Source organism: Glandiceps talaboti, chromosome 7 (assembly GCF_964340395.1).
Source record: "Glandiceps talaboti chromosome 7, keGlaTala1.1, whole genome shotgun sequence".
Lineage (NCBI taxonomy): Eukaryota > Metazoa > Hemichordata > Enteropneusta > Spengelidae > Glandiceps > Glandiceps talaboti.
Genome location: NC_135555.1, coordinates 19,204,266 through 19,317,270, shown reverse-complemented (window position 1 = coordinate 19,317,270; position 113,005 = coordinate 19,204,266). Strand labels below are relative to the sequence as shown.

The 113,005-nt window shown below is 35.1% G+C and overlaps 7 protein-coding genes across 7 annotated transcripts in view; 5 read left to right on the top strand and 2 right to left on the bottom strand.

Annotated features, from left to right (window-relative positions):
* The first annotated feature begins 7,451 nt into the window (after positions 1-7,451).
* Positions 7,452-9,834, top strand: LOC144438055 (carbohydrate sulfotransferase 14-like). Its single transcript, XM_078127088.1, has 3 exons — positions 7,452-7,494; positions 8,101-8,186; positions 8,983-9,834. The coding sequence occupies exons 1-3, from the start codon at positions 7,452-7,454 to the stop codon at positions 9,832-9,834; spliced, it is 981 nt and encodes a 326-aa protein (XP_077983214.1).
* Positions 9,835-12,905: 3,071 nt separating this feature from the next.
* On the top strand, positions 12,906-19,189 carry LOC144438162 ((Lyso)-N-acylphosphatidylethanolamine lipase-like). Its single transcript, XM_078127193.1, has 6 exons — positions 12,906-12,958; positions 15,129-15,217; positions 15,487-15,993; positions 16,893-17,004; positions 17,543-17,735; positions 18,809-19,189. Exons 1-6 carry the CDS (start codon positions 12,942-12,944, stop codon positions 18,896-18,898), a joined length of 1,008 nt encoding a protein of 335 aa, XP_077983319.1. The 5' UTR covers positions 12,906-12,941; the 3' UTR covers positions 18,899-19,189.
* Positions 19,190-30,624: 11,435 nt separating this feature from the next.
* Positions 30,625-38,189, bottom strand: LOC144437643 ((Lyso)-N-acylphosphatidylethanolamine lipase-like). The gene is made up of 6 exons (XM_078126629.1): positions 38,143-38,189; positions 36,405-36,481; positions 34,872-35,402; positions 33,673-33,784; positions 32,676-32,868; positions 30,625-31,933 (listed from the first exon to the last, which is right to left on the bottom strand). The coding sequence occupies exons 1-6, from the start codon at positions 38,181-38,183 to the stop codon at positions 31,844-31,846; spliced, it is 1,044 nt and encodes a 347-aa protein (XP_077982755.1). The 5' UTR covers positions 38,184-38,189; the 3' UTR covers positions 30,625-31,843.
* Positions 38,190-40,041: 1,852 nt separating this feature from the next.
* Positions 40,042-50,147, top strand: LOC144437250 (1-acylglycerol-3-phosphate O-acyltransferase ABHD5-like). The gene is made up of 6 exons (XM_078126148.1): positions 40,042-40,127; positions 42,242-42,327; positions 43,383-43,910; positions 45,004-45,112; positions 46,494-46,680; positions 47,626-50,147. The coding sequence occupies exons 1-6, from the start codon at positions 40,066-40,068 to the stop codon at positions 47,713-47,715; spliced, it is 1,062 nt and encodes a 353-aa protein (XP_077982274.1). The 5' UTR covers positions 40,042-40,065; the 3' UTR covers positions 47,716-50,147.
* Positions 50,148-50,602: 455 nt separating this feature from the next.
* LOC144437115 (GEL complex subunit OPTI-like) lies at positions 50,603-55,696 on the bottom strand. The gene is made up of 4 exons (XM_078125969.1): positions 55,368-55,696; positions 54,681-54,784; positions 52,530-52,659; positions 50,603-51,252 (listed from the first exon to the last, which is right to left on the bottom strand). The coding sequence occupies exons 1-4, from the start codon at positions 55,473-55,475 to the stop codon at positions 51,211-51,213; spliced, it is 384 nt and encodes a 127-aa protein (XP_077982095.1). The 5' UTR covers positions 55,476-55,696; the 3' UTR covers positions 50,603-51,210.
* Positions 55,697-55,824: 128 nt separating this feature from the next.
* LOC144437114 (rhophilin-2-like) lies at positions 55,825-92,273 on the top strand. Its single transcript, XM_078125968.1, has 14 exons — positions 55,825-56,047; positions 56,403-56,518; positions 77,888-78,092; positions 79,420-79,497; positions 80,079-80,203; positions 80,858-80,966; positions 81,571-81,720; positions 82,276-82,371; positions 82,743-82,899; positions 83,414-83,530; positions 84,266-84,460; positions 85,456-85,532; positions 89,572-89,718; positions 90,059-92,273. The coding sequence occupies exons 1-14, from the start codon at positions 55,988-55,990 to the stop codon at positions 90,440-90,442; spliced, it is 2,016 nt and encodes a 671-aa protein (XP_077982094.1). The 5' UTR covers positions 55,825-55,987; the 3' UTR covers positions 90,443-92,273.
* Positions 92,274-111,359: 19,086 nt separating this feature from the next.
* Positions 111,360-113,005, top strand: part of LOC144437724 (arylsulfatase B-like) — a 15,212-nt gene continuing 13,566 nt past the window's right edge. The window contains exons 1-3 of the mRNA XM_078126732.1: positions 111,360-111,391; positions 112,485-112,566; positions 112,947-113,005. The exon at positions 112,947-113,005 is cut by the window's right edge and continues 10 nt beyond it. Coding sequence (XP_077982858.1) covers positions 112,518-112,566; positions 112,947-113,005 — 108 coding nt within the window. The 5' untranslated portion in view covers positions 111,360-111,391; positions 112,485-112,517. The remainder of the gene's footprint in view (positions 111,392-112,484; positions 112,567-112,946) is intronic.

The following is a 113,005-nucleotide window of genomic DNA, read 5'->3' as shown; positions in this document are numbered from 1 at the left end:
GTTACTCCCCTAAAAGTGTTAATAGTTTCCTCTTGTCATATGAAGTGGTTACCAAATAAGATATCAAAATGGTTACCCTCTGCAATAAGGCATGGTTGAACCTTAGAATATCAATTATTTAATACCAAATGAGTAAGAGACAAATAGTCTATGAGCGGCAAGTATACATTTCATAGGGTAACGCTTGTTGATTTAGCACTGGTAAATACCACAGCAACACCACAGCAGTACCTTACGGCACAGTAAGCATCAGATTCCATCACATTTCATATTCATTTTAACTTCAATGCTATGATAAGCATCAGATTCCATCACATTTTATATTCATTTCAACTTCAATGCTACGATAAGCACCAGATTCCCTCCCATTTCATATTCATTTCAACACGAATGATACGGTAAGCACCAGATGCTATCACATTTCATATTTCAACTTCAATGCGACCATAAGCACCAGATTCCCTCCATTTGATATTAATTTCAACATGAATGATACGGAAAGCACCACATTCCATCACATTTCATATTCATTTTAACTTCAATGCGATGATAAGCACCAGATTCCCTGCCATTTCATATTAATTTCAACACGAATGATACGGTAAGCACCAGATTCGATCAAATTTCATATTTATTTCAACATGAATGCTATGGTAAGCACCATTTCATCACATTTCATCCATTCCATCACAATTCATATTCATTTCAACACGAGTGATACGGTAAGCACCAGATTCCATCACATTTCATATTTATTTCAACATGAATGATATGGTAAGCACAAGATTCCATCACATTTCATATTCATTTCAACATGAATGATACGGTAAGCACCAGATTCCATCACATTTCATATTCAGTTCAACATGAATGATACCGTAACACAGCTTCCATCACATTTCATATTTCAAAGTCGTATTTCAATATGAATGATACGGTAAGCACCAGATTCCATCACATTTCATGTTTCATAGTCATATTTCAATATATATGACTGATACGGTAAGCACCAGCTTCCATCACATTTCGTATATCATATTCGTGTTTCAATATGAATGATACGGTAAGCAACAGATCCATCACATTTCATATTCGTGTTTCAATATATGAATGATATGGTAAGCACCAGCTTCCATCACATTTTGTATTTCATAGTCATATTTCAATATGAATAATACCATAAGCACCAGATTCCATCACATTTCATATTCGTGTTTCAATATGAATGATACGGTAAGCACCAGCTTCCATCACATTTCGTATTTCATAGTCCTATTTCAACATGAATGATACGGTTAGCAACAGATCCATCACATTTTAGCATCGAATTATTTAACTTGATAAAGCTTCGTAATCATAGTTAACATCGAAAGGAAACAATCGAATATAATATGTGTAGTTTGCACCATTGTTCTTATGGTAATTAAAGCCAGCAACATATACGATTAGACCTTAACTATCTTCATATCCATTTGTACTAGAAGAATACTCCAAAATTTGCATGGGTACAGGTAGATACAGTGTTTAGTGGTAAAATTGTGTGCTTAAGTTTCTTAAGGAGAAACATTATCTTACAGAGTTGAAGGTTAAGATGCTCACTTGACAGGCTAATTATCAAAACATTCCATTAAGACATCCAAAGTTATTAGGGATTCTTGTACTGCTCTGCGACGCAAAATGTAGATATTTTGTTTCTTTTTCACAATTTTCATGTTACAACAACCCAAAGATACGTACATTAAAACATTCTATCCATATTAAGTAAGACATTCGCCATGATTATCCATTGTTATGTAAGAATTAAATCTGAATTTCATTGCACATACATTTTATTAATTTTGTTATTTACGATTCGGACAAATAATGTAAAATGAAAATTACCCACCGCAGTTTGAAATAGATGCAGTGATGAAAAATATCATACATTACATCCACACAAAGAATAACAGAACCGAATAATACTCACCATAAATGGTGTTGTACATGTGTCATTGTATAAACAGTACCGTTGCTTTAAAATATTAGAGATGTTGAGATTAATCACAGCTGCTTGCAACTGTTTTTGTGTATACTATCAACAATCCAATCTAACCTTTCTGCCAGCTGGATAAATAGAGTTTCTTACTTTGATGCAATTGGATGAGGAGGTCTGAGAATTAAATACTAATCCTCAAACTGCTGAAAATCTGATAAAAATGAAATTAAAACAAAAAACGTATCCTGGAATTCCAGGTGTTAATTCCCCTGTAATATATAATGCATTCTCTGACATAAGCGGGGGAACAGCTGGGCCTTTCAAACTACGCATGGGGTTGTTATTCATTGCTGAATCCCAGCCTTTATGCATATCTCTGAACTGTAAAAACAATTCTCATCTTTCATGTATGATATAACTTGTAACACTAAAGTAAATGGTTTACATGATTCCGTCAGTCCAGTGTATCTGTCAATGCAATCAAACTATGAACAATGTGAACACCGCAAAGTAAGTAAATATTCAATAAGTACAGTTTATACATAGTTGTCATCAAAGATTACCTAGATCTCACGGAGCGCTAAATATAATCATTTACTGTATTCACAGACACAATACAAGACAACCAAACATTTATTGAACTCCTTCTTAATATAATTATTACCATCATTTATTGTGGGAAATGAGTCTTAAAAAGACAAACCGCTAAGACATATTTTTTTAATGAATTTAGATAACATTTTTCTAGGTTAATGTTGTGCCATATGAACAATTCCTTGTGTTGTATTGAACCTAGCGAAAGTGTTATTAGGGTAGGAATCCCTACTCACCATGGTATCATTCGCCATAATCAGACAATTCTCTGTCAATATAATGTTGAGTTTTTGACGAAAAGAAAATGATTGAGTTATAGCTTTTCAAGATTTCAATAGTGTGAATTCATTGAATTGTTATTAGTATGTTAAGTGGATGTTGTTGTTTTTTTATTTGATGGGTTTTTGATGAAAACAAATTGCTCCAGTTATAGCTATCGTAGATTTGAATAGTTTGAATTCACTGAATTAATAATATTTTAAGTCACCTTCTCTCAAACAGCTGAAAGTGTGATAATCTACCATTCAATGTTATTCCTATATTATAACATTTTGGCGTTTATTTCATGTTCTATTTCATGTACATGTCCATCAAAGACTGTAAGAAGCGTCATATAACTTTCCTTTATGTATCTAAAGTAGTGGTTACAACAATACCCTTTCAGTCTAATTCCATTAATGATGTACAAACCTTTTGGTATATCCGGACTGGAAAATGGACACAGTTAGTGGATATTTCATGCGAAGATATAGATTGGCCATGACAGCTGCTTTGCATTTGCAAGGATTTGGGAGTGGGGGGGGGGGTCCCCACCCTACTGACAGTATTACAATTTTTGAGACCTGTATTTAGACTTCTCAACCTGACACTATTTAAAATACAATTTGAAATTGATATATTCTATGTTGATATCATGGGGTTAAAATGATCAATTCGTATCATACTTGAAAGTGAAGGAATGAAGAATTGTTATGCATGTCTGTATAATAATCATCTTTATTATTAAATTCAGTATAGAACATCTCATCACTTTTCAAACTTTATGTCTGCTGAGATGTGTACATCACTATATGAACGTGGAATTATATTGAAATGGTGAAAAGTGTGGCGGTTCTTCTATCGTGGTTTGTAATGATTGGCTATTATAGTGACATACACACTCAACGGTCATTAAGTTTGAAATATGATAAAATATTCTTCTGATCACTTGCCTACCCTAGCTCCCGGAAGTTTATATTTCGTAAAGTACGGGGTGTCGAGCAACCATTTTTTCATTAAATAAATTTGTATACTTTGTTCTTTCATCTTCGTTCTACCCAAGATATCAAACATCTTACTCTGATACAGCCTGTGGTTGAACGAAAAAGAATACTTAGGAATCATATCCAATTCAATTACGGTGAAATAAGTACCATTTTCATTATATTTGACAAATAAAACATACTGCTGACGGAACGTACGTTTCATTGGTTGTAATATTGATCGTAATCGATTAATATGAATGACATAATATGGATGATTTAAAATCACAAAAACCCTCATTTAGTATCAATACTAATATGTTTAAGATGATACAAACCATCTGATTGGCTAACAAGCTATGATATATTTTGCAACATATCTTCTCACGCTGACCCTGTAATGTGGCTTTCTCTACAACATTCTGTTTTTTCTTCACATAGACCAGTTTTAAGATTAGTCTAATTACTTTTGATTTGTAGGAACCACATGCAAACGTACGCTGGCAAAACCATGGCGGATCGATCATATATGAATAGGTGACCTTCAACGGCAAAGAGATATTTACCCTAACTTGTAATGGAATCTCCCAAATGATGCAGTATAACCTGTCTGTGCTGTTTCAGGCATACCAACAGTCTGGTTTTCCCATTACTTCAGAATATTAATTGTATGATAAAACCTGTTCAGGTTTTTACAGGTAGTGCGACCCATCAGAAGGTGAGTATCTGTTACTCCCCTTAAAAAATTTAATTTAGTTCCTTCTTATCGTATGGAGTGGTTACCAAATAAGATATCAAGTGGTTACCCTCTACAATAAGACATGCTTGTGCCTTAAATTTTTAAGGGACATTGTACAGTACATACAGTTACATACTTTCTTGTACAATAAAAAACTTGGCTCGTATTAATCCAGGGACGGGGATTAACTCACACCATTACTGAGATCGATAATTCAGTGTTTTTTATTTTGTTCATATAAAAACAAAAACTAATGGAAATAACACACAAACAAAAACAAAAAAGTGAAGTAAAGAGAGCAGAGTTTTGTTATTGTGTTATTTACGATTAGGCCACATAATGTCAAATGAAAATTACCAACCACAGTTTGAAATAGATGTAATGATGAAAATATCATATATTTTATGCAGACAAAGGACGACGTGATACTCACCATATGTTCCTGTACATGTGTTATTGTGTAACATTGTTTTTCATATCAAACCTGTTGACATTAGACACGGGTGCTGGAACCGCTTTTGTATATACTACCAGCACCAATCTAACTGTTCTGCCAGATACGTGGAGTTTGTTACTTTGATAAAATTGGATGAGGTGTTCTAAAAATTTAAAACGAAAACACAAACTGCAGAAAATCCGATCAAAATGAAAAACAAAAAAGTAGCCATACCATAAAAGGTATATCCAGGCGTTACTTCAATATATAATGCGCATGCGTTCTCTGACATAACCGGACCAACGACTATACCTTTCAGACTATGTATGGGTTTGTTACTCATTGTTGTATGCAAGTCTTCATGCATGTATTTGAATTTTCTAAATAATTCTCGTATTTCCTAATGGGTACAACTTGTAAAGCTGGAGTAAAACGTTTGCATGCTTTGCCATAATTACTTATATCGCATCCATATCAAGTGTAAAGATATACTCGTTCAATTGATTTAAGAAACCAGCCTCGTATGTGGTATCTTCCAATGTCATCAATCTGTAAACAATGTTAGCTGTGCAAAGAAAGTTAATATTCAATAACTAGAGTGTAAACATAGATGTCATCAAATATTGTCTGGATCTCACAGAGAGCTTAATATAATCATCGTTGACTATTATTTACTATAATCCCTCTAATGTTCACAAAGTGACGATGTTTAATAGAAAGGCCACAGACCAGGCTTATAATGAAGGCCCTTGAATGTATGGAATCGTCTATACTTGATACGAATGCTATAAAGAGTGTGCCAAACACAGAGAGTACTTTACTTCAGTGTTGAGGGTTGCATTAAAAGCTGTTTATATTTATATTTCATCCCCAGGAAACCCCCAGTAAAAATGGACCACCTAAAAACACTGTTGATTGGTATCTGCCTATTGTGGATAATTTGGGTTCCTGGCAAAATTAGCAAACTCCTGACAAGGCGTAAGTTACCTAGCTATAAAATGTAAATGTCACCGTTTAAAAAAAAAATTAAAAATTAAACTATAGATCCATTTTGCTTTTGAGCACAACTGAATTGATAAAGTTCAGTAGTGCTGTGTGTATGGTGTGGTGTCTGTCCGTCTGTTTGTCTGTCTGTATGTATGTGTGTATGTGTATATATATATATGTGTGTGTGTGTGTGTGTGTGTGTGTGTGTGTGTGTGTGTGTGTGTGTGTTTTTGTGGACAACTTAAACCACCAAAAACCACCAAACCGAATGCCTTGGTATTTGGTGGGGACATTACTTTTGGTGTATAGTTGGGAAATTGTTCAAAGCGACATGATCGCATCACAGGTGTGTGATTTGGGTAAAAAGTGTCATTTTTGGTCAAAAAACTTAAACTCAAAAACTACTGGGCAGACTGGTCTGATATTTGGTGGGAATGCTTTTTAGGGATATGTGGGTAACGGTGTGTTCATGATGTGATGAGTCCATCAGTAATATGCAAATTAGGGCTAAAAAGGTATCTTGGTCGAAAATCTTCAATTCCAAAACTACTGATCAGATTGGGCTGACATTTAATGGGATGCATCTGGTGGTGTATAGATGAAGAAATATTAAGAATATAATGAGCTCATGAGCGATATGCAAATTACGTGTAAACATGTGAATTTTGGTCAAAAATATAATTTTATATCTCACTAAGTACTTCATCAATGAGACTGAAACTTTGTGAGATGTTTCTGGAAGTGTTATTTAAAATAACATCATCATCTGGTAGAAAAGTAAGAAAACATTCAAAAAATGTATGCAAATACTTAATTTGAAGAGTCCATGATACTGCTTAATTAATGAATATCGTTCATTATTCAAAATACTCATTAAAGGTAAATGTTGTAGCAACAAACTTCATAGGACAGGTGAGTATTGTTATGGTTGATATATGTACCATATTATACACAATTTGAAGCTTGCATTTTAAGATACAGCCTAGTTACCTAAAATCATTAATTATGCAAATATTTCATGAAAACTGTAAGCTATATCAACAAATTTTATAGGACATATCCGCTTTGTTATGGTTAACGTATGTACTAAATGATATTTACATTCAAGTATGCTTTCTTATGATATATTTTAATTGCCGAAAATCATTAATCATGCAAATTAGTTATTAACACTGTTACGTACATCAACAACTTTATAGGGCATATAAAGTTTGTTATGTTTAATGTTTGAAGTAAATTATATTGAAATTGAAGCATGCAGTCTGAAGACATAGCCTAATTATCGAAAATAATTAATTATGCAAATTATTCATTAACACTGTAAGGTACAAGAAACCAGCCATATTATATCAAGTGGGATGTTATCACCCAAGTGGCTGCTTATACAAGTGAGACGAAACGTTGTAACCTCTGTTTAACTGAGAAACTTTGTATAATCAATGCTGAAAAAGAGTATGTTACTGATCTCGAAATGTCGCCATGACGGCAAATACTCGCTCGACAACTATAGAAGTAAACCCCCGTAAGGAATAGTTTAGTCCGACCATCTTGTTACGCAATATATACATACCAACATTAAATGTACTTTGTATGTACCGACCTTGACAATCCACAATCCCAATTTAGTTGTCTGAAGATCGCGCGAAGCGTGAAACTCTGAGTAACGACTTATTACGTCCTCAAGTTTATATATATATATATATATATATATATATATATATATATATATATATATATATATATATATATATATATATATATATATATATATATATATATATATATATATATATATATATATATATATATATATATATGGGCCACAAACTTGACTAGTTTGTTTCAAACTATTTTTGTGGTCCAGCCATAAACTCTGTATTCATCCATCAGTTTATGTGTAATATTTATTCCACTGTCTTTTTTACTTTCTCTCTTGTTATGTTGATATGATTTTGAGTTTGTGGCAAATAAAATACTATATCATATATATATATATATATATATATATATATATATATATATATATATATATATATATATATATATATATATATATATATATATATAAAATTGTTTTTTCTATGATCATTCATTTACTTGTTTATTTATCTGTCTATTTTCAAAACAGATGCAAGTACGACTACCATCGCTGGCTCTAACATCTCGCTGATGAAAGAAATCACAAACAATTTTCTTCAAACAAATGTTACCAAGGTAATAGAAAATCTGAATCACTTCATTTTCATCTTTCTGCTGTACTACTTTACACGCATCCGTCATTCATTCATTCATTCAATCAATCAATCAATCAATCAATCAATCAATCAATCAATCAATCAATCAATCAATCAATCAATTTATCGGAAATCAATTTGCAGAGCGCCAGTGTAATCTGACGTTCAGAAGTCACTGTAAAAGTTCGGAAGTAGTGTAGTATATCATGTAGAAGGCTCGTAAGAATACAAAGACTTCTTTGTGAGGAAATCGTTGTAAAAAGTAAGATTAGAAAATGCCAATAAATTGCATTGTCGGTACATTAGTTACTATTTGAACAGATTCGTGAGAAATGATTTGCCCGCCACAAAATATCAGCGTAACTGAACTAAAATCACAATACACATTCACAACGGACGTCAATAACGGAGAAAAACGAGTAAAAATATAAGTAGGAAATTAAAAGTAGACGGAAGAAACATATTAGAAAGAAAATTACTTTTTGTGTTTGTTTAGTCATGACAAACCACATGATGACATTTGTGTACGAAGTGCTAAGTGCAACCTCAGACCACTAATAGAATCTTTTTATAGTGTTCTGGGGTGCAACAAAGCTTTCACCGGCTATCCGCCAAGGCTTCGTCAGTGTTTTCTGCACGTATCCTATCATCGAAAGGACGTTAAATTTACGAATATATACTAAACGTGTGTGCACAGATGAGTTTTCATCATTCTATTGTATTATTTTTTATATTCGTTTTATTCATTACATTCTGCATCTTCTATTCGGTTGCAGGATACTTATCAAAGTCGTTTAGACCATTATAGAAAAGAGTGTCAGAGATTGAGAGATAAATCTGGAAAACATCAGGCAATCACAAGTGAAGTCATGTATGAAGACAAATACAGACTTATCTACTGTGCTGTCCCTAAAGTAGCCAGTACAAGTTGGCGTAAAATTCTACTGGTTCTACTTGGTGTTCTGAATAACACCGAAGATGTCACGGACCCTTATGTACTTTACCGAGATTACGGACGATATTTTTTAAAGTTAGCCATCGCCAATCTGGATCCAATGACACGACAAAAAAAGTTAGAAAGTTACTTTAAATTTATTTTTGTTCGTCATCCATTTGAGCGGATTTTATCCGCTTTCAGAGATAAATTTGGATCGACAGGTGGTTGGAATAAGGTCTTTCTTATGAACTACGGGTCGAAGATAATTCAGCGATACCGTACCGGGTCTAATCGGACACTCAGTATCAGCCAGATGAATGTACAATTTAAGGAGTTTATTCAATTTATCATAGACAGTGGTCCCAGGACGTCCGCGTTTGACCATCATTGGAGACCAATCTATCAACTTTGTTCTGTTTGCGACATTGAATATGATGTCATAGGGAAATTTGAGAATCTTGACAAAGAAGCCCTCTATGTTCTGAAACGGGCTGGTGTTAACGACAATATTTCTTTGCCTCACTTTGATGTACACTCTACCAACACCTCCAACGTGGACATACTTCATCGTTATTATTCCACCATACTTGAAAACAATATGAGAAGACTGTATGAGTTGTACCGGCCTGACTTTGAGTTATTTGGATATCCATTCCCAGAGAAGTTCATCCAATGGTCGAAGTCCCCCTAGGTTCATTTCGTGGAGAAAGAATACAAGACAACACAACATTTATTTAACTCTACTTATTATAATTATAACTGTTACATACATAATAATTTGATAGCTAACTGACTTCCAGAAATATAGAAATGTCCGTCTGACCTCAAACAGCTCTAACACTAGTATAATAGAATATGTCCTGAGACAGCTTGTTACAATACAATAGGAAAGGTCAAGGTCAACCACATGTCTTGATGAGACAGCTTGATATAGTACAATGGAAAAGGGAGTGACCTCAGGTAGCATAATTAATTCTTTGTAATTAACTATAAACAAGTTCAAGAGCTGACACAGGACTAAAGACAAAAGAAGGGTAAAGAAGCAACTCGATAAAAGAAGTCATTAATATCAATAAGTCCATGTCAGGGATATGAGATTTTAATCCAATCAGCAGTCTTAAATGTCAGAGATGTGAGGTTTTAATCCAATCAGCAGTCTTGAAATGATCTAAGGCGTATAATATGAATTGTAATATGTTTTGTATATGTGGAAACGCCCATTTTCTGTGCTATATATATGTGTTACATTTTAATACTACTGAAATGGAGAGCCGGGAGGGCAATCTGGGAGGGTGGAATCTAAGGGATGAATCTATGGTGAGAGCTAGTTCTCTCCATGGAGGTAGGAAGTCATTCAGAATCCTACCTCCATAAAATCTTGTTATCTTATCTGCCTTGTACTTGCCGCTAAGCTGTGAAATAAATCTATCATATCGACCAGCATCCTGTTGGTCGTCAATGTGCATCATGTTGGTCAATGTCCTGAGTGAGTACCTCTACGGTAGCTAAGTGAATGTGATTCCTTGTAAGAAATATGACAGAACGTCATATTTGACATAACCATCATCTATAAAAATGAAATAACTGAGAAAAGATTGAAATGAAAAAGTTAACCATATCTCTCTATATATATATAAGAAGGGTGATGCGCAGTTTGAAGCTACCGAACAAATTCATGTTTTCCCTGGTACCTCAATTTCCTGCTAAGGCATTGTACAAATGGAGACCATATTTCAGTTTCCGACTTTCATTTGATATAATAAACTATATATCATTATTATAATTATTATTATATCATAATTATTATCTTTAAGACGATGTAAACTATAAATACAGGTCAAACATAGAATAGTCTATTATAGAGTGAACAAGACTAACAGTTTGCAGTCGAAAGCTCAACTTCTGAAAGGTATGTTTGGTGTGTTGGTTAAGATTTTAGCATAAGGCCAAATAAAAAATAGTGTGTTTCCGCTAACCCGACCGATCCTAGTTTAAGCCCCCCCCCCCTCCCCGGCGACACTAAACATTTTTTTGCATGCAAAAAGGTAAAACGGTAACAATTTACTTCTAATTCCGTGTACAGCTTCATGCCTTTGCCTTATTTATGGTCATTCTTTAAAATCATATTCCAGAGAGAAATCGTGTCTTCTTTTAGACTATAACAGTACAGTGTGCATAATGTGTTCGTCCATCTTATAATTGTCTTCATTTGTTTCTATTACACCTCATCAAACAAGTATTGTGACCGACGAGTATATATCTTATGATGAGGTCGAATTAATTTTTAATTGACTCCATCACCCCAGAGGCCACTCATTCGTTAAACCAACAATAAGATTCACCAAAATTGGTAAAAAAAAAAAAAAAAACTTGAAAAGCTTCTAGGGGAGACCCCCTAGGACCCCCCCCCCCCAAGAGGTAGACATGTCCAAGCCTCAAATCAAAGTTCTTCCCTCCAACTCTTACTGTCAAGATGCTATGAAACTTTATCTAAAAAATGTTTCAACCATGTGTAGTTGCTTTTTACAATTGTTAGAGCTGTCTTGTAAAGTTTGCAAATTTATGTCTGAAAGTGTATGTTAATAGCCTGAAAATTGGCTTTAAGAGTAAATATCCTCCAGGGCTTCAAGGGGGACACTCCCTAGAAACCCCCCCCCCCCGTAAGAGGTAGACATGTTCCAGTCTCAAATCAAAGTTCTTTCCTCCACCTCTTAGTGTCAAGATGCTATGGTACTTTATTTCAAACATGTTTCAACCTTATGTAGTTGCTTTTAACATGTTAGAGCTGTCTTGTAAAGCTTGCAAATTATTGTCTGAAAGTGTCTGTGAATAGCCTAAACATTGCCTTTAGAAGTAAAAAAAAAAACCTCCAGGGCTTCTAGGGGGAGACCCCCTGGAACCCCCTCCCCATTCACACACACTCACACAAGAGGTGGACATATCCCAGTCTCAAAGCTCTTCCCTCTACAGCTTGATGTCTGATGCTGTGAAACTTTATTCACGGGGTTCAGTGACTTTTTGTCGGCCCAATTTAAAAAAACACTGACACCCCCCATCCCCCAAGCTGGAGAAACTGACCGGTCTATCTGAATGTTTGAGCTCACTAATCAAGTTTCCGATTTGTATTTTCAGTGTGTCACCATACCATGGCATAAAAACAGTCAACGATGTTTATTTAATTGAAAATCAAACGTATGAAATATGTAGTTTTCTAGATATAATCTGTGTGTGATAGAACAGCATCTTTTTACCTCTGCATTACCGTGTGCGAAAACTAAACAGAAAATTGTGGCAACAGATGTAAGTGTTCAACATTGACTTTAAAAAAAATCCGAATATCTCAAAGAAGCAAAGAAAAAAAAGTTGCCAGCATAGGCGAAGGAGAAAAAATAAATAATTCTCAGGCAAGCAGGTGGGAAAAAAAATAATGACTCTCACCCAATCTTCCAAGCCCCCCCCCCCCCAGGATATCAAATGGTCTACCCCTAATTGCCTAATGTTCATTCTGACTTTGCTATACAGAGATTATGTAACAAAACTTTCCTCTGTGTACAACCCGTCTCACGAAACCGCAGTGTTTGGTGTTGGCGTATTTGTTAGTTATAAACAAAGCTATCAATAAAACATGTGCAAGTTCTCTCTCGTACTGACTGACTTACTATGTACATACCATGACGATCTCTCTTTGTGTACCTATCATAATATACCTGAGAGATAATCCTCGTCACAGATGACCTCTGTGACGTCACGGCGTAGTCAACGTCAAACGAAGATAGCGAAGCCGTCCACCACAGTAGTATGCAGCGAAGTAACAGGTAGGTGTAAAGTAGCTGAAATCGTCGTTACGTTGTTGAGTCGACCAGTCCACGGACAGAGCTTATATAGTAGCCGAATATATGTATCCCTATTTTCACGATTACTGACTGGGATCGAAAGAGATGTACTTCGAGTCCTTGCATCACGGGTCGTGTCACGTACGCGATACCGTGTACATAACAACTGAAACGTGTACTGTACAGTGACTCAGCGTTATACCTATTAATAGATAGGATCTATCGAGTCGGTAGGACGCTCTGTACATAGACTTCTATAGATATCGATATCATTTAGAAATTCTACAGAAACATGGATGTATTAGCGTTCTCCGCTAATACATCCATGACAGAACCGTCATCAACAATTATGGCAAGTCATGAATGTATTATGGCACAGCGGCATAATTGTGTATACAATGATAATAGAATGACTATGTGCAGCATAATTACAGACAGAATATTGGCCATATATTATAAGACAGTAACACCTTTGAAATTCTCATATTTTAAAATATCACTCGAATTCTTTTCATAAAGGATCTATATTGCTCTGTTTCCCTACCACTATAGTGGTTGCCTCAGTGTTTCTCAGGCACATTTTCCACATTGTATTCAGTATAAAAGCAAACACAGTAAACGTAAACGGTATATAAATAAAACAGAACAGAAAATAGTGTCAGATTTTGCCTACTACTACTACTACTACTTATTAAACTCCGTTTCATTGTTCTATGTGTGTCACTGATCTGCGTTCTGACAGGCTGGTGAGAAAAGACCCGAATATATCAAACTAGGTCTATTTAGAACATATTATGTTGGCTTTCTTTAGTTTTAACCTCGTTTATTGACAGTTGGGTTAAGAATCGATATTCAGAACCTACAAATGAACCAATTACTGTACACTGTCTGTGCTCGTTGACCCTTCACCTCCTTTTTTTTTCTATGTCGTTGCAAAATGCATGAAATGACGTAGGGGTGTGTATCGCGATTTGGCAGTGAGTCATCAACCGTCGCACCTAGCGAACCACGTGTACCACGTACCAATATGATAACCCAATGTCGAGCTCAGGTTGATCAACATCGCCAATTAAAGTCATCAGATCTTATCGTATTCGTTCAATTTTTACTATTCTACCTTTGTTTTCTTTTGTTTCACTTTCTTTTTTTGTTTTCTTTTGTTTCGTTTCACTTTCTTGTTTTGTTTTCTTTTGTTCCACTTTCTTGTTTTGTTTTCTTTTGGTTTGTTTGACTTTCTTGTTTTTGTTTTCTTTTGTTTCTTTTTCTTGTTTTGTTTTCTCTTCTTTCACTTTCTTCTTTTCTTTTCTTTTCTTTTGTTTCACTTTGTTTTGTTTTCTCGTTTCATTTTCTTTTTTTCCTTTTGTTTCATTTCACTGTCTTGCTTTGTTTTCTCTTCTTTCACTTTCTTGTTGTTTTGTTTTGTTTTGTTTTGTTTTGTTTTATTTTGTTTTGTTTTGTTTTATTTTGTTTTGTTCCGTTCCGTTCCGTTCCGTTCCGTAATAGTGCTCTTCTTCGGTAGCAATTCTGTCGCACTTCTGTTCTGTTCTGTTCTTCAGGAAACAGTTCTGTAACAGACTGAGTTCTTCAGGTGTGTTTGATTTTAATCGTATTTGAAACGCCCTTACCCGGCACCTAAAATGTTCGGAACTCTACTCTTGGTTTATACATTACACATAAGAAAGATAGACTCCATTTCAAGAAAACATTCATTGAATGTGCTGAACCTTAAAAGAGGGGTAAACGTTATGCCTCTCAGGTGCCTGAGTTTTGGACATAAAAAGCAAACTTCACTGCGTAAAGCGTTTGTTACAAAGACTTAAAAATTGTTACATGAAATCGTCGACAACACACTTCAGTATTTGTAAACAGATTGACCCGCTAGTCAGAACACGATCAAAATTCCAGGAAGTAATTTTCACGTTTGTGTTTGGAAAATCTGTTTACCTTCTCACTTTCATCCAGTGTTTGCCAACACAGACTTGTTTTATATCTCCTCTGTACATAATTTTAACGTTGGCGATAGTTATAATAGTCCTTAGTAATTAATAATATCATACATTCGTTTGAAAATTTATCATCGCCATACAAAGTAATTCGGCCTCTTCTCATTTACTCAGCAACTTTGTAAACTTGACATAATTTATTATTTCAGCCACAGAACCAAAAGTTCATGTCAGAAATTCAAGTGGGTTCCAACGTCTGAAACAGCATTGAAAACAGCAGAGGAGCGAATACTTCGGCGTAAGTATCCTGACCTTTGACAGGTGACGTAAGTAGACAAGACAAGACTACGTAGAGTTATGATACGTAGGATTTCGACTCGAACATACCGAATGTCAGCCGAGGATAGTCGAATTTATTTCAGATAATGATTTCGGCGATTTCTAACACTTCATATATTGAACTTGTTCTCATATTCCTGAAGTATAGCAACTAGTGTGTGTTTTCAAAAGTTTGGTTACTGGTACCAGACGGCAATATACGGGGTCTGACTTTTTTTCTCTTCACAGATGTGAAAGCCGACTACGACACCCGGTTCGTGTCACTCGGTAAAAATCAGGGCAGATTATATACAGCAGTTTTCAATCCAACCAAATCAACAAAAACCCCGTTTGTCTTCGTTCATGGTTTCGCCTCTGGATTAGGACTCTGGGCATTGAACATTGACAGGCTGTGCGAGCAAAGACCATTCTATGCTTTCGATTTACTTGGCTTTGGTCGCAGTTCGCGACCAAAATTCCCTGAAAACGAAGAAGCATGCGAGGAGTTGTTCGTGGAGAGCATAGAGACTTGGAGAACGGAGTTAAAACTGGATAAAATGATACTAGTGGGTCACAGTTTTGGTGGATATCTAGTCAGTAACTATGCTATGAAATACCCCGAAAGGATTCAACATCTTATCCTGGTCGATCCTTGGGGTTTTCCTGAAACACCGTCACTGGTTAGAAAACTAGGTTCGTTCTTTGTGGGTAAAAATGGGTCTCTACTTGGACTGCTGCGGGCAGCAGGTCCTTACGGTGAGTAAATTGGACCGCAAAGTTCTATCATATATATCCGTCAGGACGCTGAGTTTCAAAGTTTGCCAAATGCTATAGAGTTTCGGAGTTCAACTTATACAGGCGCATCGATTGAACTGCACACCATAAAGTGTACAGAAAGGAAGGTTATAAAAATATAAAAATGTAAAACAAGTCCAGGAATATTATATCATATCTACTAAAAAGAATGGTGTGGGTGTAGTTGATGAATTGCATATGAGACTACTAGTATGTATGTTGTATGACTGGAACATAGACTTTATTTAAAGCCCTGAGCTTGGCCTCACGACCTCACTCCCCGCCAGCGAGCCAGTGCTAGATGCTCACAGCTTCACGATCAAAACCCAAGTAGCTCAAATATGAGACTCTATGGCCATTACAATAATTAAATCACAATAAGTCACGCATAGGAGGTGAGCTTCCTAAGATAACAATGGGCCATGTATACTTACGAGCGTCATGGAAAGGAAACAAAGGGCACAAAACTTTAACTTGAATCATGGTGGAGGGTCTATGCTTGAATGACATCTCCAGACTTTAGTTTAGTGTACCTATTGTTTTGACACCCATATGAGCTATTGCAATAAAAAAATATTCATTTCTCTTACTAGGTGTTTGGCGACATGTATAAACAGTGTCATGTCTGAACCCAAAACAGTAATCACAAATTCATGACAGTATACAATATATGTGACTAACTGGATTTCTGGCATATAACTTTGAATTCTTTCCAACAGATATTCCTGTTTGCCAAGTCCCAGTGCCACGTTTAGCCACAAAAGATGCTACGCCAAATCGACTAAGATTTAGCAAGGGAAAACAGTCATTTGCATCTTTAGAAACATAATTACATTTACAAACTATTTCATCTTGCACAGGTCCAGACCTTATGAAGAAAGGACGACGCGATATTCGTGAGAAGTATTCAGCTTTATTCGACGATAACACAGTCCCAAATTATATCTTCCATTGCAATGCACGGAATCCTACGTAAGTCATGAAACACTTATCGTGAATACTATTTAGTGTGATTAATCCTTTATATGGTATGTAGCAAGACTCGAAAATGCCCTCGAAAATGTATTTTTGACTCTGTACATGCGCGTAATACCTATATGTAATCTCTCTCTCTCTCTCTCTCTCTCTCTCTCTCTCTCTCTCTCTCTCTCTCTCTCTCTCTCTCTCTCTCTCTCTCTCTCTCTCTCTCTCTCTCTCTCTCTCTCTCTCTCTCTCTCACACTCACACACACACACTCTCTCTCTCTCTCTCTCTCTCTCTCTCTCTCTCTCTCTCTCTCTCTCTCTCTCTCTCTCTCTCTCTCTCTCTCTCTCTCTCTCTCTCTCTATCATGCCCAACGTTCAGAAATTTGAAATAATCATTTATTTTTTTATTTGTTACGTGATAACACAATTTTCATCCAGTATCAATGCCGTAATCACACTTTTTATCGTTAATTAAGACTTTTATAGCGCTAACGATTTCTTGCGAAGCTTCATTCCATTTTTTGATGTATGTGTTTGAATTTCAGTGGTGAACGAGCATTTACAAGGCTTTTGTTGTCTCTCGGCAAGTCCATACAACCCATGATACGTCGTATACACAAAATCCACAAGGATGTGCCCATGACATTCATATATGGCAAAGACACCTACCCAATGATTAACACAGGCATGGGAGAGACAACCCAGCAGATACGAAAGGGCAGCCACGTCGATGTACATGTCAGTATCAATACCAATTATTTAAACACATAGTGCTTGTTGGTACAACCCGCGGAAAAAAAAACCCGGTGCGTTTGCTAGCTCGTGTAAAGCAGGAACGAGACAAGTTTCGTGCAAAGACGCATGTAAATGTAATTAGCGTCGATCGATAAGTTATCAAAGCATGAAGACCACATGTGTCAGGACCCATATCTATGTTAGTTGGTAGAATCTTACATGATATATACTAAAGTATATAATCGAGTACAACTTCGACAGATATACATGTAAACAAACTGAGAAAAGCATCAGCTGTATTGTCGACAGTTTTAGTTAATTTTGTCATTGACCTGAAAGCTTTCCTTTCTAGCTCTCTCCATTCACTGACAAGCAAACGCACCGACGGATGTTTTTTTTTTCGTTGATTGTATGTGTCATGTTGGCTTTATCATCTTACAATACCCTACCAAAAGAAATTCCATCCCTTGTTTGGAACTACTTGCTGACTGCAAATTCATCTACAAAACATACATGAATCTACATACATTTAAACAACGTCTCTATTCCACATGCTCGATACAGGAGTAGTGCGTCGAAGCATTCCAAGAGCAGGATTCGAGAACAGATCAGCAGATCATGAATATTTGGGTGTTTTGAAGTATTGCTCTGGCAACTGACGCGGTTTTCGATTATTTGAGAGAAGCCTTGTTTGTAGTACATTCTTTGTGCTATTATTCTTATTTATTTATTTATTTATTTATTTATTTATTTATTTATTTATTTATTTATTTATTTGAGTGTATACCACTGCAATACCAGCATGTTTGAATGTGATCCTCGGTCACCTAAGACCAAAGGAAAGCCCAAAGGTCTAGCAGCTAGACTTAGTGTTACAGTGCTACTAATAAAAGGTGGTTCCAGTGAATTTCAACCATAATACGTTGTGTTGTTTTGCCCTCATCGGCCTCCTCTCTCATCGGGATTGACCGATCTGTGATGAGGGCGCCCCGTCACGACTTAAGTTATTACAGACAACTTCGAATTCAAGTTAGATGCCTATGCCAATAACTATGAATCTGTTTTAACTCTTTCAGCTGGTAACAGACGCCAGCCACCAGGTTTATGCCGATCAACCTCACAAATTCAACTGGTTGATGCTGAGAATCTGCGAAGACATCCCGTGATAGAGACACATTTACACATACAATTTATACTATAAACTTGATCTTCTTTGTCTGAAAGACTACAATGTGTACTATCTTTACCATTTTGTGACATATCAGTGTATATACAATGACAGGGTTAATTTATATCGGCAAACATATATTCAAATTGTATTCGAAATCACGTTGTCTTTTTTGTTAACTGACATTTTCGTAACCAGGGAAACGATAGCATTTGAAACATATAATAAATCAACACGATTTGCATAGATTTACATATATTTACATACACACTATTATCGGCAAAGAAACCTTGCGTAAATCTGTATTTTTTGGTTGTTTTAAGAAATTGAAGAGTTTGTTATCGTTAATTCTTTTTCAATAAACACTTCGTATATCGTAATTGTGTTGTATTACGTCGAACTTGTAGTGTCAGATCTCTTTTACCACTCTCAACACATGATGTGTGTACATGTGTTAACAGGCGTTCACGCATATGCACCTCAACACACATACAGTATTACATACATACATACATACATACATACATACACATACATACATACATACATACATACATACTTACATACATACATACATACATACATACAGACATACATACATACATACATACATACATACATACATACATAGTGCTCCCGCTAAGGCTTATTTACGCACTAGTTGCGCAAGGTCCCGTCTGCTCTCAATCTCATATTTCATGTCTTGCGCACCCTTATCCAACCATCAAGAATGAAGCAAAAAATATATACAAATAAAGTACAATCAATATTTTGGCACGCAACGCTTGTCACTAGATAAATTAGTTAATATTATTTAATTATCTTTGACCAGTTGCTTTCGTTACAGTGGGAGAGAACTTTGGTGGGTTGGGTGCTTTCAGTTCGATCGCCAGTACTTTTTCTTTTCCCACCTATTCTGTACCCCATTTCATCTGGCCTATTGTTTTGTCTGTGCGTTCTTCTTGTAGTGCAGTATTGTTTCTGTAAGCTTATTTTATATGCTTGTTCTTTTGTATGTTATTGCTTTCTTTAACTTTAAGTACGTATATCTATTTTTTATCACCTTCCTTGGTTGCTTAAACCTTACACTCCAAAATGAACTTTAAAAAGATAGGTTTTCAGGGTGCGTTTAAAAGATTCTATAGAACAATTAGGAGTGATGCTAAAAGGTAGATCTTTCCATAGGATCGGTGATGCGATGAAAAAGGCGTGGACAGCATAGTTTTTGGTTGTTGTGTCGGTGTCGCGTCTTGATAAAAGCAATCTATCCGATGAACGAAGTGTGCGCCTAGGAACTCGAATGTCTATTAATGAGCGGACATACTCTGGACATTTGCCGGAGATAATTTTATATGTCAGGTGAATGATCTTGAATTGAATTCTTTTTTCAACAGGCAGCCAATGTAAATTATGTAGAACAGGTGTTATGTGATCGAACTTCTTCGTATCGCTAATGAGTCGTACAGTGGTCACGTGTTCTCTACAGATTGTATGTTTTGAAGTTGGTAGTTGTTGATTTTGTATAGCATAGTATTGCAATAATCTAGTCGTGATGTGACAAATGCGTGTAGTAACTTCGAATTCTCCATAGTTGGAACGTCGATCAAACAACGGACTTTCCCAATCCTGACCAATGCAATGTATGCTGTTAAATTTGCAGATGTTATTTACTTGACTTGTCTTGAAACCATCTGAATCTAACATGATACCAAGATTGTTGCATTGGCTGATATAGTTGGACAAATTTATGAGGATCCGATTTTGAGACTGTCCAGTTTAAGTTTGTCTTTTGTAAACCGCGAAGAAAAAATGTACAATCGCTGTCTTATCATCATTAAGGATCAACATGCTAGATACCATCCATTGCCGTAAATCTTCAACACATAGTTCAAGATTTATCATAATGAAGTAAATGGCGCCTATCACAATGAAGTAAGTGGCCATCATAATGAAGTAAATGGCCATTGTAATGTAGTAAATGGCTATCATAATGAAGTGAATGGCTATCATAATGAAGTAAGTGGCTATTGTAATGTAGTAAATGGCTATCATAATGGAGTAAATGGCTATCATATTGAAGTAAATGGCTAATCTAATGTAGTAAATGGCTATCATAATGAAGTAAATGGCTATTATAATGTAGTAAATGGTTATCATAATGGAGTAAATGGCTATCATATTGAAGTAAATGGCTAATCTAATGTAGTAAATGGCTATCATAATGAAGTAAATGGCTATTATAATGTAGTAAATGGCTATTGTAATGTAGTAAATGGCTATTGTAATGTAGTAAATGGCTATCATAATGAAGTAAATGGCCATCATAATGAAGTAAATGGCTATTGTAATGTAGTAAATGGCTATTGTAATGTAGTAAATGGCTATCATAATGAAGTAAATGGCTATTGTAATGTAGTAAATGGCTATCATAATGAAGTAAATGGCCAGCATAATGAAGTAAGGGGCTATCATAATGAAGTAAATGGCTATCATACTGAAGTAAGTGGCTATATGATAATGAAGTAAATGGCTATTGTAATGTAGTAAATGGCTATTGTAATGTAGTAAATGGCTATCATAATGAAGTAAATGGCCACCATAATGAAGTAAATGGCTATTGTAATGTAGTAAATGGCTATCATAATGAAGTAAATGGCCATCATAATGAAGTAAATGGCTATTGTAATGTAGTAAATGGCTATCATAATGAAGTAAATGGCTATTGTAATGTAGTAAATGGCTATCATAATGAAGTAAGTGGCTATCATAATGAAGTAAATGGCCTTCATAATGAAGTAAATGACTATCATAGTGAAGTAAATGGCTACCATATTGAAGTAAATGGCTATCAAAATGGAGTAAATGGCTAGCTATCATAATGAAGCAATAAGTGGTTATCATAATGGAGTAAATGGCCAGCTATCATAATGAAGTAAATTGCTGTAATAATAAACGAAATGATTATAAAGATACATCAAATTGTCATAATGTACAATGTAGTGGATGACTATAACAGTGTAGTAATGACCTTTAATAGAATGAATATGCACATAATGAGAAGACAAAAAATTCAAAATTGGATTTGACCCTTGACCTGATGTTGTTTGATGTGCGTAGTCTTGATTGCGCGTCACGCTTCTTATTACGTGCAAGAAGGCACAACTTGTAACAACAAAAATCCAGCCGTCACAGCCAGCTACTATGCGTTGTTTGAGATTCAATCTCAGAACAAGGCGGTTAGCGTTCTGGTGTTTGCTCCTTCTGGTATTTTTTGTATGGATATTGTCGTACAAATGGACAGAAGATTCAAGACTTATAACCTCTAGAAGTTATCTTCGTCACCTAAGATTGCACAATTTACATCCCTACTTGAAGTTGAAGCAATATGGCGACCACAGTGCCAATGGCACTGCCATTGTCATTGACCAGCATAGAAAAGAAACACCGAACTCGTCTGTACACTGTAAGGAGTTACTGTCTATGGGATATCCAAGAAAAGACCTGAACTGCCAAGACAATGATAACATTCTACAAGAATGTCCTCCGGAGGGCAAACATGGCAGGGTACCATTGACTAGTTTTTACCTGTCACTCGAAAATCGAAACATTGTTTACGTCTCAGAGCTCGATGAACTTGCACGTGAGTATAGGAAAGCAAATATAGCCTTCGTGCATCTGCCCAAGGCTGGAGGTACGTCTGTTGAAAAGATCATCAAAAGAGCATCTGATTTAAAGTACAAAGGCAGACGTGTTGGAACCCAAATTAGTCACTGTCGAAGTCTTTATGCAGCTGCTCGTAGTCATTACGAGCGAAGTGGTAGGTCGTTTTACTATTCTAAGAGAACGTATGGACTCCATAATTATGCATACGCCGATAGACCATTCTTGTACATAACCTGGTTTCGACATCCAGTTGAAAGATTCGTTTCTACATTTTATTACTTGCAAAAGCACAAATGTTTTCGTATTCACCAGATATGTCGCCAATATTTGTTAAACGATCAAACTCTGACAAACTATCTAAGTAATACGAAAGACATTCGCGTACACGACATGGATAACTTCATAATTCGACTACTTTTGTTCGACGATTTTCATGATATTGCGAACAGATTCGAAGACTGCTGCGGTGCATACTCGGGAAATCTGTCAGACGTTCCAATCATTGAGGAAAAACACTACCTAAAAGCCAAAGAGAATCTGGAAACGAAAGTAGGGTTTGTTGGAATTCTTGAAGATTGGCAAACTTCACAGGACATGTTGACATTGATGTTGGATATTAAGAACGTTGACAAGGAAGTCCACGTCAACGCAAACTCACATAGAACGACTCTGTCTACATTTGAACTGACAGAAATTGAGAAACGAAATACGTGGGATTTGAAACTTTATGAAGACGCTTTAAAAATATATGAAAGACAGAAAGCTGTGTTTTTAAATCTGAGACAATAACAGTCGACATGATAATGTTCTGGTCGTTTAACGTTGCCAATTTAGTCTAATACAGTGACCTATCTTTTTTGAGTGACTCAGTGAGATACAAGTACTAGTCATATCAAACAGTGTACCCGGTATTTTACAATTTGCCCTTTCAGTTTGTTTGAAAGTCCAAAACAAGGATATTTAATTTCGCGACTAACGACGACCAAGTAAAAGCCTTATCTGTCTAAATTAAAGATGAAATGGTTTGTTTTTACCTCCTGTAAGGGAGTGTTATGTTATGCTTTTTGTCTGTCTGTCTGTCTGTCTGTCTGTCTGTCTGTCTGTCTTTCTCTGTCTGTCTGTCTCTCTCTCTCTGTGGACACGATATCTCAAAAACTAACCCATCGATTCTGATGAAACTTGCTACACATATGCTAATGAAAAGAAGTGATTAGATTTTGGAAATCATCCAATGCACATCAATTAGTCATTTGCATAATTAATGTTTTCTTTTTAGTAATTAGGCTATCTTTGGAATGATACTTCAAATTCAATATAATTTGAATAATTTGCATGATTAATGATTTTTCTGTAATTAGGCTTTATCTTAAGAATGCAAGCTTCATATTCCATACAATTTTCCACATACATCAACAATGAAGGCATCTACCAATGTAAAACCCAGAGTTAACAAAATTCTGGTCCATTTGCTGAATAGAATTGTCCAAGTTTTTAGATTACCTCCCGATCTATCAAGATTTAAATCATGTGCTAAATTAAAATCTCCGAGAATCACAAAAGTAGAAGGGTCACAGCAGTTTCCAACTAACAAGTTTGAAATATAGTCTTCATGAAAGAATTGTGTTCTTGTTCAATGTTTTGGTGCATAAACATTGAGAAAAATGTAGGGAGAATCATCCAACTCAGCAGCAATGGAAATATAATGTACATGATCATCATGATCATCATCATCATCATCATCATCATCATCAATGATTGTGTTTTTGATCACTACATTATTAACATTATTTAGAATGGTCATAACCCCTCTGCTACTGTTGGCACCATGAGTAAACCAACACTTGCCATGAACCTGTGCACTCCAAAGGTAAGTGTCTGAATTGCATCTATGTCTCCTGAAGAAATACTACTTTTAATTTTGTATCACTTAACCACTTAATTTTCTACGTTTACTAATTCATGAAGACTACACCTGATGTTAAAACTTTAAAAAAATGCAAATCCATACCAGAAATGGAAACATATTTTCCAATTCAGTCAGTAGTCGATACAAGCCAAAAAACAATGAAAACGTGAAAGAGCAAGGCAGCAACCAAGGGACGTACGAAGAAAGCAATGACATACAAAAGGAGAAGTATACAGAAACAATACTGCACTACAAGAAGAGCGTTATCGCACAGACAAAACAATAGGCCAGATGAAAAGTCATACAGAACAGGTGGGAAAAGAAAAAGTACTGTCGATCGAACTGAAAGCACCCAATCCACCAAAGTCCTCTCCCACAGTAACAAAAGCAACTGATCAAAGGATAATAAAATAATTAAATATCTAAAAACAAATTTACGTTGTGTGCCCAAAAAATATAACATGTTAAAAAATGTGTTATTATTAATTTTACTTTATTTGTGTATATTTTCTGCTTCATTCCTGGTGCTTAGATATAAGGTTGCGCAAAACATGAAATTTGAGTGCGAGATTGAGAGCAGGCGGAGACCTTGCGCAAAATAGCAAATAAGCCTAATGGCGGGAGCACTATGTATGTATGTATGTACGGTATGTATGTATGTATGTATGTATGTATGTATGTATGTATGTACGGTATGTATGTATGTATATATATATGTATGTATGTATGTATGTATGCATGTATGTATATGTATGTATGTATGTATGTATGTATGTGTGTGTGTATGTATGTATGTATGTATGTATGTACGGTATGTATGTATGTATGTATATATGTATGTATGTATGTACGGTATGTATGTATGTATGTATATATGTATGTATGTATGTATGTATGCATGTATGTATATGTATGTATGTATGTATGTATGTATGTATGTATGTATGTATGTGTGTGTATGTATGTATGTATGTATGTATGTATGTATGTATGTATGTATGTATGTATGTACGGTATGTATGTATGTATGTATGTATGTGTGTGTATGTATGTATGTATGTATGTATGTATGTACGTATGTATGTATACGTATGTATGTATGTATGTATGCACAGGGGCGTGTAATATTTCATAGATTGTTGTTTTAAATTTCCAGGTCTACAGACTAAATATAACAACCTTTTGATTAATATATATTCCCACATGTAAAGGGAAGAGACATTAATATAATATTTATAGACACTAATATTTCTTAGTACATGTAGTATAGAGATTGATACATTTGTAGCAGCAAGATTCGTACGATATTTTCCTAAGAAAACGGCATTCTAAGCAATAAGAAAACAACAATGTATGAAATATTACACGCCCCTGTGTATATATGTATGCAATAGAAGCTCACATTGCACAAATAGAACCCTGAATCTACTCAAACGGTTCTTCAACCTCCCCCCCTCTCTCTCTCTCTCTCTCCCTCCCTCCCTCCCTCCCTCCCTCCCTCCCTCCCCCTCTCTCTCTCTCTCTCTCTCTCTCTCTCTCTCTCTCTCTCTCTCTCTCTCTCTCTCTCTCTCTCTCTCTCTCTCTCTCTCTCAATACAATGTTTCTAACTTGTTACAGACATTCTTGTTAATACTGTCATACAATTTTTTACATTTTCATGATGAAGCAACAGGTAACCTTACGTGGTGAAAATAGTAGAGCGCCCTCAGTATACATGTGGACAACCATCGCATTAATTTCCAGAGAGAATTTCAAACACTATCGAAACGAATGAAACATTTGGGACGGTACTACCTATAGACTTCACTGTACTTGGAAAATGCGCAAACGTTGGAATATGAACGATAGTCTCGGCTTATATCACCTAGCAAAGAGTAGCTGCGCAGATAGTCGTTTAACCTCCAGGGGTCATTGTATTATAATAATTTATTAGAATTTTACGTTCGCGCCCTGGTCTTAACGTCTGCTCGAGCGTTAAATCATGGATCACTACAAGTCTACTGAGATGTAATGTCGCATGTAGCAATTTTGAGATCAAATTCTCTTTATTACTTCCGGAGATTTAGTATCATTGTTCTCAAATTGCAACAAATCGTCCGTAGTTTTGAAACCGTACTATGTTTTTGGCTTCCGAAACTATTAATATCAAACACGACAGACAACTCGTCCATCAACAAGCTATAAAAATATTATGCAAATTAGCTCAATTTTTGAAGGCCCCTGTGTGCACAACTGACGGGCCAAAATGTGAAATTAAATGACAGATATCCATGGTAACGAGTGTCAAATGTAACTAAATTTATAGCTTCACGAAATGACGTTTGGAAAAGACGTATGTACTGAGTTTAGGGTAAGTAAAATTTGTCATGATGTGTAAGTGATTTGCTGTATTGTACTGAAGTATACTTTACGTTCATATTAGCCGAATGACGACCCGATGACGTAATTATTTCTGTGTATAAACAATGTTTCGGAAATCCCAGCTATGCAATGACCTATTCTAACAATGGCAGAAGGGAATTGTAATATAGAAGACATCAAAATTTGTACTGTGACCTCAGACTTTTTTTATATTGATTTTAACTGAGAATAGGTGTGAGTTTTCATGAATAAAGTAACAGTATATTTATAAACTAGAGTTTCTTTCCAAGGCACATTTCACATTAGGCCTAATATATTGTGTGGTTCCGATTATGCTCAATTTTAGAATAGGTGAGGTAGGTAGATTTTTTATTTTATTTTATTATATATTTTTTTTGCATGTGGGAATGTCTAGTTCAGGTTTTCTGTTGCTTTCCATATGGTCTCTATGTTTTTTATTTCTTCCTATCAGATCATACAGCCATTACAGATTGGAAGAAGTGTTATATTGTCTTTTCAAGTTGATGTCAGTTTCTGCATCCACTATTTCTCGTAATTTTTGCGATTTTATTATTTTTTTCTTGAAAACATAAAAAAAGTTTAGGGTCGGCAGTCAAAAACTATTGGGGGGGGGGTCAGGTAACTGGAACCAAACAATTATTTTTAGGCCTTAGCTGTGTATTAAATTATTGTTTGCTACAATTAAAATAAAAACAAGTATGCAAATTAGTTATATTATTGGAAGATTTATTGTGCACCACATAAACACACATCTGCGCATGCACACACATACACATACACACATGCATATTTACGAAGACCCCCACACAGTCCTTAGGCAAGCACCTAATAAATCCTGCAGCTGTAGAGATTGCAAACAGTGTCCGCTCAACGGCAATTGTCTATCAAACAGTGTCCGCTCAACGGCAATTGTCTATCAACCAATGTAATATACTAGTAAAAGGCATAAGTCACATCAAATAACAACGACGCAAAACTGTACTTTGGGCTATAAAAGGGAACACATTTAAACAACGATTCTCAAACCACGTACACAAACACACATTTACTCATAAGCGGCCCCAGTACAGCACAGCACAGAGCAGAGCTATCCAAACAAATTTGGAATTTGAAGGAAATAAACCAACAAGAACAATATGAAGTGGGATATCATCACCCAAGCGGCTGCTTACACAAATGAGACGAAACATTGTAATCTCTGTTTAACTGAGAAACTATATATAATCAATGCTGAAAAGAGCATGATACTGAACAAAAAATCTGAATGTCTCAAAATGTCGCCATGAAAGTAAATATTCCCTCGCCAACTACAGAAGTAAAACCTCCGTAAGGAATGGATTAGTCTGACCATCTTGTCACGCAATATATACACAAAAATGTACGTGTATAACGTCCTTGACAATCCTAATTTTATCAGTCACCTGATGATCGCTGAGGAAGTGTGAAGCTCCGAGTAACGACTTACAACATCCTTGTTCTTTTGGCATGCATATATACATAATACATAATACATAATACATACATACATACATACATACATACACACACATACATAATACATACATACATACATACATACATACATACATACATACTTGACGGCATTTATTACTTGTATATATACATACATACATACATACATACATATATACATACATACATATACATACACACTCACACACACACACACAATACTGGAATGGTAATACAAATGTAAATTGAAACTATGACTACAATGATGTTGTAACCTTTATTTAATACAATGTAGGTTGTAATAAAACAAATTTTTCAATATAAATATTTCAATATTATATTATCAGTTGATGATCGAGTATCAGTCCAACACTTTGAATTTCAGCCAAGGTTACGACCTAACCAGTCTCTCTTTCAAGGGAACCTTTGGTTGGAAATTAACACAAAGGTGAAACATTCTAACAGTGCAATTTTTTTCATTGCTTTCTCAATGAATAAAAGTAGTTCCAGAATCCTCACAATCATTAAATACCTCTCCAATGCAATGGTACCACAGTTACGTCTACAATGCAATGCAATGGTACTAGTTACCTGTACGATGCAATTGTACCACAGTTACCCTACAATGCAATTGTACCACAGTTACCTCTACAGTGAAATGGTACCACAGTTACCTATACAGTGCAATGATAGCACAGTTACCTCTACAGTGCAATGGTACCACAGTTACCTCTACAGTGCAATGGTACCACAGTTACCTCTACAGTGCAATGGTACCACAGTTACCGCTACAATGCAATGGTACCACAGTTACCTCTACAATGCAATGGTACCACAGTTACCTCTACAGTGCAATGAAACCACAGTTACCTCTAAAGTGCAATGGTACCACAGTTACCGCTACAGTGCAATGGTACCACAGTTACCTCTACAATGCAATGGTACCACAGTTACCTCTACAGTGCGATGGTACCACAGTTACCTCTACAGTGCAATGAAACCACAGTTACCTCTAAAGTGCAATGGTACCACAGTTACCTCTACAGTGCGATGGTACCACAGTTACCTCTACAGTGCAATGGTACCACAGTTACCTCTACAGTGCAATGGTACCACAGTTACCTCTACAGTGCGATGGTACCACAGTTACCTCTACAGTGCGATGGTACCACAGTTACCTCTACAGTGCAATGGTACCACAGTTACCTCTACAGTGCAATGGTACCACAGTTACCTCTACAGTGCGATGGTACCACAGTTACCTCTACAGTGCAATGGTACCACAGTTACCTCTACAGTGCGATGGTACCACAGTTACCTCTACAGTGCAATGAAACCACAGTTACCTCTAAAGTGCAATGGTACCACGGTTACCTCTACAGTGCAATGGTACCACGGTTACCTCTACAGTGCAATGGTACCACAGTTACCTCTACAGTGCAATGGTACCACAGTTACCTCTACAGTGCGATGGTACCACAGTTACCTCTACAGTGCAATGGTACCACAGTTACCTCTACAGTGCAATGAAACCACAGTTACCTCTAAAGTGCAATGGTACCACAGTTACCGCTACAGTGCAATGGTACCACAGTTACCTCTACAGTGCGATGGTACCACAGTTACCTCTACAGTGCAAGGGTACCACAGTTACCTCTACAGTGCAATGGTACCACAGTTACCTCTACAGTGCGATGGTACCACAGTTACCTCTACAGTGCAATGGTACCACAGTTACCTCTACAGTGCGATGGTACCACAGTTACCTCTACAGTGCAATGGTACCACAGTTACCTCTACAGTGCGATGGTACCACAGTTACCTCTACGGTGCAATGGTACCACAGTTACCGCTACAATGCAATGGTGCCACTGTTACCTCTACAGTGCAATGGTACCACAGTTACCGCTACAGTGCAATGGTACCACAGTTACCTCTAAAGTGCAATGGTACCACAGTTACCGCTACAGTGCAATGGTACCACAGTTACCTCTACAGTGCAATGGTACCACAGTTACCTCTACAGTGCAATGGTACCACAGTTACCTCTACAGTGCGATGGTACCACAGTTACCTCTACAGTGCAATGGTACCACAGTTACCTCTACAGTGCGATGGTACCACAGTTACCTCTACAGTGCAATGGTACCACAGTTACCTCTACAGTGCAATGGTACCACAGTTACCTCTACAGTGCAATGGTACCACAGTTACCTCTACAGTGCGATGGTACCACAGTTACCTCTACGGTGCAATGGTACCACAGTTACCTCTACAGTGCGATGGTACCACAGTTACCTCTACAGTGCAATGGTACCACAGTTACCTCTACAGTGCGATGGTACCACAGTTACCTCTACAGTGCAATGGTACCACAGTTACCTCTACAGTGCAATGGTACCACAGTTACCTCTACAGTGCGATGGTACCACAGTTACCTCTACGGTGCAATGGTACCACAGTTACCTCTACAGTGCAATGGTACCACAGTTACCTCTACAGTGCAATGGTACCACAGTTACCTCTACAATGCAATGATGCACGAAATGTTGATTTATTATTTTCTCTACAAAAATAAGCAACATAATATTTTCTAATGTATTTTCTCCATAGGATATATGATAATGGGTTTTAACAGAAAATACAGGAGTTAGACTCTGGTTGGTGTCATACAACACACATCTAAGTCATCTATTCTGTTGTGCTTTAGAAATAATATTTGAATCTAAAAGTTCCCTCCAAGGTCAGGCCCTAACATTTTACAACCTCGGTCTGCAAAACCCTACTCTGTAGGGCTCCATTGACAGGGTGCCATCACACTTCGGTCAACAAAGCACACTTGTGAGGGCAGAGTGACAAAACGTATCTTACAATCTTACAGTCTGGAAAAATCCATAGATGGTCTGTAGAGATTAACATGCGAAGAGAATTTTCCAGCTGACAGATCAACAATTTTGGAGAAAAACACCAGCGAAAACTTGATTCAAGCAAAAAACGTGGAAAATCATAGCAATTTTGAACTTTTTGATTCATAAAAAGCACAACAGAATGAATGACTTAGATGTATGCTGCATGACATAGAACAACCAGAGTATTTTCTGTTAAAATGTGTACAACTACTTGGTTTGTGTGACGTATAATTAGATGTTACTCCCCAACATTTTTCTTCTTTTTCTTTCAGCCTAGTAAAATATAAGTGACCTAAGGGGTTTTTGTCACTACAAGTCGCGAGACAAGTAGTGACAAACCCCTTAGGTCATGAGTATTTTCCGGATGAATGAGGGAATAATATTAGAGAATAGCATAATTATATACCAACACCAGTAATATCAAAGAAAAATTGGGCAATTTTGAATGTTTTGACTCGAATTGTCGTGACATAGACCGCATGTTGTCGTGACGTAGAACGACCAGGGTATAAATTCCATACTTTTTTGTTCAACTTGGCTTGTGCATGGTATAAATATATAGTTGAACTGATGGATGTAAAGTTTGATAAAGTGGTTACTGTAGATAATTTTAAGGCTCATTGTCACAGATATTCCGTAACAATTTGTTGAATTCTTTGGGTTGATCTGCATACACATGGTGACTGGCTTCTTCTATTAACTGCAAAAGAAGAGAAACACAATATCAAATGCTGCACATAATCAAAACAGGTGAATTATTTCACACAGATGTTAAAAGTCAAAATAAAGAATTTAGGAAAAGTTGATGTTTCAGGCTTTTTCACTTCTTTATGACCATAATTAACTGCATTTACTTATCTTATCTACTCAGAGAGGATCTGGAGCTTAGTTCTTAACTCAGAATTAATAAATATCTGTAGCCTAAAAGTATAAAATTCTGTGTCAGCACTAATCCCCTAGTCTAGAAACTATACGTCTGGGCTCATTTTCTATAACCCCTTTCTCCACCATATAGTCAAATGGATTTCTCTAGCACAACATTCTGTTCTTACCACCGACAGTGGTAGTTTAATGCTATTGGAGCGTTGATATAAAAATGATGACGTTATCATGTTCGCACACTGATCACTTACTTTAAGACTGGTGGTTGAGTTTGTAGTATAAACTGAACAAAGTAATCAATTTAATACAAACGTGTGTGATGGATTACTACTGACATACGCTGTTCGCACTTTCCCCTACAGGAAAGTTTAGCTAGATTTTTGGTAGAACTTGCCTGTTTGACTATACATGGAGAGAGAGCGAGATTGTTTGGTTTCTAAAACTACTGATACACAGAATAACAAAACTGGTTCAACACAGTCTGGAGATTTAATACAAATCTCCTAGCACATCAAATTCAATGACAGCACTTCTACAGATTCACAACAATATATACTTACATGCACTTTGACGTGAGAACCCTGTCTGATATCCTGAGTTTTTTCACCCATGGTAGGATCTATGATGGAATATGTATCGGCACCATATATAAAGGTCATAGGTACATCTTTATGTATGTCTTGTATTCGATTTATTAAAGGATTCTTAGCAAATCCCCATGACATCATTAACGTCTTGAATGCCCTCTCACCACTACATACATAAATGGAAACACAACACTGGTAAATTCAATATACAAACTAAACACAATATATAACAATATGATATATATTATATCAATGATTGCTTATCAGGGCGGGAATAAATGTTGAACTTCTCATGCACTTAATCTGATTGTTTTGAAGTTGACACATACAATGTTAAATATGGTGTGGAATAGATGTCAAATCTAATAAAACCAACAGTTTAAAGGGTCTGGTGTCTTATGACAATCCACATGCTTAAGGGATCAAATCATATGGTAGGTCATACAAGATATGCAGACTCTAAAGTAAAAGAAAGAAAAGTCATTATATAGTGCTATTTTAGCATGAAGAAAGAACATAAAATTAACTTTAACATGAGAATGATGTATTTTGATGTTGCCACCAGACCTTTGAAGATGACATGACTGTACATGACAGGGGCACTGAATTGTGTTTTTTGAATTAGATTTGACATGACAGAAGGTTGACGATTACTGCAAGTCACACTTCTGTCATTATTTTTAACAGGCGGTGTTGATTTAAATTGCCTATGAAATTTAATATAATTTGCTGCAACTAATTGCATTAAGCGTTGAATTTGTCATGTACCTAATCAAGTTCAACATTTATTCTGGGCCTTAGATCACAGACAAGTAACAAGACAGATTGGCAACAGCACAAGAGACCCTTGTAGCATATGGGAGGCAAGGATCAAGCTGTTAATCCCCAGATTAACACCTCAAACAATAGCCATTACCAATCTGTCTTGTTACTTGTCTGTGCTTAGATTGAATATGCTGTAGCTACCCACCTTGGACTTTGTGCATTACAGTGATAAATATAATTTGTGATTGTATCATCATCAAATAATTCAGAGAATTTTCCCTGAAGATCTGATCTTCCTCTTTTGACAAGATCAGGACCTAGATTCCATAGTAATGCAAATTTTAAAAGAAACATTAACACAGTCATAAGTTTGTATCTTCTTAGTACACTGCTAGATGGTTTTCCCTTAAAAATAAGTACATGTAGATGAATGAAGATATCTTCTTGTTGCAAGGTTTACAAGTCTGATGACGAAAGGGCCAAAAATTGTTTCATTTATAGGACAGTCTCGTGTTTTGTCTTTTGCCCTAAATTGCAATCTTAGTTGTACATATTATACCTTGTGGTATTCACCCACGCCGGAATTTGAAACCATTTAAACTGACAAGAGTATTGTCTGGCTCCATAGAAAGATGATACTAGTAATGGCAGCTACGTTGAATTGTCTCACTCCATAAAACAATCTTTTGTAACACTGCTCTCATTCATCTAAATCTATGTTAGGACAGTATGTGAAATTAACTTTGGTTTTTTGGTCCAAGACCAACAGATTTCTGTAAAAAAAAAAAAAAAAAAAAAAAAAAAAAAATTTGCAGAGTTACAGTGACTTTGTTGATCTTTTGAAATTTGAAGTTGATGAATTCAAAATATTCATACATGACATGTATATCCACTTTGTAATAAGTTACACAAAAGACACAATTTCATTGTGATAACTGTCTAGTAACTGTATGTGTGGTTGTTTTCTATGATCGCTCTCTCCACCACCATATAGTCAAATGGCTTTCTTTAGCATAACATTCCGTTCTTACCTCTGACATCAATAGTTTAATGCTATTGAAATGTACATTATAAATGTGATGACATTATTACATGTACATTCACACAACTTACTTTGAGACTGGAAGTTGAGTTTGTAGTAAACTGAACAAAGTACCCAATTACACCTGCCCGTCACCATGTCATGGATTACTACTGATATATGCATTGTTCACATTTTCCCCAGCAGGAGATTTAGCCAGATTTTTGCTAGAATTTGTCCATTTGACTATACATTAGGAGAGAGAACATAGACAGAACATAGAAAACCACCACATGTATAGTTATTAGACTATGTGATAATAGATAGTGTAGAAGTGCACAAAAACCTTTAGAAGTAACACTGGTCTAGCGTATGAAACTTACCATATGGTCCAGCAAATCTCAAAACAGATAGAATAGATCCATTTATTCCCATGACAAATTTTGCAATGGCACGAACCCATACTGGAACCCTAGATTCAAAGTTTGCTGGTTTTTCAGGAAACCCCCATGGATCAACTAGTACAAGATGCTGAATTCTCTCAGGGTATTTCATAGCATAACTGCTGACTAGATATCCACCAAAACTGTGGCCCACTAATATCATTTTATCCAGTTTCAACTGTTTCCTCCATTCTTCTATACTGTCAATAAACTGCTCTTCAGCAGCTTCTGGGTTGTCTGGAAATTTCGGCCGTGAACTGCGCCCAAATCCAAGCAAGTCGAACGCATAGAACGGTCTTTGTTTGCACAGGCTGTCAATGTTCAATGCCCAGAGTCCCAGACCAGCTCCAAAACCATGGACAAACACAAATGGAGTTCTCCTTGAATATGAAGAATGAAACATTGCCGTCCATATTCTTCCCTGGGTTCTTACAATTGGTACAAATCTAGCCTCATATCGGCTTTTGACAACTGGAAGAGTAAATGACAACAGACATGTTATATCAATTTGAACATCTGAGTTCCTTATTTCAGTACATGAAGACTATAATTACAGGATTTTCCTATTAACCAAGAACAGACCCTCCACCCAGGGTGGGTGGAGGGTCTATGAACCAAGCAAGTGGGGTTTCTTATCTTTCTTATCACTAACTTGACTAAGTAGTGTTTGTTGCCAAATATTTACAAATGTGAAAATGCACTCTTACATGACACCACGTCCACATTTGTAAATGTTTCTCTTGCTTACTGGTACTACTTTCGGGCATTTCAACACTGAAACAAATTCCCGAAAGTTTTAGTTAATTTTCATTTTGCAAGTCAAAATCCCACCATCTTTATTTTAACAAAGAACAAGTGGCATATGTTATTGTGCAACTCTTTTTTCTCTCTCCATGATCACTGTAATTCAAAAGTGTAGTCCACAGCATAAGATTATTTTCAAGGAGTAAACCATATCAGACAAAGCTAAGTTCAACATTCTATCAGTTGTTATCAGTTTTATTGACCCTATTATCAGTGACATTGCAAACAGCTTTAGAGATGCAAACAATGTTTATTATACCTGACTTGCTGGCTCACCAAGTCAGGTTTGTAGCACTTGAATGGCTAATAGGGGAAAACCGTCATGCAAAGAGTCATCACCAGTTTACTTTTAGTTCCTAAATGACACAGAAATCTTCTTGACAAAGACAGTCTGCCCACCTGATTTAAAATCAAAGTGGTCATCATTTTTATAATCATCTTTCATCTCATTATGATATACCAATAATAAGAAATAGAAAATAGAAAAGATGGTTAACTTAGGTTTGTCATGCTAAAATGTGGGAGACATTTATTTAAATAAGTTGATTGCACTGCACTATTGTATACAGATGCATGCAGGCAGGCAGGCATGCACGCACACACACACACATGCACACACATATACACACACACATGCACACAAGCACATACACACACACACTTACTTACATTGCAAGATTCTTTTCTCAGCGGCCTCAAGTAGTGCTGCAGACGTTGGTATCCATTTAAATCTGTTACACAGCCCACTGAGAATAAAAGTGTCATTCAGATGAAAATTTATAAACATTTACAACACTAGAGGTTTTATATTGAAAAAGGTGCATACACAAACATAAAACTATACATACTTATAAACAAATAAAAGCAATAATTATTTACAAATAAAAGCAATAATTAAAAAGAAGTAAGAAATAGTGAGAAAAGCAAAGACTGCATTGAATGTTCTGCATACACTATATGGAATGAAATATGTTAATAAATAGTCATGTGACAAATCATCACTTTGGCATTATGAAATAAAAAATCTTGCATATTATTATTAATTAATTCACATTCACTAACTTAAAATGATCACTGTAATTTTTCCCTCAGTCTTGAGTTTCATGTATGGTGGTGGCTATATGTTTGTCTTTCACTTTGATAGGTGATTAAAGGGACAAAAGGTTTATAATTAGTTGGGTGTAGTTTTTCTGTATATACAGTATATAAAAGTACTCGCAGTATTGTACTTACTGAAGCACATTTAACCACTACTTGCAAAGTGACTGAACTCAAATCAGCTATTAAGATACAACTCATAAACGATCTGATGACATATTTTATTATACACACACCAAAAAAATGTTCAGGAAATCCCTACTATGCAATCAACTGTTTTAACAATCCCAGAAGACAATTGTAATGTTATAGAAGACATACATCGACATTAACATTATACTGGAATGTGGTTTTTATTTTAATTATTTTCACTTGAATAAAAAAGCTTATAAACTCAGCTTGAAACACTTGAGTATGCTAAGTTATAACATGTAATTTTTTTTTATTTTTTTTTTTGGCTCTGTTCTTTATCTCAGCTCATCTTGATGTGCTGCTGTACATGTATTATGAATGAATACATATATTTTGTATACATTTTAAAAATCGACAAATAAAAATTGGTTATTCAGAGTTTGCTTGTTGTACTCACTCACTCACTCACTCACTCACTCACTCACTCACTCACTCACTCACTCACTGAAGAAGAAATGTGTTAAAGCGGACCAGGTCAAGATGACCTGGGTGCAATTATGAAAAAAAAAACTGAATCAAAGGATTGAAAAAATGGTTTGTCCAAAGTCAAGTTGATTATTTAAAGACTAATTACATTTTAAACTGTGGGGATTATCATTCTTTTGTGGTGAGTTTTTTGTGTGTGTGTAAATTTAACATTTTATTTTTTGCTGACTCACCATGACAGATACGATTGTTTGTACAAAAGGTCTGCTATGCTATTGCATGGAGAGATATCAGTTAGTTTGAATGTGATTGTGAAGATCTCCGAGCTTTACCCTATGCTTGTAGTTTGTATAACTTCACTGTTGCAGTATGTTTACATCATTGTAACTGTTGGGGGTTTACTCGTTTGCATGAACAACTTTTGGTTCATGATTTCTCATTGAGGTAGACGTCGGGTAAAGAGATCTTCAGATTCAAACCCAGCGGATAGCTCTGCTCTGACGACAAATTCTTCAAAACAAACACAGGATAGTTGTCATTTTTTCCCACTACACACCACGCAAGTAAGGCTAACTTATACGTTGCTGTTGATTTTCATGACGTGATCACGTCACCATTCACAGCTCAGACACATGCAATTTCCTTCAAAAGTCTCCTAAGGGTACTATGCACATAAAACGCCTCAGATTACCTGTTCGTCTGCACAACTTCTTCCGATTTCAACTCTGCCATTTTGAACGTGATGTAAACTTTGATCATGTGACAACGTCACCTGACACTTCATGTAATCAACCGACAAGCGCTTTAACCGTCCGTCACGCGTCTTGAGCGCGCGCTAGGTCACATTTTGTGAAAGCTAGAACTGTTTCTTTCTTCTTCTTTTTTTATAACAGAAACGTTATAAAATTCAATAAATATATTACAACAGAAATGAAGAAAATGATGATTTACTACTATGATATATACAACGAAAACGGACCGTCTTTTAGTATTAATCAAGATCAATCAATCCAAACTTTGACTCATCTTCATTCTTCCATCCATCCCTAGGTCTCCAATCCATCCATCCATCCATCCATCCATCCATCTATATATCTATCTATTAATCCATCGATTTTACCATCCATCCATTCTGCCATCTCTCCCTCCCTCCCTCCATCCATCCATCCATCCATCCATCTATCTATTAATCCATCGATTCTACCATCCATCCATTCTGCCATCTCTCCCTCCCTCACTCCATCCATCCATACATCCATCCATCCATCCATCCATCTATCTATCTATTAATCCATCGATTCTACCATCCATCCATTCTGCCATCTCTCCCTCCCTCACTCCATCCATCCATCCATCCATCCATCCATCCATCCATCCATCCATCCATAAATCCATCCACCCATTTTCGGCCTCACTGTTGCATTCTCTATGATGATAATGACAAAAATTCCCCAAAATACATCTGAATTAGAATTAATCTCATTACTGGATAAATCAATCAATCAACCCATGTCACTGACACGATTAGCTATCCCCATTGAGTCTTTAGTTTGGTATTCAACAATAGTAGTTACTTTATAGTTTCAATTTCGATGAAGTAATTACACTTGAAGCTGACATGTACATGCACAAATTACTTAGAATTTGCCATGTATTGGAAAGCTACTTGTTAAGTTACTTTTATTAGTGGATAGAAGTGCAATTGAAAAACAATATACAGTGTACTTTCTTCAGTCTGCTTCTTGTTTGTGATTTTGTTAATGTTTCTTACTACATTGTACTTGTCCGGGTATAACCGGCAGTAAATACAATACAGACTAGACTTGTTTATTGAGCAAAGAAATAAACAAACAAACAAACAAATAGACAGAGATAGATAGATAAATAGACAGATAGATAGATCGACAGATAGATAGATAGATCGATAGATAGATAGATAGATAGACAGACAGACAGACAGACAGACAGACAGACAGACAGACAGACAGACAGATCGATAGATAGATGGATAGATAGATAGATAGATAGATAGATAGATAGATAGATAGATAGATAGATAGATAGATAGATAGATAGATAGATAGATAGATAGATAGATAGATAGATAGATAGATAGATAGATAGATAGATAGATAGATAGATAGATAGATAGATAGATAGATAGATAGATAGATGGATGGATGGATGGATGGGTGGATAAACGGACGGACGAACGAACGAACGAATAAATAAATAACTAAATAAATAACTAAATAAATAGATAGATAGATAGATAGATAGATAGATAGATAGATAGATAGATAGATAGATAGATAGATAGATAGATAGATAGATAGATAGATAGATAGATAGATAGATAGATAGATAAATAAATAAATAAATAAATAAATAAATAAATAAATAAATAAATAAATAAATAAATAAATAAATAAATAAATAAATAAATAAATAAATAAATAAATAAATAAATTGATTGATTGATTGAAAGACCACCAGCCTAGCCTAGCACCAATGTATCTAACCGGCTCGCTTCAGGCATTACAACTTCACAAGTTCCGTGATCGTGAGTCACCTGACCGCGACATGTGACACACTTGACGTACGTATTCCCAAAATGGCGACTGCCGGTCAGGCTGAGAATGCTCCCAACAACGTAACAGATCAAAACAATACCAGGTACGTTTGTTTCTCGACCAAATACAACTGTCATATTTGTCAGGCGATTCCTTCACATGTCCCGTTGCCTCTAGCGTGAGGTAATACCCATTAGATGCGTAATTTTGACGAGTTAAACCACAGTACAACAACATGAACTGGACACCGGTCGAAATGTAAACAAACGGATTTTGTTTAAAACATGTAAAATTTAATTTTATGTGTACTTTCCTGCTTTGTAAAGTCATTAATGTGACGACTAGAATCACTAACTGACCTAAATGTAGGTGAAGTAACTGTACCTCCAGACGCAATCGAAATCTGATAATTTCATCTCCAAGTCTTGTGTAACGACAAATATATTCACGTGTTATACATAAGGTGCACGTGTGCTGTAATGTTTTTGTATTGAGGAACTGTCACACACACTGTAATAGTGTTACAAAAAAAAACCCAAACCCTTAAATTATTTGAAAACCTATCGTTGATCGCTGGAAAGTTAAGAGGAATAGGTAAGAACAAAAGTACTGCTATGTCATGCATGCAGACGTGATATAACAATGACTCATCTAAAATCATACTGAGCCTGAGGCACACACACACAGGCGGCGCGGCAACCGTTGTCACAGTCATGCAGTGCGACATGTGTTGTACAAAAAAACGTTATCGCACTGTACCTAGAAGTAGGTCAAGGTAACAGGCCAAAGTACATGACAGCCGTCAGAGATAATACAACAATTGGTAACAGTTAATTGATAACTATAAACCGAACGATCTTTTTATAAATTAATTGCAATTTGTTTGTGGGCACAGTTCACAGGCACTTTTGGCTTTAACATGCGAAAATGGGTTTCTATAATTGTGCACAAGGGGTAAAATAATAATATGGATTTCTAAAATCTAGGTTTCTATTTTTGCATGATCGTCTAAGTCTACACATCACATTAAAATAACTGGTTCTACCACACACTGCAAAAGCATGATGGACTTGAACAGATCTAGAAATGTACCGTGGGATTTTTTTTTTATCCCTCTATTCTCGTCAATATTATTGATATTTTAGGATATATTCTGAAATATATCTCGGTAACAATTGTTTGTGGGCCTGGCACAGTTGTACCTTTTGGAGATGATACCAAATTTGAATCAAATGCTCGTACTAAAAGTGTTCTCCCATCAAAAAAAAAAAAATTAGGCAAAAAAAAAAAGAACTGGTCAGAACAGGTTGTCTAAAATGGTGTGACGACACGATTTTTTTTTAAAATTCTCAACAAACCTGTCACACTCGATCTATTATTTATGGCATGGAATTACTGAAATCATACATCACAGATACAGTAGAAACAAAATTATGAGTCCAAAGGGCAATATTAGAGTTATTCTGGTAGATATATGATATGGACATGATATATAGCATGACCATGAAAACATATCAAATGAAATAGGTCATCTACTGACCTAAGAAAGGCACATTTATCATTTGTATCGGCTATTCACTTTATGTGCTTCGTCACTGCTCAGAATAATTATGACCTATAACTTGAATTGACTAATGATTAACTTTCTGGAACAAACCCAGACACCAAATCTCATCCACAAATAATTGAGTTGCATCTAAGAAAACGAACAATCGGATTCTAAATCAATGATTGTAGATGTATGGTTATTCAACCATGCTCAACATTTTTTTCCAAGCTATACTGCATGTTACAACATAAAACTAATCTCTGCTAATATCTAATCCTATCATTTACGTCAGTATCAGGTGATTAGATAGCAACATATTTTTATATCTCATTATCATGCTGTCGGTAGACTTGAATGTATATTAATACCGCAGTGGCAATGTCCCTATCAGAGTCCAAATCTAGTCTAAATGCACTTTGTGACGATGTTACGCAGAGGTAGTAGTAACTCACTTGTTGCAATGTCCCAATCTTGTCTTAATTGCACATTGTGACAACGTGATGCAGTGTTAGTAACTCACTGAGTGGCAGTGTCCCAATCATCTAGTCTAAGTGCATATCGTGACAACGTGTGACATTGACAACGTGTGACGCAGTGTTAGTAACTCACTTGGTGGCAATGTCCCAATCTGGTCTAAGTGTATTCTATCTCTCGTCTTCTTTTACCAGTTGGTGGGACTGGGGAGCAAGCTGGTTCAAGTGGTGTCCTACATCAGAGGCGGATCTAAGGAAAGCAGAAAGAAGAATACTGAAACGTGGGTATTTTATAGTTATACCGATATAAAATTATCTTATTTCCAAATCATAAAACCATAATTGTACAACCTAATTTTTCTTAAAGGTGCACAATCTGAGTTAATATCTTTTTAATACTGAAGTGAAAATACTTACATAAAACCTTGATTAAGCTATTCCAGTATAACATTATGTTGATGCATGTCTTTTATGACATTACAATTGTCTTCTGGTATTGCTAGCACAGTTGATTGCATGGGAGGAATTACCGATAAGTATAAAGTGAATTATTTTATTTTTACTGTATATAAACAACATCTCATCCTCCTCACCATTTTTTTGTTTTAGGCTTTATGCTGACAACTCAAATTTATTCCATTCTTTTGAACCCATACATAATAACGTATCACTTAGTCAAGCTGAACTCAAATTTTTTTGTGATATGCAATTCGATGCTTTTGAGATTGAGTGGCTAGACTTGATTAGTTTTCTGAAAACTATTTTCTAGTCTCTCACCGACAAGTTGAAATCGTTTTCCTTTTGGATGTTATCATTTATTTCTTTTCTGTATGTTTATTTCTTGTGGGGAATAAATTTCAATTTCAATTTCAATTCAAATATTTTATGTAAAGGGCAAGATCATTAGTTCAATGAAGGATAAAAGTACTAAATTCTCTTCTTTGTGTGTGTGTGTGTGTGTGGGGGGGGGGGTGAGTCTTGCAGTTCTCACTGTACAAAAAAAAAACGATTTTACTTTAAATGGATCTGTTTATACCCCCAAATACTAATATTTCTAAAAGAAATGTCAAATTGAGAGATATAGAAGAATTTTCACTATAGTAAATGCATGGCACTAAAATAAAGTCAACAAAAGAACTATTTTTTCCTTACAACATAATACTGAATACTGATATGAAATTAATTGTGCTGTCTGAAACATTTTCAATTTTGGCTAATTTCATTAGAAGGGTGGTGGAGGGGGGTTTCTGAGGTCTAAATAAAAGGATTTAGTTTTTTATCCCATCTTGAAACTATTGTGATTTCATTCCTAACTAGTATTCTATTTTTATTTCAGATGTGAAGACACAATATGAATCTAAATTTGTTCAAATAGACAACAGTACCAGAATATGGACTTTGATAGCTAATCCAACGAATTCATCTAAATTGCCTTTTGTCTTTGTTCATGGATTTGGAGGTGGTCTCGGACTTTGGGTTCAAAATTATGATAAACTGTCAAATAGCAGGCCGTTGTACGCATTTGATCTTCTTGGCTTTGGCCAAAGTTCTAGACCCACATTTCCCACCGATTCGTGGGCAGCTGAGGACTTCTTTGTGGACTCCCTAGAAGAATGGCGAAAAGCTGCCAATTTGGATAAATTTATTCTTGTAGGCCATAGTCTTGGGGCCTTCCTTGCAAGTTCATACTCCATAAAACATCCAGAAAGGGTTAGACATCTAGTGTTAGCTGATCCGTGGGGATTTCCAGAAAAACCTCAGGAATCGTTGATGGAGAGAAGGATTCCTGTGTGGGCCAGAGTTGTCGGAACATTACTTAAGCCCTTCAATATACTCTCAGGGTTAAGAGCAGCAGGACCTTTAGGTAACTTTAACTTTAAGTCACTTCTATTCACAAGATTACGTATAAATCCAACAGAAATAGAGGTTTGAAAAGTCATATCAGATTCATTTCTGCCTATAGTACATTTGTAATGATTACTGCTATCAACTTAAACATGATTTTAGGGTGATAAAATAGCGCTTTGGTAACTTACTCAACTCTTGTAAAGAAACTCTACTGCACTTGACATGTGTTCAATCAGTTTGGGGATTTCTTGCAAGGGTTTATGGGAAAACACCTGGTGATGAACACATACGAAGTGTAGGAGAGCTTCTTTACAAGATTTCAAAGTTGAGAAAGTTACCACAATTTGTATCACTCAAAATTTATGTATACTAGTATGTTGTCAGCGATAATCAATGCAAAGTGTTATAAACACACAAATAAATTTGACTGGACTTTTCTGCACTAAGTTCAACTGCTGAAACTTTTTTTGAAAATGTTTTGTTAAGTACAATATCTTATTTGTAATATTGTAAACCGGAAACAGTATTGCATCACCTGTGGGTAAACATATTTTTGTAGCTGTACATTGTATACACGATAAATCAAATCAAATTGATTTTCAGGTCCATGCCCAAAAATCAGTGTCCTCAATGGCAATCATGATTTTACCTGTTTTGTAAGTTGCTTATTGATAACATCAACCACTGATTAACATGTACAATGTCTAATTATTTATTGGTATTTTAACAATTTTCAGTGAATATATCCAGACTGGAAAGTTATTTTTTTAGCAGACAACCACGATATAGTATCCAGTTACAACCAGTACAGTTTTAACATGGTGACAGATTCAAAACCGAGCTTTAGCTCAAGATTTAAACTTGTCACTACACTACCTACAGATAATATTGACCACTAGTTAGCAGATACAATGTCTTTTTATAAGTAATTGATAATGTTTAGTGAATATATCTTTGGTTATTTGATAAAAAAAATATATATCCCAGTTGCAGCTAAGTGCAGGTTTAAATAGAATGATATGAAATAGAGTAAATCTTTGATATTATACATACATATTTATCCAATTATGTTATATAATTCACATATTTATTTTCTTTATAATTCACAGGTCCAAGTCTTGTTCAAAGGTTCAGACCAGATTTTCAGAAAAAGTTTGTTTTATTTGAGGATGATACCATATTTAATTACATTTACCATTGCAATGCGCAAAAACCGAGGTAAGGCGTTTTAGCTTTTGATGCCACTTTACTACACTAGTCTAGATGCCAACGTAGTTTCTAACTAAACCATGTGAGTGGTGGTGTGAATCGTAATGATACCATATGGGAACTAGACTAATATTGGCCCTGACAATTGATCAATGTAACCTGGGTTGAGTGTGAATGCTGGTGTATATGTGAAAATAAGATATGGGGATATACGGATGCAGTTGTACAATGAATATCATCAAGTCATCACCACAAAAAGAGTTGTGGTATTAGTAGGATATACAATTCGACACTAAACTCACCTCGGTATAGTTTCCTTTACAAATTATAAATTTCCATGGAAAAAAACACCATAAACCCCATCTTTCCAAATCATAAACATTGAAGAGATTCATTTGAAGATCGTTTATGGCCTAAAATCATGCAAAAATTTGAAATAAATAAATTTGAAAGTGACCACATGGATGAGGATTGGGTACTTATTTTTGATTTTTAATTTATAAAACAATTTTATCATGGCTTCCTACCTGCAAAATCAGTTTGAAACAACATGTGCTAAGTCCTTGTTTGTAACTCAATAAATTGCAAAAGCATTATAGTAAATATGTCAAATGTTTGTTATTGTACGTACAATAACAAACTTTTTACACATTTTTTTTTTTAGCATTTTGCAATGTATTTAGTTTCAAGCATAGACTTTGTCAATGTTATTTCATGTTAATTCTCCGGTAGGAGGCATGGTAAAATTGTTTTATAAATTAAAAATCCAAACTAAATACCTAATCCTCTTCTATATGGCCACTTTAACATACATGTACATAGATACACAATACCCAATTGGATGGTGCATTGTAAACGTTACATTGGGTATACACTCAGACAAATTGCCCATGCAGGGGAACAGTCCAGATTCCTGCATTTTTGCTGCATTATTCGTATTGTAATTTCATATGAAGAATTAATGTGTTAAAAATTGTCAACTGTTATCAAAAATGTTGATGAACGTATGTTTTGTGTCTCACAAATATTTTAGCAAAACGGCAACTTTTGGACACCATTTTATTTTGGCAGATCAGTAAAGAAGTAATTTTGACAAAAGACATTCATAGATTCAGTTGATTCATTGTAGGCAGTTGATGTGTGTAGCTGCTACCAATTACTAGTACTTACATCTCAGCTGCACTACTTTATAGCTAGTGTGGTGTTTTTACTCTCATCAAAATAAACTTGTGTATGCTTTAATTATTCCCTAGGTACCTGTAGCTACTGAGAACTGACATGTGATTCCATTTAAACACATCAACTGTTTGAGCAAAATGAGCCGAATTAGTTCAGGGCTATAACTGACTATATTCACATTACATGGTTCATTTGTTTTCCTTTTATACAGTGGAGAAGTGGCTTTCAAAGCAATGCAGATACCATGGGGATGGGCCAAGAATCCCATGATAAAGCGAGTGACGTCCATTTCCACAGAAATCCCGATAACGTTCATGTATGGATCACGTTCATACATGGATTCCTCCATGGGCTACAGTGCCAAATATCTCAGGAAAGATGCTCAGGTTGATGTCCATGTAAGTAAACTATGATATACTCTGTGATCATAAAGTTTTGACCAGAAATGGGAACCTTTCCAAAAGTTCCATTGCATATCTGCAGTTTCCTTCTTTTAATAAAGACTTATGATAGTGACAAGTCAACTTTCGAGTAGGAAACTCTGGCACAAGCTATTGCACTATCATTGTAACATATTGATGTAGGCTAACAATGGGCATTGATGTAAGTATGCTTACAGTAGGGTGGTGTTTCTGCTGTAAGTTTTCCTAAAGTGGTTGCTCATTCAACCTAACTATTTACACTATCTTGATGACAGGGTGATTATATCTGTGTATAACCAAGGCATCTCTATCGCCCACTTGTGTAGTCTACCATATGCAACAAAAATAGTTTTAGTTTGTCTCCATCCTAGTTTGTTAATAGCTTGGTTTCCATAGTAATACCATGTAGGTTATTTGAAAGTATCATCCACTCTGTGATCACAGTTAACACAAAATATTGTGTGTATGATAGAGCAGGTGATTGGATGAATAACAGGTGTGTTCTACAAAATGATAAGTGATTTGTTTTGTACCAGTTGAAAATAATTGTTTATGTATTTTCAGATGTTAGATTGCAGAAGGCTTCCTAAATGTTTATCATGTGACCAAATGAATACTGACCAATCAAAACAGGTCTTAGCTGCTCTTGCCCAACCAAAATAATTGTTACATAGTTGTTTTAATCAAATGAGTGCAGATAATTCTAGTTTTTGTCAATAAGCCGAAAAGACGTACTGACCAATCAAAATGGTTATTCCTTATTATCAATGTTTGCTACCAATCAAAGTGGTCGTAACACAGATTGTTATGGCTTGTGACCAATCAAAAGAGTTCTATTTTTATTGATAATTTGTCTAATCAATATTGCGATAAAGACACGCTTGCTCTTTCTTTGATTATTTTTTTTTTTCAATTTAACAGATTATCCAAGGTGCTGGTCATCATGTGTATGCAGAGAAACCCGATGAATTCAACTTTCTGATGTTGAAGATCTGCAAAGACATTGAATAAACAATTAATACTAATTTGCATATAAACAAATACAAATAGCAGACATGATAGGCCTATGCAAATATCAATGACGCTATACCACTGTGCATGAAAAGAATGTGTACAAACATCTGGCATCAAAGCCACATTATGCAAATAACAGTGAATACTGATTTGCATAAAACATATACAAACATCTGTAATAGTGCATTATACTGTAATACCAATACAAGTATGCAATACCATGGATTATACCAGACACACAAGCAAGGTTGAACTGGTTCAAACAGATAATATGGGTTTTTTACCCCGGTCATTCTACATAACGTCATATATGTCATTGGTTCTGCAGTGCTCGAAATACGAGTCAAAATCGCCATTATTTTTCAAGATTTTTCATAGATTACTCTTCAAGAAGTATAATTATGTTATTCTCCAAATATTTTACTTCATTCAGCTGGAACATATTCATGACGACCTAAGGGTTCTGTCACTACTCATCTATCGATTCATGACAAGGTCCCTTAAAGGGGCACAAGTTTATATTTTTTGGGATGTAATTTTTTTGCTTCAGATTTAAAAGGTACTCATAGTATTCTATTTACGGAAGCATTCTTAACTATCACTTGACTTAACAAACACCTGGTTATAAGATATAACTTATGAAAGATCCGATGATGTTATTTATGGTACATATCAAAAAATGTTGTGCAAATCCCTACTATCCAATCAACAGTTCTAACAATGCCAAAACACAGTTGTAATGTCATAGAAGGCATGCATTGACATTAACATTATAGTTTAATCAAGGTTTTATGGAAGAATGTTCACTTGGTTAAAAAACTTACAAACTCAGCTTGTGCCACTTTAATGTAGACCACTCCTTTTTTTTTCCACAACTGAACCAAGAAAAATATTGGAGAATAATATTTAATTATGACACATTTTAATATGCCATTACTATTCAAATTCAATATTTAATACATGTATGGATTTTATACTTTTAATGTGTTTTTTCTTTTTTCCTCTGAGTCATGCCAAACTGTTTAATATATGTCTTCTGGAATGTGAAATGATAATAGACACCTGATTGGTTGAGAGTATGGATATATAGTCGCAAACTCTTTTTTACTTAAAGGTGCACTGGCTGTATCTGAGGTGTTATTTTTTCGACCAGGCAACCAACAATATATTCAAAGAAAAATTGTTAAAATGCCTAGAATTAGACACTACATGTTAATTATATGAGCTGTTATTTCTTACGCGAACTTCGAAATAACGCCTCTGGTAGGGCAAGTACTGGACGGTGCTGTAAAAGAGGCCGTGGTTTGCGACGATGTATGCTCCAGTAGCAGCTTAAAATGAACATTGATTCAGTAAACTAGTCAAGTATAATATTAATTGTAAATGACAATATTAAAATTATCTCTTGGTGCGGTTAGCACAGTTGGGGGCATGATATGGTAGTGCTTTCCTCAACTTTTTAATATATCCATACTAAATTATCAAATCGAGTCATTTACATGAACGTATTATGCCTGAAAATACTAGGTTTGAGTTCTGCAGATATCAAGAGATGGTTAAAGTATGGCTTTAGTAAATAGAATACTACAAGTGTCTTCTTATATACAAAAATTACCCCCAGACATGAATATTCATGAGAGATGTTTTACACTGTACAAGGGAATAAACACTCAGGAGTCATGAATATTCATCCTGTAAACATGATGAATATATTATTTCTGCTGACTCCCATCATGCAATTGCCCACAGCAAAGATACGCTATAAAGACACAAGATCAACCTTAGACCCTGTCGTGTAAGGTCTATGGATCAACTTGATGTTTCGCCGAAATCACAAGTAATTGTAGGTGATGCAAAATCATGAAATGGCTCTCCAGAACCCATAGTTTATGAAAAATGAAAACATCTATCTCCTGGAGATTATGCTTTGAGAATACAGTCTCTTGAAAGGACAAGAATGTTTTATTTGTGTAGACTTCCAGGGTACATTTTCGGGGTCTTTCACAATTACAGAGTGATTATATATCCAACAGTGATTACATCCACATCACCAGGGGCACAAGTTATCATCCATTTCAAATATGTAATGTACTACATGACACAAGCATAATAATATTTTGTCTGTCTCTCTCAGGTGGGGAGGGGGACACACTTCAGTGAGGTTAACAGTTATTCTGAGTAGATGTTTTTAACTTTGGTGTCACATCAGTGAACAGAAAAATACTTTGGAGTGGTCTTAAATCTTTCTCTGGAACAAAATCAGGATACCACATCTTAAAAGTATTCAGGAACAAGACAAAAAACTGCAATTAATAATTTACGTAAACACATTTATAAATTATTACTAGGTGTACATTACATGTATATTATTACATATACTATATATATGAATGTTTTAGTAAATAAGTCTTATTTGAAATAAATTTTAGTTGACATTTTTTATCTTCTGTAAGGAAAGGTTATGTTATGTGTCTGTATGTATGTATGTATGTATGTATGTATGTATGTACGGTATGTATGTGTGTGTGTGTGTGTACGTACGTGTGTATGTAGTAATTTGTGTGCGTATGTATGTACATTGCATGTAGTAATTTGTGTGTGTGTGCATATGTATGTATGTCATTTTCTCTCAAACGGCTCGTACACTTCTCATGGGGAAAATCATGAATTGGTTTGGTTTTGACAAATATCCTATTAATATTAATGACAATTCCATAAATATCACAAATGACTTAGTCTCATATACACTTTCTCACACTTCTACCATGTCACTTTGGTACACTCCTTTTATTCGTCCACTCTGGCACCTCTCACTGTCTATAAAGAACTGAACAATAAACTTATACTTTTTAATCATTTTTTATTTTATTTTTATATACTCCAAGAGCTTGTTTTTATACATCAATGTAAAGGGATCTTTAAAGTCTTCTTTTTTTAAAAGGCTGTAGGTATTTTATTGAGAATACATCTTGTATATTTCTCTAGTATAATGAATTAAATCAAATACACTGACAAACACATGCTACATAGATGCTATTTATGCTATATTTTTATGTGAAACATGATTACTGGCTCGACATGGCGCCCTCTATAGTTCAAATACAACATGAACATTTCCTTTCTTTTTGTAATGCAGATACAATACATGCCCAAAAGACATACATTTCAATTCAGTAATTTTTTTTCATAATTTCATCTTTTGGGAAGCCTGTTTTCAAATTTGGCAGCAAGTAGATGATTTCTTTGATTTTTGACAGTCTCTGACAGAGTGTTAAAATTTCTCAAATAAGTGTTTTTTTTCAATTATTTGAATGTTGTACATACAAAGCAGCAAGCATGTAGACAGTGCATTCTACGGACAAGGATGAATGCTACAACAATAAAGTTTCCAGTGAATGGTGTGGTGTGGCGTACAAATCTATGGTCTGATTGTGGTTTGATACAATGAAGTTGACAGTCTCTTGATCACAAGGCTGGTCTAGTCTTAAGAGTTTACTCAAAGTATATTGCAGTATATACAAATATCCATGCTACCTGTCAATACAAAAAATATCGAAATTATCTTTAGAATTCATATAACTATCATACTTTACATGATTACATTATGTACCAGAGATTAACTTGTACTGGTGTGTGCGCATTACTACTTGTGGTATTTGCACAGCAGTGCAATACCGGAAACATGATTTCATACCTGCATGCAAATGATATGCAAATAAGGATGCAATCGTTTGCGTAATTGCGTAATCATATGATTTTTATGGAAATTTGCCATTTCATATCTATGTAATAATTACAGAACCCCATGCCACGTGAGTTCCAGTGTGGGTGCTCGGGTATTTGCACTTATGCTTGCAGTGTTTTCTGCTGTACTTTCACTCGTGTACGGGTGCAGAGAACACTGCAAGCACTCGTGCAAATACCCCGAGTACGCCACACTTGCACTCGCGTGTCATGGGGTTCTGTCACATTATCATTGACTTTACTAAGTATAGTAAGTTTATACTCAAAGTATACTGCAGAATATACGAATATCCATGATACAAAACGTACCTGTGATATACCTGTGATACCAGTTGGTATAAAGTGAGTAACAATAAACCCATAGGTACATCTTTTACCAGATTTCCCCCACCCCTACCCTCTGTTCCCACTGTTCCCCACCAAAATTATGGAAGAAATAGTATGAAAATCTCCACAATATTACCAGATCGACATCCCCCCCCCCCCCCCCCCCGCCTCTGTTACCAATATTCCCTACCAAAATTATGGTACAAGGAACAGAAATTTAGACAAGTTTTATTAGATCTTCCCCCCCCCCCCTACCCACCTCCCCCCAAGTTATCAAGGGTTCCCAAAGCTGGGATGAAGCAACTTGGAGCTGAATTGTCTAGAATGAAAGTCAGCATGTTCATAACCTTTACCCAATAAAATAATAATACTTAATATTTGAAATGTTTGCAACTGACAGCGCTCACACTTTTTGGAGGTCAATGCTGTTTCTCGTTCACTGTCACATCATGATTGTAACCAATATGTGTGTGTTGGATTTACAGCCAGAATTGCTTTTATTTGAACCCAGCAGTGTAGTAATTCATTATCAACAATAAAATGAACTTGAACTTGTAGTTGATGCTTCCAGTCTTTCAAAGAAATGAAAAACGTGGCAATATTGAGGAGAATTTATTCAACAGTGGCCTGGAAGCAGAAATGACCAACTGGTTCTCTCCCAACACACACACACATGCCAACCCCCCAACCCCGAGAGCAGTATTAGCAGCACAATGTTTTGAACGTACTACTGAACTTACCATAAACATGGCAAATGATGACATAAAGCCTTCTTTAATGATTTCCCAAACTCCTCCATACTCATCTTCATCCACTCTTTGAAATGACATTGTATAGACGTATGTTGCCCCTGCATTGACTGCACCAAACCTATAGTATCAGTCAAATCAAACAAACAACCCATTATCTCCAAAACTGACAATATCCTAAATATGCAGGTCATGGTTTCTTTATCCTCACTGATATTCAAAGTTTGACTTGTGCAATACATAAAACCCATTTGAATAATCAAGACACCAATGGAAATTCAAAGGATACAGATGTCACTGTCAGAGTGTGATATAATATAAATCATGAAAATAATTTATCATTTTTTCCTTAATACTATAAAATGTATATGTACTTGAGGTTACTTGCATGGTTGTGTGGGCATTCTAGTGGTATTTGCAATGCAGTGTAATAAGGAAAACATTATTGCATACCTGCATGCAACTGAGGAAGCAAATAGTCTGCTCAATATGAAATTGAGTATAATTTTTATGATTTTTACGGAAATTTGCCATTTCAGATAAACATATGTAATAATATCAGAACCCCATGCCATGTGAGTTCCAGTGTGGGTACTCAGGGGTATTTGCACTCGTGCTTGTAGTGTTTTCTGCTGTACTTTCCACTCACTATGCTTGTGAAAGTATGGTCACAGAGAACACTGCAAGCACTCATGCAAATATCCAAAGTATGCCACACTTACACTCATGCATCATGGGGTTCTGTCATATAATTTAGGATGCACCTCTATTAGCATTTAGCAGTCAATTGACCCCAATGTATCAACCAATAGAAATCGTCCTAGCTCATTTGCTACCATATTCTACGAAAACATCTTAATATCAAAAGCAGTAGAACAATGCCTTAGGCTCAGCCCCTTCCAAACGCACTTACAACTAGCTAACATTGCATGTTTGTAACACTGTTTCATATCACTGTATTGTATGGGCCCTCAAGTGACCATTTTGATGCTATGACCAAAAATATTAATCAGATTGTGCATTACAGACTGTGTATTCATCTTGACGTTGTCAATAATCAAATCAACCAATATTAAGCTCTGCTTCACTCCACCCACATTTATCCATGATGATCTCTCTTATCAAATTCTAACCTATACTTATAGTTCGGTTATTTAAATGTTGTTGTGTAAGATGTAATAAAACATTGTGTACTCTAATTAAAATTCTAGACCTCCCTTTTCTGATATCGTTGAACAAACTAAAGTGGGTTGGACAGGTCAGAGGTCACGGCGGCAATAAGCCTGCAAAGCAGACATTTCTCACATAAGTGTTGAGATTATATCAGTTGTACTAGAGCCATACGTGTATATACATGTAATTAAGTATAGATAAATAAGAGTTCGGGATATGAAACAAAGATCTTAATCTGCACTGTACTGTACATCATGCGATAAATGTGTCCAATGTTGGGCATTGCATTGAGTAATCAGGATTAAGGTGACAATGTAAATTAAATCTGAAATACCTTTTTCTGATGATTTAAACACATTTATTATATAAATTTGGCAGAAATTACTATTAAATTTTTTGGGAAAAATTCAAATTTGTGGTTCAGTCTTTGCATATTAAATCATAATCATGCTGACACACAATCTTATAAAATCTTTGTTTAATATCCCATCATGCATTTTAATAGGAGTTTCATTGCCCTTATCTAGACTCTCTCACAGTCCTCGGAGCATCGCATCCCTAAAAGGGCTGTTTTGTATGTACTGATATCTACTGCATAATTGTACTGTGGGCCCTCATCAGCTACACAGGGCTAATCATTTGTTGATGTGCCACTGTGATACAATAACACAGCCGTCACAGTAACATGTCAACAAATGATTAGCCCTATGTAGTCGATGAGGGCCCACAGTACAAGGATATTCTAGTACAATTATTCAGTAGATACTGGTACATAAAAAACAGCTAACAGCGATGCTCCTGATGACTGGTGAGAGAGTCTACATCTTATCTACCCCTAGTATAATATAATTTTAGTCCAGAGACATGGCTATCTAACATAACATACTGGCTTTTTTGGCAAATTACAATGTCAAACCAGATACAAAAGTTCACAAAGTTGGCTATAATTCCATCAATATGTATACTTACAATCCCAATCCTATGATACCTGTAAGAGGAATAAATCCCCATACTGCTCCAAGAACAATTGATATAATCTGTTTCATCCAGTATATCACATCTAAGAATTCATCCTACACAAGACAATAGAATTACATGGTAATAACAATATAACATTAAAAAGTAAATTTAAAAAAATAAGCATACACAGATCTTTTTTCTTTTAAATGGTATACAGTTGGCATGTTTTTAATCTTATTTTTCCAATATCTATTCGGATTATTTCAAATGATACTAATTACTTGTAATAATATCAAAATAAATATGTCAATCGATAGGTTGTCTACATAACATAGTACCAAATGTTGAAAGGTATCAACATTCACATCTCTAAAACCATTCTTTAATATAAAATAATTTGACATCCTATTTTTAGGGTGTAAAGTACATATACTGACCAATTCCTAAAATCATAAATGGCACAACAATTATCATCAAAATTGGATTTTCTTCAATGTGTAGGGGTTTTTTTCAAATACATAGTCACAGGACTTACAAAGAGAGGGCGTTGGGGCATTACCTTGTAAAAGTTACCATAAAATGCATTTTCGAAAATATACAATTTGAAGTAAAAATACGAAATATGTATCGTATCATCGACCTATGGAATGGGATTATTCCAGTATATTACACAGATACTTCCATGCACAGACATACTTTATCAGGCCATTCTGATTGCGATGAAAAGGCTCTCTTCCAGACGGTCGATTTTGATGAAACTGTAACAGCATCGGCTTCCACCTTCCTCTTCCTTACTCCTGACATCTTTATAAAAACTCATCAACTCGATAAATTTCGTAGAGCAGGGAATGTCACGACAAAATCATGCCGCATGGACAATGTGTGATTCTCAACAAAAAGGGCTTCTTCCGGAAAAGGTCAGCGTTGGTGGTGATATTCATTATCCTCTTGCCAGAATAAAATAATTATGGTATTATATTTTGTAGACAGTAGTTTCCAAAAATATATATATACTTGTAGTAATATTATCAAATAGTTTTGAAATATGTCAAAAGTAAAATATTATTTAAATTAGAAGTATAATGATAACATTCGTAATAAGAAATCTCTCTTGTACGAGGTTGACGGTGACCCCGCTATGCTGACGTCACAAGATTAGTCTCAGGGCGTTTTCGTATCAGCGCAGCGCGCAGGATTTGTTGACACACATACAGTGGAGTAAAAACTTTGAACCAGGTAACACATCAGCACAGACGATTTGATAGGTTTCCTTCGCTTGGTTATATAAGGGGAGGTGTTTGTTATAACATGAAACTATGACGGAGGTGATTGCGAACGGCGTCGATACCAAAAGCAAAGGAGGATCACTCAGAAAGGTGAGTTTGAAAATCGTCAACATTCGTTACGACCGAATGCGTTTCCCATTGCGCGATAAAAAGTCGACATTTATCTCGTCAATATTATGCCACATTGTGTGTAAAGACCGACGGTTTTTAGTGCGTTGCCAAACACAACCATTCATTTGCACGGTCGGACTTTTGACTGTGCCTAAGTTTTATGTGGGTTCAATTTTTTTTTTGTAAATTACGAGAATGATTAGTAAGTAACGGCTCCACTTTCACTGAGCTATTGTTAACAGTTGTTTGCAGACGTCGCAGTATAAACACAGTGCTGGAAACAAATGCGATGTGTGTGCCTTCACGTATATATTTTGTGTTTGTTTTATAACAGGGATCGGACCCACTTGCACAAACAGTACGCGGCAAAATGCAAAATAGAAGACAGAAACTCAACTACCAAATAAATAAGGAGATGCGAATGAGAGCTGGTGCTGAAAACCTTTTCAAGTGAGTCACTTTTTTGAGGTTTCTCGGTTGAGGACATTCCCCTTATCAGTACGTGTGTGCGACTACACATACGTACGTCAGATACATAAAGTTCACATACCGGCGTACCTAGTACCTGTCCCCATTATTCCGTCCATCCCGTACACCTTTTGTTATCGAAAGACCTTCCGGCAAGTGACAAGGTCTCTAGCTCTGTGCCATTTCAGTTATTGGGTGTGTTCGTTTTAATAATAAAGAAAAAATCGTGAGTGTATCGATTTATACTGAGTCACGAACGTCACTTTCTCATACAATTAATTTCCCAAATGGAATTGATTGTTTTACAGGGCGTTTTTCGATTAGTCCAATGTGTGGATATGATTGAATCTTCTATCCCAAGCTTATATACTACTAGTATAATATATAAGTTATAACAATCTTTGCAGGTGGTTTGTGAGGGTAGAATATTTAATATTAATTACACTTGCTTACAAAAATAACAGTAGTATCACATGACAAAAAACCCACTCTGTCAGATGATACTATTGCCTATGAATATACCACAAACTTTTATATCAGTATCATGTATGTATAAATTGTATTGTATTTCATGTACTGGCACACTTCACGATATTAGTAATAAGTTATGAAGCGTGGGAAATTTTGGAGGGCAGCACAGATCAGTTTAGACCAAAAGACTTGAAATTTGAATTTTTATGAACTATAAAATCCATTAAAGTCTCTCTACATGTAAAAAGATCATGATAAAGCAAATAAAAAAAATAATTATGTGTTTCTGATAACATGGTCTCAGAAATTAAGGTAGGTAGGTCGGGATTTTATTTCATTTTATTTTATCTTTTTAATTTTTTTTTTTTTAAACTTTTGCTTCGACCCAAAACCACTCAAATGAAATGTTGATCAGAATACTTCTGTGATAGTTTGAAGAAATATGTACTGGTGGCACTGGGGGGAAAAAGAGACATGCATAGAGGTCAAGAGTACAAAGAATTATCTTGAAATATTTACAGTTAGCGGCTTAAACGAGAGTCGATCAGGTTATCGGAAACACAATTTTTTAAAATATTTTGTCAAAAGACATATCTTGTGTATATATTCATGTTCACGCCCCAAGGGGTGTTGTCAAAACTCTTTCACAGAAACCTCTGTGATGTGAACTTTTGTTTTTCTATAGTGTTGTCAATGTCAAATCTTTCAGCAAAGGTCAGTCTATTTAGAACACCCAAACTTGGCACTAACTACTATGTTGCACAAGTATGTGTGATGATTTTATGGCTTCAATATTAAGGCAGAAACATGATGATAAAATACCTGTGCATATTATGGAAGACTTTCTGTTACATATTACAACCATGATTGATATCACCATCATTTAAAAACATTTTTAAAGCCTGTGTAAGCTTTTATTAAATTCAACAAATTCACAATTGCTAACAGAAATGAGAAGGGACATTTAATATAATTGAACCTAAGAGAGAAACTTTCTATTAATATTTAATTTTTAGTTTAAAATTTCAGAATACTTTGGACACTGACTTCAAGCCACAAATTGAAATTTTTTTGCCCCCCCCCCCCCCCCCCCCCATTTAAAAAAAAAAATTATTTGTAAGATGTTTATACAAGTTTTAATCAAAAAATGTGAGGTATGTGTTTTCAGTAATGGACATAGAAAAGGCCAAATTGTGAATGATATAGTGTGGATCTATGGTTGATTGATCAATGTTCTCAGTCATTATGGTACTGCCCTGTGAAGGCTTCAGTCCCATATATACCATGTAGTCTGTAGATATCAGAGACCCTATTATATGGGTCACTGCACTACTGCCTGTGGCATGTATGTTGTCCAAAGTCTATATCAAATAACATAGGCCATCTTAATGAAAAACCAGAATGTTTACTGGCACTTTGCATAGGAAAGTAGGAGATTGTGAACACAGCAAAATGGTGTGTATGCACTACTAGTATATCTGGGTTTTTTCCATGTGACAGATCTGAAAAACAAACAGTATGTTGTGTGTTTGATTTCATGAAGAGAGCAGCATTTTCATGATCACAATTTTTTCGCCAATGTTTTAGAAACCTGGCAACAGAAAGGTAAATGTGTTGGCTGTATGCTCCATAACTTTTTATGGGAACACCAGCGAAAACCGTATAGGTGAACTTAGGTAAACTTTGCCTAATGTCCTCAAATATTCAAGGACTAGTTCTTTCACAAGTGTCCTGCACTAGAACTTTTATCATGTAGGCCATCAAAGAAACATTTCATGGTATGCTTGTATGTATTGTGAAGGGAATTGGATAGGACCTGGTACAAACAGGTCATGGGGATCATATATCCCACAGATAACACAATACACAGATGGCTAGAGAATGACCTTTGTTAGGAACTGTTTGTGTAAAACTACTGTCTCGTTCCATAATGTCTCTCTGACTGTTTAGGACACCTCTATCTTCTGTATGTATTATAATCATAAGGTACTGATAAATGATAAAACTGTTTACTGTACAATCTCAGTAGCTAAAATAACATGCTGTGTTTTCACTTTGTGTTATGAAATCAGAGTAGTGAAGTCTCCAGGCTGGTAGTGCACTGTAGTGTATAATTTAGAAATATGCTATTCAACTGTATGGCTTCTAGGCAGCCATCACTTCACTGTTCCAGTATACACATTTCTTATCCAATTTCTGGAATTTTTATTTATATGCCATGCCATGAGTAAACATATGTTTTTTCACAGCAGAGAGTATTGTTCAACATGGTCACTTTAGGCCATGAAATGCAGAATACAAATGAATACAAACTTTTAAAAGGTTCAAAGATTACCACCTAAAGTTCTACCACTATCAATCAATCATACATTATTAGTTACACTGTCTAGAAACAACAATAGTGTAGACTCATTTTCTATGATCTCTCTCTCTCCATGTATAGTCAAACAGACAATTTTATTCGAGTGAAAATCTAGCTAAATCTGCTCCTGGGGAAAGGGTGATTAGTGACAAGTGGTAGTGATTCGTTACTTCATTCAGTTTACAAGAAAACTCAACCTCCAGTCTTCAAAAACTTAATCTTGCCAAGGCCACTGTCTTTTACATGGACTTCACCTGAAAAGGGTTTTAAGTAAGTCACATGAGAACACGATACATCAATGCTCCAATAGCATTAAATTATCACTGTTGTGGCAAGAATGGAATATCGTGCGAAAGAAAGCCATTTCACTATACAGCGAAGAGTCTCAAAGAGAGATTGTAGAAAACAGACCCACATGTAGAGTTTCTTGACCACAGCAATAGGTGCCTAAAGTAGAGAAAGAATTCCAATATATTGACATCTTAACCTTGCGGTAAACCTAATAACAAATATATCACACAGAAGTGTCAGGTAGCAACTTAAATTTCCGCTCTCCTGAAATTAGAGTCTTATGATAACATCCATTGAATCCACGGGAGGCCGTCAAATAAAATCTGTAGAATATATCTGATGTATTCTTGTATTACACAGACAGACCCTTGTAGTTGTACAAAACATTTCACTTGAAACATCATGACAAAAGGAATATATTTAACAGTTAGATTTTGTACCTTTGAAAAATTGCACAGTTCTCATCCTAAAAAAACAGAATTCTAAATTTTATTTCCAGTGGATTTATAGATCATTTAGAACTATTAAACAGTCATCTATTTAGCCAAATGTTTTTACTGTCACACAAATGAAACATGATGTATACATTTACAAATGTAGGGTATTTGGTAGAAAAGTTACTTTTCATTATATATTAATAGTACTCAAATTTCATTAATGAAAAACGAAAGCTACTATGACTAGTGCTAGCTAAGTTATTGAAAAAAGATTTCGACAATATATTTTCCAGTAAATTCATACAATGTAAAAAGTATTCAAAATTGTTACCTGCAAGATGATTTCAGAATATATTTACTGAAAAAAAAATGAACAAGTGGATTACTTACACACACAGCCTGATTTTATAATACCAATAAAATTAAATTATACATGACAGGAACTCTATAATCCTAATCTCCATGTATATAACATTGGATTAGTCAGATTAAAATCAAGTCTCAAGTGAGAGTGATTGATTAGAACAGTGTCCTCACTGTGACCTTGACCTTACTGAGTGCCTTTGCACCAAAGGATGACCACAGATAGAAAATGTCTTGACAAGTAATGGGAGTGGTTCTTTACCATGTTTACAGGTGAACAAAGGCTCTCTCTCAAGATCATCATTAGTAGCTATTTGATGAGTGAGCAGTATTGTTGTATGTTCAGACTTGGAATGTCTTTGTAGTGTTTGTGTAATCTTTACAACTATACATGTAGGTACAAGAATATTATTAAAACTGTGTTTACATATACAACCAACTTCTGCAAGTAGATGCAACTCTCACTTGATAAGGGGGATGTCACATTCACATATACTTTAAATCACACAACTCCAATCAGTGTTGTTGAAGAATTTAGAATTACAAATAATATATTGATAAATAATTCATTTCTTTTTAACTATCCGTGTTTTCCTAGTTTTCACTCCAAAGTCTAATTAATTAAAATACTAATGGGTCGGAAACCCAGCACTGTATACATACGTTGTATATCACATTCTTATCAACATCTCACTAGTACATGTAAATACAGAACAAAAGTTTTTCGAAAGTATTGTGAAAATCAAGTTTAGCAATCGCATTGACACCAGAATCCCTCCCCCTAAATAAACAAAGTTCGTTTATTGAATTTGTGTGACATCATATGTTCGTCCCACATCCTGGTGAAAATACTAACATAAAACCTTGATTGAACTATTCCACTATATAATATTAATTTAATGCATGCATTCTATAGCATCAAATTTAAACATTGTCCTCTGGCTTAGTTAGCACAGTTAACGCCATAAAAAGGCTTGCCTGGACATTTTAGTATGTACATGTGTTAAATTATGTCATTAAATTATTTGCTATGCCGGAATACCAGGTTTGAATTCTACCAATAGCTACATTGTAATGACGTCATGTTTAAAATATGCGAAGATGCTACAGGTACATTTTAATATGCCATAAAAATTACCCATAAAAATTGACAATGTTCACAATGATAGCATATATCCTGGTAAAAGCTTCTTTCATGTGTTTTCTACAGATTCATGTAGTATTAAATTTATTATATACCGCTACTTTCCTCTTCAAAACATTGTTCATAGTGTCAACAAAAAAGACTGTCAGTCTTCCATGTGACTGGAGTTATTCTCAGTGCAAACTATACCTTTAATCACCCCAAAAAAGTTGTCCTAATATGTCGCTTGAAATTTACATTACAAAACAAAATATTTTGATTGGAACAAAAAAAAATTATTTCTTTGCTTTGGTCCAACAAGTCATGATAAACGTTATTCATGTACCGGTATACTGATTGGAAAAATTGCAAGTTTTTAATGTGTGAACAATATGTGTGATCTGGAAACTAGCTGCACACCCATGTTTCTTTCTGCTAGACATTTAGCACTATCCAGTGTTTTTGCTAAGGTTTGGGAACCCCGGTAGATTTTACCTACTTACCGCCCTTAAATATAACACTGGCACTATCACTCAGTACAATGCTGGTCAAATGTTTCATGGAAATCCTGAAATGATAGACGAAAAAAGGAACATGGTGTATATTATTAGGTGAGTCAGTTTCCTGTTATAGGTAGGACAACATTGGTTTTTTCAGAATGTACATATTAAAAGAATAAATGACCTTTGAATTGTTTGGTATTTCCGGAGGCAGATGTCTGCAAAAAAAAGTGTACAATACATCCGGATTACACAGTCATCAGTTGGGAATCTCAGTTGATGTCATTTTATGTAATGCTCATTTCACTTTCGTTAGTTTCAGGGATGAATTGTACAAAGAGAAGTGTAGTATTGCATATAGGAAGGGATACATGTAAATGAAAAAGCATTACTGTAGATTATCTGTTTCAATTTCACTGTCCAAAAAAAGAGGAGGCCATCTACACATGAATGAGGGAATTAGTCAAGGGGAAAGTTTATTCATGAAGGATTATGTATGCGTTGGTGCTTTGAAGAAATCTGCTGCAGGTGTAAAACTGTTGAAGGATTTTTCAGTTGAAAAAGCAATTCTGTTGTATATGTACATGTAGCTATGACAATTGACACTTGCAAATGATATGCATGAAATTTAGAAATCACATTTCTCATGAAAAATACGAGGGAGAAAACCTTAGAAATTAATAAAATACCAGTAATCAGTATTTATGTTTACCAAGGTGTTAGATGCCTGGTAACTGAGAAAGATTTAAATGACAAAATTAATTCTAATATATGGTTTCTGTACATTTGCACAAATTTTGATGAGTACTGCCATTGTGGTAATTTGGGTAGATTGAATTTTAACCAACTCACAAGCCACGTTTACAGATACTGAGCAGATATGTATAATGAAATATTGTTGTGACAAATTATATTTTAACTATGTTGATACAACACAATGCACCACAATTTTATTGAATTATAAAATTTTATTTTATTAATTTCTCTGTGGTGGTTTTCATAAGAAGTGTGATTTCAAAATTTCATGATAAATCATTTGCAAGTGTCAATAAACATGCCTACAAACGTACAGGTAAACTATATAATTGGTTCTTAAGTTATATTTGAGCGTTGATGTAGACTCAAATTGTTTTGTGTGATTTAGATGATTTTGTGATGGAAATGGGAAAGGTGAACAACATTCTGTAATGATGGATTCTAATCATCACAGTAATATCAAAATCATAATGTAAAAGGAAACATTGCCAGAGGTAAAAGGCAACTAAACCTGAAGTACAATCTATGGTTTTTTGTCTTGAGACTATTTTTGATAAATAATCGAAAATGAATATCACACAAAAGTTGCTTGTCATATGAGATCAGAAGGACAGATTTGACTGGCATATCTGACGTGTTAGTGTGCATTCAATGTTTCTACAAGATCAGTTATCCTAGTACATGTACTAGCCCCCTAGCATTGATTTCTCATCATTCAGTATCGCTTTCATCAATTCTGTTTGGTTAATAATTTAGAATGTGAAACTTTGATGAATGAAGTCCTGCCTTGGGTGTGTTGAGATGAAAATTTGCTTTTAAATGGGTATTTTGATATTTAGTACATGTAGTATAACATGTCTATATATATATCAGATGGCGTTGATCATGTAAACTGATGTTGTATTTGATACAGATGCAAGATTTCAGAATTAAAACAGCTACCTTTTAGAGTCATATCAATCTGATTAAAATCTGATGTGGTGAAAGCTGCTAGATGCCTTTTATTTACCTCTATTTCCATTGTCATTTGTTTTGTTCGAACGTGATTGTCTATTACACAGGTTCAGATGTGGGAAGGTGGCGATCACTTGGAACAAAACAAACGACACAAAACGGTGGAAATAGAGGTAAATAAAGGCATTTAGCCACTTTTACCACATCAGATTTTAATCAGATTGGAGTCGTATTTGAAAGATAATTAAGTTATTGAGCAATAGGATACTTTCAGATTTCAGCCACTACAAATTCACAACCCTTTAATTTTTTTTTTAGGGGGGATCTTCTGTAGTAGTATGGGGAAATGTGTGTGTGTACATGTCACACTTTGTTTTGTGGGTGTGTATTTAAAATATAGGCGTGTAGAAGGCAGCTGTTCGTTTGTGTACATGTATCTGTGTGTATGTTTAATAAACGACTTAAAAGTCAAAAAAACTGTCTGGCCAATATCTTGGTATTTGATAGGTATGATAGGTTGTCTAGGGTTTAGTAGTTTGAAATATTTTTTGGTATACATTGTATGTAGATATTCACTGTTATAAAAAAATTGGGGGGGGGGGAGGAATTGCAAGTACTCACTGGATGGCTTGGTTTGATATGGACATGCAATGATGCAGTGACATCATACATGTACATGTATGTTCCATGTGTCATTATTTTAAATGTCAATATGGTCTGTATGTGAAACATCCAACTGTGGTATATCATTATTTGCTAAACTTACAACGAATGGAGATTTTTCATGTCACAATTATCATTCAATCTAAAAGGTATATCAAAACATCACCCTTTATCTAAAGAATTTGTAGTCCTGTGACTAGCTCTGTTCATACCCGACACATATTTAGTGATATGGGATTGACATGTAACACACAGTGTGACAGTATGAGTTGATGTCATCTATTTGGTGATATGGGATTGACATGTACATGTAGTGTGACAGTACAAGGTGGTGTCATTTATTTGGTGAGATGGGATTGACATGTAGCACACAGTGTTACAGTACAAGGTGGTGTCATTTATTTGGTGAGATGGGATTGACATGTAGCACATAGTGTTACAGTACAACTTGGTGTTATTGAAAAATAGGGTTTGATCAAACTTTTGCCAAAACATGACATAAAACAGTACCTGTGTGCTTGAAATGTTGTAAGATCTTTTTAAGTGATTTTGAAAGTGATGAAAAAACAATATCGAAAAAATGTTGCGTAAAAACAATGATATACATTATATGTATGTAAAATATATGTAGAAATTGTGACATGTATGCAGGCTTGAAAGTGAAAATAGATTTGAAAAAATGTTATTTGAAAATATCAAATACCACATAGATAAATAAGGTTTGATGATATAAATAATAATATTGATATTGTATGTATATCATATATATTATAAAATATATTATATATATATTACATGTATATATATCCTGTATAACATATATATATCCAGTATTCCAGTATGTTTTGCTTGAAGTTGAAGAGAAAATAGTTAATAATTAATTTTACTATTGAAATTATATCGAAAGTGTGTGTTGTGCATGTAGTATTCAATGTTTTTGTGAGGATGGTAAATAAAATGTTTGTAAAATCTAACAGAGTTCTAAGGTATTTCACCTGTTTCTCCCCACCCCCCACCCCCACCCCCACCCCCCACCACCACACATACACACTTTCCTCCCCTTTGAAACTATGGTTCATCACCAACATTAAGATACAAGGTATAGAAATGTGTGCAAGCTTTTTTGCAAAAAACATCAACTGATATTTCAGAAAATATTGTTAAACAATATCACTGTATTAGTATTCGTAAATGTACAACGATTGCATAGAACACCTCCCCCCCCCCCCCTTCCATTGTACAGTGACCTCGTTGCTAGATAAGTAAGGTCACTGCAGACATATCATATCTACTATGTTGACATACTTGGGTGTAGTCTCTGCTTGTCAATAGACACATTCTACATGTATTCTTTGAAAGGTTCATCAACCCATTCAATAATAAACTCAGCTGTGTTGTTTGGCAACTGTATTTATGTAGTGAAACCTTCGTGGTATACAGACAACATGCATACAGATGAAGACCTTGTACCACATATCAAATCTGATAATAGTTTCAGCTGATCCGTAGACTTAAAATTTAAATCACATCAAATATTGTAGTGTAATTTTGTATATAAAGACAATATGCGTACTGTTACAGATGGAGGCCCTTGGATTATTCATGAAATGTTTTTAAAAAATGGGGGGGGGGGGGGGGGGATTGGAATTTTTTTGAAACTGTCTTGTTCGAGATAGTGACTTAAGTTACTCATAATATTGTACACCCTGAACAGTAATCAGTATAATATTGAGTCACCTGTATACATGTATTTGTGTAGATATGCCATACAGTAGAATAAATCTAATCAAACTGTTAGCATGGCAGGTACAAAATGTTACTTTACCAAGATTCACTATAAAAACTCATTGTATTATATTGCATTGCTTTATTTTCACTAATGTATGAACAATAAATTAAACTGTACACTTTACAGACACTCAAATTACAATAGTGAAGGACGTGACATAATAGCTCTAACAGAGCTAATGAGACGTCTTTGCCCCGCCACTTGATTAAACATTACCTCAATACAGTTTTAAGTGAATAATATTACACTCAGCAAGAATGTATTTTATTAAAATAGGTTAGGAAACGTTGCCTGTTTTACCAGAATTCCTCTATTTTAAAGTGGCCATATGGATGAGGATTGGGTATTTATTTTGGATGAGGATTGGGTATTTATTTTTAATTTTTTAATTTAAAAAACAATTTTATCATGACTTCCTACATGTACTTGAAAATCAATGTGAAACAACATATGCGAAGTCCTTGTTTGTAGCTCAATAAATTGCAGAAGCATAGTAAATGTGTAAAATGTTTGTTATTGTCCATACATGTACAATAACAAACTATTGACACATTTTTTTAGCACTTTGCAACACATTGAATTTCAAGCGCAGACTTGGTCAGTGTTATTTCATCTTGATTTTTCAGGTAGGAGGCCATGATAAAATTGTATAAATTAAAAATCCAAAATAAATACCCAATCCTAATCCATATGGTGACTTTAATCATAATGATATAATCCAAATCAAATTCGGAAATTGAAATGTGTTTGCCACTTGTGTAGTGCCCTAGTGGGCAAGAAGAAACGAGAGTACTAGGTTAAAAGCCTGCTTTGTTCAGTTGAGTCAAATTTAGTCTCATACAACACTATTGCAACACTTTCAGCTACATGTACATGGTTTAGAAGCCTGACAAGGCTGAATAACACGACCTGATATCTTACAGTCTAGGTCGAAGTAAGCATCACCCTTCACACGTCTTGGAAATGTTTCATCAAACCCTGCCTACTGTAGGCTAGTTCAAACCCGGTGTAATGGCGAGAGGCGTATGAGCTAACACTCAGCCATCAACAACCCTGGGGCTGTGTCTGTTCCTAAGCCTAAACAAAACACCTAGGTACACAAAATGTGAAAACCTATGCATGTTTTATTAGATTTCCATCCTTCTTTTACCTGTTTCCCAAACCTAAATAGCCAAACCCTCCAACTGTAATCAAGTGTTGACTCAGGGACTGTCATCTAAATGTCAAGGTTATTTAGAAAAATTGTAAAATTATCCTGGTATGGTATGCCATGTGTGATAGAGATGTCCAAATATATAATGTTGACTCAACATACAATATTTATATATGATGTTGCAACAGAAATAGAATGTATATATAGAAATAGATGTAATAATATAAAAGGTGTATTTATTAACGAAACATTACTAGTAAAATGCAATTCTGTGAACTGTTCATGCCATGTATTATGATTATGACTATGCTCTGTGTTGTAAACAAAATTAATGAGGAACTTTGTATTTTTGCCTGAACAAAAATGATAAATTTTTACAACTTTTGTGTGTGTTTATGACTTTATTGACATATATAAGGTAACATGTGTAGGTAATGATGGTTTACTCTGCAACAAACAGTACATTTCTTAATGTAGGACACCACAGTTTATGGGTGATTAAGCCGATAATTTATATGTAACATTTTATTGTTCCAAATGATTTATGACCCATTTCTGCCTTGATAATTGCTTTCAATTTAATTTATCAGAAAGTGTTTTTGCCAAGGTCTGAAAACCTCTGTAGCATGATAAACCTGATAAAAATATTCGATATATATTCATCATTACGTGAGTGATTGATATATCCTATAATTCATATTTCCTTGAAAAAGTCCACTTTGATGCAAAATTCAAGTTTATACTTCTCAGTGTTTTTGCTAAAATTTGGGTAACCCCGGTAACAGAAAGGGGAAAGGGTAAACGTTGCAGAATGTACATGTACCATAATTTTGTTTGGGAACCCTGGTAAAATTACTGCAGAACCCCAGTACATTTTACCCGTTTCTTGCCCTTAACAAAAACACTGCTTCTGTAGTCACTGCAAATATCCCATAATTTTTATTATCAAAGCCTGATGGTGTAGTAATATTTTGTGCATTCCTATAGACTTTACTTTACAGTCATCAACAACACACTTGGCTGTGGATCCAGGATCCATAAGCAGAGAAAGAACAAGAAAAACAAATACTAATCCAACAATGCAATATTGGATGGAGGTTATAAGTTTTTGTTTGTTTGTTTGGTAGCTGGATATCTTAAACTAAATTATGGATGGATTTATTGACACCCAGATGCTCAATCAATTTGCAATATACCTGAGTAAATGAAACTGCAGAAAGAATACAATTCGTTCCCATTCCAAATCTGAATTTTAGTGAAGCCATGACAGTGCCATAAGAGCACCAACTCTTGATGGCACCCTTCTTTGGTTTTTGTTTGGAGAGTTTGCTCACTACTGAGTGTCCTCTAGTTCACACTGTTCTGTTTTATAATTCCTCTTTTTGTGTTCTCTGTCTAGTCGACTCGGCTAAAAATAAAACGCTCAATGTTGTGTGATCATTTTCTATTCACAAACATAGTGCCCCAATATTTGAATTTGCATAACAATAGACATTAAATATTGTTGGGACTCGATGGATAAATGGTCAGTGTGGTAAAATTGTTAAAATCTATTGTAATTATAGTTGGTGCTCATTGTGTTGTTACATAACACATCCACTAATTTTATCCCCGGGATGAGATTAAATAGTACAATAATGATATATCAAAATTGTACTCGGCAGATAATGGCATTCTTTTCTATTTTGTTATCTTGCATTATTCATTTTTGATATGTCAAATTGTAATTTATGATTTGTGACAGAATGGAAATAAAACATACATGTATTGTGACATGTTGTCAATGATCTACATGTAGTCTTAGTGCTATCTGAGGCATCAAATCTCAAGGTCTCTTTATATGTCTAGCTCAATGAGGTCCTGATATAAAATTTCAAATTCAACCAAAGCCATCCACACAGTCATTAATGTCATGTCTTTTTTAATCAATCACAGAATTCTGACCAATGATTAAAGTTCAGTGGTTATTGTGAGCAGTTAGGTAATGTCCACATATGGTATATTTGTCAGCTCATGATACAGCTTGTACATTGTTTACATCATTCTAACATTTGAGGGTTTACTATTACATCGTCATGTACATTTTCATGAAGAACTTTCAGTTCATGTTTTCTCTTTGAGTGAGATAGGGTTAGAGTTTATTGCATACCACAGGTAGACGCAATAGACTATTTGAAAAACTGTAATATGTTTGTGTACATGTACTAGGTTCTTTCGTGTGTACATATGGGTATGGGGTTAGGGTGAGGCTTCCAATGTTTACACTGTCCTCATTACAGAGTGATTACATACCAATCATCAACTGGCCAAGACACCTCTGCCACCCATATTAATTTTAAGAGTTTACTTCCTAAACGGTATCTTTATGATTTACACCTCCACTCTGCCTGTCTCAGCTTGTCAAAACTTAGCATGCCATAATCACATAACTTGCCACCAAAGTCTGAAAAAGTGTCTGGCAAGATATGCCAAATGCCAGTCCTGCTTGTTGACGAAGTAAGTTGGGACTTGATTCTGACAGCACCTCTTTCCTTCTTCATGTCAGAAGGAAAGAGATGTTGTCAGAATCGCGTCCTGTACACCACTTGCAAGTAAGACTAGACAAGTGTTCACTCAGTCTTTATTAATTGTACGTACAGGAGAATATATGCAAACTCATTTGCCACTTTGTCTAATTATAGACTGTTGCTGCCCACCAACATGTAAAGTTGTGAATGACCTCATCGATACCCATGCATGATGTGATCGGAAATAGCACCGTAATAAGATGTACCTGTATGCATACATTGGCCTAAAATAAAATGAAACGAAACATGTTTTTAAAAATAAATGCATTTAAATACTCAAAATTGAAAGTAGACAACTTCCCAGACGAAACATGTACTACGTCATGCCTACATGTACATGTACATGTACATGTATCTTACTTAGCGATAAAATAAGTGCATTGCCATTTGATCAATGTGTTTTAGGAGATCCAAATTCAAATGAGGGACATAAACATTTTAGAGATAAGATACACTGGTAGGAACCCACAAGTCAAGTATTTGCAAGTATTGTACACATTAGGATGATCTCAATTTGCTATGTCAATATTTGATGTCTGTATGATAGCCAATTGTTAATTGATGCTGATGTTTTACAAGTATATTAAGCAAGGCTGTGTCAACAGTCACAATAATAATTGTGTAAATTGACACTATTAAAGTCTGTAGTAACATACAAATAAAGACCCACATATGGTTTAAATTGAATGAGTGTGACATAATAATAGGGTGAATTTTTTATGTTTTAAAACTGTAATGTCTACCTGTATTGGTCAGTAGGTTGTTAAAAGCTGCACTAGTTTGTAAGTGGGGCATTACTATAGTCTGTAGTTTTTCAATCGGATGATTAACAGTATATGCACTGAAAATTGTTAAAATACCAATAATTAGACTGTGTACATGTCAATGGCGAACTAAAGTTGGCACTTTCTAATTTCTATACAGGTATTATTTTAATGAAAAATTCGCACACCGAATTATGTGTGTCCATGTAAAAGAGCACAAATTACAAGTTCAACTGTACACATAATTTAGTAAGATTTAAATGCTGCAATCACTTTAAATTGCGAGTTTTACAGTTTATAATTTAAACGTTTCAGACTTTAATGAAATAAAGTGTGGCGCCAATCATTTAAATATTGATTTATTGCCCTTAATGTAGTTTCAGTACAGCTTGCCAATAAGCCTAAAACAATCAATGTAACTATTTTGGTCTGTTAATGTCACACTATATATTAAGTAAAGCAATCAAGTGCTATTTTGGTCTGTGGTGTATTACACTATGGATTAAGTAATACTAGAATGCATGTAGCTGAGTACAGCAGTAGATAAACATTCTCGCATGTCAGAGCTGTTAGTTCTTCCGTGACACTGCTGGGAGAGAAGTGGTATGTACTGATGGATGACATGACATGTTGGAATGTAGTTGTTGCAATACATGTAAAGTATATGAATGTGTACTGATAAAACTATCATCCATGTACACAGCAGGAAGGGTCATCTCTACCTGGTATACATACATTTTTGTACATGTACATCAAATGTGGTTCCAGCTGATGTACTACATGTATGGTTGTAGAACCCTTGAAAACTAACCCAGTTGTCAAACTTAAGATGTTCTGTTGTTCTGAAAGCCTGGTACATTGGGGAAATGCTATTCATGATAGGCTATGATACTCAAAATCCCCTCACCATTATGCTACAAACAACCACAAAGGTATAGACTGTGCTCCAGTAAAGTGCAAAGATGATTCTAATCCCACTCCGGCTAAAATCATCTGCCCTACAGGTCCCATCTCTGCGTACCCATTCCAGCTTCTCACCTGACCATTTCTTTTTGTCAATTTTAGTGGAAATGAAATCACAAAGTAACTCTGGCTTTATGATTTGTTATGTATTGATCATATTGACAGCCATATTTAGCAATACCAGACAGCACTAATAGTATGGAGTGTTTGTTTATTATATAATAGATTCATATTGATACTACCAGCAGAAATCATACTCTGTATCATGTTACATGCCTTGTCTATTTATGGCTATTATATATTTGTTATGAATGGAAAACAGGTGTATGTTGTTTCATTCACACATATGATACGAGATATACATGTATGTTACATGAAAAAAAGAATTATTTATTTGTGTTCTCTTTCCCATTTCATTCAATCATCCAATGTCATACTGTAGCATAAGTGTTGATTGCAGATCTCTCAAATGTGTTCTTTTAGTTACGACATATGTGATTGGCCTCCTGAATGTGTTCTTTTAATTATGACACATCTGATTGGTCTCTTGAATGTGTTCTTTGTTTAGTTTACTTGTAACTAAAACAATGAACACATTCAGGTGGCCAATCAGATGTGTCCTAACTGTTAGGATACATCTGATTTGCGTCCTCAATTTGTCCTAAATAAGGATACATCTGATTGCAGATCTCCTGAATTTGTCCTTTTAGTTACAACACACCTGATTGGTCTCCTACATGTAAATGTACATTTCAACATATTAACATATTTGTACAGCAGGCATGACATCTCAGCATTGACTCTCCAGTTAGCATATATGGACATAAAGTCATGTGACCCATCAGGTGCCATCTCAGACTGCATAACCCCTGGGGTCAAATAACCTGTTCGTCTATTCTGTGTGACCATACAATCCAACCTGTCAGCAAAGCCACATTGTCCCAAATCTAGGGGAAAATTTCTGTACATGTGTCTGTCATTACATAGTACAAATTACAATAAATGAATTGCACAAGAAAGTTTACAGAAATACAGTATTCTCATCTGCTTTGATCTTTGTCTTGCATACACAGGTACTAAAAATTACACAACTTTCAGTCTGTTGTGAGTGCTACATGTATGCAAGGTGGTTGACTTGCTAAAAGGTCTTAGTTACCAAACAATACCTTCCGAATACTTAAAATAACTTCGCCAAAAAAGAAAAGTATTGTCAACATGTCTGTACAGTTTCTGTTTTTGAACAAAACCCTTCGAGCTGTCTATTCATTGTTAAAATTGCAAAGCTGGGCTTCTGCTTGATTTGTGTTCATGCATAATAGCTGTCTGTGTGTGCGTTATTGTGGTCTTCCATGTACATGTGACTTCACATTATACAAAGATTTGGTTCATTCTCACTTGAAAGGGCGGTATGGTCGTTCCTTGGAGAATGGAATGATGATGTGACATTTATGGATAAAGAACAAGGTGTATCATCATAATTAACTAGCCTTAGCCCAATCTGATTAAGATCTGATGTATAAGTTACCAGTGAATATAGCACAATTTCTCTATTTACCTCTGTTGTCATTTGTTGGTTTTTGTTCTGTGAGTATGTAGTGCTTTCTTCCTATGTCAATACCATAGGAGTGCACATCCAGATCCCACGCATTGAGTAACCAACTCAACAAATGAGAACATGTCTTACGTCAAAAACTTATGAGAACAGTACCTCATAACGCCCTGTTTCGAACAGAGCTGAATTGCAGAGCACAGACATTGATGTCATTGTATTGGTGTATTTGTTCAAGTTCAACTTCAATCCTGATTTTGATCAACTATGTACATGTGTACATGAGAAATTTGAACATGAACTCCTCAGGTATCGCGTCTGATGTAGGAAGGAGGCACTCATTCACAAAACAACAAATCAATTGGGAATGAACTTTTGACAAGTGGGTCTTTTCTCCTATGTAAATACCTTTGCTTAAATACAGCTAGGCATTCTTATTGTGTACGATGAATAGCACTTAACTCACTCTCTTTATCACATGACTGTGGTATGATCCACCAGCTCACAGAATGTCACTTCTAATTCTTAAATGTAAAGGTTGTATGCCACATGTAACTACATGTATGTAAGTAGAGAGTATGCAATTTGTACTGTCATGTAACTTCCTTCTACATCAATGTAGTGCTTTGTGTTTCTTGGAAGTATGTTTTAAGGGTTTCATATTTTAGACCGTGTTATGTATTTTATGTGAGCTTAATCTCTCGAAATAAAAAAAAGGTGTTACTACTAAAATTTATCCCCCAAAAAATATCATAGTTATGTACACATGTCACAAGAGAAATAGAGAAAAACAGTAATAAAAAGCGTTTGGAAACTTTGGTGAATTTCCACCTTTTTAACCCCCTCCCCCAACCCCCAAGGAAAGAGAAATTGGTAGTTCTAATCTAAGTATAGTTCTGTTTGAAGATTTGAAGATACAAAAGATCCACATCATATTTTTTGCTCAAATCAAGTTGTAGATAGTAGCACTTGCTCCTTTGATTCAGGTATATTGGTTCATTGAAAACCGGTTACTGTCCCCACTGAAAACTGGACAGTAGATAGGGTTGAATTGATTCAATTTTGCTTTTGCAATGGCTTTGGACCAATTTACTTTGAATCTGTTGGAAACCATCTCCCTTAGGTGGCTTTTATAAAGGTTCCACATTAGTTCAAACTGATAACTAAGTGCATGTAGGGACAAGAGAATTGACTGCAATTAGATTTGATCAAATCTGTTCAACATTCCACTGAGAACAAGGCTTGTCTACCCTGCCCTCCAGTGCATAAGTAGACAAGATTTGCTATCTGACCCTGAGTATTATCTATTTTCACCCATCAGCTATGAAGATAATAACACAATTTAATCTATAAACAAATTAAGCATATGGCTGTAATTACTCAAATACCCAATAAAATGATATTCTGTACTATTACTAGCCTGTCTGTGTTGATAAGAAACAAAGTGCTTTGCTGAGTTTACCTTCATAATGGCAGAAATTCAAATATGTGTCACATTGGTGAGACAAACTTGCTGTATAACATTTTGTATGTACCATGGATTGTATCCAGGAAATATGCAAGTTTAATTTGTCATGACTTGACTATCCCGGATACCTTTATGGTGTTGTGAATAGTGATCATTCGATAATATGATTGTGGTCAGAGTGTCAGAAATTTTGTGTATTGTAAAATTCTACAATTCCTGACATGAAAATATGTAGAAACAATTTAACAGATCTGAGGAGAGGTGTCATTTCTGAAATTGTTTGAGCTGTCATTCAGCATTCTTAGAGACCAATCGTGCAAGGCAGCTTTATACACCACTTTCCCAACATAGAAATTTTTTGTTTTTGCAATTGTGTGTGTGCGTGTGTGTGTGTGTGTTTAGAAACCATTGGTGCAAGACATCAGCTTATATCACTTTCCCACCAAATTCCAATGTAGAAAATTGTTGTTTTTCACAATTTTTTTTGCATGTGTGCTTAGAAACCAACGGTGCATGACGTCAGCTTATAAAAATATACCACTTTACTATCAAATTCCAACGCTGAAAATTGTTTGTTTTTTGCAGGTTTTTTGCCTGTGTGTGATTTTAGAATTATTTTAGATGTGGATTGTAGAACTATTCTTTCTCACACTTCTAAACAAAATTGATTTGTAAAGAATGAATATATTAGAAGAATAATCTCTACACTTTGGTGTCTACAATGTATTCAGGTCAAAGGTCAAAACAAATATGGCAGTAGAACCAAAGTAAGTTAATAAAATTAAACCTGTGAAAGTGTATTAAGGTCAGTGTTTGTACATGAACATTTTCTTTAAGTATGCTCTCATGGACAAAAAGTGCTCCGTAAAATTGAAATTCCTTCGATGTGAAGTTTTTTGAAGCTTTATGGGTCTACTTCACAGAGTATCTAGTTTTTATAACCAACAATGAAGAAGGGTTATAAAATTTGATAGCGTGTCAGAGGAAGGTCTGCCCTGTGTTTAACAATTTAATTCTGAAGTGGAATTCCCGAAATTCTTAAATTTTGTGATGCCTACTTCTGACTTCAATAGTCTAGCTGCTAGACCCTTGGGCAATTCTACTCATTTTAAAAGTGGTCACTGAGATCACACAATGACAAAGGTAATGTCGAGGGTTTGAGCTGTGCACCAGACAGACTGTCATCCTTGGCTTTTGTTCAACACCCTTCGGAGTGAAGATTCAAGGTCTTACTACAAGACTTACTTCTGAATCCAAATATGTTGTTGATTCGAAAGTATAATCTTTGATCTTTTAAAGGTGCACTATCTGTAACTGGAGTATTTGTGATCAGACAACAAACAAATGTATTCACTGAAAATTGTTTAATTAAAATACCAATAATTACATGTAGACATTGTACGTTATTAATTAGAGATCAATTTTATCCATAATAAGGAGTGCAGGAACAGCTTGAAATTAGGATCACAGTTGATTTTTGGATGCGAGTTATTTTGTACATACATCAGTATTACATGTGAATGTATATACAGGTACAAAAAATACATTTAGTTTACATTTACGAGTGACACAATATTGTTCACACAAATCATACATGTATTATATCTAATGAAACAGTTTCAAAACAATGTTCAAGTTGCAGCTAAAGTGTTACGAGCTGTTGTTATACCATTGCGTGCATCTTGTGGCAACAAGAATACATGCACCCTTCCCCCAGATACCAGTATAATAATTAATAGAGTAGAAATTCATTCTTGCTAGTATGGAGGATAGTACATTCCTATATTATGCCATCATGTATGGGGAGCTCTGTTAGCTGTGTCCAGTCATTGAACCTAGCTCAACTAGAACATTCCATGGTAATTCAGTCATACATTACATACGTATACTTAACAATTCAAACACATGTTGAACACATCAATTGTACATGTCTTGGTAAATGAAACCACCACTCAGAGTTGATAGAACTCTATATCATGCATGGGTATACGTATGAATGAAGCTGTGACCATTTATCAAGTCAGTGGCTTTACAAGCACTGGCAGTTGATGGTACTCAGGAACTGAATGAGTGTCTACCAAGAGAGAAATGTGTTTGTTTCTACACACATGGTCAGACATGAGAAATGTGACGTGTTCTGCATGGTTAGGTCAATAGAAGGCATACTTGCCCTGATAAATTGAAAACAAATATATGACTGTTTTGATATACAGTGTGCAATTTGCAAGTCTTATTTGTGAAAGTTATTGCATATGTGTGAAGCCCATTGAAATAATGAAAGCCCTAAGATTGATACCACACTTTTACCACACTTCTGGTTATTAAAGGGGCACAAGCTGATATATTTTGGGTTATAATTTTTTCTGCATATTAATTACAGTATTGCTTCATCACCACTTGCAATTGAATGAACTCAAACCCGGTATTAGCATATACCGGTATGTACCTTATAAATGATCCGATGACATAATTTATTATACATTTCAAAAATGTCTAGGAACTTCCCACTCTGCAATCAACCGTTCTAACAATGTCAGGAAGACAATTATAATGTCATAGAAGGAATTCTTCCATATTAACATTATACCAGAATACTTAAAATTTAATCAAACTTTTTATGTAAGTTTTGTCACTTGAGTAAAAAGCTGATAAACTCAGATTGTGCCACTTTAATATTATTCGTATGGGCTTAATCACATACATTGGGATTTGCAATTATAATGACAGTCATACTCAGATAAGCTATGTAACATCCAGTGCTAGCATTTTGATACTGTGTGTATTCACTCAATTTGGTAGTCAATGACAATTCAAACTTGATGTTGGACTGAGTGACAGATCAGCCATTGTGGGCATATACAAATTTATGTACATGTTTGTAGTCTAATCTCCCTTTCCCTAATTAGGGGAGACTGATAATCCAGGAATGATGACATCATTACATCACAGTGTAACTTGACGTTAGATAAATTACTGGGGGTGAGGGGAGCCTGAGGGAAAAGGGTCATTTTCAGTTCACAGCTTATCAAAAAATGCCCCCAAAAATTGATCATCCATCCATCATGAAAAGCTTGCATGGAATACATATTCACTCAAAAATTGCACACACACACACACAAAAAAAGATCATCCCTTTTCTTGTGATTCTAAATGTTTTGTTTTTGTGTTTGTTTTACAGGGCAGCATCCAACAAAAAGTTAAAGGAACAGGTAGCCTTAGAACTTAGCTTTGTCAACTCAAATTTACAATTGTTGAAAGAGGAGCTGGAAGAGTTGAACAGTGATGTAGAAGCTTACCAGACTGACAGCCTCACGTCGAGTGTACCCATGATTCCGCTGGGTCTCAAAGAAACCAAAGATGTAGACTTTACTATACCATTCAAGGTGAGTATTGCATTGTGGGAAGAAAGGGCAGGTCACTCCTTGAGGTTTGTATTATTGTGGATTTAAGTGATGTCCATAAAAATAGAAAGAAAAGAGATAAAAGATGACAACATGTAATAACTACATTGTATTTCCCAAGTAAGGGGAGGGGGGGGGGAATTGGGGTAAGAGTCCAAATTAGAAAGGAGAGAGGAGTTGAAAGCGAGCAGGCAGAGAACGTGCAAGAGAAAGATAGATATTTATGAACTTTTTGTGAAACGCTGCCAAGCTATAAATCTAGTCAGATAGTGCAGCTGTTTTTGTATTCAATTTCTTCGATGAGAAATGAAAAATGGAAACAGCTAGAGGGCTGACAGCGCAGAAATCAAAAAATGGTTGAACGAATATTATAAAGTCATTTGGAAAGCAGACAGAGACATGTAGACATACATAGATACTGAAAGACAAGTGACAGTAAGATCTTTCAGTAACTGAAAACAATATTCAAGTTTTGATTTTGGATATCGCAAATATTATATCGCTTTCGTTTCCAATGATTCTAATTAGGTATGTGTTGGTTGCGACTTGAAAAACCTCAAAAACAGAATTATGACTCATTTGAAAAAAATGTAGACCACTTAGAAGCTTTGTGTCATATATCACTGCTATCATTACAAGCAGTAAGAGTATCTACTTGTACAGAAATGGCTTCCGTCTGTGGAATTCAACATACTTATCTGTAATCTTGTGATAATTGGGTTGTATTTTGTCATGTTGGTTGAAAACTGTAATGTGCAACCCTTTTGTGTTGGTAAAAAATGTTACCAGAATTTCACTTGTCATAATATTACTAACATTCTCTCTACTGGGGGAGGGGGAGGGGGAGGGTGTACGCAAATAATTAATTACAAGTTGAGCAAAAGAAAATTCACCCCCTTCAAGAACGGAAAAATATTTTCGCTATCAGGATTCATTTTATCTAAAATCTGTTCAAAGTTATAATTTTCAACAAACATGTAAAAGAACTATATATATCAAACATTTTATTGTACATGCACATTAATTGAATGTATCCAAAATGTTGTACAATGTGCAAACCACCATTAGTATTAATGAAACTACTTCCTCTACGATTTGTAAATTGTACATTTTAGGCTTAAAATATAGAGGATTATTAAATTCATAGTTTGTACTTTTTTTCTTTCATTATTATATTTCATAACCCACCTGCCCATCTTTAAATGGGAACACCCCTCCAGGAAACAGATCAGATAAACAGATCAGATAAACTGTCAGTGGCTCACCTTAAATCTAAAATTACCAACTTGTTGTTGTTGTTGTCTTACAGGATTTTATTTTAGAACATTACAGTGAAGATCAAGAATCATATGAAAAAGAAATTAAAGATCTTATGGCTTTGAGACAGGTAGATATGATGTATATTCCTTTATGTTAATTTTTGAACTCATAATAAGATAAGGTCAAAGTTCAAAATCGGTCTATTTTATACCACATATTACTGAAATATTGTGGCATGTACACATTGTACTGATAAATGTTGTTTGTCGTAGAAATCTACAATTTTTACAAGAGTTAACGTATGACACTTAGTTAAATGAGTGGTTAGTGGTCTGAAAATCATCTACTTGCAAATGCACAAATCTTCATAGAAGACACATCCCCCAACATCGAATGTACTTGACGTGAAGGTAATTTGAGTTATACCACAGTCTGGGTTCAATCACTACAAATATCCTGTGAACACGTTATCAATTAAATATGCAAAATTATCATTTCTGTCTGGAGTTGATCTGTAAAATTTGAAAGGTTGACACGATATATTTCAAATCATAAACATATTGTGTACCCCTTGGTTCACAAAGTTAGTAGAGGACTAGACGCTTGCGCATCATAGTATACTCATAAATATCACAAACTATATATGAATGAGTTTCTTATCAAAACAATATTGTCTGGATATTTATTTTTCCTGTCTTTTTTTTTCAGGCCATGAGAACACCGAAGAGAAATGAAGAAGGGCTAGACTTATTATATGAATATTACAATCAACTTTACTTCATAGAAAATAGATTCTTTCCCACAGATAGGCATTTAGGTATATATTTCCACTGGTAAGTAGTTTCCAATCATTTACTTCTTAGATTAAGTTACATCTCTAAGAATGATTCTTATCAAGTTGGGAGGAAAACAGTGTACCCTCTACATGACATGCTACTGGTGCACAACAATTCCAAATCTGAATTCTGTGTGATGCATCAAGATTTGATGTTACCCTATCCTAATGTGTGTAGTGTGTTTGGGTATGTACAAAGCATTCTTAGATGCATCAGATGCACGTGTACATTGTAAGTGGAGGAATCTATTTATTGTTTGCTTCCAAAGACATACAAGTTGGTTCATTCCTGTATCAGAAACACTGTGATTGGAGTCCAGTGAACACAACATTGTGTACATTTCAGTATTAGCCAATACATCATCATCAACAAACAAGCATCATCTCGCATTACGAAAAAGTCAAAACTAGGGGTCATCAGCAGGTCATATATCAAAAATTTAAAAGATACTATCAGCGATAGAACAAGCAGTACATATTCATGTTGAAGGGTACTTGCATATGTCTGATACTTGAAACGGGACAGTTATAAGTTCACCAACTTTCAGCTGACTAACCAAATAGATGTCAGTTTATCCATTGATTTTACTCAGAATGTTGATACCAGAAGAAAAGACACTTAACTAAATCAACATTGGTATTTTGTCTACAGGTACGATTCACTAACTGGTGTACCGTCAGCACAGAGGACTGCTGCGTTTGAAAAAGGAAGTGTTTTATTTAATGTAGCAGCTTTGTATACACAATTAGGAGCTAAACAGGTATGGACACACCTCATCTCTATCTTTTATTATCATGTGGGTGGTGAGCAATATCTTACTGTACAGTAGGAACCTTGGATAAAGTTGAAAGGGTCAAGTTACAAATGGGGAATATTTTGATGTATGCTTGGTTGGTAGAACATTCAACTGATATGATGTACATAGTTTTGAGCTCATCAGTTGAATTGTTCTACCAGCCAAGCATTAGCATATAGTATACCCCAGGCCTATAAATATATATCCTATGAATACATTTCAGCCCAGAACATCTGACTTGTCCCTTAGACTCTTAACTTTAAGACTGTAAAATAGCACTGTCATATTAGACCAGAAAACATATGATTTATGTCAATACAAGGTTTTTAAACTCCATACTTCCTTTTTGCAATCTGTATCATTTGGAACACTCCGTTGCTATTGACAACAGACATTTCATGAGAAATGTAACACCCCTACTCATTAGTGAATGAAATGCACATAATAAGTCATATCCAGTGTTTCCACAGGAATTATTGATATACATACTCATCTTCTTTTGGATTATATAAAGCCGTAAGAAATACTAGTCTTAATTAACTGTATTTGTATCTACTTGAATTGATAGGATCGCAGTCAGAAAGAGGGTATAGAGAAAGCCATACAAAATTTTGAAAGAGCAGCAGGTGCATTCCGCTACTTAACAGATAATTTCAGTCATGCACCCAGTATGGATATGAGTAATGCTGTCTTGAACATGCTTATATATCTCATGTTGGTAAGTATGTCTCTCTCTGTCTGGCTCTGTGTCTCAGTGCCTTAATGTACTTATAATCTCATGTTTGAAAGTGTATGTCTATCTGTCTATCAGTCTGCCTATCAGTCAGTCTGTCTGTCTGTCTGTCTGTCTGTCTGTCTATCATTATCTGTCAGGTTGTCTGTCCCTGCCAGCCTGTATGTCTATCTGTCACTCAGTCTCTCAGTCAGTATGTTTGTCTATCTGTGAGGCTGTCAGTCTGTCAGTGTATGTGTCTTTGTCTGCCTGTCTTTCCATCTGTCTGTTAGTCAGACTGAGAAAGACTCTGAAGCTGTCTGTCTGTCAGGCAGCCTATCTGTCAGGCTGTCAGCCTGTCAGTGTATATGCCTGTCTCTGTCTGTCCATCTGTCCATCTATCTCTCTATAAGTGGTCTAAGATATGTTTTGATTCCTACAGTATATTTATTGTATACAGCAATACGACACATAGTTTTAAATCAATGATTAAAACAACACAATCATTTCCATTATAATAATAATTTCATCTCTCAAAACTTTATTTTGGTATTTTTACAGGCTCAGGTACAAGAGTGTGTATTTGAAAAGAGAATGACTGGAGGAATTGATGAAAGTTTGAAAAATTGTATTGAAGTAGGCCAGGAGGCAGCAATGGTAAGTGCCCTTTGCTATATGAAAAAAAAGAGTATGTTACAGTCTCACCTGTTGAGGGCGCTATCTACACTTATGCAGGAACTCGCGTGATCCAACTGGTTAAAATCTGATACAGTGTACACATCACAATTGCTTTTTGGCTGTTACGTTTACTGTACCCAATCAGAATCCGTCTTGAAATCTAACACCCAAATTTCAAAAATAAAGAAAGAGAACCACCAAACAATTTGTACATTTTTACAAACAAGTTTGACTATATCCAACAAGGAACATAGAGCCACATGTCATCACAAACAATATTACTAGACTGGTATGGTGTGGTATTATGCTTTCTGTTGTGTGGAATAATCTATTTTTACACCTCTTTCTAGGTTTCCAAAGCATACAGAGACGTACACAGAGCAATGAACTTGGAGTCCGTCAAAGACTACGTACCGTACTCATGGATATCATTAGCACTTGTTAAATCTGAACATTTCAAGGCACTGTCTCACTACTATGTCACAAAAGGACTTCTAGCTAAGAAAGGTAAGAATCTTGGCTTTTTTTTTTGTACAGGCACTTCATTTTACATTCAAAAAAAAAGTACCAAAAAAGTAATCATGTAATTCATTCTTACTATTTATTTGAACTACATTATATGAAATCAATCAACATGTCTATCTTATATGACATATCCTCTCAAACAGTCCTAAAACAAGTCTTCAAAATTGCTTGGTCACAGAGGACAGGTGTTATTCAAATAATTTTCCAGGAGTGTTCTACGTGCAGAATAAATTAAGGTGTGAGCATTCACAGTTGTAGAATAGAGTATGAGTAATTTGTAATCCAGATGGTGAGTGAATCATTAGAGGAAAAGTAGTGTCAGTGTTTTAAAATAATCATTTTACAAATCATATCACTTCTCAAATCTTACCTTTGATGTATTTGTATTGATAGTAATTTAGTAACCAAGATGTCCTAGAGACTTCCATCGATTTCATGTCAAAAGTGGAAACATCACTTACTTAATCTTTTTTGTTTGATGTGTTTTTATTGCTAGATAACAGTGACCAAGACGTCCTAGAGAGTATCTTTCCTAGACTTCATGTAAGAAGTGGAAACAAAGAAGATGGCACCGTTCAAATTCCTAAAACTGCAGATGCTCGAAAAAGATTAGGTAAGTATTAAAACCTGTGTACAGGTACATGTGTAGTCTTCAAGTTTCAGTGTAAGCAATCAGAAATGATCAAGTCACTGGTATTGTTTTCAAATTTATGCTTTTTGTCACATGGCTAAGTGTGCTTCAATAAATGGAATATTACAGGTACCTTTCAATATGCTGAAAATTAATCTAAGTCCCCCTTCCCCATAATTAAATGAATAATTTAAAAAAAAATTAAATTAAAAAAGAAGCCATATAAAGCCAACTTATCACCCTTTATAAGTTTATATCTCATTACCTGAAATAGCAAGTTATCTTATTCGTCAATCTGTTTTAAAATCTGATGTGGTGAAAGTGGCTATTTTTTAACCTCGATTTCCATCGTTTTGTGTCGTTTGTTTTCGATCTTTTGTTTTTCCGGGCAATAGCCCACTTCCTAGACAGAACAATAAACTCAAAAACAAACAGCACAAAGTGATTCAAATAGAGGTATATAATGACATCTAGCTGCTTTCACCACATCACATTTTAATCAGATTGCTTCTTGAGCACGCCTGCAGTAATGCATGTCTAGAGAGTTGAGCAGAAATCGTGGTAGACCCACAAAATCCAATGATCTTTATTTTTATGACGTGGTACAATACTATTTCGGATAACAAGAATTACAAACAAATCTTGTATATATATGTATATTATGTTAACCCTGAAAGTAAACAATCTTGATATTTTCCTGTTTGTTTTCTATACCAGCTAAAGCACATTTACACACAGCATTGATGGTACATGAAGAAGCCATGAGGATTCACAGGATGAGTAAAATGTTACGTAAAATTGACACACTGGGTGAGGTTCTACGACATGCACATGATAGGTCAATGGGAGATTACGCAGAAATTGACGAAGAAGATGAATTCTTTGATCTCATCAGTGTACCCGATATACAACGTAAGTTATACTTTCACTTCGTATCACTACAGTTAGTTCTTGAGATCATCCCAGGTTAGGTTTTGTCACTGTACCTAACATGTTATACTTTGACTTTGTATCACTACAGTCAGTTTTTGAGTTCTGTCTGAGTTTGACTAAATTTGGCCCTACTGAGGAGAGTGCTGTACAGTTTGACTCTACAGAACAACACAGGGTTTTCCCCAGCCATTCCACTTTCCTATTGCATAATAACACTGTTAGTGTTGTTAGTGGCCAAGCAGTCCAACCATTCTTTTCATACCACTAAGTCAGTTTTGAGCTCAGTCCAAGTTTCATTAAATTTGCCCCACTGACTGAGAAGAGTGTTGTTCAGTTTGATTCTACATAACAACTTCCCTTGGCATTTCATTTTTATACTGCCTTAACACTGTACCCATGAGAAAGGAAATAAGGTATTTTAGGTACAGTACTTGTCTGTTTAGTGAAGACTTTTTAGCTACTTACTGTATGCTGAAATAAAGCATTTGGTTGTCAATACAGGAGTGTACTGGTTGTCAGTAAGATATTTCTCTCAGACTGGTAATTGAGACCTTGTTTTTCTAAGATACACACAAACTAAAACTATTGTCACGATGTGTTGATACAACAGTGATAAGCTATTGAATGGACATTGGTTTAATTATAGTCTCAGTAGGGTGGCTCTCTGAAAGCTAGCTTGCAGTGTACTGTTTTGGGACTTCCAATGTTTACACTATGTTGATCACACAGGGTGATTGGATTCACACAACAGATGAACCGCTATCACCCAGTTGTGTAATCTACCCCATTGAAGAACAATAGTTTTAGTTTGTGTCTATCTTTGTAAACCGAAACCTCAATTACCAGAGTAGTATTCATCCTAGTCCAGTATATGTATGTAGCACTAATCAATGAGTGGTAGAACCAATATTACCTCTGTATGTTTTCGTACTATTTACTGTCTAATTTACACATTATTGTCTATTTTGTCACAGCAATGACAACTCAGAAAGCTGAAATGCCAGCACCAGACTTTAGTCGTGTCAAAGTAATGGATATATTCCACAGATTGGTAAGTTTTGGCATTTTATCGTGCTTTAAAACATGTTTTGTCATTTACATCATTAATCATTGTTAAATATCTCTGAACATGAGATTGAGTAGAGAGAATAACAGATCCATTGTACACATATTGAGAATATCAATAATGCTCTTCAAAATGCTTCACTTGAAGATGATGATTTTCTCACTACACCTACTAAATATGGTGTCGAATACTCTTTATTAGCTCCGCTGTCAGCGAAAGCTGAAAGCGTAGCTTTAGGTATAGGTGGGTATTGAGGTATAGAGAGTAGAGTGAATCATAGGTGTCCGTCAAACTTTTATATCTTCACTATCTACTCCGAAAGTGACAGTCGGAATTCTTCGATATTTGGTGTGCATGTTCCCTGGGGGGAGGCTATTCAGATTTGTTCATGCCAAGTTGATCTGTGCCATTTTCAATTTTTTATGATTTTTTTTCCAAAAATGTCATTTTCATCAACTCCTCATAAACTTTAAATCAGATTGCTTTGATATGTGGTGTGTTGATGCACAGAGGGTACCTTACTTAGATTTGTTAATTTCAAGTCAGCACGTCTTCTCTTCTATTTTTTATGATTTTTTTTTTGAAATTTGAAAAAAAAATGAATATGTTAATGAGTATAATGACCGACGCCATATTGGAAATCACTCCGCGAGACTTTAGGTAAAGTGCAACTTTTCAAAAGACACTATTGACGTCAAACAAGCAATGTAATATGTGCTATAGTCTTAATTCTACGCATTGTGCGCCCAAATGACAAATATTTGTTCGAAAAAGGGTTGTAAACTTCAAATCCAATTCTCCATCCACCCCTCGTACAGAATGGTTCATTCCAGTATATGCACCTCCCTCATGATCAAGTTTGAATGCCTGTGAACTGAAGTGTATGGGACGATTTTTGACAGAGTCAGTCGTCAATAAAAACGATAATACTCTTTCTAAAATTACCACATTTTGAAAGGGAAAGTACTTTGTGGTTCATTTATGGAGTTTTGTTTTTGTACGATCAATATTGGTGGCAAAATTACAGCGTCAAAATTGCCGATGTGGTAGTTCCGTACGGCGACAATCTCAAGTACCCGGATGTACGAGGGACTAACCCGGAAGCAAGTCGTTGCCAGCCGTACGTTACAGTGTTAGCATCGTCCGAGAAATCGCTGCGTTCAGAATGTCATTATTCACAGAATTGTTTCTTTCGAGTGAAAACCCGTCTTGAATTGTATAACTCTAACAAATGAAGACATGTCAAGTTATATTTTGAAAGTTGTATCGCTAGTTTGAGACGATTTGCTCACGTACTATCGAGGCTTGGACCTTACTCCAGTTCAGCGGGAAGTTTAGCCAGTCCGATAATTCTTTCTGGTTTAGTTTACAACACTTTTGATCACACAGATTTTGTTTTTGTGATGAAAAGAAATTTAAAAAAAGATCACTTCAACCATTTCGTTGTGTTTTCTTTATGAAAGGTAATCGAACATGAACGAGTGTTACCACTGTAACCAGGAGGGTCTATGCTGTAACGTATAGCAAGGGTTCGACATACACGTACACGCTGGTCCGCGAGTCGAGTAACTTTCTGTGATAGGTATATTAGTAGGGAGCTCAGAATTCAAACCACCGGCTATATGATGAATTCACGGTCATAGTAAAATTCATTTGATTTTTAATTTGCTATTTTGACCAACTCCGGTTGTCTATTCGCGATAAAATTACGATTAGTTTGGAAACGGGGTAGATTTTCTATGATTCCGTGTCATAAAAGCATGTGTTGTGTAGTTTTCGAAAAGCACACCCGGTGGGAAAGTCGCCCAACAGGCGATCTCGCGCCATTGCTGTACTACGTGGCACTTTATTCTGGCGGGGTGTCTCTTGAAAACGGGAATAGCGAAGGATGAGCCAATCAAGTGAGACCTTTTAAATGTAGCTAATATTATAGCCAATAAAATTAGTTGTACGATGATTTGTGTATAATAAGGGTAAGGCTGGCCTCTACACTGTACTGGCCACGTTCAACGGAAGTAAGTGAAGCTCAATCATAACAATGGTGGCTGTCAAAATCGAAGACGCGATTTGACCGTGTTGTTATTTCAGTGTGTTTATTCAGCAAGAAAACAACGTGTTCTATGTTTTTGTACTTCCTACATGATGTGATGATCGTTTTTTTACCGGTACAACTTACAGCCTACAATGAAACTGCTAACTTAGTTAGTAACACTGACACGGTACGATTCCGTGTTCCGTGTTCATGTTTTGGGGCACATTTCTAAATACGCGAAACCAGTTATTGAATGTGTAGTGGATATTGATATTCAGTTTGAAAAATTCAAATCCTGAACTTTTTTTTTGCGAACGGTTTTGTCATTTCTTAGTAATTATAGGGCCGACTGTATCACGTTTAACGTTTATGTCAACCCGGAAGTACATAGACACGAAAATAGACGAAGTGACTTGTACATGTAATTAGTAACAAAATTTTGCTGTAACTGCTGGTAACCTTCAAATTTATTTATTTTTATGTTGTAAATACATTCTAATATGCACTAAGGACAACACTATAAAGACTTGCTCCATGGGAAGGTAATTTTTTGTCTTTTAAAAATGCAATAGTTAGATCAATGTGTACCAGAAATGTTATGAGCTAGAAATAAGACCACATAACATCTTATTACTCCCCCCCCCCCCAATTAAGACAAACTACTCACAGAAAGCAACAAAAAAGAGAAGAAGCTCCAAAACATAAAAAAGAGAATAAAATTACAGTAATGAGTTGATGATGCACAAACAACTACAAAGAAATAGACAGTTCAATTACAACACACGGTTTGAAATAAATATGGGGTTTGGAAAAGTGAATTAGTTGAGCAAAAACTAAGAGAGATGAAGAGCCTAAGTGAACAAGCGAAAGCACTTAAAGATAGGACCACCAGATTTTTTGCAGGACTACTACGTTATCAATTTTACTAGTCCTGTGGGATAGTGACTTTTTTACTCCAGTGTCGAACCCTGTCAATGGCTGAGAATGACTCTCTTTCGGGTACTTGGGGATTGTCGCCGTATGGAAACTAAGATGGCGATTAATACATTTCTTCCCTATATATACATCTACTACAACTAGTACAAGTTGAATGTTGTTGACTTGGTAAATTTGTTAGAAAATTGAAATTCAAATTGCCTCAAAATTATTTTAGATCCCTAGTTTATTTCATTCATCATTAAAATTTTCCAGGGTTAAAGCTGTAAGACACTGGAATTATTTATAGCCAACCTCAAAATCCTCTTTTTTTTCTTTTTTTTGTGTGCATTTCCCAGTCATTTTTTCCCTGAGATTTTGTGCAATTTTTCATAACTGTAGATTTTTGTTATAAAATGGTGACTATGGTATAAAAGTACAATACATTACCAACTTCTGTGTAAAATGTGTTTTATAGTGAGACATCATATGAAACCACTAACCACTTTATTGCATCGCTAAAACAAAACTGCATAGTAAAGAGCTGAAGAACTGAACCACTTCTACATGTCACCAAAATAAAAAATAAAATAAAAAAACAAAACAGCGGAGCTATTCTGACCGATAGGTCGCTTGTTATTCTACCAAGTGCAAGTCAAGTTATACACATTCATACAGAAAATACAGCTTTTATACCTTGGTCATTGCGTATTCTGACAATGTTTGTCTATGTCATTGCTTCTGTGGTGCTCAACGTATGGGTCAAAATATTTTAGAAAAGCCATCATTTTCTCCACCTTTCATAAATCAATTTTGTGCAGGTATAATATTTTCCAATATTTTTCACCATTCAGCCTGAAAATACTAAAAATACTGAGGATTTGTCACTACTTGGCAGTGACTTATTGTGGTGACAACACTCATTATCTCCTCATGTTTCTTAATCTGAATTAAGAGAAATGCTGGGACGTACATAATATCAAATTATCCTAAAGTATTCTGAGTTGTGTTACCCTTTATTAGCCGTACATGTAAATATATTGTAAGTTTTCACCATGTTGTATCAATCCATCGCAGGGTCCATTGGCAATCTTCTCAGCTAAACACAGATGGACAGCTCCACGGACAGTAGAGATGGAAAGGACAGAAAATGGATTTGGCTTTACAGTGAGAGGAGACTCACCTGTAATAGTAGCTAGTTTAGACGACGATGGCTCAGCTATGGTAAGTGTAGAGACTAGATTTAAGTTTTACAGTGAGAGGAGACACTTCTGTAATGTATATAAATCACCCTCTGCAAGAGACAGACACATGTAACAATTGTATTACAATGTATACTACTCATCCTGTGCAAGAGACGGACACAAGCAACAAGTATGTCTCGTCAGACTTTTGTTTCTACACAGCTTACGTTCTTCTGCTGTATGTAGATACTCGCTTAGATGTATACCAAAATCTGTTATCAATGGAAATAGATTCTTTGGAGATTATTGCAATTACATAGTGATGTGTTTTATAGAAATCTACAAATGAAATTGATGTTTTCTTTTTTTCTCTTTTTCAGAAAAGTGGAATGAAAGAAGGGGATTTTATTGTCAAAATTGGTGACGAAGATGTGAAGTGGTCAAAGCATGAAGAAGTAGTCAAAACTATATTGAATTCACGAGGTGTCTTAAAGATGGACATTGTAACACCTCAAGGACGTGATTTCCTTCACCCCCAGGATGAACGACGTTTACGGGCATCAGGACATGCGCAGCAACAAATCACCACTGCTCCAAATGGCAATGCTGTCAATGCAAGGAATTCTATGCTTCAAGTTGATAAGGAGGCTAACAGAAAGTCAGGTATTAGGGAGTCTGGTGGCAAAAAGGGGGAAACCAAGAAGGAAAAAGAGAAGAAACGAAAAAGTGGACTGCTAGGAAAAAAAGATGCAGCATTGTGGTAGATTCAAGTGCTGATGGGAAATTTGGAGGACAGTGTGTGAACGAGGTGAAGTAACTACAATAAATGCTGATGAGAAATTAGAGGACAGTCTGTGAATGGGGTGGAACTTTTGTCGGGAGACAAATCGTACCTTACCAGTATCCATTTAGAAAAAAACTGAACAATGCTAACAACACAGGATGATCTAACTTTGTGATAGAAAAATAAGAAAAGAAAAATAAAACAGTAAAAAAAAACAGTACCCATTACGTCATAAACACAGTGTATTTTACCAAGTACATTGTTCACAGTATTTCACACTATACCCTTTGTCTTCCCATAGTAGTGGCTCAGTATTTACCTTAAACTATTTTTCCTCAACAAACAGTCCAAGAGTATTTTATCCTTTTGTAAATAGAGATTTCCATCGTTTCAAATAAATTCCCCTCCCAACTCACAAGTGAAAGTTGAAGTTTCAGTGCAGGACCCTTCCATTTGTTTGTCAACCATTCAGAAAATAACACTTTTAGTTTAGTAAGTCTTGTCAATTGGCACAGTCTGTAACTTGGTCTCCATTTTGTGGCTACATTTCCGTGACCTACAAAATGCTTTTGACTTGGATAAAACTTCTCAAGACTAATTAAAAACACAATACACTACAAGTCCGCATTTCAATAGAGGTTGTTTAAGTGGTCATATGGATGAGGATTGGGTATATATTTTGGGATTTTTAATTTTATAAAACAACTTTATCATGGCGTCCTACTTGAAAAAATCAAGTGAAACAACATATACCAAGTCTGTTTTTGTAACTCAGCATATAGCAAAAAGCTAAAAACAATTGTACGTACAATAACAAACATTTTGGACATATATTATGCTTTTGCAATGTATTGAGTTACAAACAAGGACTTGGTATATGGGGTTTTATGTAGATTTTTCAAGTAGGAACCCATGATAAAATTGTTTCATAAATTAAAAATCCAAAATAAATACCCAATCCTCATCAATATGGCCACTTTAAGTAAACAGATATAGACTAGGTATCCAAGGCTATTGCTTTTTGAAATTATTCGTAACCAATAAATTATGTCACAATCACGTTTTTTTTTCTATCGATACGTGAATTTGAGAACTACCTGTTGCTAGAAATGATTCAACATGTAACTGAGTAGTTGGAAGCAGAAGATAGCAAATATTTTGGAATAAAACAAAATTAACCACCAAAGACCAAAAAGTTAGAGACTGTGCCATCTTATCATTCAGCTTCCTTAGAAATGAACTCACCACGAATCAACTCATAAATTAACAACCCTGAATAAAACGCACTCAGTATTATTTAATATTTAAAGTAGATAGTTAGAAAAGTGATGCAAAATTTTCATCCTCTAGTACATTATATTATGTCTGTTATGAGGGTAGGCTTGCCAAAGTATATATATATATATTGAGTTGTTATTTGATGGGTGTATCTAAATTATCACAATGTATTAATACAAGTCAACGTGTACTTGTAAGGTTGTCTTATCGTGTGTTGAGTTGATAAGAGTAGAGTATTCATCTGACTGACAGGCGTTATTTGTGAAAATGTGTTTGATATTTTTTTTCAGAACTGTACTAGAAACAATGGTTTTTTTTGTATTTGATGATAGTTATATCTTTGTTCATTTCCAATCTATTTTTTTTTTATTAAAGCAGTTGAACTGAGGTTCAGTGCTGCCATATAAGCATGGTGAATATCTGTCTGTCTGTGTGTCTGTGTGTGTGTCTGTGTATGCATGTGTGTATGTCTATGCAAATGTATGTATGTGTGCATGTATCATGCATGCATGCATGCATGTATGTATGTATGTATGTATGTATGTGTGTATGTATGTGTGTGTTTGTCTGTCTCTGTGTCTGTCTGTCTGTCTCTGTGTCTGTCTGTCTGTCTGTCTGGATCTGCCTGTGTGTGCCTTTGTCTGTCTGTGTGACCAAGAATAAGGTACAAGAAACATGAAAACAATGTTGTCAAAATATCGTCAACACACACATACTACTTTTTGCCAATTGGTTTGGTTGTTGCTAGTCATATTCCCAGGATGTCAAGTTGACAGATTTATACATGGCAAGATAATCAGATCAAATGCTGTGCAATGTAGATGTGAAAAATATGGTACTAGTAGTTGGTTTAAGATTGCAAACCCAGTTGTTTTAGTAATACAACCCATAAAAAAAAAACACCGATGTATTTGCTTGCTTGTGGTAGACAGCTAGGAATGAGGCAAATTTCATGCAGTGGCGATAACTTATCAAAATATAAAATCCACATGGACCCCGGATCCTTTGCATCAAGTTTTCCTAGGTACACTTTCATTCAAGCAAACATACCGATGTTTTGTCACAAGTTGTAATATATTTGAATAGTTGTGCTGCAATACTATTGGTGATATTTTATATTATTTGCTACCATTTCTAATCAGAAAAGAATTTTTTAAAATAAAAAATGAATTTATTTCAGATTTTGTTCAGATTTTCAAATTATGGTTTTCCTTTTCAACTTACTGGCCAATGTTGTCCCATTCCTATAATGCATATTTGCTTCTTGACACAAGTAATTTCTGTGTTTCCACATTATTTTTCCAAGATGTTCATTTATTCCACGTAGTCTTTAACAAAATATTGAAAATCAGTTCCATTATATGAATGATAGGTGATTCACACTGTATGTTTTAATTTAGTTGTATGGCAAAAGAGAAGTATATTTTGTTTGTGAGATATGTTCTGCTTTTTACGTCTACAGATTCGTTTTAAAAAACGGTTCATGTTTTTGTGTGACAATATTGGTCAATGATTCCAAATATTCTTAAAGATACACAGTACCACTTGTTCAGTATCGTATTTATTTGATGTGAAAATTTTTAGTTTTGTTGACTATGTAAAATTCAAGTGAAAAAAACTGCTTTCGGGGACAATTGAACAGAAGTTTTGTGTTTCAGTAGCCAACCTGTTGACTTGAGAAAGGATATCGCTACACTATTCTGCTATCCTAACTGACATATTGAATTTTTGAACAGAAAAAATTAAAAACATTAAAATTGTCAGTTAGGGTAGTGGAATAGTGTAGTGATAGCCATTCTCAAATCTACAGGTAGGGTGGTATTTCAGTATCTTTGCTATGAATTTTAGATTCATGAATTCGTACAAATTTGTAAAGAATGTAATTTAAAGACAGACATGAGAAGAAAACAGTCTTTTCTATCGTTTTGTGATCTCAATGAATTGGCGTACAGATTCTCAAATTCTAAAATTTGTTGTTTTCCAAGTTGCTGCAAGTGTTTTCAATATTGTTCACAGAATTGTGATATATATACTGCTAAGATGTTTTGCTACATGTCAATCGTGAATTTGCAATTTTCTAGTTTATTATATTACATATGGAATGTAGAATAATGAACCTCAACGTTCTACAAAAAAACATTTAGCCTGGTTTGCTCATCTGTGTAAAAAGTCGTCTAGGAAAACGAAAGTAGTTGGAGTTGTTGCATTGACCACTTGAGGGCGCTATATTCCAACAACCTGTCGCGAGCTGTAGACTTGTTGGTAGATAGTGGTCTTCATGTCAGACATGAACATAGCTGTCAAAGAGACATCTCCACTGAAATCATTTTTGTCAAAATCAAAGTGGCTTCAAGTTTTGTACATATTATTGAAGTCCCAGAATTGTGTTTAATGTCTTATGGTGTGGATATTCTGTATTGATATTATATATGATATTTATTTTCACAATTTAATATCATTTACCTTTCATAATATATTTAACATGCCTACGTACATATTATGTATTGTTTCCTGCTCAGTCGAGTCAAAGAAGCAGTTGTAGTCATAAAAAGGTAAAGGTAAAAACTAACAAAATTTCATTTCCTGTGTCTTGTTCATTTCCTATGGAAACATCACCACAACGTATTTGACCTTTGACCTGTCAATAATTTTCCTTCACTCTTATTTGTATGAAAGGAACATTTCAATTTTATCATCTTCTGAATACCCGTGTTTTTACAAGATCGCCGCAAGATTAGACTGTTTTGTTGCCGTTCTTGGATAGACTCTCTAATTTTATGCCTTTCCAAGTACTGTTATGATTTAGAGCAAGCTACACAATAATTACCACAAAATGGTTGTTAGGAATGATGGATAGGCAGGGTTAGTAATCCAATGCACTTCAACTTTTCCTTTGTTTGACAACATTTTCCCCGAATTTCATGTTACAGTAGTTTGTATTACACGTGTTCTGTTTACTTTAATGCGGGTGTTATATTGTTGTTGTCATGTGTTTCCATGGATACCAGATTTTAACTGCTCAGTTTGTTATATTGACTAACTTCGTCATATGTGTTTCCATGGATACCAGATTTAACTGCTCAGTTTGTTATGTTGACTGTAACTTTGTCATTTGCTTCAAGTTCATGTCAGTTTATATTTTGGCAATGAGCATGACATTTTGAAGCAGAAGAAATTAATAATGTCTAATATTTGTATTTATATTGTAAGTATTAATAAATTTACATAAAGAGTACAATAATAAAACACATTGAAATATATAAGGTGTCTGCTAGCGCTGTCGGTTATTTTATGGCATAATTGAAGAGCCTGAGCTACGTTAGTACTTTAGGCATGATGAATATTATGTACGTACATGTGTGTATGTACGTATGTATGTATGTATGTATGTCTGCCTGTATTTGTCTCTGTCTCATCACTGACTGACTGACTGTCTGTCTGTCTGTCTGACTGACTGACTGACTGACTGACTGACTGACTGACTGACTGATCGGTTGGTTTATGGTGACTAACAAAGTCAAAAACCATGAGACCGATTGCCTTCTTATTTGATGCGATCTTTATAATAATGGTAAGTAGGAAATTGTTCAAATTGAAGTGCTCACACCACAGGTGTGCGATTTGGGTCAAGTGCTATAGTGACATTAAGCTGAAACTTTGTTAGAGCATGGAAGTTATACTTCCGTGGTTAGAGGGTGTGTAGATATATTGAAGATCTCATCACAGATATCAGAGAGATATCAGTCTGACCCTCATATACTGTGGACACCATCCATTCTATACAATACGGTTTATATAAGTTTGTATTCTTAGCAATGACAATTATTTAAAGTATTTACCACCATGTAAAACAATGGTCATGGACAAAAGATCTCCTGCGAGCACACCTGTTGCAAGTGACCTTGTTTCCAATGAAGGTAAACTCGATTTTATCATTGCAAGTTTATCAAAGCTGGATGTCATTGACGCACGTTTAGATGAGTTGATTCGAGTGGTATCGTCTGTTAAACAAGAATGTGGAGAGCTTCGAGAGTCCTTGGAATATACTCAGAAAGAAGTGAGTGAAATGAAAATTTCAAAAGCTGAGAGAGCGGATGTAAGTAAGTTAATAGAGGAGCATGATGATTTCGCTAATAGACTGAGAAGGAATAACCTGGTGTTTTATAACGTGCCTGAAAAAGTGGAAGGTGAATCTTGTACAGAATTTATTAAGAAGTTTGTATGGGAGCATATGAAGCTGGAAAATGCCAAAGTAGATATACAAAGAGCGCACCGTACACCGATACAAAATCGAAACAACAAGGACACGAAGCCACGCCTTATACACGTTGCATTTGTGAGAACTGATGAAAAAGAAATGATTCTATCGAGAGCTGCAACCACTTTAAAAGGAAACCCATTCCAAGGCAATAACATTTTCATCTCTCAAGATTTTTCACCAAAACTCCGTGTAGAACGCCGGGCGTTATTACCAGCTCTGAAAAAATTGAAAAGGGATCACCCATCTTGGAAGCCGTTTATCGCCTACCCTGCTATCCTGAAGTATAGAGACTCAGAAGGCAGAGTAAAAACTTTGCGGGAATAGAACAATTAAGAGTGTTTTGTACATGTAACTTTAACGGGTCTCCAAATTACTATGATACTGTATTGAATAGTGATATCCCCCTGTGTAATCTCTAGTTTGTTTTTGTTGGGAGGAGGTGCTTCCTTTTTGTACACCTTGCTGCTTTATTTATTTTTTTGCTTGCGTCTTCTCTGCAGTTTTTCTCTTGTTTGGGCCACCTTTAGTGTGCCCTTCCCGTGTCGCACTTTTTTGTTGCGTGTTTTGTGTAGTTTTGGATTGTCTTAAATTTCTTTCTTTGAATGTGAGAGGGTTAGGTGATGAAAGGAAAAGGAAATGTATTTTCAATTTTTTGAAAAGTAAAAAAGTGGATGTTGTATTTTTGCAAGAATGTCATAGCACCGTTCAATCAGAAAGGTATTGGCAGAAGGAATGGGGAAGTGATATGTTTTTTAGCCACGGGACAAATCGTAGCCGGGATGTGTCAATTCTTTTCAAGAAAAACCACAGTTTTGACATTATGAAATTCATTTTAGTACAGATGGAAGTTATGTAGCCACTGAAGTTAAATGCAACAAACGTCATTTCGTGTTAGTAAATGTGTATTTACCCAATGCGGGAACAGAACAAATTAATGTTATTGACAAGTTAAGTCAGCATCTTAGTTTGAATTTTCCACATTTGCCAATTCTGTGTGGAGGTGATTTCAATATTGCAATGGACCCGGAACAGGATCGTTGCTCTATGGGGGTGGGTACTATCGATGATAAAAAAAAATCGAGAAAGGCAGTTTTTCGTTTTTTAACCACAAATCACTGTGTAGATGCATTTCGTCTGCTTCACCCTGGTAGAGTACAGTATACGTGGCGAAGGGGGAGATCAGCCTCCCGGCTTGATTATTTCTTTGTCCCGCGCACCTGGAAATCGTATTTGATGAATTGTGACATCACACCAGCTATTATGACTGACCACAGTCTTGTCTCTTTGTCTTTAAATTCTACAGCTGACGCTCGTGGACCGGGTTTTTGGAAATTCAATAATAGTCATTTAATTCAAGAAGATTACATAATGGAAGTCCGTCAACTTGTGAATAGCATCCTTAACGATCACGACGGTAATCCAAAATCACGTTGGGAATTCTTTAAATTTAAGGTAAAGGAAATGTCAATGAAGTATAGTCGTAACAAAGCCCGCGAATTAAGAGACCAAGAAAAGAAAATAACTTCTCAAATTTCTCGACTTGAAGCGCTTATTAATGAAAATCTTGACGAGCGTGTCCTCAATGAATACAATGACTATAAACAGCAGTTAGAGTCAATATATATTTATAAATCCAAAGCAGCAGCAATAAGGTCAAAAGCGCGCTGGTATGAGGAAGGGGAGAAAAGCACAAAATATTTTCTTAACTTGGAATCCAAAAACTCGTCTAGGAAAACAATTAAGGAACTTACGCATGACGATGGTACTCGGATTTCGGAGAGAAGTGATTTACTAAGTTATATTAAGCATTTTTATAGTAAGCTTTACAAAACAACTTCTCCGGACATGAATGACCCCGTTATCAATACAAACTTCTTCAACGTAAACCGTATTCCTAAATTACGTCCAGAAGATGCACAAAGTTGCGAAGGCATACTTTCAAACAAAGAATGTTATGAAATATTGAAGTCAATGCAAAAAAATAAGTCGCCAGGCTCGGATGGCCTTTCGGTAGAATTCTATTTTGCTCTATGGGATGATTTGGGAGACCATTTCACGGCCGCCCTTAATTATGCTTTTAATCAAGGCGAAATGTCTACTTCGCAATGTGAAGCGGTAATTAGTTTAATTCCAAAGTCCGGTCAGACGCTTGAAAAAATCAAGAACTGGAGACCAATTTCACTCCTCAACATTGACTATAAAGTTGCTAGTAAAGCAATTGCTAAGAGAATGAGCAGTGTCGTTTCTTCAGTAATTCACCCTGATCAAAGGGCTTTCATTAAGGGTAGGAATATTGCAGAAAACATTCACCTTATTCGCGATTGTCTTGAGTACACAAAAATGACAAATATCCCAGGTGTCGTACTACTTGTAGATTTAGAGAAGGCATACGATAGCCTAGAGTGGCCGCTTATGTTCAAGTCTTTGAATCTGTTTGGGTTTGGTCCCTCGGTTATTAAATGGGTTAAGGTTTTTTACACTAATATAAAAAGTTGTGTTTTAAATAATGGTCACTCCACCGGTTGGTTCAGTCCTTCTAGAGGTATTAGGCAAGGGTGCCCCCTGTCTACGATCCTTTTTATTATGTCAATAGAGCTCCTCGCCATTGCTGTCAGAAATACCGAGGAGATAAAAGGGGTAAAACTCCCTGAAAACAATAGCACAAAAATGGCTTTATTTGCAGACGATATGTCAATCCTCCTCAGTGACAAAGATTCTGTTATTGCATGTTTATCAGTTATTCAGCTGTTTTCTATTTGTTCAGGTCTTAAAATCAACAATGCAAAAACAGAACTTGTTTATATGGGCTCCCTGCGTAAGTGTAAAGATAAAATATGCAGCTTGACCCCCACTTCAGAATCAGTTAAACTTCTTGGAATCTATTTATCATATAATAGTACGGCAAACTTAGAGAATAATTTTGGTAAAACTGATTCTACTCTGAGGACAAAGCTAAATATTTGGTCTAGCAGGGATATTGGGTTTAGGGGTAAAATCCTTCTTTCAAAGACTTTTGGGATTTCCCAGTTTATTTACCAAATGTCTTCTTTAGTTATTCCTCAGGATATCAAATTTGCAGCTCAGAAACTTATTAATTCTTTCATTTGGAATAATAAAAGACCTCAAGTGAAATGGAGTACTATGATTGGTCAAATTTCAGAAGGGGGTCTTAAATTACCATCAATAGCCATTACTGATCAGGCAATAAAAGTGATGTGGCTAAAACGCCTTTTAGAATCTACTGCTTCATGGTCAATAATTCCTAAATTTTATTTTAATAAAATTGGTGGTCTTAGATTTCTTCTTTGCTGCAACTTTGATCCCTCTTGTTTAGGCTTAGGTCACTTGCCTTTGTTTTACAAAGAGGCGTTAAACAGTTGGTTTACGCTTTCAAAAGTATATAGGAAGAAACCGTCAACCAGTCTTGATATAGCTCAGGAGATTATTTGGAATAATTCACATATTAGGATTGGCGGAAAATCAGTGTTTTATAGAAGGCTGTATGATCGGGGTATATTATACATTAAGGATCTGTTTGATCCCTATGGTAATATTCTCTCTTGGAATGATTTCAAACAGAAATTCCATGTTCAAATTGACTTTTTATCTTATGCTGGTTTACTAGATGCAATCCCACGTAAATGGAAGACAGAGATGAGATCACATAGTCCCAATATTATTCAAACACCTAATGTGAATCGCTTTGTTCCGAAAGTTGGAGGAAAACTACTTGATAAGGTTACTACAAAGGAAGTATATGATTTGTTATTACACTCTGTTTTTCAAGCCCCAACTGTATTGGGGAAATGGGATTCCTCCTTTGATTGTTCACAGTTTGACTGGAAAACTATATGGAATCTTTCATTTAGGGTAACCACGGAGGAAAAAATCAGAAATTTTCAGTTTAAAATCTTGCATAACATTCTCGCCACAAACCAGAAATTAAATACATGGGGAATTAAAGACACTAGTTGTTGCAACTGGTGCCCTGAAAATGAAGATTTACATCACCTCCTTTGGGAGTGTCCTGCAGCTAAAGTATTTTGGGACAAGTTTATTTTACTCCTTAATTTTGTTCCTGATATTCATTTGTCTATGTCAGATGTGATTTTTGGTAAGTTTGACATTAGCGACAAAATCTTCAATTTAGTCAATCACCTTATCATCTTGGGCAAATTTTTTTTGTATAAAGCTAGGTTAATTGAAAGACGTCCAGACTCCAATTTTGATTCATTTATTAGTTATCTCAAAAGTGTTAAGGATATGGAAATTAAATTTGCGCGCAGAGGAGCCCTGGAGCACAAATGGGAATCATTAGTTTTGTAATTATTACGTTACTGTAAGTCATGCAACTGGTTTTTTTCAACTGAGTGGGGATTGGGTGTTTTCCTGTGATTAAGTTAGGATTCTGTGCTTAGTCCTTTCATTACAGACGGATATTTCTGTTCAAGATATTGTTACATTATTCTTTATCAATTGTAATTATTTCCAATCCCATGTATTAATTTATTTAATTAAGTTAACTAACCCTCCCCCTCTCTGTTTGTACGTCCTGTGTTTTCTCTGTAATGTATTGTTTGCCTTTGTATTGTCTTGCAGTTGTTTTGGAAATTAATAAAAAAAAAGAAAAAAGAAAAAAAGTATTTACAATACACCCAGCGCCCTCACAGTCATGCAGTAATTTGGTGTATCGCACCAAGGCACCCTATTACGGGGGAAAATGTACAGTTCCGGCATGTAACCATTTTAGACGTAAGTGAATCATTGGAGACAGATTCAGGGAATATTTTGGCTTCCATCACATGAATGATTAACAGAACACTATAAATATCAAATGTCATGTGGTAAAAGTAAACCCATCTTTCATAGATAATTAAAACCCACTAAGATTTTCAAGACAATTAGACACATTTTGTAGGAGCAATTACAAATGGTAACAGGATAAACGCCCCCCGGACAAATGCTCCTGGACAAATGCCCCCCCCCCCCCCGGACAAATGCCCCCGTAGGACAAATCCCCCCCCCCAACAAATGCCTACGGTAGGACTATGGCTCACAATTCAACCAAGAAAGGCATTATTTTTATGGTTACTTAGTATTTCTACTATAGTGTGATTGAAAGACGTGATTTCAGGCGGTGTACTTAAAACTAAAAATACGGTTTTATCACGAAATCACTGTATAAGCACGCTTTTGGTAATAATACAATAAAAGTGATAAAACCAAGTCATGCCCTATTTGGTTGAATTCAACATTTAGTGAACATCTTCTGTCTATTCTATTCGTCAGTTATACAATAAAAGTGATAAAACCATATTTTAAGTGTATTCCCAGAATCTGGATTTTTTTATCTCTATCCGTAGGCAATGACAATCCTACCCGGGGCGTTTGTCCAGGGGGCATTTGTCCGGGGGCGTTTGTCCGGGGGGGGGGGGGGCATTTGTCCGGGGGGAATTTGTCCTAGAACCATTACAAATGTGTAAATAAGCGAATGAACAAACCTAGGCCTCAGCATAATACAGCGCTTATGGTACACTATCAATGCAAAGACCTAAAACATACGTTTTAGGACAGAGAGCAACGAGGGCATACACACAGCTTTCAAATCGAATTCAGAAAACTTTGTTTGTTTGAAAATGAAATCACATCAATCATTTAACATTTAATTTAATACCATATTGGTTGATTTGATGAAGACTGATCGAGATGACTTTCTGACATGTGACAATTTGATTAACATCTATATGCAGAAGTTGGATTTTAAACACCAGTGGTCTTAAATCAACAATTCCCATAACACAAAATTATTACCCCAGTATCGCTTATTATGTTTTAAACTGAAATACGTACAATTTGGAAAACCCGCATTTGTTGTGATATCACATAATGACAACCATGGGGTATTGATTGATTTGCTTAGTATTACCATATTGTCAGCTAACTATTAAATATACCGACTTAATGAATCGATATCTCGTATTTCACAATGTTGCATTTATTGTTTTTTAGAGAAAAAACCTGAGGGTGTACATCAGAGAAAAGAAATTGATATTAATTTTGTGAATTCTTCGTTTTTGGTTACCTTAGCTTACTTAGCTCATACAAAATATATTTCTACTTTTCATTTTTACCTCCGTAAGGGGAGGTATTGAAATGGCGATGTCTGTCTGTCTGTCTGTCTGTCCGTTTGCCTGTGTGTGTGTGTGTGTGTGTGTGTGTCTGTTTGTGTCATCATTTACTTAAAAACGGCTGGCTCAATTATAATGAAATTTGCTACACATCTTCTATATGCTAATGAAATATGTCATGTCATTGCTCTCTGTCGTTGCATATGTCCTGTGAGGTTTGTTGATTTAGATTAAAGCTTTTATGAATAATTTGCATAATTAATGATGTTCGGTAATTTGGCTTTATCTTAAGAATGCAAGCTTCAATTTCATAGAATTTGGTGCATATACCAACCATAGCAATGCCCAAAGTTTGATGATGTAACCTTTACGTTAATGAGTAATTTGAATAATTAATGATCTTCAGTAATTAAGCTATATCTTAAAAAACACATTTCAAATTCCATGTAATTTGGCACATACATCAACCATGACAAAGTGCACATCCGTTATAAAAGCCTGTTGACATAGTTTTTAATTTTATGACTAATTTGCATGATTAATGATTGTCGGTAATTAGGCTATTTCATAAGAATGGAAACCAAATTTCAATAATTGTGTGTATGTACTAAAATGGTCGATGGTAAAGAAGTACATGTGTCATTTAAAGCTTGATGTTGTAACTTATAAGCTATATGGTTAATTTGCATAATCAATGTTTTTTTAATAATTATAGTCAGTTGGCCTAACACCAATTTTGAGGATTATTGTTACATGCCCAAATTTGGCATGAATGTTCCTTAGGACCTACTGATTGATTTTAGAAGGGGCCCTCTTGAATATTTACATACATTTGCATAAATTGGTAAAATTATAATTGGCCACCATGTACCAACACCCTTGAGAAATCCCATGTTTCTCAGAAATAAGGCACCAAAAATGAGCAAATGTGACTTTGGAACCTACTTTTGATTTTTGTCTTGGAGTCCGGTTGAATATTTGCAGACATTTGCATAAATCACTGATTTTCAAAATGACCAGTATCAACCTGGAACAATTCTATGTTACAGAGAAATAACTTACTTAAAGAAACTAAATTTGGAATGGGTGTTCCATATGACCTAATCACAGATTTAGCCTTAAGTGTTTGTGTGAAAACATGCATAAATTTGCATAAATCAGAAAAAATAAGATGGTCACTATCAAACACATATTTCTGTGAAATAGCTTAATTTGCAAAACTTCATGCTGAATTAAGAGCACAAAATGTTTCTTTTGATATAATTCTTGATAATGACCAAGAAAAGAACCCCAAATATTTACGCAAATGTGCAAACAAATCAGAAAATTCAGAACGTTTTGGTACACTTTTAAAAAAAGCCTTAGTTCTGGTAAATAACATGCTTTTAGCAGCTCAATCATGAAACACATGGCTCTTGTCATAATATGACTGTACTACAATGCCCATTACTGAAAATGGTATTTGCCTCTTATTTTACAAGAATGATGTGATGGAAGAAGAATTCAGAATTCAGAGCCCTTTTGATAAGCGCTGGAAGAATATTACTGTCTTGGAAAGCTAATGAATGTAAGAAAAAAAACACTATAACTTCACAATTTAACGGTAAATTCTTAAAAGAATGTATAGAAAAGTTCAGTGTCGATGTCAAGATGCCCCCTGACTTCACTAATTTATACATGTGCTCTTCTTTCAGAAACTACTATGACAGCAATCTCTGCTGTAGTGAATGTGTTAAATATGGAGAATTATTTTTCTTTTGTCATTCTGGTAATATTAGCTCAAACAACAATTTTCAACATAGGAATCATACTTATGTTATGAAAACTTCTCTTTACTTCGCTACTGAGGAATACATTTTCTCAAAGTACCTTATTTACTAGGAATATGAGATTTCTCCAATGTGATAGCATATAGTTGACTTTTACTGATGTATGCAAATTTACACAAATATTTAAGGACTATGCTAGGCTATTATCGTTAAATACATCGTAATGAACACTCACACCAGATTGTTTTTTTTTTCTTCCAATGCTTAATTTTGCAGAAATATATTTTTAAAGTGATGGCAGCCATTTTTTATTTGACTGATATATGCAAATTTATTCACTCCTTCATAGGTGCTGAGGAAAAATCATGCCAAATTTGGCGCCTTTATGTAAATTATTTTCCTGAATTATAAGTGTTTTCAATCATAATAATGGCCATTGTGAATTTTAATGATATACATAAATATATGCAAATATTCTAAAAAAAGCTTCCAGGATGAGATCAGTAAATAGATCTCCAGCATGATTCATGATTCAAAATTAGTGTCTTTTAGTTAGTAATTTTGCTGAAACGTATGATCTTTCATGGCTGATGGTGGCCTTTTTAATTTTTTCTGATGTATGCAAATTTATGCAAATATTCAAGAGGGTTCCCAACCTAAAATCAATAAGTAGGTCCTTAGGAACACTTATGCCAAATTTGGTGCTTTTATCCGGCATGTAACAAAACAGTTGCTAAGCCACCTGACTATTAGGCTATGTTAACTGTGCAAGCTTCAAATTACATTTAGTTTCATATAATTAATTTTCCAATTGGGTGGTACTTCATGTATAACAGCTATAGTTTAGAATTTTGCATTCCAACAATGTGTAGGCCCAAAACTCTATGGTTTTGCCCATACGGGAGGCACTCAGTTTCTTACTGTGGTAAACTTTTAACCTTAACCTTAATATTTTAACTTTGCCTGCTTATTTTAAGAACAATGACCTTTTTCCTAGCTTTAAGATATCCCTTAATGAATTTATGATCGTTTCAGCAACGCTTTAATTACCCTTTAAGCAAAATATTGATTTGATTTAAAAACCGATTCTGAGTATAGACAACGAACAATCCTGAACTTCTCATCTTTGACCAAATCTCTGATTATCTGATTATCTAGATACTGTACAAGTCATTATTTGTGTCTGAAAGAATACCATGGCACCAAATGCTACAACATATAGACATGTTTTTTTTCTTATTATATTCTCCAGTTAATTTCTCCAATATCATTTTCCTTATACTTGGTGATATGGAGCGGCCAGGAATAGCCTATTATTTGTAAGACTCACTACAGGAGTCTCTTCCCTGCCAAACGTGACGTGTGCACCTATTCAAGACATAGAGTGATCTTTCATAACCTAAACTAGAAGATTTAACTAAAATAGAGAGTTGATATCTTGTCATTAGTACACAAGAGTTAATATTGTACAGCAATATTGGATGACAATTACTCACATACCATTTCCCCAGATTGAATTGGGCAGACGGGTGGTAGTAGTCTAGTCAATGAAAATAGTGCAGAAAATGTTGATAGCTGAAATCTTGGCGTTGCGCTTCTTGCAAGAAGCAAGAAAACCACGCCGGCACACATAACCCAATAGATTGCTTATTTGTGATGCAAAAACATCGGGTGGGACTTGAAGCCATGAAGACTAATAAAATCTAGAGCCATTTTAAGTATGTGTGAAGTGAACGTTCTGAACCACTATAGAAATGGAAAATCGGCTGACAGGCGATGTCGTCTAAGGCATTTATATTGACGCCTTGAGATAATCAAGACAATTCTATTCATTCCTGAAACACACACCCACTCTCAGTCGCTGACATTAGAAAACACAATAGCGATATAGAGGAGAGAAAGACCTTTCGGAAAATGTATGGTTGATGGTGTAAATTTTATTCATGTCGGGAAACAATAGTTTGAAAATTTGTCATCCTTCAACTTTGCTTTTGTGCATTCCCCTTAAATGTTCAACATCTAACTTCTGTCTACAGATATTCATAAAATTGTGACAAGACATGTCAGAAAATCAGCTCGATCTGTTTTCATCAAATCAACCAATATGGTATTTAATCAAATGTTAAATGATTATTGTGATTTCATTTTCAAACAAAGTTTTCGCAATTGGATCTGAAAGCTGTGTGTATATTTACTGAATCTATCTCGAATGATTCCCTTTCGTGGCATCAATTAAACGTTAACCATTTGATAAAAGGTTAAGGCTGGCTGGTGAAAAGATATAAAGTTTTTCAAGAAAAATAAACGTTGCTACTTTGAAGATCTGCACACCAAAAATTATTGTTTTTGTTTTAGATTTATAAGACTATACTGTTGGTTTATTGTTGAAAAACAACATTTGCAAATGTTTGAGATAAATGGTATATGTATTTTACACGAGTTAACAAAGCAAACATTTTTAGACATAAGGAACATGTGTGGAACGTTTTCTTTTCCATTGCATAATTTAGACTTTGTGTATTTTATGGAAAGTTTTTTTTTTTTTTTTTTTTTTTTTTTTAATATTTTGTGAAGCGCCTCTGAACAATTTTTATTTTTGGATTTTGGCGCTATACAATTGTTTACTCTAACTTAACTTCAAACATCACACAAAGATATCAGTAATTTGCCATTGAGAAAATGTACTGACTGCAATGTGTGCAACGCGTGGGACAATGCACATTCTATTTAACCATAGACAACGTCTATGGTTTAACATTATATCTCATAAACAAATATCCGAACCGATTGGGAATCTTTTCTTCATATATAAAACAGAAGTAAATATAACATAATGAAATACTACATACCAGTTCATTAGTACAGTCGTCTTTGTCTATTTCGTCTAATATGGTAATACTAAACATATCAATCAATTTGACATGATTAGTTAACATTAGTTAACGACAGAAGTTAGTATCTTAATATATGACAGACAATACTGATTGTAATGAACAGATATTTCACAAACATTAGGTATTTTGACCGCTTAATTCTTTAAAATGCTACCCTACCCTTAGATTGTTAAGGTTAAATTCTCATCTGATCAAGAATTTGAAAAACAATACGTGTAATCTACTTCCGGGTATTTTATTTTAGACGGACATGCTTTTTATCCTCAATCCCAGATGAAATAAAAATAGAATATAAAATAGTTATAACAAAGTAAATAGTCAGTGACAATGCTAATTATTGAAAATGCAAAATCATGTACATGACATTTTATAGTAAAAGTCACACTTTTCCTGTTTGTTTCGAAGAAATGCTATTGGACAAGAATATCACCAGTTCTTGACTAATTAGCACGTGGCAAACCGTGCCTTCAGCATACCTGCTCATCTTTCCACGAGAAGACAGTTGAATACACTAAAGTTTATGTTGAGTAAAACTACAGTGGTATGTATCTCGTTTTCAAATACTGTAATTTTTGAAACATTTTCCCTCATTACTATCATTCACTGCTTTTGAAAATTTACTGATGACTCTATTAACATAATCCAATTAGTTTCATCGTTATTTTATTTCCAAATTGTTTTGTAGGTCACCTATTTTATCATTAGAACAACTGCATAACGATGAAAGGTTACAATCAGTAAAATATCAGAGTAACTTAGTATTTCCTTTGGTAATGACCATACAAATCGTTGGTTTAGCTGTTCGGATTTTGACCAACCACATGTTAAATAGTCAACAACTCGTAATGTTCCTGACCTAAAGCATGTCTTCGCAACCAAACGTTTGCCTTTTGATGTCCATTTCATCCTGGGTTGAAGGTATAAAAATACATTTCCTCAATAAAATACCTGGAACAGGATTAAACTAATGAGTTTCAATTTCTTAATCAGGTGAGATTTTAACTTTAAAAGCAGAGGTATGTCATGAAGTCCTACTCATCGTAAAACAATATGTACATTACAATCGGTACTGTCTGCCATCTATGTCATCTACATTTTTTCAAGGAAAGAACAGTGTGAATACTAAAATTTTAATATATTGTGTTCATCATGACTAACTGATTAGAATATTATCACCATAAAAATATATAAAATGAAGTTTTTCCTATGGTTAAAGCATAGACCCTCCACCCACCAGTGGAGGGTCTATGGTTAAAGGCGTCATATAGAAAGTTTTATGGTATCAATGGAAAATTTTGTCAGTAAATGTTGTAATTTATTGTTTATGTTTATGTGACTTGAGTTTGACGTTAAAGTTATTAGTTTGTTTAGTAATGATTTCATAAGGTCAATATGTAGACTGTAATAAAACATTTACTTCATCCTCTTTTGAATTTCACATTTCCTGTCTTAGTATCAAATCATATTCATAATATTTGCATTCTTATAAAGCGCATTATATTAAAAATAATCACAATGGCGATGCAATACTGATTGGAAAAACAACAACAAGCATGGACGACAACAAAAATACATTATATGAAAGGAAATACAGTTAAAACTTAAAGATGTCACGATATCAGAAACTTACTTAAAAAGGTTCATAATCAAAAAAGTAAAATATATAAAAATGGATAACTATAGAACGACTTCAATAGGTAAGGTTTCAAACTGCTTTTAAAACTGTTAAATGAAGGAGCAGCAGGGATCGGTGATGGCAAGGCATTTCATAGACGAGGGGCACAGCTCGAATACCATAATACATACTACTGCCAATAGGCTGCTGGTGTAAATTAATGTTACCATTAGACTGAGAACGAAGGGTACGACCAGTGGCTCGTTTTGTCAGCAATTCAATTAAATAAGATGGTTCAATTCCATTTATAACTTTAAAAGTAATACATAGAATTTTGAATTCAATTCGCTGCTGATCAGGGAGCTAGTGTAAATCATGAAGAATTGGAGTAAGATAGTCACATTTGTTCTTTATGGTGACAAGCCGCTGGGTTTTGAATGATTTGGAGTTTGTGAATCTCATATAAAGGAAGACCATAGTAAGGTACACTATTACAGTAATCTAATCGAGATGTTATGAAGGCATGATCGGATTTTCCAAATCTTCCAAATCGCAAAGGGAGGCAGCTTTGCAAGCATTCACAACATGATATGACATGGTAGCAGCTGCATCCATGGAAACACCAGCGAGCTACATATTGTATATTTATTTACACCTACCATTATTTACTGTTTCCAGGGATCAGACACGATTAGCATAGCTATTTTCTGACTCCTGTTATCCGATCTGATTGTTTGCTTTTTTGTATTTACGTTTGTGATGTCATTCTGTTTCTTTTTTCTTGATCGGGTAATAAAAGATATCATTATACCAAGATATCGAACAATGTCAGACGGGTGTATATTGACCTCACCAATCCGCAAATCACAGTGAGGGACCGGACCTACACCGCCAAATTTAGAAGAGAAATGCACAATCTCTGTTTTCCCATCGTTAAGACAAAGCACAATGTCTCGTATCCATCCTGATCTCATCAACACAATTCAATCATGGTAGTAGGAACCCGGTCACCTTCACAAGTGAGAAAGACAGTTCAGAATCATCAGCATACATCATGCCATTTAAACCACGCCTGATTATGATGTCCTCCTTATTCTCAGCTATCTATTGAGACTTACCGACTAATGAATCGCTATCTCGTATTTCACAATGTTGTATTCATGATTTTGATAGACGGAAAAACCAGCAGAGAAACGTATTAATATTAGTGACTTCATCGGTTTCATTACCTAGTTCATACAGGATAACCGTCTTTTCCATTCAAATGTGCACGCGAGAGCGGAGTACAACGACATGTTCGGCCTACCGAAAGTCGATCATTTGAGCTACTCCACACCCCTGCTATGAAAATCGAATAGTCCGAAGAAACTCTCCAAAACGAAATCCGAAATTAATTATTTTTGAAATAATTCCCAAAATTGCAACAAAACAAAAAACCTTTAAGCTTTTAAAAAAATATATTTCGAATTCCAATTAATATATATAATCCTTGAAAGGTTTCTGGCGAAAAATAAATCAAAATAAATTTACATCAACAATAATCTCAAACTTGTTTGAATTAAATAATGTTAACATGGAATAAAAAAAGTGTGGATTCCATCGAGAAACTACACATAAACAGTTACAATTAGTTTGTAACTCCGAAAAATACAGAATACTGCAGCCAGAATAAGAATAATACTTTTGGCCTGAACAGCTTGCCATAGTATACCACTTGGAATCCCTACATGCGTCGTCAATTGATGTCGCATAATATCAATCATAATGCTATTTGTTATCGTTTATAACTCCATACTATTTTATACATTTTTAGGCCATTCTTTCATATGCTTCGTATAATACCATATTGTCGACTGCAATAAAATCTAAGGGAAAACGCAGAGCTTAGATGTTAATTGGCGTAGTATTTATTACATATTCAAAAAGGTATTCACAGTATTCTATATATTGAAGCATACCAGGGACTTTGGGTTTATTTTATTGGATAAATGATATTAAGGACGATAAACGCACTCGAGGGAATTTGTGACAGTTGAAAGAACAATCAGCACGACTTTGTCGAAAACGGGATACAGGATACGACAAAAATGCCTTTTTGACGAATAATAAACATTTGGATCAAAATGTCATGTCATTTTTATTTTTAAGATGAATTTTTTTTTTTAAATGAAAATTAACATCTAGAAATTGAAAAATATCACAAATATGATATAATGATATACACAGGTATCAAATTTCATTATAACGTAAACAAACAATACTTTAAAGGTTTTAATGTTACGATGAATGTTAAAAGAGCAAACACTGAAAAGTTGGAGTCAATATCTATATTTTTTAACAAAGTTACAAAAATCTTTCTACAATAAAGAATTAGATGAAATATAGCCCAGACAACAACTACCACTTGCAATTTGACTGAACTAAACTTCTGATGACGTCATTAATCATACATGTAAACATGTCTAGTAATCCCAGCAATGCAGTCAACTGTTCTAGCAATGCGAAATCTTAGAAACCTTGCATCAATATTAACATTACACTAGAATAATAATTTGTTGGAGATTTTATATAAGTATTTTCGACGATAGGAACATCGAGTATATGCAAATAACATAAACACGGTAGCAGTACTAGTGGCAGGAACTTCAACGTTTTGATACGGACTCCAAGCAGAGAAAGATGGGACAGATGCTTCTGGTTTGCAATAGAGACTGCATAAAACGTTTATAGCCTCATCAATTTTTGGTGACTTTAAATTCTGAACCATCAATAATATATATAAAATGACATATTGTTTGATTGATTAGAATTTCATAACGAAAAATTGTGATGTGGATATGTGATTGGTAAGAATTATCACGTGATGAGTGACTTGTTAGCATGTAAGAAACTATAAAACATACAACAACTTTAATTTACTAAAATTATGATTCACCTGTCTGCAACTGACCAATCGATTGAACGTCATTTATCGAGTCTTACTGGTATGTATAAACTTCAAGTATAACATAGTATGAAATTCTCTATCTCCTTAGAACCACTGTTGACACTATGTTTGTTTATAACCCCGGGAGTGGAGGGGCAACTCCCATGGGAACGGTCAACTGGAAATGGGTGATTTCTTGTGCTCATAAGGTATGCGAAAGGGTAAAGTTTTCTGGGCCGGAAGATTTTGGAAAAGCTTGCGTAAATGACTGGACCGTTAGATTTTGCTTCATTTTTAGTTCCGAATATTGGATTACTTTTCAAAATGATGCTCTCAATTCTTAAAGTAAGATTTTACTGCTCAAAAGCAATTATTTTGACTAGGTTTTAGCTATTTCATCATACGATGGAACTGTCATCTGCATTTATCACAGCCTGAAACCTGTATATAATATATTCTGTCCGATACAGTTGGTATGAAAAAGGGTCTCCTTTTCGGGGATGTGTGATATGACAACGGTCTGTCAGAGGAGCCCAGGCTTTTAACGGTTAGTCTTATTGCTAGTTTCACCAAAGTATATGTAGACAGAGTAATATATGGTGACCATGGATTAAAAGGCAAACATTTTTCCCCGTCTACAATCACAATCGTCTCCCATTTTTACCTGTTTAGATCACTGACAATGATGATTTCCTTGTAAATGAAGATGAGATCATTCTGCATCTTCTCTGTATTCTAGTATATGTATATCTCCCTTGTAAATACATGTCGTTGGTTTTGTCCGACAAGTTTTATAAGGTATTTCAAGTAGTCATAACCCCCACCCCCACCCACCCCGGCTCCGCTCCAGTATGGCTTTAATAATATTCAGCAGTAATGGTTTTTATATAGCGCTTTCCCACACTATATTCAAAGCGCTTCACGATTAGTACGCCTGGTATGAACCTATAACAGCACAGGACAATTTTTTTACTTCCTCAACGTCCTGGGAAGTATACAATCCATGGAAGAAAACATTCACTAACTCAATATATTGTAGCAAATCTTTCAGTCGTGTTAGCTGGTCCGAGAATTTGTTCCGCCGCTCTACGATTTGATAATCAATGACAATGGTTCATTTATGTTTTATTGACCAAATGTTACATTTACAGATACAACGAAAGGCCAGCAACAACACGCTAGTCATGCTGAGGCACCTTTTTCTGATTTCGACAGCTGTCATAGCTTTAGCGGGTAAGATGTTATTTGTTTAATTCAAAAACTGTTTAAAGGAAAGACTATCCAACCACATTTATATCTGTTTAATCATCCATCTTGACGAATTAAAAATTAATGAGATTCTTCTTTAAAAAATACTGAAATGCATGCTCCAATTTTTGAATTTTCGGCCAGAGCAGCTTGAATTGCATTGGTGGTCGTTACGGACTTTCGCTGCAAAGCATGTTAGGAAGCTTATTGAATGTACGTCGACAATCATAAAAGATCACCCCTCAACAATAAGTTATAACAATTAATATATTTAAGCCCAATTTCGAAAGTGTGTCATATAAGCTTATATAGTTGGACGGAGAAACCCCGTTCTTAACTTTAGCACTTTATTTTCTAATTTACAGAGAAACGTAATGAGTTAGAGGAGAAGCACACCAAACCACACATAATATATATGATGGGT

Excerpts from the sequence above, each read along its gene's own strand:
- LOC144438055 (XM_078127088.1), top strand. The coding sequence starts at position 7,452 with ATGACGGCAAATACTCGCTCGACAACTATAGAAGTAAACCCCC. Across the intron at positions 7,495-8,100 it reads AACTATAGAAGTAAACCCCC|ATGCAAGTACGACTACCATC; the intron begins GTAAGGAATAGT and ends TTTTCAAAACAG. Across the intron at positions 8,187-8,982 it reads TTCAAACAAATGTTACCAAG|GATACTTATCAAAGTCGTTT; the intron begins GTAATAGAAAAT and ends ATTCGGTTGCAG.
- LOC144438162 (XM_078127193.1), top strand. Across the intron at positions 17,005-17,542 it reads TGCAATGCACGGAATCCTAC|TGGTGAACGAGCATTTACAA; the intron begins GTAAGTCATGAA and ends TTTGAATTTCAG. Across the intron at positions 17,736-18,808 it reads GCAGCCACGTCGATGTACAT|CTGGTAACAGACGCCAGCCA; the intron begins GTCAGTATCAAT and ends TAACTCTTTCAG.
- LOC144437643 (XM_078126629.1), bottom strand. The coding sequence starts at position 38,183 with ATGGCAGAGTTGAAATCGGAAGAAGTTGTGCAGACGAACAG. Across the intron at positions 35,403-36,404 it reads TGAGAAAAGAATCTTGCAAT|TTGTCAAAAGCCGATATGAG; the intron begins GTAAGTAAGTGT and ends TTACTCTTCCAG. Across the intron at positions 33,785-34,871 it reads GAGATTTGCTGGACCATATG|GTCCTGATCTTGTCAAAAGA; the intron begins GTAAGTTTCATA and ends TATGGAATCTAG.
- LOC144437250 (XM_078126148.1), top strand. The coding sequence starts at position 40,066 with ATGGCGACTGCCGGTCAGGCTGAGAATGCTCCCAACAACGTAACAGAT. Across the intron at positions 40,128-42,241 it reads ACAGATCAAAACAATACCAG|TTGGTGGGACTGGGGAGCAA; the intron begins GTACGTTTGTTT and ends TTCTTTTACCAG. Across the intron at positions 43,911-45,003 it reads AAGAGCAGCAGGACCTTTAG|GTCCAAGTCTTGTTCAAAGG; the intron begins GTAACTTTAACT and ends TATAATTCACAG.
- LOC144437115 (XM_078125969.1), bottom strand. The coding sequence starts at position 55,475 with ATGTCAGGAGTAAGGAAGAGGAAGGTGGAAGCCGATGCTGTTACAGTT. Across the intron at positions 54,785-55,367 it reads AATCAGAATGGCCTGATAAA|GATGAATTCTTAGATGTGAT; the intron begins GTATGTCTGTGC and ends TGTCTTGTGTAG. Across the intron at positions 52,660-54,680 it reads GGTATCATAGGATTGGGATT|GTTTGGTGCAGTCAATGCAG; the intron begins GTAAGTATACAT and ends CTGATACTATAG.
- LOC144437114 (XM_078125968.1), top strand. The coding sequence starts at position 55,988 with ATGACGGAGGTGATTGCGAACGGCGTCGATACCAAAAGCAAAGGAGGA. Across the intron at positions 81,721-82,275 it reads TGCTTATATATCTCATGTTG|GCTCAGGTACAAGAGTGTGT; the intron begins GTAAGTATGTCT and ends GTATTTTTACAG. Across the intron at positions 82,900-83,413 it reads AGGACTTCTAGCTAAGAAAG|ATAACAGTGACCAAGACGTC; the intron begins GTAAGAATCTTG and ends TTTTATTGCTAG.